The 111,623-nt window shown below is 47.6% G+C and overlaps 2 protein-coding genes, 1 long non-coding RNA gene and 1 pseudogene across 5 annotated transcripts; 2 read left to right on the top strand and 2 right to left on the bottom strand.

The window, feature by feature from the left end:
• Nucleotides 1-234: 234 nt before the first annotated feature.
• Nucleotides 235-1,580, bottom strand: LOC123604218 (annotated as a pseudogene).
• A 9,068-nt stretch (nucleotides 1,581-10,648) lies between these two features.
• LOC123603087 (multidrug and toxin extrusion protein 1-like) lies at nucleotides 10,649-49,048 on the top strand. Of its 3 annotated transcripts, none has more exons than XM_045487545.1 (18): nucleotides 10,649-10,805; nucleotides 17,960-18,061; nucleotides 19,831-19,899; nucleotides 22,047-22,195; nucleotides 23,043-23,085; nucleotides 24,819-24,863; nucleotides 28,053-28,150; nucleotides 28,403-28,500; nucleotides 28,606-28,719; nucleotides 28,803-28,870; nucleotides 30,158-30,266; nucleotides 30,391-30,466; nucleotides 33,946-34,015; nucleotides 34,527-34,659; nucleotides 45,243-45,337; nucleotides 46,041-46,125; nucleotides 48,008-48,237; nucleotides 48,368-49,048. In XM_045487545.1, the coding sequence occupies exons 1-17, from the start codon at nucleotides 10,677-10,679 to the stop codon at nucleotides 48,208-48,210; spliced, it is 1,686 nt and encodes a 561-aa protein (XP_045343501.1). In that variant the 5' UTR covers nucleotides 10,649-10,676; the 3' UTR covers nucleotides 48,211-48,237; nucleotides 48,368-49,048. The 3 variants fall into 3 exon arrangements, with proteins under 3 accessions (XP_045343501.1, XP_045343503.1, XP_045343500.1); XM_045487547.1 differs by having other exon boundaries at nucleotides 48,008-48,245; nucleotides 48,376-49,048; XM_045487544.1 differs by having other exon boundaries at nucleotides 10,650-10,805; nucleotides 48,008-49,048.
• LOC123603088 lies at nucleotides 30,871-46,015 on the bottom strand. The gene is made up of 3 exons (XR_006714735.1): nucleotides 45,700-46,015; nucleotides 44,693-44,804; nucleotides 30,871-31,519 (listed from the first exon to the last, which is right to left on the bottom strand). It is a non-coding gene; the product is annotated as an uncharacterized LOC123603088 (long non-coding RNA).
• Nucleotides 49,049-50,669: 1,621 nt separating the features above from the next.
• LOC123604217 (multidrug and toxin extrusion protein 2-like) lies at nucleotides 50,670-110,608 on the top strand. The gene is made up of 17 exons (XM_045490029.1): nucleotides 50,670-50,828; nucleotides 50,976-51,077; nucleotides 57,274-57,342; nucleotides 60,301-60,449; nucleotides 61,251-61,293; nucleotides 61,855-61,899; nucleotides 64,489-64,586; nucleotides 66,151-66,248; nucleotides 84,277-84,390; nucleotides 85,297-85,364; nucleotides 94,684-94,792; nucleotides 95,354-95,429; nucleotides 99,943-100,012; nucleotides 101,426-101,558; nucleotides 108,447-108,541; nucleotides 109,580-109,634; nucleotides 109,938-110,608. The coding sequence occupies exons 1-17, from the start codon at nucleotides 50,670-50,672 to the stop codon at nucleotides 110,165-110,167; spliced, it is 1,713 nt and encodes a 570-aa protein (XP_045345985.1). The 3' UTR covers nucleotides 110,168-110,608.
• Nucleotides 110,609-111,623: the final 1,015 nt, after the last annotated feature.

Below are 111,623 nucleotides of genomic sequence, written 5' to 3'. Positions count from 1 at the left end.
AGTTCCTCTAGTTCAGGGTGCCTGCGTGGCTCAGTTGGTTAAGCCTCCGACTTTGTTTCAGGTCACGATCTCATGGTTTGTGGGTTCGAGCCCCGTACCCGGCTCCCTGCTGTTAGCACAGAGCCTGCTTCAGATCTTCTGTCCCCCTTTTCTCTCTGCCCCTCCCCTGCTCTCTCAAAAAGAACCATTAAAAAAAAGAGAGAAAAATTTCCTCCAGTAAGAAAGAAAGCCTGCCTAGGGATAGGGAGGAGTTCCTCTGACCCCCCGGGCCAGTTATCTTGAAAATCCCACCAGCTTCCGGCTGCTGCAATAGACCCTCGGGGTCCATTCCATCCCGGCACAGGTCGCCTACATTTCAGACTAGTCCCTCCTTCCGGAGCAGCACGTTGTTTTATCAACAGGCCAACCTCAGGATTTGGAGTCTTTCCCCTGTCTCAGGATCTATGCGGATCACTCTTCCTCCAATGGTAACAGGCCACCCAGAGCTCCCTCTCAGCATCCATACACATCCCATCTGGAATTTGCTCTCCTTCCAGCTTGTAAATGCTTCTGCGGTTGGAGATCTTTCCTGTCTGCAGGTCACAGTCAAAGGCATCCACGGAGGACAGGCTGCCAATGTGATAGAAGATTTTATGGTCCAGGGATCCATCCAATCCGTTGGAGATGTCCACGTGGCCCAAGGACTTTCCCACGATCAGGAAGGAGGGGCTACAGGGGCCCCTGGTGCCATCCAGAACTTCTGGGGCTGTTTCCTCCGCCACGGTGCCAGCTAAATGTCTCCCATCAGGATCCACCTTGCTGTTCTTGTCTTGACTGCGCGGTCAGGACAACTGCTGACTGATCTTCCCAGTTCAAAGCACAGAACTTTGTTCCGACTGTGGCCGTATAGCCCCCCGACTGGCGGAGGGCCACAGAGCTGACAGGACATCCACGATCACTTGCTATGCTTGCTTGCTGAGCGAGTCCCACCAGCAAAACTCTTTTGCAGAAACCTCTACAAAGACCAGAGCGTTGGATGTCTCCTCCCGCCCTGGAGATTGGTCGTACCGGCCGTACCCGGGCAAAACACACTTAATCTTTTTTTTTTTTTTTACATTTATTTATTTTTGAGAAACAGAGTGAGACGAAGCGTCAGCGGGGGGAGGGGCAGAGAGAGAAGGAGACACAGAATCTGAAGCAGGTTCCAGGCTCCCAGCAAGCGGTCAGCACAGAGCCTGAGGCGGGGCTCGAACCCACGAACTGTGAGATCGTGACCTGATCCATCGATCAGGCTCCATCGACCGAGCCACCCAGGTGCCCCCAAAACGCACTTAATCTTAATGGAAGACATCGTCGCGGGGCAGATCTTGGTGCTGGTGGCCCTCGGAGAGCTGGCTCAACCACAGTGCTTTTTAATGGATCATTGCCCACACCTCTTTCTCCGCCACAGCCTGTACTCCATCCTGTTTCAAGGGGTGGCCCCCGGTTAGCCTGAATCAATCACCAACCCTGGTTCTCCAACCTACCGTGAAGGCCTTTTTGAAGATAGTATCGGGAAGGATGCTGGCTTTCCCACTGTAGGTGAGATGAGGTTCTACCATTTAAATTTTACTTTTAAGATGATAGGGTGGGGGCGCCTGGATGGCTCAGCTGGTTGAGAGTCCGACTCTTGATTTAAGATCAAAATCCACTTTCCTTTCTTCTGTAAGCGCTGAGACACAGGACCACCACCATGGCGTAAAATACACTCAAAGCCTCTCGAAGCCTCAAAGCCTCTCGAAGCATCATAGATGCTTAAAACACAGTGTACCTACGTTCCAAAAACAGCACCCCAGTTAGCTAAAGAGCCTGTTCACCTTCACAAACCCCACAAGAAGACATTAAGGGGATATGGTGAAAAACACAAGGAACCTTGGAGTCAGGGGCATCAGAGTTTGTGACAACTGGGGGCCAGTGACTCTGTGGGTGGTGGTTTCCTCATCAAGTGAAGCCAGTTTTGCTGAGCTGAGGACGCATGTGAATAAAGGGCCCAGCAGGGTCAGGAGAACTTGAAGGAAGATCTGCTCTCAGATTCTCCTGAAACATCTAACTTCCAAGGACGAAGGCAAGATCAGCCATATAAGCAAGAAGAAGAAGAAGAAAGCTGTCTGAATCAGATCCGTTAGACTGTTTTCCTCAGTGTGAGAGGCAGGGTCATCCAAACTGGACCAGGGATGGCTAGGGAGGAGCCCGAGGGAGGGAGGGCTCAGGCATATCCATCAGGGGTCCCAGATTCACGTTCCTGAGGGAAGCAAGGCTGGTACTTTGCTAACATGGCAAGTGCATCCGGGACATCTTGTAGGTAGGAGCAAATCAGAAACCAAACACTTGGATTCCCCAGATCAGGGAGACCTGAGTCCTCTAAGTTGTATACTTCCTGACCTAAAATCCTGCCCCTCGACTTTTGTAATGCCGACGTCTGAAGACGTGTCACCAACTTTATGGATATGATTTTCATGTGAAATTTATTTATTCATTGACTTAGCGTCACGGACAGACTTGGTAGCCTTGGAGATCTTGACTTTATTTGTTTCCTCTTTAAATACCTGTAGTGTTTCCTTATTTGACAATCCATCTCTGAAGTCTGACGTGGGAACAGTTCTGCAGTTTAACCTCCTTCTCTTGTCTAAAATGCATCGGTTTCCGGGCCACCTGGGTGGCTCGGCCGGTTAAGCGTCAGACTTTTGCCTCGGGACACGGTATCACAGTTTGTGAGTTTGAGCCCCGCATCGGGCTTGGGATTCTCTCTCCCTCTCTCTGCCCCTCCCCCGCTTGTGTTTTTTTCTCTCTCTCGATAAATAAATAGATAAACTTGAAAATGCGTGTGTTTCTGGGTCTTCTGGTCACCACTGAAACACTGGGAGTGCTTACCACCAGACCCAAGAAAACTGCCCTTTGGAGCGTGGGGCGTCCCGATTGGGTGGGGGCCTGTGGTGCCCGCAGTGGAAGAATTCACCCAAGGCAGAACAAGAGAGATGGGAGTTTACTGAATACACTGCAAGAGAGCAGCGGCAGGACAGCAAAGGAGAGACCACCTGCCACACCACGGTAGTGAGGGGCTATAGTTACAGGGTGGGGTGAGGGAGCATGGGAACTTGGAATTTTCCCTTTTCGGTTAATCTTACCCACTGCCCGGTTGTGATTGGTCAGTGAGGGCCTGTGGCTATTTCGAAGGGGGTCACTTAAATGAGCCCGTTTGCGTTCAGCTCGGGGGTCCCTACGGGCCCTTCTGCCTTGTTCAAGGTTCCGTTGCTCTAGCCTGTTGCTTCTACACGAAGGATGGCTGGTGCCAGCCCAGCCCAGCCCAGCGAGAATCTCATGAAGCAATAAAGCTTGGCTCTCACTGACCCTGTGTCTTATTTATTTAAAAAAATTTTTTAATGTTTATTTATTTTTGACACAGAGGGCTAGTGGGGGAGGGGCAGAGAGAGAGGGAGACAACAGACTCCAAAGCAGGCTCCAGGCTCCCAGCTGTCAGCACAGAGCCCGACGCGGGGCTTGAACTCACGAACCGCGAGATCATGACCTGAGCTGAAGTCAGAAGCTTAACCGACTGAGCTACCCAGGGGCCCCTGACCCCGTGTCTTCTATGTGTCTTCTGGCTCTGTTTCTGTCCCGGGTTATGTCTGATTCTTGGCCAAGTCTGGTTTGGGTCTGGTTCTGACCTGTATACAGCTACTTACGCCTCCATGGCAGGGAGTGGGGGAGATACACGGTCGGACCATTTGGAGAGCCTCGTCAGATGGGAGCCAACAGGAATTCGGATCTTTAGGTTATTTCTTCATTTACCTTGGGGATTCCGATACCTCCCGGGAAGCCCCGTTATGTGTTTGTGGGCACACACCAGCACGAGCTCAAATCACTTAAGAGGAAAAGTGGTTATTTTCCCTCCCTGGAACGGAGAGGAGCCCTATAGCAGCTGCAGCTCAACCAGCCGGTTAGTGTTGAAGTTCTGTGTTTTACTTGTTGACCTGTGGGTGAAGTGACTAAACAGTGTGTGTACGTTTATAAGAAGCATTCTGCACCCAATTCCAATGTGTGTGTGTGTGTGTGTGTGTGTGTGTGTGTGTTGGGGGTGGTTCCCCACCCACCAAAGAATTCTCGGACACTGGCAGGGTGTCCCTAATCCTCCAGTTCAAGTCAATTCCAATTCCAATTCCAATTCCTGTGACCCCTACCCTAAAAAACTAATTTGCTAGAGCGGCTCACAGAACGCAGAGAAACAGTTGACTTACTTAGATTACCGGTTTATTAGGTTGAAGGGATAGAGCTCCAGAACAGCCAGATGGAGGAGACACACAGGGCAAGGGGTGTGGGAAAGAGCGGGGAGCTTCCATGTTCTCCAAGGGCCACTGTCTCCGAATAGCCACCTGGTCACCGACCCAGCAGCTCTCTGAACCCCATCCCCTTTGGGGTCTTGATGGAGGCTTCATTAAATAGGCACGATTGATTAAATCATTAGCCATTGGCAGTCGAACTCGACCTCCAACCCCCTCTCCCTCCTTGTAGGTTGGGGGTAAAACCAAAAGCCTCTAATCACATAGTTGGCTCAAGTGGCAAACAGCTCTCACCCTTAGGTGGGGTCCAAAAGTCACCAAAAAAAGACTTCTCGATTTCTCCTATCACTTAGAGACTTCTCGATTTCTCCTATCACTTAGGGAATTCCAATGGTGTTAGGGGCTCTGGGCCAGAAACGGGATGAACACCAAACACAGTATATATTTCTTATTATAAAGCACAACACCACAATTAAAAATTTTTTTTTAACGTTTATTTATTTTTGAGACAGAGAGAGACAGAGCATGAGTGGGGGAGGGCAGAGAGAGAGGGAGACGCAGAATCGGAAGCAGGCTCCGAGCTGTCAGCACAGAGCCCGACGCAGGGCTGGAACTCACGGACCATGAGATCACGACCTGAGCCGAAGTCGGATGCTTAACCGACTGAGCCACCCAGATGCCCCACAACATTGCAATTTAATTTTTTTTTTAATTTTTTTTTTAACGTTTATTTATTTTTGAGACAGAGACAGAGCATGAATGGGGGAGGGTCAGAGAGAGGGAGACACAGAATCCGAAACAGGCTCCAGGCTCCGAGCCGTCAGCACAGAGCCCGACGCGGGGCTTGAACTCACAGACCATGAGATCATGACCTGAGCCGAAGTCGGCCGCCTAACCGACTGAGCCACCCAGGCGCCCCACAGCATTGCAATTTTAAAAAAGCTTTTCCCTATCTTGTGAATGATGGTAACTTACCTTTCACAATGGTCTATTTATAATCTCTCTGTAGCTCATTCTCTGTCTCTCTCTGTCTCTCTGTCTCTCTGTCTCTCTCTCTCTCTCGGAGTCTTTCACATCTGTGACTCTTTTGGCTCTACTCTTTTCCAGTATTGGCTTCATCCCTGGGCCGGTGGCTGGACTTCTAGGCATCACGCGTAGATATAGCAACACTCGAAGGGGAAAACAAGGGCCTCTTCCTTCTATGACTCTTTCTTAGAGACAAGGAGATCTTTCCCGGAAATTCCATCAGATTCTGTCATGTGTCACGGGTAGAACTGGGATATGTGTCTCCATTCCGACACAGAGCCCTGACAAGGGAAATGAGATTAGCAGGACTGGCTAAGAGGAATCATTTGGAGTGAAAAGAATATTGGAAAATTAGCCACAACGACCACCGCAGTGTTCCCCATAATAAGAAGAATCAGAGTGGCTTTGGACTTTTCGTCTGTAACACACTATGCTAGAAGCAATGGGGTATCTCTAATGTGTGAACAGAAGATAAATAAGGTGGCAAGCAAGGGTCCATAAAATATATATTGCATAGCTTTTCTAAAAAAGCGGCTACTTGAGAAATCACCCACTCTATAATGAAGAGTTCTTCAGAATAAAGAATACCGGAAAGCCAGGCACATGCTCAGAACCCAGTGAGTGCGGTATGCAGAATAATGGCCCCCCAACGACGTCTATACACTAACCCCCAGAACCTCTGAGCGTTCCCTTTTGCGTGGCAAAGGGACTTTGCAGATGTGATTCTTTTAAGGACCGTGCATGCAAATATTATCAAGTAGGCCCAGTATAACCTCCAAGGTCCCTACAAGAGGAGAGCAAGTGGGTCAAAGTCAGAACAAGGAGATACGATGAAGCGGAGGTTAGAGCCATGGACTTCGAAGATGGAGGAAGGAGCCACGAGCCAAGGCAGCCTTTAGATGCTGGAAAAGGTGAGAAAATGGACTCCCCCCCCCCCAGAACCCCCAGCAGGATCGCAGCCCTGCTCACATCGTGATCTTATCCCCACAAAACCCATTTCAGACTTGTGACCTCGGTAAAATACTAACTTTTTTTTTTTTTTTAAAGTTTATTTATTTTTGGGACAGAGAGAGACAGAGCATGAACGGGGGAGGGGCAGAGAGAGAGGGAGACACAGAATCGGAAACAGGCTCCAGGCTCTGAGCCATCAGCCCATAGCCCCACGCGGGGCTCGAACTTACGGACCGCGAGATCGTGACCTGGCTGAAGTCGGACGCTCAACCGACTGCGCCACCCAGGCGCCCCCCTCGTGTCACCTCCACTCGTCTCTGCCTTTGGATTTTGTCAGTGGTGCGTGGCCGAACAGGGTCCAGTTGTGACCCCCTAGAGTCAGGTGCTCATCGCCCTTGGGCCCTGGCTACATTTTCTTGTTTCAAGCCAAGTAAATCTGTGGCCATGTGTTACAACCACAACCTATAAACATTTATCATTGGCCAAAATCGATTCAAGAAGAGGTAGAAAATCTGAATAGACCAGCAACCTCAGAAGAAACAGAAACTTTCCCCTTTTTTCTTCTTATTTTCAAACTAAATATAGCTCCTAAAAAAAAAAAAAAGGCATCAGCCAGTCTTCTAGATGAATGCCGTCAAACCTTCAAAGAACAGATAATTCTTTCTTCTTTTTTTAAGTCTATTTACACGTGTGGCGGAGGAGAGGGGAAGAGAGAGAGGGAGGCAGAGAATCCCGAGCAGGCTCCATGCTGTCAGCGCAGAGCCCGATGCGGGGCTTGAACTCGCAAACCGTGAAATCATGACCTGAGCCCAAACCAAGAGTCGGATGCTTAACAGACTGAGCCACTCAGGCGCCCCCAAAGAACAGGTGATTCTGATGATATTCTAATAATTACAAAGTGTAAAAACAGAAAGCTTCACAATTGATTCTACGAGGTTATAAATGGTGTGATAACTAACTTGGGCAAAGACAGGGAAAACATATACAAAAGAGTGCACAGATATAAAAATCCTGAATGAAACACTAGTAATAAATTCACCACCATAGACCACTGATACTATACCATAATCAAGGGGAATTTATTCCAGGAATCAGTGATGGTTACACATCAGGGAAGCTATGATGAACTTCACATTGAAATCCGCAAAGAAAAGAAAATGTGATTACTTCAGTGAACACTGGGGGGAAAAAGCAGACAAAAGTAACTTCAATATGTGCCTTCTAAAAATCTCTTAGCGGGAGCCACAGAGGAACATAGTAATGACAATTTTCCAAACATCATCAGCAAAGTCAATGCATTACTCATCTAGGGGAATCAGACATGAATTGAAGCAGGGATATGATTGACCGGGAAGTCTCAGTATCTTGAGATACAATCTTTCTGAATAAATCTGCGGATATCATGGCATGTCAGTCAAGATCCCAGCACTGTCCAAGTCAAGCATGCTTTCCCACAACCATTCTTGAAGTAATCCTTTGCTTATGTATTGACACCAATGGCCAAATGGGACTTTCTGGTGTAAGAGAAGGCCTATGGATGAGGTCCATGTCTCGGCTGACCACCGTTTCCTTGATCAAGGTATCTAGTCTTAACGTAACTGTGTGTTGTTTTAAACTAATTATCAATTGACAAGATCTACTTTTCTTCCCCATTGCTTTCCTTTTTCAGAAAGGTATTTGTTTTGGGGGGCAGCTGGTTGGCTCAGTCGGTTAAGCATCTGACTCTTGATTTTGGCTCAGGTCACGATCTCACGGTTTGTGAGACAGAGCCCCACGTAGGGCTCTGGGCTGACAGTACTGAGCCTACTTGGGATTCTCTCTCTCTCCCTCTCTCTTCCCCTCCCCCCACCTCTCTCACACACAAAATAAATGAACATTAAAAAAGAAATAAAATAGGGGTGCCTGGGTGGCTCAGTTGGGTAGGCATCTGACTTCGGCTCTGGTCACGATCTCACGGTTCGTGGGTTCGAGCCCTGCGTCGGGCTCTGTGCTGACAGCTCAGAGCCTGGAGCCTGCTTCGGATTCTGCGTCTCCCTCTCTCTCTCTCTGCCCTCCCCCACTCACGCTGTCTGTCTCTCTCAAAAATAAACAATAAAAAAAATAAAAATTAAACAATTAAAAAAAACAAAGAATGAGTGGTGTCCTTATATAAACAGGGACACAGAGGTAGACGCCCAGGGAGAATGCCAAGTGGTGGCGGAGACAGAGATTGGGATTATGTGGCCACAAAAGAAGGAATACCACGGACTGCAGGCAGCCACCAGGAGCTAGGAGAGAAGCATGGAACAGATTTCCCCTCTGAGCCCCCAAGAGGGAACCAATCCTGCTAAGTCCTTGATTGGAGACATCCTGCCTCCAGAACTATGAAAGAATGACCTTCTGTGGTTTCAAGCCATCAAGGTTGTGGTAACCTGTCACAGCAGCCATACAGAACTCAGACAGGTGCATGCTATCGGTATGATTTTGATAGTGACCTCGATCATCTGGTTGAGGGAGCGTTGCCAGTTTTCTCCACTTTAAAGTGACGAATCCCCCACCCCACCCCCACTGTTGCAGACTGTGCCCTTTGGAAGGAAGTCACTGGGCACAGCCCCCTTAGGGAGTGAGAAATGATGCTTCCCATCACAAGGAGGCTTTGTTGCTGTTGTGAAAGCGATTTCTGCCTCCAGTGTATTCATATATGGTATTACTAATGTAAAGGACCGGAATTATCTGTTGAAGAACTTGTCCGTAGCAACTTTGTTAAATCCCCTTATGAATTCTATTGGCTTTCTTTCCCATTTGCTTAATTTGGATCGTGTGTAATTGTAACTGCAATTGTAATGCTTTGGCCTCTCTCTCTCTATATATATATATAAATCTATATACACACACATATATATCACACTTCCGTTCCACCTCTGGTTATATTGGCCAAGACTCCGGAATACTAGTAAAGAATGGCCGTGATTGAGTCAGCGTATATCCTAGGGTTTTTGTCTATTGGGACCCTCACCTCCTCCTCCACTTTCCTGCATGTAATTCTGGTGAGACTATTACCAATCACAGAGCCCAACCCTTTGGAGACAGGCCTGAGCGCATGGTCCAGGTCTAGGCAAACATCAGACCCTCTTTTCCTTCCCCGGGATGATTTTCCCAAAAGTGGGCAAGAAACCTCCATCTGACCACTCAAGTTTTCTCTCTGGTTTTTGTCTGTTTGTTTGGAGCTAGAAGAGAGAGGGCCTTATTATCTGGTTTACAGGGTGGGAAAGAAAGGGGTGAGGGTTGCCAGAGGCAGCTCTGCCCAGCACAGGAAAAGAGAGGCTGCCTATGTAGAAAAAAATGAAACCAAGGAGAGAATCAAAACCGGTGGGAAGACGAGGGAAGGGGAGGAGAGATGGGGGACAGGGAGAACACTAAAGATCTTGATTTAAAATCCCTGCATCCAAACTTCCTGGCGTGGGGAGCCCCAAACTTTATGCTTTCCACTTTCTTTGCTTAAGTTGGATCGCTTCTGCAAGAGAAGGAATTCCCACTATTACAGAAATCACCCTATCTTGGTAACTAACGTCTGCGGGGCAAGGATCGTGTACCAGGCTGAAGGCTTGTCGTTCACCGACACAACCTCATTTCCTCCTCACCAGAACCAGCGGTGGAGAAACTATTCCGAGTTTACAGAGGAGGCAACGGAGGGTCTAGGAGGCAAGCAAGTTGCTCTGCTCTCCCGCGGACCACGCGGCAGGTGTCCCTCAAATCCTCCTTTGTGGACGAAAAGGTTCTGGTTCTCCCACTTCAGGCTGATTCAGGATAAATACCCAAGAAGCCCGGCCGAACGGGAATCGTTCTGTTTGGGAAATGTGGGCTTGTCGCTCTATTCTGGTAGATTCTAAGTTCTGTAACACAGTTGGTGGGGGGAAAGGGAGTACGTCAATTCCAAACCCAGCCTCAAAAGAGGGTGCTGGGCGCACTCCGCAGAGCGGGGGCCACCAAAGCCCAGGTGCCCGCCAGGGCGGGCGTGTGCCCGGCCCGCGCCCCTGGCTGGCCGCGAGCCCCGTCCCGGAGCGAGGACGCGAGGTCCTTCCTGGCCGCACGTTTCAGAACCTGAAACCCCCGGGGCAGGCGCAGGGCCGGGGCGAGCCCTGGCGTCCGCGGCTCGGAGGGCCCAGCCCCCCGAACGCTTTCTGGGTGTTTCCAGAGCTTTTGCAAACGCTGCCTTCCCGGTAGGAGTCGCGTCCACAGCGGTGCAGGGGTGCGAGGGAGGCGCCCAACGTCGCGTCCGGGCAGGGGGCGCGCACGGCGGGGCCCCGGGCTGCGGGCGGGCTCCCGGCGCGCGGCGGGAGGTCTGGGGCGGGGACTGGAGTGGGGGCGGCACTGCGCCCTCCAGGAGGCCATCTCCACGCTCTCCGGACGCAGAACTCTGGGCGCATGGAGGCTATCGAGGTGTCCGAGCCGAGCGGCCAGGGGGCCACCCCCGAGCGTCGTGGGCCGCGCTGCCAGCTTCTTCCCGGCTTCCGAGAGGAGCTGCGGGCGCTCCTGATTCTGGCGGGCCCCGCGGTGAGTAAGGTAGCCTCCGTCGGAGGCTGGGCCCGGCGGGTCGGGGGCCCGGCACGCGTGTCGCCCCGGGTGACCTAGGGGGACGGAGGGGGTCAGAGCGAACTGGCGGCAGACGCGCGGGCGCCCGGGGACTCGGTGCCCAGAGCCGCGCGGGCGCGCGTCCCGGTGCCTCCGCGTGCGTCCCGGGTCGCGCTCTGCACCGTCCCGGGGGCCGACCCGCCGGGCACAGGTGGCGCAGCGGGCCCCCGAAGGAACCGGGACCTGCTGGCCTAAAGGCGCTCCACGGGTGCCTTCGCTAGGGGAGGATTCCAGCGAAGCAAGCCGGTTCCCGAACCGCAGAACGTTCGGGGAATGTGGTTGGCTTGAAAACTAGCTGTCGAGTGGGGATTTCAGGTAGCTAAATGGTCTCGAGGCAGGGAGGAGGAAGGTGAATTGCCCGCCTCTCTTGGATTTAGATCTCCGGACCCTTCGGGATTATTCTGTCACCCTCTGCACGAGGAAACCAGAGGCCTCGTGTCTCTCACTCTCCTCCCCCGTTATTGTGTGTTAAAGACGTAGAAAGTTTTTAATGTGGTTCTCTGTGGGGCTGAGGTTTTTTTCTTATCATTATAAGGTTAGGGCTTCTGCGTTGCCTATTTAAAAGTAATGTGGGTTTTGAAAGCCACAGGAACCACAGAAAAATATAATCCCAGCCCTGTTCTCCTGACAGTTTGGGTGGTTTTCAAGTGAACGGAGTAAGAGTCATTTCATTGGACAAGAAGAACCAGTGGGGTTTCAAGGCGGGAATAAGCTTTTGGCCACTTGGTAGGAGTTCTGCACCTGCACCGGCTAAGGCGGTCACGTGGCACTTCCTGGCGTGGTGACATCACTGGTTGAGGGATCTCATGATACCTGCTGTGGTGTGCCTGGGGGCAAGAGTAATGCCAGGGATAAAGCCGTGAAATCAAATTCTATCTAGCAGGAAGGTGTTTGTGAACCTCTTCTTGCAGAATGGAGAGAGAGAATGCGTGGTTTGGAATCTCTGTATCTGGGGGGCTATTCCCTGCTTTGATCTCAGAAGGCAGGTTGGGAAACGACTATGTGAATTTGAGTAGTTCCTGAACCTCTTCTAGCTTTTGTTTATTCATCCCTAAAATAAGGATAGAAATCTGGGCTTTGGCTCAATGTGCTGTCAGGCTTGCTGTGAGAAAAGGCTTCTATAAGGCTGTTATTGCTCTAATAATACAACACCACAAGGTGGCTTGCTGAGACCTAGCCTCTCCCAGGACCAGCCCTTCGTCTCTCTGGTCCCCATTGTAACCTGGTCTCCCTTGATGTAGGGGGACCTTCCCGGTCTCTAGGGATCAGCACTAGCCTGAGTTGTTGACCTGTTAGGCCCTTTGTGTTTGTTGGAACCCCTGTGTGTTTGTATGTATATGACTGTGTTAATTACCGATACAATGTATATTACTTATAGACAAAAACAGAAAACCAGGACAAAGAAGCTAACAAAAACACTCTGAAACTTCCCCACCCAGGCAATTTGGGAATTTCCTTCCAGCCCTTTGGGTGGGGGTTTGTACCTGACTGCTTTACCCAATGTATATTACTTAATAGACAAAAGTAGAAAACCAGGACAAAGAAGGTAACAAAAACACTCTGAAACTTCCCCACCCAGGCAATTTGGGAATTTCCTTCCAGTCCTTCCGGTGGGGGTTTGTATGTGACTGCTTTACCCAAAGAGGTCATACAGTGCTGTCACTCATTTAGTCTCTTTCCACACTCAGTGTCCCATACTAAGGCTCCACCATCAATTAGGTAGGATGCCTGGTCTGAATCTCCTCTTTGTGATTTTGTCTCTCCCATTGACTGCCTCCCTTCCAGCCTCTCATATTAACATGGATCCAAGATAGTATCGGGGCCCAGGTATTAGGACTGACTTCTCTTCCACTCCGAATGAACTTCAGATGAGGCCTGTAAGGAGAGAATATGCCTAATGCAAGGGAACAAGGTGCATATCAGAAAACATATCGGTGCATGTTCCATTTATTCTGCAGAAAACGTATTTGTGAGGGAGGCGGTGGTTGAAACTACCTAGCCTTGGGCTTTTCTGCTTTGTCTTTGTTATTAGCATTTTATCTTCACTGCCAGGCTGAGTCAGAGTCCTGAAAAATAATCCCAAGGAGGGATTGCCTGCTCTCTAGGAGCATGGGCTGTGCGCAGCATTGCCGAGGGTGGAAAAGAAGGGGGAATCGCCTGGACCCAAACTGAGGGAGCTTGTTCCCATCTGTGTGGAGAAAGGAATACCTGAGAGGGAGCTGGAGAACCTTCTAGGGCTGCAGGGCAGAACGACAGAGCAAGCCCCGCACGGTGAGGGGCGTCTGGACAGACAGGCTGGATGGCAGTCGGGAGAGACACCAGACCTGCAGGCTGATGGTTTGATTTTTATCCTATAGGCAGTGGGGAAATAATCAGCGGGCAGTACTTAGTGACGCATGTAAGATTCGGCAGGAGCAAGCTTCCAGAAGGCAGAAGACAATCTAGGCTTGGCTGATGAAGGTCTAAAAGAGTGGGAGGCATCTCAAAGGGTGATGGGCATGAGGGGAAGGGAGTGGTCCAGGACCCTCCTCCATTGTCCCCTCCCTCACCCAGGCCTAGCTGTCTCTCCCCCAGATGCACCTGCTCACCTCCCCTCCTCCGCACTCCAGGTCTGGGCCGCTACTGCCTCCAGCTTGTGTCTCCCTCTTAGGTTGGCCCCACTGCTCCACTTGGAGCCACCAAACTCCTCTTCAGATGTGCTGTGTGAGCTTGTCCCCTTCCTTCGTTGGTCTCCGTGAGGCCCTCCAGTCTCTCGTTTCAGTCTCCCACTGGTCCTTCACCCAGCCTCCTTTCAGTGCCCCAGCCTTGCCTCAGACCCCACACCCTCCTGCCACTCGGGTGTTTCCTCTGCCTGGAACGTTCTCCCCAGACAGACCAGACCGCCCACCTTCACCATTCAGGTTTCAGCTGAACTTCATTTCTCCCAGAACCTTCTCGGACTCCCAGGCTGTGCTTTTGGAGCTCCTGCCTCCTTTGTAGCACCAGTCACGTGTCACTGGCAGTGTTATTCCACGATGAACATCTTTCTGTGCTACGCGGCGGGTTCCATTGGTGTAGGAATGGAACGGATGGTGTTCATGTTACTTCCGTCCGTCTCCCTAGTGCTTGGCGTGTACTCGATGCTCCAAAGATGTTGACCCCAGTTGACCATCTGGGAGTCCAGTGACTTGGGTCCTACCTGTTACTAACCAGCTGTGTGACTTGGGGCTGGTGGCTCAGCCTGCCTGCCTGGATTTCCTCGGGTGTCAAAGAAGAGGCCGTAGCCAACGACCGCGCAGGCTCCTTCCAGTGCTGGCCTCTCGCTACAGGAGTAAGCTTTCAGGCATCCATGGGGGGGTGGGGTAAGACCAGGGCCTTCTAGAACTGTCTCGTATGGCACACTGGACAGGCTCACACCCATTGCCTCCCCGGCATCTGGCCCTGGAGAGCACCCTTCCAAAGCGGCCACATAGCAAGAGTTCTGTTTGTTGCTGTCTGGCCGAAAAATGAGCAGGGCCTCCGTGGCAGGAAGAAACAGATGCCACTTTTTTTTTTTTTAAATTAATTAAATTAAATCAATTTTTATTTAAACCCAAGTTAACATATAGCGGGATAATGGCTTCAGGAGTAAAATTTAGTGATTCATCACTTACATGTAACACCCGGCGTTCATCCCAACAAGTGCCCTCCTTAGTACCCATCACTGTTTAGCCACCCCCCACCCACTAGTTTGGGCATTTCCTTTTTTTTTTTTTTTTTTAATGTTTATTTAGTTTTGAGAGAGAGAGAGAGACAATGTGAGCAGGGGAGGGGCAGAGAGAGAGGGAGACACAGAATCCGAAGCAGGCTCCAGGCTCTGAGCTGTCAGTGCAGAGCCCTACGTGGGGTTCGAACTCATGAACCGTGAGATCATGACCTGAGTTGAAGTCGGACGTGTAACTGACTGAGCCACCCAGGCGCCCCCAGTTTGGCCATTTCTATTGTGCATTTGACTACATGTAGCCATTGCCAGTCATGCTGTCTTGGAGACAGCGGCCCCTGAGGTGCCCCGGGGACCAAACCTGTGTCCGGAATTGGTTAATTCCCCAGGCACAGCAACATGCCGTGTGATGGGACAATTTGGGAGGATCTTGTCCTTGACCAGCACGTCTTGACTGGGTGTGCATGGGGTGGGCGTTGGGGTGTCGAAACGCAGATCTCACAGCCCCGCTGATGTCCAGAATCAGTCTCTTAAACTAGGGGCCGGGTGTTAGCTTTCTGATCAATATCCCCAGGTGATCCTTTAATTTTTTAAAAATTTTTGTTGAATGTATTTATTTTGAGGGAGAGAGAGTGAGCCCAGGGAAGGGGGCGAGAGAGAGAGAGAGAGAGAGACAGAGAGAGAGGATCCCAAGCAGGCTCTACTCTGTCAGCACAGAGCCCAATGTGGGGCTTGAACTAACAACCATGAGATCATGACCTGAGCCGAAATCAAGAGTTGGACCCTTAACCCACTGAGCCACCCAGGCACCCCCCTCAGGTGATCCTTTGTGTAGGGACCACAGCCATGGTCAAGAGCTCACCCAAAGGGCTTGAAACCAGGATATAAATGTTACGCGGTTAACAAACATCAACCCTGGAGCCAGGATCCTCCTGGGACTGAGGGTCACAAAAGGCTGCTGTGTTGGGCGACCTGAACCCCATGTTACTGCCATGACCCCAGCAAGTGTTCAGTGGGCTCAACACTGCATCTCACATGGGTTAGCTGAACTCAGCTAGACTTCCTGGCCTTTTCATCTAAGAAACATAACTATTCCCGCTGGTGGACGGGACACTTGCCCTACAAAAATGCCCATTCCCTGCCCAACTACAAAAGGCGTTCTGTGTAGCATGATTAGTTAGAGCAGAATTGGGAAAGTGGTCCAGAGGCCTGATGATAGATGAGACTGAGCACGTTTTTACGTGAAGCCACGGAAAACAGCTCACATGTAGCCTGTGGGGGGACTGGGCACTGTGTCGTAGAAATAACGTTCCGTGGAAAAGAGGAAAACAGATTCTGTGATACAGCCATTTGCCACTGTTTACATGCACGGAGGCTGAGAAGTTAGTGAGTGTGATACTGAGTTTACTTAAAAAAAAAAAAAAAAAAAAAAGGATCCCATGATCTTTAAAGTTACATAAATTCACAGTCGAAGAGACAGCAAGGTCCCCTGGACGGAACCACAGAGAACATCTGTAAGGATGGTTACGAGGCCCAGATCCTGGGCCGTCCCACTGGCACAGGCCTATGGGGGGTACCTTGGCTCTAGGCTTGGGTTCTATAATATTGGGTTTCTATGCCAACCTTTTTTATTTTCACCCCTGCCCCCAGCTTCTCGTTGTCCTCTGCCTGCTCTTTGGTTTTTGGCTTAACTTCTGCAATACGTTTTGAAAGCATCCCTTCTGCTCCATAGCAGAAGGTCCTGTCAGATGAGAAGCTGTGTCACTTGGGGGTCCAAGAAAGATGGAACCATGTCTGAGGTCTGAGCAGGAGGAGTCCCTTTCCCTTTGCCGATGGGACCAGCACAAGCTCCTCTGTGTCCTATCAGCTTGGAAAGGGGCCCTTGGGGAGACCCCAGCAGCAGCTGTCAATCCTTAGGCCTCTGTTCTGTCTCCCAGAGAGTGGGGGTGAGAGCACATAAGCCTCCTGGGAAAGAAGGGCTTTCCCGAGAGGTACTCCACTGCTCTGGCAGGTGAGGGTGGGAGGTGTTTTTTAATTTTATTTTTACTTTACTTTTTTTTTTTTTTTAAATTTTTTTTTTCAACGTTTATTTATTTTTGGGACAGAGAGAGACAGAGCATGAACGGGGGAGGGGCAGAGAGAGAGGGAGACACAGAATCGGAAACAGGCTCCAGGCTCTGAGCCATCAGCCCAGAGCCTGACGCGGGGCTCGAACTCACGGACCGCGAGATCGTGACCTGGCTGAAGTCGGACGCTTAACCGACTGCGCCACCCAGGCGCCCCTATTTTTACTTTACTTTTGAGAGAGAGAGAGAGAGTGGGGGAGCGGGAGAGACCGGGGGAGACACAGAATCCAAAGCAGCCTCCAGGCTCTGAGCTGTCAGCACAGAGCTCGACACAGGGCTCGAACTCGTGAACCGCGAGATCACGACCTGAGTGGAAATCAGAGGTTTAACCAACTGAGCCATCCAGGCGCCCTGGGAGGTGGCTTTAAATTAACCTAAGGAGAAAAAAGAAAGAAAAAAAATATTAACCTAAGGAGATAAGGTAAGTGTCCAAATATGCAGCTGCAGCCTTGGGGAGCCAGTCATGGTAGTTCCTGGAATGATGGCTCATTGTTCCAGAAGTTGAATTTGCCCTCCTTTCTGAGCCTTCATAGGATTCAAGAATTAAACATGCTTGGCAGATTGGGGATGTCTCTCCCCAAGATTCCAGAGCCCGCTGACCTTCCAGCAGGATAACCTCGTGTCTGCCTTAGGTGTTCCTGCCTGTGGAATTGATTGAAGGCGGCATTCTCTCCAGTTCACTAGGAATTTGGGAGAACAGGGGGGTTATCCCAGAAGGCAGCCTCTGACAACTTCAGAGAATGTACACATGTGACGTGCGGCCTGAGACTCTGCAGTGAAAAATCAATTTAAAAAGCTAGAAAGTTCTCAAAAATGTGATTCTGGGGGCGCCTGGCTGGCTCCAAGGGTTGGACTTCCACTCAGGTCACGATCTCATGGTTCGTGAGTTTGAGCCCGCATGGGACTCTGTGCTGACAGCTCAGAAGCTGGAGCCTGCTTCGGATTCTGTCTCTCTCTCTCTCTCTCTCTCTCTGCCCTTCCCCTGCTCTCACTCTGTCTCTCTCTCAAAAATAAACAATTAAAAAACGTTTTAAAAATGTGATTCTGGTAGCGGTCGCAGATGAACTTTTTACCATCCTTCTGGAAGCCTACCTGATAGTTGCGTGTTGGCCTGTGAAAGTTGGCAGAGGCCCATACCAGCCAGATTCCGTTACTGGCGTTGATTTGCAGAGGGTGGGGGCGCCCCGGCCCCCGGCCCCCAGCCCTCACACCCTCCTTCGGCTGTGACAGTTGGGACACTCACCCGCAACTCCTTTTCTGTCTCTTCCCAGTTCTTGGCCCAGTTGATGGTGTTTCTGATCAGTTTCGTGAGCTCCGTGTTCTGTGGCCACCTGGGGAAGCTGGAACTGGACGCCGTCACCCTCGCGATTGCGGTACGTAGGGGACTTGCCAACACACGTTTCTGAAAGCCGTCTGTCTGAGTTCCCTCTTGCTGCTGTTACGAGGTGTCGCTATTTAATGGCCTAAAACAACACAGCATATCGTCTTATGCTGCTGGAGGTCAGAAGTCGCCAAGGGGTTTCACTGGGCTGAAGACACAGTGTTGGCGAGGGCGGTAACCATTTTTCCTCTGCAGCTATAATTCTCCTTTGCCACGTAACCTCATGTTTTCCCGGGGTTCCGGGGGTTGGGATGGGACATCTTTGGAGGGCCCTTATTCCGCCTCCCACATCAGTGAATTTGTAATCCGTGGCGCTCTGGCCTTCTGTTCTTGGTCCCACATCTGGGAGAAGGGAATCCTAAAGGGGGGGGTGAAGTCTGACTTCATCAGGAGAAATTGTGACACCCCCCACCTCCGCCTTGACTTTCATCTCCCTGACACAGAAGTGGAAGATGGAATCCTGGATCCTAGTGTCCAAACCTGAAATTGGGAGGAACCCCAAATCCTCCCTGTATCCTGGATAGGAGTCCCCGAAACCAAAGAGAGCTGTCATTGACCTCTGCCAGGGGCTAAGTGGCTATGTCTGGCCAAACGACCCTGCCAACTTGTTTGGTTTGGCCAGCGAGGTGTCTCTAGGAAGGTGGATTTGGTGGCTTGTGTGCTCCTGTTCAGCCTCCCCAATTCCCCCTTGGTGCTCTCTGCTAAGGCACACGTCCACCTTACTTAGCCACTGGTGTTTGCTACCTCGGAACTGGGCAAGACTACTCTGAACCGGGTCTTGGGTATATACGGGTTGTCTTGCATTCGGGGAACAATGTGAGAAACCCCCAGGCTTAATTATCCCTTTGTGGTTTTAATGTTTGGAAATCCGGGAGGAACAAACAGCACCTGGCAAGCCTCTGGCAAAATCTCTTTAGCCAAGCAAGCACAAGAAAGCGGTCCTTCGGGGCGCCTGAGGGGCTTGGTTGGTTGATTGTCTGACCTAGGCTCAGGTCATGATCTCACAGTTTGTGAGTTCGAGCCCTGCCTCAGGCTTGCTTCCATCAGTACAGCTTTGGATCCTATGTTTCTCTGTCTCTCTGTCCCTCCCCTGCTCATGCTTATGCTCACTCTCTCTCTGTCTCTCAAAAATAAACACTTCAGAAAGAGAAAGCAAGCAAGCTGGTCCTTCTAGGCTGAGTCCAGTTTGGGGCTGTTGTCTTTGTAACCTCCCCGCAGACTCAGGTAGAGGTAACAGGTTCCAGACGTCCTGTGACGCCACTCCCTGGTGTTGGGGGTGCTGCCCTGGGCTCCCCAAAGCTCCAGGGACCCTGGGGTTTAGTTGCTGACCCAGGTCAAGACAAATACACGTGGAAGCCCTCTGGCCTTGGCTTCGGGGCCTTGATTCTGAGCCCTCAGAACCCTTTGGGATATTGTAACAGGCTGTACTTGGCCTTGAGCAGGGGGACTCACCCAGAACTGCCCCCCCCCCCCCATTACGTTGCCGTTGAGAAGGATTCACGTTCCTCTGAAGTCAGGAAGCCAAACGCCTGGGACTTAAGAAAGCAAAAGGCTTTCTAGTGATCTCTGGCCGAGACATTTCCTCTCTCTCAACTCGTGCGCGTCCTTTAATTAAAGTGGGGCCAGTGGACTTGTGCAGGGTCTCCGGGCGGAGAATGGGGCTGAGTAGGCCGACTGGTGAGGGTTGTTGGACGCTTGAGGCTTCCTCTGATCAGAGCAGACAGAGAATATGCCTTCCCGTCTCCTTGCGTTTCTTGGCAGATGATCAACGTCACTGGAATCTCGGTGGGCTTTGGCTTATCTTCTGCTTGTGACACCCTCATCTCCCAGGTAAACGGAAGTCCCAGGTGACTCTCACGGTGACCCTGAACATCTTCTCTGGAGCATAGCCAGAAGGTCCCCAGCGGCAGGAAGGGAGGGCCGCGGCGGGGCGGGGAGGGACTTGCTGACGGCCAGCCCTGTGACGTCTGGCCAGCCGTCAAGTTCCACTTCCCGGTGCCTGCTTTCTTTGAAGCGTGGCTGGGTGTCTCGCAGGCTTGTGCACGGCCACCTTACGTTGCCTTTTGACCACATGGGACATTTTGTACGAGTCCCTTTTATGACTTCCCGCATCATTGAGTCTGGCACGGTCCCCGTGGGTCTCAGACTTGAGCGTCCTTCTGAGCTACCAGCGGGGCTTGCCAGAGCAGCCTGGTGGCATCCTGGTAACTGCTGAGCGAGCGGGTCTGGGGTGGGGGAGGGGCAGAGGGCCACATCTGACCTGCTCTCTGCCAAGTCCCATGGTGGTAACTATTCTCTCTCTAGCTAGCTTCAGGCTCCCGTACAGATGTCACTGAACACGTCCCAGGGAGAGATGGCACAGAGTTTTTGGCTTCTGTAGGCCCGTAGGAGCTGGCTTCTTTGCGCACTGACCCTGTTTCGGCAGGTGGGGGGCAGGGCCCGAGATACTGCATGTCTAGTAGGTTGGTTTCCAGCTGATGCAACCCTGACTGGCCTTTAGAATCACACGGAGAGGGGCGCCCGGGTGGCTCAGTCGGTTAAGCATCTTTGGCTCAAGCCATGATCTTGCGGTCCCTGAGTTCAAGTCTCCCCGCGTCAGGCTCTGTGCTGACAGCTCAAGGCCTGGAGCTTCCTTCAGATTCTATGTCTCCCTCTCTCTCTGTCCCTCCCCCGCTCATACTCTGTTCTCTCAAAAATAAACAAACATTAAAAAAAAGGAAAAAAAAAGAATCACATGGAGAACTTTTAAAAGTGATTGATGTGGGGCACTTGGGTGGCTCAGTCAGTTGAGCATCCGACGTCAGCTCAGGTCATGATCTCGCGGTTCGGGAGTTCAAACCCCACATTCGGCCCGCCACTGTCCGTGCACCACCCACTTCAGATCCTCTGTCCCCTCTCCCTGCGCCTCTCCACTGTGCTCTCTCAAAAATAAATAAACAGCAATGACTGATATCTGGGTCCCACCCTGGACCTGTTAAATCCAGACTCTTTTTTTCTTTAAAGTTGATTTCTTTATTTGAGATAGAGCAGGAGGGGCAGAGAGAGAGAGAGAGAGAGAGAGAGAGAGAATGCCAAACAGTCCATGCACAGTCAGCACAGAGCCCCAGCTGGGGCCTAAACTCACGAACCATGAGCCCACAATCTGAGCGGAAACTAAGAGTCAGACACTCAACCGACTGAGCCACCCAGACGCCCCTAAATGTAGACTATCTTTAGTGGGACCCTGGTGTCAGTGTTTTAAAAATGTTCTCCAGGTGGGGTGCCTGGCTGGCCCCATGGAGTGTGCTACTTTCTTTTTAATAATGTTTATTTGTTTTTGAGAGAGACAGAGTGCGAACGAGGGAGGGGCAGAGAGAGAGGGAGACACAGAATCTGAAGCAGGCTCCAGGCTCTGAGTTGTCAGCAGAGAGCCTGATGCAGGGCTCGAACCCATAAACCGCGAGATCATGATCTGGGCCAAAGTAGGACACTTAACTGACTGAGCCACCCAGGCGCTCCCTTTTTTTTTTTTTTTTTTTTAATTAAGTAAATACTATACCCAATGTGGGGCTTGAACTCACCACCCTGGGATTAAAAGTCGCATACTCTGGGCACCTAGATGGCTGAGTCGTTTAAGCGTCCGACTTCGGCTCAGGTCATGATCTCACGGTTCGTGGGTTCGAGCTCCGCGTCAGGCTCTGTGCTGACAGCTCAGAGCCTGCAGCCTGCTTCAGATTCTGTGTCTCCCTCTCTTTCTGCCCCTCCCTTGCTCGTGCTCTGTCTCTCTCTGTCTCTCTCTCTCTCAAAAAATGAGCATTAAAAAAAATTTTTTTAAGGAAATCGAAAAAAAAAAAGTTCTCCAGGTGATGCTAATGGGTAGTCAAGTCTGAGAACCACTAACGTAAAGAGCGTGGCAAAGTCATGATTGAAGGCCTTTGGGGGGGTATAAGGGGTGTCATTTCTGTACTCATGGGTTTGTTTGGACCGTGTGCATCTAGACGTATGGGAGCCAGAACTTGAAGCATGTGGGGGTCATCCTGCAGAGGGGCACCTTGGTGCTGCTTCTCTCCTGCTTCCCCTGCTGGGCACTCTTCATCAACACCCAGAACATCCTGCATCTCTTCAGGCAGGACCCAGCCGTGTCCAGGTAAGACGGGCCCATGCCATGGGGTGGGGGTGGGGATTGGGTCCATCTTGGCAGAAAAACAGCCCTCTCCAGGTTCAGCCTCTGGGAATTACAAAGGCCGGCATTATGTAGTGCTTTTCATACCTGGCAAGCAAGGCCTAGACCCTTCCTTATTTGGGTGACTTCAGGGTACATTGTTTATACTGAAATAAGGTTTGCAAACATCCTCCGCTTGAGATAGGAGTTTAGGGCATTTGTTCACGGTTTTGTGATTCTTGACCCTGGTTGATACTGAAATCACCTGGGTGCCTTTAAAACCGGCCCATGCCCGGTCCCCCTCCCCCGTCGGCGTTCCGTTTGAATTGGCCTGCGTTGTGGCAAGGGCATCGGTGTCTTTGAGAGTTCCCCTCGAGGATTCTCACGGGCTGATGTGTTTGCCACCTGCTGGTCGAGTTAATCAAGACCTTTAAAATAAGTCCTTGTGCCAGACCCACGGTGGTGAACCTAGGGGGCGTTTAGCCATGTTGGGAGGCATTTCCGGGGATCAGAACTGGTTCCTGGGGCTCTGCAGAGACATCGCGAAACATCTTCCGATGCACAGGTTCGTTCCACGGTGGGGAATTATCTATCTGGCCGTAGTGCCGAGGTTGAAAAACCCTTTCCTAGACCTAAAGATTCGGAAGGACCAAGAGAGGCAGTTTTAAGAGGACAAGGTCTAGGTGTCTCTCATTTTCGCATTTGCTCCAGCAGTCGAAGCCCATTAATTTAGAAAGAGCCAAGAATGGGAAAGATGGTTTTTGTTAGCTTCTCCTACCCACCCTTCCCTCACAGAGACCTCTGTGGCCTTCTTTTGCTTTTCATTGTACAGGCTTACCCAGGACTATGTCATGATCTTCATTCCTGCCCTGCCTGTAAGTTTTCAAGGGTTACAAGGTCCCCTTCTTTTTTTTTTTTTTTTTAAGTTTATTTTATTTTGAGAGAGAGTGAGCGAGCCACAACGAGTGGGGAAGGGGCAGAGAGGAGAGAGAGGGGATCCCAAGCAGGTTCCGTGCTGTCAGCGCGGAGCCCGACTCAGGGCTCAGTCCCACGACCTGAGCCGACGTGAAGAGTCGGATGCTTAACTGACTGAGCCACCCAAGCACCCCATGAGGTCCCCTTCTTGGGGTTTACTGGTGGAAGGCACCTGAGCTACCTGTGGGCCCAATGCGTGGTTGGCCTGTGATTCACACGTGTGACGCTGGCTCCTGTAAGAAGTGGGGTTTTAATTATGCCTGTAAAAGACACAAACGTGTGTCCCTTGAGAGACCCCGGGACCGAGGCGAGTTCAGTGAACCACTGTCTTGAACTTCCGCCGCTGGAGGGGTCTCCAGGATATCCTCCGCGGAAAGGAGTTCAGCCTTTTTTTTTTTTTCTTTTTTCTTCTTTTAGATAAGGGTAAATTCTTTCCCATGTCAGAACTCCTTAGGGCCTCACTCTGAACCTTTAGATTTTCTTTTTTTTCCCTTGCTGGGTGTGATCACACACAACCCTAAGTGTATGTTCACGTCTGACACAGAAGCTCGCGGTCCGTGAACAATGAAAACTATTTTACTCCGTTGGGACGGCGGGGCTGCGTGGGTTTGCTTGCACTGCCCTGACAACACGCCGCAGACTAGATGGCTTCAACGTTTTCTCACACTACTGGAAGCTGCAGAGTCCGAGATCAAGGTGTCGTAGGGTCGATACCCTTGGAGGCCTCTCCTTGGCTTGCAGACCACCTCCTGCTTGGCTGCCTCTTCTCGCGGCCGTCCCCCTGTGTGGGTGCAGCCGCGGCGTCTCTTGTCTTCTTAGAAGGACCTCAGTCCTGTTGGGTTAGAGCTCACGCTAACGGCCTCATGTTCACGTAATCACCTCTTTAAAGACTCCCCAAATACAGCCACGTTGGGGGTTACGTCTTCAACATACGAATTTGGATGGCCGAAATTCAGCCCTTAAAAGTAGCCGTCTGCCGTCACGGTTGGCATTGTGGCTTTTAAGTTACCCCGAAGCCTTTAAAGTTTAATGTTCTCGGGGTGTCTGGGTGGCTTGGTTGGTTAAGCACCCAACCCTTGGTTTCTGCTCGGCTCACGAGCTCATGGTTTGTGGGATTGAGCCCCGAGTCAGGTTTTGTGCTGACAGTGCAGGGCCTGCTGGGGGGGGGGGGGTCTCTCTTTCCCGTTCTTTCTCTGCCCCTCCCCCATGTACACGTGTGCACGCTCTCTCAAAATAAATTTCTGAAAACGTTAAAAAAAGATAAAGTTCCGTATTATTTAGTTATGCCACCAAATAGGACTGTTAACTTGGTCTATAAAAGGGGTGCCCCCCCCAGAGTTTGCCCAGGGGCCTCCTTTACAGCCCCACTGTCCCCCAGAAGGCTCCTTGTCATACTCCCAAGGAAACTGCTCTCCCAGGCCCTGGAGTCCCTTGGATGCTGTTCATCCATAAGAGATGTTTGGAACGCCCTGGCCCTAGACACCTCGGCTCCCACCCCCTGTCCCTGTCCCCTTCTGAGACGGCATGCCTCTGCGGGTCCACAGGGGAGCAGAGGGCAGCCAAGCCACGGCTCCCAGCTCCTTGCTACATGGCAAGGCCAAGATGTTAACATTCGTTTCTTCTTCTCTTGCAGGCAATCTTTATTTACACGTTACAAGTTAAATTTTTGCTCAACCAGGTAATGTAGACTCTCCTTTTTTCTTTGGCGGGGGGGGGGGGGGGGGGGGCGGTTCATGGGAGTTTATGGCTTTCGGGGATCGGGGCCCTGAAAACACTCATGGATAACGGGGTGGGGAACCTCACCTGCTGGGGGCCACCGAAATACGTTTCCCCGTGTGGTGCGCTCAGGACTTCGGTGTGGAGAAGTTTACGAAGTGAAATCAAGGGAAGGGTATGTTCTTGTTGGCTCTGGAACATTCTTATCTGATTCCCCCTTGGAAATATTGTCGTTGGCAGGATCAGGGGTAGCACTAGCGTTCTTTGGCTCTATGCCGTTACCTGGCTCTCTGGAAGTGAAGGGCGTGTGCCTGGGTCCCCCAGAGGGCGCCGGGCAGGCTCCAGGGAGCCAACCTCTCAGCTCCTCTCAGCCTGTCTGAAAGGCCCGGCTCTCCTCAGTGGGGCGTGAAGGTCCACGTCGTAATATGTCAGGGAGAGCTGTGACCAGCAGCAGGGGCCAGAGCTGTGTGACGGCTGCCCTGGTTCGGTAGGCGTGGATTTACGATGCCAGCGTATGTGGGACCCTTGACTTCCTTCCAGAGGAATCCAGGGAAATGAGGGTCGCGGGCAATGGGTCGTGGCCACGCAGGCAGGCTCTCCAGGGCACATGCGACCGAGGGCACAAGGGAGGGGAGAGAGAAGGGAGGAGGTTTTCCGTTTATTTAATGTTCTTAAATTTAAGGTATTACCCTGTGGACAGAAACAGCTTCCGAGTCTCCCGTCAGCGTAAGGATGATACACTTGAAGGGTCTGGAAAGGGGCAGGAGTCTGCACAACTGAGCGCTGGCCTGTCTGTCCACTGCCAGCCCGTGGCCTCGTCTGAAGCCACGCGGAGGCGTTAGATGCTCGGGGCTTTCTCCCTGACTGCCAGGCTCCCAGCCAGCATGGGGGCTCCTAGCCACAGGCTCCAGCTTGGCCCAGTGAGGACCCTGGGAGTGAAAACCCCTCTCTCAGATACTCTGAGGGACCCGCAGAGACCTACAAAGAGGAGCCTGCAGCTGAGAGGGGCCGAGAGGCTTGAACTGGGTTTGGAGACTACCCGGGGTTCCCGAGGGGTTCTGGTCACCGGGACGTGGGAGCACAGAGGCCACGGCATGGATGGAGGGGCACAGTGGATGACAGAGTCAGAGAGGTGGGCTGGCCCAGGCTCAGCCTTGGTTCTCTGCCGTGGATTTCAGCTGGTGGGAAACCGATTTCTAGGGGGAGAGAGGAGAGTTACGGACGTGGTCCCAACAAAAGATGCTGCAGGTCTGTGATGAGAAAGGATGCCCTACAGAAGCAACGGGAATCGTAACACTGGGGTGGATCCTGTAGAACGAAATGACTCCTTGTCTGCAGGGGTCTCTGGAGAGGGAGGGAGTTGCGTTTAACCCAGTTTCCATCTTGGGGCCCAGCCCTTCTGTGAGTGTAGGATATGTGAGTGTGCAGCTGGTCTGGGGGCAAAGTTAATACAGTTGGGGAGGGTGGAAGGAGCCCCGGAGAAAACCGGAGGGTCGCTTAGACTTCTAGGTGGGGGAGAGATAGACAAGGCGACCCCACTGGCTTCTGCTGACCTTCCTCTGAGGGAAGCTGTCTCTTGCGTGTTTTTTCTTTCCATCTGTGTGCCTGGGGCTCCCCCATTTATAGCTCTAGTCGCCAGTCTGGAATGCTGCCTTTAGGACGCGCATGCATGTTGCGCGCTTGACCTTCTCATCCCCCAGGCCTGCCTCTCCACTTGCCTGCCTTCCTTCCCAGTTAGGGACCTCGAACACCTTATCTCTGGGGAACCTGCCCTCATCTGGCTCTCCATCTTTTCCTTCACTCTTACGTCCGGGCACTGATGGTCCTGTGGTCCTGCCTCTCTCCAACCTCCAGCCTCAGTTCCTCTCTTCTTCTTCCCTTATCCTTCGGCGGATACTTCCGTAGCATCTTAGCAAATTTCCCTGCTGCCAGTCCTTCCCAGGGCCGACCTCACCCCATGCTACTTCTACTCTCTCTACCCGAAAGGCTTGTGTGGTCCCCTGCCTCCTTTGCTAAAAACTAATAAGCAGGGTTGCCTGGTAAATAAGTGACCCACATAAGTGGTTGGCCACGATCCTTGTCCTGGTCCCTGACCAGGAGACCACTTGAGACAAATATGCAGCATAGTGGACCATAGCGTGGCTGGATCAGAGGAGTGTGGTTCTCCCCCATCAAGGGCAGGGGAGAGTTATCATATGATTCTGATGGATGGAGTTTAGGTGCCGTGCAGGGGAAGCCACGTTTTGGTAGGCTCCGAGCAAAGCAGAAGAGGGATCAATGCCAGGTCCGCCCTGCAAAGTGGACCCACGTCCTCTCTCCTTGGGGACCGGAGAGAGCTCAGATAGATGTGGATTGCTGCGTCCAGAAATCCGTGAGAAGCTCTGCCCCTGAGCTGGAAAATCGAGGCTGCTGCTTTGGGGTGTGAGAGTGACTTCAATCCCCCAGGCAGGAGAGGGATCTTTTATTTTCACCGGTGACGACTTGACACGGCGAAATGTCACAGGGACTGTGATTTCAGAGAAGCAGGTTTGTCAGAGGGTGAGGAAGCAGTAGGCGTTCAGACGAGGGGCCGGGGTGACACCTTGCAGGTGGGAGAAGCAGCCGGCCTCATCGCGTCTGCGATTCTGATCCCCTGATGCCTTGTACGTCTCCAGCCCGTGTCGTTTTCCTCTCCCGCCCGAAGTCTTAGATTAAGATGCCAAACAGCCCGGACTTCTCTGCCCTGTACTTGTAAGCAGAGCCGGGTGGGATGGAGTCCTTCCCACGCCCGAGCTTTGTGAGGTCATCTTAGATCAGTGTTCCGAACTTCCATTTGGTTGAGAAAGTGCTGAGTTGGTCACCCCCTGTCCAGTGTGGAAGGTGATTTGTTTATACTCCGTCTCGGCCAGTCCTTGTGCTCTGGTAGGCGAACCACTTGGCGGTCCTGCCTGTCTGTTGCCGGGCCCTCTCCTGCCCACGTCCCTGTGTTTCACGCCTCCAGGCGGGGGAGGAGGGGAGGAGGAGGGAGGGGGGAGGCAGGAGGCCAGGAGCAGCAAGGACAGGCATCCGGTTGGGTCCTCGTGCTATGCCTGTGGCGCGTGTGCATTTGGGGAGGAAGTGACCACCTTGCTCCCTGGTCTCCAGCACGCGGTGCGGTCTCTCCTCGTTTCAGGGAATCGTACTGCCCCAGATCCTCACCGGAGTTGTCGCCAATCTTGTCAACGCCCTCATCAACTATCTGTTTCTCTATCAACTGGATCTCGGGGTGATGTGAGTCCAGCTGATTCTGGGGATGGGAGGCGAGGGGGGGGACCTGCCTGAGGCTTTTCCAGGGCGGGATGGCAGGGGGGGACCTCTACTTGGTCGTGTGTCCCGGTGGGGGTCCCCTCCCTGGGCCGCTCTGGAAAGCACGGTCAGGGACGGACCGCGAGGCTGCTCCGGAAAGAAGATGCGTTTAGGGCTGCCACGGGAGTCCCCGCACGATGGACAGGCACCTGCCCTCACTGGGACCGTTCCTCCCAGGGGGTCGGCACTGGCAAATACCATTTCCCAGTTCACCCTCGTTCTGCTCCTCTTCCTGTACATCCTCTGGAAGAAACTGCACCAAGCTATCTGGGAAGGTAAAGTCTGCTGTTCATTTTCCAGCTTGGACGTGGGTCTTATTTTGGGTTGAGCTCTAGCCCAGTGGCCTGTGTGTTGGCGATGTGTCTCTGTCCCTGCTGCAGGGTGGTCCCTTGAGTGTCTGCATGACTGGGCCGGCTTCTTCGACCTGGCCTTCCCCGGCATGCTCATGCTGTGCATTGAGTGGTGGGCCTACGAGATCGGGAGCCTACTGAGCGGTCAGTGTGGGGACAGGTGGCGACGGCTGGCGTGGGCACAGGCCCTGTCCGGAAGCACGGTGTCAGCTGCCTCTCTCCACCAGGTATCCTCGGCATGGTGGAGCTGGGAGCCCAGTCCGTGGTGTATGAAGTGACCGTCATTTTGTACATGGTGAGTGTCCGGGAGCCGGTCGTGTGGGGGTGCTAGATGGTTCTCTTGAAGAGAGCCCAAAGGGGCGCCTGGGTGGCTCAGTCGGTTAAGCGTCCGACTTCAGCCAGGTCACGATCTGGCGGTCCGTGAGTTCGAGCCCCGCGTCGGGCTCTGGGCTGATGGCTCAGAGCCTGGAGCCTGTTTCCGATTCTGTGTCTCCCTCTCTCTCTGCCCCTCCCCCGTTCATGCTCTGTCTCTCTCTCTCTCAAAAATAAATAAACGTTAAAAAAAATTTTTTTTTAAATAAAAAGAAAAGAATCCAAAGAACGAGCGTAGGCATTCATCCCATTAGTAACCTGTGAAACGATACACGAGAGTAAAATTTCATCGTAGAGCCAGGCAGGGCCCATCTGGAATGGTGGGGTCTTTCCGGTGAGCTCTGGGCAGTTTGCACGTCCTAGCATTGTTCGGATCTGAAAGATTTTTGCTTAAGCTTCTTTATTTGTGTAGAGAGAGGGCATGCAAATAAGGGAGGGACAGAGAAAAAGAGGGAGAGAGAGAATCCCAAGCGGAATTCTTGCTGTCAGTGCAGAGCCTGACGTGGGGCTCGGTCCCATGAACCGTGAGAACGTGACCCGAGCCGAAATCAAGAGTCAAACACCAGCCAGGCGCCCCCCGGATCTGAAAGACTTGATTTGATTTGCACACTTGCCAGACATGAAGGATCTTTTCCGGTTGTCACAACACAGATAGATGCCTGGGGACAGGTCGGGGGCGCAAAGGGTGATGGCGCTAGGTTCATGGCGTGAGGAGCCGCATTGCCTGGGATGAGCTTGGGTGTGCATCTTTGCGTTCCCTTAAAGTTCCTTTTTACCCGACGCTCCAGGGAAGGGGAAAGGTCGCCGTTTTGGGATTCTGTTTTCTAAACTTGATCCCTTGATGGTCTTTCAGAACAGACTTCCCCTGGGCTCCTGGCAGTCTGTCCTCTGCACGCAGAGGAGGAAACACGATTGTGCGGGACCCTCCCTTGCACACCTTAGAAGCCTTGCCCAAAAGCCCAGTATGCGATGGAGATTCACATCAGCCTGGGGGCACTCGGCTAGACAAATGGGAGGTTGCAAATTTGTTTTCTCAGAACTTTTAGGACCAGGTTTTACCACTGAGGTGTATGCCATGATCTCCCGGGTCCCTGTTCCCTGGGGAAGGTGCACGGTTGGGCTGAGAACCGAGCCAAGAGGCAGGGACTTACTTCTCTGCTCCCTGCTCACTCTTCCCTTTTCGTTACGGTATGTCTGCTTTTCATTTTAGATACCTTCAGGCTTCAGTGTGGCCACCAGTATCCGCGTAGGGAATGCACTCGGCGCTGGAGACATCGAGCAGGCCAAGAAGTCCTCAACTGTCGCCTTGCTGGTCACAGGTGCTTAGACTCTTCAGTCATTGACTCACCCAAGTGGTCTGTGCCCGGGAAGCCCAGCCTCCCGGTGCCCTGCAGATCTCCTTTCTCACTGTTCTCATTGTTTCTCTGCTGTTTTTACCTCCAGGAGTCTTTGCTGTAACCTTCTGCGTCCTGCTGTTAATTTTTAAGGATCTGGTGGGGTACATTTTCACTAGCGACGGGTGAGTGTGGACATTTTCTTGAAATGCAAAATTTGCGGTAAAGAAATGGTTGGGTAGATGGATGCCTTCATACTGGGAGTCATCCTAGGGGTGTTGCATCTTGGAGGGTCCCTGAGACATTTGTAAGATCAGAAACTCACCGGGGGCACCTGGGTGGCTCGGTCGGTTAAGTGGCCAAAAAGTTCATGATCTCACGGTCCATGGGTTCAAGCTCCACATCGGGCTCTGTGCTGACAGCTCAGAGCCTAAAGGACACTTCAGATTCTGTGTCTCCCATTCTTTCTGCCTCTCTCCCACTCGTGCTATGTCTCTCTCACTCTCAAAAATAAATAAACATAAAAAAAAGGAAAAAAAAAACCTCACTGATGTTTCCTGGGAAGAACCGATCAGATGTAGGAACTAACTTATCATCCAGAATGCCAATTTATTGGGCAATTTATTGGTGATACGTGCTGCAGGTGGTCAGGATAGGTGTGTATTTTAGAGAGGGAGACCCCTTTTTGGTACCATTGATTACATTTTCAGTTAATTATTTTGTTCCCAGTGATAAGAATCCTCTTGGTAGCTCAGAATCTGCCCCCCAAGTTCCTGGTAGATACAAGTCGTGGAATATATTGGTCAGTTCGAACCGAAGTTAAAATCTCCCTGAAGAGCTGTCTCAAAAAATCACATGATCAGATCGATCACTGAGACGAATTCATTTAAGGGATGGATCTCCTGTGTGGTTTGCGGGTCCTGTTTGGGTTGGTTGCTTTCATCAGTGAGGCTGGCTGGTGTGGGCATGTCGCAAGGATACTTCTGACTTGGGTTTCTTCTATCAGCAGTTTACAAAAGGCAACGTTGACTTTTCCTTCACGGGTTTAACAAGCAGGTGGTGGACAGGACTGCCCTCCGCCGTTCATTCCTTGGGTATCTTTTTGGGGTTGCCTTTTGACTTCTGATGTCGGGTTGTCCCCTTGAAGCCTCCGCCATGTTGCTGTGGGGGAATAGGATGTTTAAGTGTCCCTCGCTTCCAAGGAAGCAGAAGGGCAGCCGGAAATCGTGCTCGTTTTCCTGCAAGGGAATCAGAACGGTCGTTATCGGATGTGTATCCCGCGCTGATGGTTTCAGTAGGCACGTGGCAGACGTTTGCTTCTGAGTCTGTCCACTTCCGGAAACCATGCGGGGCAGGAAGAAAACACGAAGAACAAAGGGCCCAGGAACCATATCTTTGGTGGTATTGGGAGACCGAGAAAACTCACGACGTCAAATTATTTATGAGCTGACCAGGATCAGCTGAAACTGGCAGGATTGGTGACACAGATTCTAACAAGGACATGGAACCTAACGTTAGCAGAGAGGGAGAAGAGAGAGAGCCCCTCGACGCAAAGTAATAAAGGAGGAAGTTACTAAAAAACAGTAATTTTTTTGAACCGTGAGAGACGAGTTTGCATGACTTTTGAAAGTAAATTTAAAAAACCTGGAAGGAACATAGGGGCGTCTGAGTGGCTCAGTCAGTTCAGTATCTGACGTCAGCTCAGGTCATGATCTCACGGTTCGTGAGTTCGAGCTCCGCGTCAGGCTCTGTGCTGACAGCTCGGAGCCTGGAGCCTGCTTCCGATTCTGTGTCTCCCTCTCTCCCTGCCCCTCCTTCACTTGCACTCTGTCTCTTTCTCTCAGAAAATGAATAAACATTAAATTTTTTTTTCTTTTTCAACGTTTTTATTTATTTTTGGGACAGAGAGAGACAGAGCATGAACGGGGGAGGGGCAGAGAGAGAGGGAGACACAGAATCGGAAACAGGCTCCAGGCTCTAAGCCATCAGCCCAGAGCCTGACGCGGGGCTCGAACTCCCGGACCGCGAGATCGTGACCTGGCTGAAGTCAGACGCTTAACCGACTGCGCCACCCAGGCGCCCCAATAAACATTAAAAAAAAATTTTTTTTAATCTGGAAGGAATAAATAACTTTCTAGGAAAATAATTTACCAAAACTTACCTTGGAAAACATAAACGGTCTAACTGGACCGATTTCCTTTGAAGAAATAAGAAAAGTTTATTTTAAAATTTGAAAAAGCACTAATCCCTGAGGATTCCCATGGAGAATTTTATAAAACCTCGAAAATGTCATTCCAGTGCTGTCGAACTGTACCAGAGACCACAAAAAGGGAAATGTCCGCATTCTGTTTTGGAAGCAAAAATAACATTGGTACCGAAATCTGACAAAGTTTGTACAGTAAAAAAGAAACTTGCAGGCCAATCTCACTTATTAATAGCAGTTCTAAAATCAAAACTAAAATATTAGTGGACAGAATTCAGCAGCACATAAAAAGTAATATATTTTGATGGGATATGAAAGTGAGTATGTTGGAAAAGCCAAGTTGTAGAAGGTCACGTAGAGAATGCTAGAACATGAACTAACAGTTTCTAGAAGGGGAACAGAAGACTGTATTTGTACTGGAAAAGTACAGACAGTATTCAGGATTGTTGCCCAGTCAGCAGGGAGGTGGCAATGGGTGGGCTGGGAACAGAGTGGAAGTAAGATTTTTCTCGATACTCTTTTTGCATGGCTTGATTTCTTTTAACCATTGGCAGATGTTACCTATTCAAGAAATAAAGTCCAATTTGAATAGTGAATTGTATTTCTGTCCTGTTTTTAGAGGGGGAGGAGAGTGACCACCTTGTTCAGTGCTGGGTTTCCTGATTTTTTAGTTCATTCAACAAATATTTATTGCCAGACAATGATCTTAGGCCTGCTTGTTCATCACTCAAGAGTATGATGGATTTTTTTTTTTGCCTTCCTGGGTCAGTGGCAGCATTTTCCAGAAGTGTAGGTGTTAAAATCAAAGTCTCTAGCTGTAGAGGTTAGGGACTACCTCTAGGAACCAAGGATAATTCTGTAAACTGTCTCTGTGGCCTTTGTAACATGCCAACCTGGGTTCCACAGAGAGAACTGTAACCACTCTGTTCTACTCCATCCAGACACACTGAGATACGTGTGGAATCATGTTCAAAGAAGGGTGGCATTGGGGCGCCTGGGTGGCTCAGTCGGTTAAGCATCTGACTTCGGCTCATGATCTCACGGTTCGTGGGTTCGAGCCCCACATCAAGCTCTCGAGACGCTGTCAGTGCAGGGCCCACTTTGGATCCTCTCTCCCTGCCCCTCAACTGCTCACATGTGCTTGCACACTCTCTCTCAAAAATAAACATGGAAAAAGGGTGGCATTATAATCAAATTTTATTTTTTCGTGGGCAGTGGAGCACCACATCATCTCCTGCAATTGTTTCCATCAACCAGTTGGACTTTATATTCCTTCTGGGAGTCATTCGATGCAGCGTAGGGTTGGTTTCCTCTACGGGCCAAGAAACCGTAGGCTTGTCCGCGAATCGGGTGTTGGCTGGAACGCATGAGCCCCTCCGGTTTTACCCAGAGGCCAAGTGCCATCACCTGAGCCACACATCTGTCTCTTCCTGATCACGACGTGCTTTCTTTTCCTAACAGAGAAGTCGTGGCTCTGGTCGCTGAGGTGATTCCAGTCTGTGCTGTTTCCCATGTGTTCGAAGGTCTTGCTGTAAGTGTTATGCAGTATCCCTTTCAAGCCCCTTTATGATCTACACGTTTCTTCTGATGGTGGTACATTTAAACCGAAAAGAGCAGTTGGGGGTGCCTGGGCGGCTCAGTGGGTCAAGCGTCCGACTTCGGCTCAGGTCATGATCTCACCGCTCGTGGGTTCGAGCCCCATGTCGGGCTCTGTGCTGACAGTTCAGAGCCTGGAGCCAGCTTCGGATTCTGTGTCTCCCTCTCTCTCTGCCCCTCCCCTGCCCTCTCCCTGTCTCTCAAAAACGAATAAACGTTAAAAACAAAAAATTAAAAAGGCAAAAAGAGAAGGAAAGAGCAACCGGGATGGGGCAGGTAGGTAATACCGAACATTTTTATCATACTCGCTTGATAAGAACGCTGGCACATGATCACGGATTTTAAGTCCGAGTCCCGCCCCCGCCCCGGGATGGGAGGTGCTTGGGGACAGGAGTCTTTCAGAAGCCTCAGCAGTGTTCTCACTGATGGATGTTTTCTGCCTACAGTGCACAAGTGGTGGCATCCTGCGGGGAAGTGGCAACCAGAAGGCTGGGGCCATGGTCAATGCCGTCGGGTATTATGTGGTTGGTCTCCCTGTCGGGATCTCGCTGATGTTCCTGGCCAGACTGAAAGTGCTTGGTAAGCATTAACCACGGGCAGGCAGATCTGTTACTCATGGGGCCTGGAAATGACTGTTGGAGCATGGAAGCTTTTTTCTTTTCTTTCTTTTTTTCTTTTCTTTTTTTTTTTTTTTTTTTGAGACTTGGCCCTGGAACTTTGAAACTTTTGCATGCTCGTTCTGTGCCCTGTCAGAGCACAGAGTGGACAGCAGGTAGCCAGGGGCCCGGGACTGCCAAGTTCATGCCCCTCTTGCCCAGCCGGGCCCGCTTTTCACACTGACATGCTTGAGTAGAGCAGGGTGACCTTTCTACTCCTCTCCCTGCCCTGTGCCATCAAGTTCTCACGTCCTCCGAGTTGGTGAGAGCAGGAGTGCCGAGGAAGCTTTGAGAAACGTGCCTTTTGTGGCCTCGGTTCTGTCCTTTGGTAGAAGCACTTGTATGGTGAGACCCGGAGAGTGAGTCTGCAGGACTGGTTGTGGCCATCATATAAACTGGCCCCACTGGAGTGTTTAGGCCGAGGCAGGGGAAGCCATGGGTCAGCCTTGGCGTTGATTCTTACAGAACTTCCGGCAGCAGCCATGATAGCCGTATACATCCTAGAGCATGGCTCCCGTGTCAGCCCATGCAGCCCTTAGAGCTGTGTTCTCAAAGTCACCTTCATTGCCATTCTGTTGCCTCCACCTCCCACCTGGTACGACCTTGTAAGCCTTGTGCCTTGCAGGTCTCCCCAGAAGGCCATGAGTGTGATGTGTGTGAACAGCACAGAAGGAAGGCACAGAGGTGTGAAGGGACTCTTTATCCCCTTGCCACACTTGGAGGAAAGGACTTAATCCATGCTAACCTTTAAAAACGTAGAGAGGGGCGCCTGGGTGGCTCAGTGGGCCAAGCATACAACTTCTGCTCAGGTCATGATCTCGTGGTTCAGGAGTTCAAGCCCCACGTCGGGCTCTGTGCTGACAGCTTAGAGCCTGGAGCCTGTTTCGGATTCTGTGTCTCCCTCTTTCTCTGCCTCTCCCTTGCTCGTGCTCGGTCTCTCTCTCAAAACATTTAAAAAATTTTTTGAAGTATAGAAACAAATGACTGCCCAGCTTTGATTTCTAAAATAATAATTTGGAATACACTGGTGGTTAACGCATGATGATGTTAAAACCTGAACACTTTATCTTTGGGTGAAGCGGTGACAGACTTAAGCATGGCTCATTTTTACCCATCAGTACTTGGCTGGCGGGGGACCAGTGAGAAGTCATCTGATACCTGGCGTGAACTTCCCATCCCGTTATGCTGCACATTGTTCTCCAGTTGAATAATATTTTAATGAAAAATACGGGAGATGTTCAAAGAATGGAGTTGCCAATGCAAAGTTCACTGGGCTTGCATCATGGTGCAGAAAATTATTTAGCTGAGTTTCTGACATTATTCATATTTTGGATTTGCCAGTGGCATAGCTAAGGGAAACATTAGAGGAATCCACTTAAAAATACAGATCTGTGTTCCCAGTGCTGTTCATTTGACAAAAGCATCCCTAGGATGTGCAAAGCAGAGGGAGTTAAGAGTCACTTAAAAGAGAGGCACCTGGGTAGCTCAGTCGGTTGAGCGTCCGACTTCGGCTCAGGTCACGATCTCACAGTTTGTGGGTTCAAGCCCCGCATCAGGCTCTATGCTGACAGCTTGCCCAGAGCCTGCAGCCTGCTTCGGATTCTGTGTCTCTTTCTCTCTCTCTGCCCCTCCCCTGCTCATGCCCTGTCTCTCTCTGTCTCTCAAAAATAAATAAAATGTTAAAAAAAAAAAAAAGAATCACTTAAAAGAAATGCTGTGGTGGGGCACCTGGGTCGCTCAGTCGGTTAAGTGTCCCAACTTCGGCTCAGGTCTTGATCTCACAGTTTGTGAGTTTGAGCTCCGCGTCGGGCTCTGTGCTGACATCTTGGAGCCCGGAGCCTGCCTTGGATTCTGGGTCCCCCTCTCTCTCTGCCCCTCTCCTGCTCATGCTCTGTCTCTCTGTCTGTCTGTCTCTCTCTCAAAAATAAATTAAAACATTAAACATTAAAAAAAAATGCTGTGGTGCAAACTTCCAGTTATAAAGTAAGTCCTGGGGATTGGGAATGTACAATATGGTAGCTACAGTTAATAATACTGTTATTACTTGCTTGAAGGTTGGCAAGGGAGTAGATCTTAAAAGTTCTCATTGTAAGAGAAAGAATTTTGCAGCTGTGTGTGGCGACATATAATTAGATTTATCATTTCACAATATATACACACACGTTGAATCATTGTGTTGCACGCTTGAAACTAACAGGTCAGTTATATCTCAATTTAAAACATGCTGGGAACTCTGGGGGAGCTGAGGGTTCCGCGAGAAGACTGTAGCCAATCTCTGCCACCCACCTCTTCGAGAAAAAAAAGTGTAACACTAACTGGCTTCAATGTTGTGTCACGCTTTGTAGGGTGTGCAATATACCTACACAGGGTGCTCAGAGGCGCATCAGAATGTGACAAGTTCTCATGGGCAGCTCCAGCAAAACATAAAGTCCATCATAATTCCCTGTGAGGCTTTTCGAATACACATATTCCTGGGTCTTGCCTAGGGGATTCTGATCATCATCGTGTTTCGGGGTTCCGGGGTTGAGTCAAACAGAAGTCTTTTAAATGGTGGGGGGTGAAATTCCTGGAACTCTAACTCGTAACTTTCCAATTACAGCTGGAGATAGCTGGTTATTTCCTGTTTAGGATGGTTAGGGTAAGCTTGTAGTTTTTGTGGCTTGGGAACAACTAGATTTGGAAGAGAAAGCCATCCTGTATGTATTGGTTTTATTAGTCCATTATAGGAATGGCAGGTGGTCATCAACTTTACTCTTCTAGATATTGGGCTGGGAGCGCCTGGGTAGCTCAGTCAGTTGAGTGTCCCAACTTTGGCTCGGGTCATGATCTCATGGTTTGTGAGTCCGAGCCCTGCATCGGGCTCACTGCTATCAGCGTGGAGCCTGCTTCAGATCCTCTGTCTCCCTCTCTCTCTGCTCCTCCCGTGAATTGCCCTCTCTCTTTCTCTCTCTCAAAAATAAACATGAAAATAAATAAGTAAATAAATAAAAATGAACATTGGGCTGATCGCACCTGAAACGTGATACGAGGGTGACTGGTGTCGACGGGAGCAGAACTGTAAACTCTGCACCAAGTCTGGCTATCTGCACCTGTCAATCACGAGCCCAGTCTGGCCACCTTGCCCTTACCCAGATCTTAGATGGCTATGGACCAACCAAATAGGAAAAGCAAAGGCCGTTAATTCTGAGCTTGCTGTAGCAAGGCCGGGGCCAGCATCACTGGAGTTCTGGCAGAGATCCAAAGGCAGGCAGAGGAGTTGGGAAGGTTTTGTGGCAGGGGTGCGGGGGGGTGGGGGGGAAAGGGGCACGCTTCGGGTGTTGGATGCTGGTGGCCTGGGGAAGCTGGAAGCAGGCTAAGTAGGCGTGGGGCATCCTGTGCAATTGGAAAGGGGTGCGTGTTTGCTTTTCTCTGCTTGGTTCTGAGTGGGAAGCAGGGACAAAAATTAGGGAAGCTGTCAGTTCCTTTTTTTAATTTTTTTTTTTTCAACGTTTATTTATTTTTGGGACAGAGAGAGACAGAGCATGAACGGGGGAGGGGCAGAGAGAGAGGGAGACACAGAATCGGAAACAGGCTCCAGGCTCTGAGCCATCAGCCCAGAGCCCGACGCGGGGCTCGAACTCCCGGACCGCGAGATCGTGACCTGGCTGAAGTCGGACGCCCAACCGACTGCGCCACCCAGGCGCCCCAAGGAAGCTGTCAGTTCTTAAGTCAAATCCTGGCCATTTTGGGTCAGCTGTTGCAGAAGTTACTGTTGAGCGTCCTGGAGTGTCCCTAGGGATAGCTATCTGGCCTTCTGCAAGTCTGATGTGGAACAGGCTGGCTTTTCGGTTTATTGTGGATAAGGGGTTTCCTGGTTCTGTTGGCTGCAGGTTGTGGGTCAGAGTTCTACTTTGATACATGGTGTGGCCATCGTATATTCAGTGTCTCAGTCTTCTCTTTTTCAGGGAAAATTAGAGACAAGGGGAATTCAGGGAAAGCTAGAGAGCCAGGTCTTACCACCTGGGGATTGTACAGTCATCTTCATAGTCAACTGTATTGCAAGATCTTCTTGAGCTCCTTGATGTTGTACCGTCGATGACCATCATGGTGAGCGATTGTGCAGAACCATTCAAGACTTGGGAAAAAATGCAACCAACCAGCATCACAACCATTGAAAAGGTCCCTTCCAACAAGGTTCAGGAGCAGTTTTCCCTGCTCTCTCTTCCGGTAGATGAAATCTTCTGGCTAAAGATGGTGGAGAAGCTGTTTAGGAAGATGTTGTGGGAAGGCAGCCTTAAGCTGTTGGCGGTAGGACCCTGGTGATATTTTGCACGTAGCCCATCAGTGTGGTCAGGCTGGTATTGGTGGCGAAATCCCTAGACACAGGCCTTCCAGTGTCCTAATTCTTTCAGAATTTAAGGATGAGTTTAAGGATGACATTGGTCCTTTCTACTTTTCCAGAAGATTGTGGGTGATGAGGACAGCATAGTGTTTTGAGTAAGGAGTAATATTTTACAGAGTTCTTTTATATGGCTCCCATAAAGCACGTGCCTCAGTCACTTGGTATAAAACTTGCCATCTGAGACCTATAAAACCTGAGACATCAGGTTGGAAATACAAAGTCAGGCAGCTTTTTAGTGATGGCAAGGGCCGTAGCTTTTCAGCAAGGAAATGCGTCATCTATCCTGAAAATAGACAACCAGTAACTAAAACGTATTTAAATCCCATGGAGGATACAAGCTGGACAAAATCCATCTGTAGGTGTTCAAAGGTCCCTTGAGGCCTGGTTCCCGGCCATGTCGACCTTCACGGTTTCTCCAGGATTATGTTGGTGACGAGCGACACATGACCTGAAAAAAACCTCAGCTATTTTTTTAAAGTTTCCCCCCCAATGTTGATTTCAGATGCTAAGCAACCCATCTACTCTGTGATGATGAATAGTTTCGTGGAGAAACTTTGCTAACATCCATTTGAAATCATCTTGTGCTATTGAGTGGCCATCTTGATGGTGCCAGAGATTCCCTGAGTGATGGGTGTGCAACCAGCTGTGTTTTCCATTCGTCTTTTCAAAACCGGAGGCTAAACACTGGTCTTTTACAATGGCCTCTTTGAACCCTCCAGAGATCTATCTTTTGAGGGCTCGGACAGGATCAGAACCTGGTTAAAGTGGCTTGCTTGGCTCAATGATCTGCGAGGGTCTCCTTTTGGCTTCTGCATTCTCTTGTTCTCTGTGGGTCTCCATCTTTACAATGGCTGCCTCTCTGGAAGACGGAAGTGAGTTTAAAGGTTTCTTCACTTGATTTCTATCTGTGATAGGGGCTCCAGCAGAGGTGAGAAACCCTCTCTGTTTCCAGAACAGCCCCACATCAGGCAGGGGCTTCTCCCACAGCATCAGTTTGCCGTCCGCATATATGTCTACTCTCTGGTCTTTGCTGGTGACATACTTTGGGAATCACAGTAGGGTCTGCCATCCGGGCTGATGTTTTACCTCGGGTAGAGGACTGCAGTCTAATATTTTATTGTTTTATTATTTTTCTTTAAAGTTTATTTATTTTTGAGAGAGAGACACCGCATGAGCAGGGGAGGGGCAGAGAGAGAGAGAGAGGGAGACACAGAATCCAGAGCAGGCTCCAGGCTCCGAGCTGTCGGCACAGACCCCAACACAGGGCTCGAACTCACGAACTTTGAGATTATGGGCACAAAGAGACAAAGTAGTTTTTTGTAGTTGGGGATGCCTGGGTGGGAAGGAGGCCTGCTGAGGAGCCTTCTAGGTTTCAGGAGCCTGTTCGTGTTGGGGCCTCCTGAGCACAGGGTCTGTCTCTATGGACAAGTCTATTCATAGAGAGGTGTTGCAAGCTCAGAAAAATTTGGCTCCCGTGGTCTGCAATATCCAGTTAAACCCAGAAATCCTGGATAGGTCATACCCTAAATGAACTGTGTTGTGGCAGAATTGTGATTGTGCTTTTGAAACGATGTCTCTCTTCTGCCAAGGCTGAGAACAAGAAAACAGAATGTTTTACGTGCACTTCCTCATTCTCCGCACAAAGTAGGAGTGCTGATGCATCATGTATCAGAAATGAATCACAAGAGGGCGCCTGGGTGGCTCAGTTGGTTAAGCATCTGACTTCGGCTCAGGTCACAATCTCACGGTTTGTGAGTTCGAGTCCCTCAGAGGGCGACCTTGAACCCCACTTTGGGTGAGTTTGAGCCCTGCTTCAGGCGAGTCCCACTTCTCTCTCTTCTCTCCCTCTCTGCCTGTCATGGGATCTCTCTCTCTCCCTATCTCTCTGCCTCTCGCTTACTTGTGCCCTCTCTCTCAAGAGGAAAAAAAAAAAAAAGATGATCTTCCTCTCCCTCTGCCCCTCTCCCTCGCTCACGTGCTTTCTTCCTCTGTCTCATGAATGAATGAATGAATGAATCCTGCTGTGATTTAAAAAAAGGAAAGGGGCGCCTGGGTGGCGCAGTCGGTTGAGCGTCCGACTTCAGCCAGGTCACGATCTCGCGGTCAGGTGAGTTCGAGCCCCGCGTCAGGCTCTGGGCTGATGGCTCAGAGCCTGGAGCCTGTTTCCGATTCTGTGTCTCCCTCTCTCTCTGCCCCTCCCCCGTTCATGCTCTGTCTCTCTCTGTCCCAAAAATAAGTAAACGTTGAAAAAAAAAATAAAGGAAAAAAAAAAAAAAAGAATCACAAGGGAAATGTACATTTTGAAAATTCTTTTTTAAATTAGAAAAAAAATTTTTTTTTAATTTTAGAGCGAGGGAGTGCAAATGGGGAGAGGGGCAGAGGGAGAGCGAGAGAATCCCCAGCAAGGACGGAGCCTGATGCAGGGCTCCAGACCATGACCCTGGGATCCTAACGTGAGCCAAAATCGAGTCAGGTAGTCAACGGACTGAGCCACCCAGGTGCCCCGATTTTTAAAATTCTCGATTAAGGAACTGAGAAAAATTGAGGGGGGTGGGGGGGATTCAGTGGCCCTCCTAGCCCATGACTGTGCAGACACACTGTTTTCCTCGGCTGGTGAAGGAAAGGGGTATCGGCTGTCCCCATGTAGAGGCTCGCTGAACAGAGCAGAACAAAGACTCATCACTACAGTAAAGCGAGTGGCTTCAGGAGGGGTTGATGTCAGGATGGTTACTGGGTCAGGTATTTGTGGTGAGCGAGGGATAACAATTTTGTTGATGGCCCTGAAGTCTTGAGTAAAGATACCCTCATGCATTTGACTTTTTTTTTTTTTTTTTTGTGTGTGTGACAGTTCTAAGGGCCAGTCCAGGGTATGGAAAGACCTCTGGGTGTGACTTTTCAGCGCTAGGTTTGAATCCCTTCATTTGCCTTCAAGGGATGCTGGGGAAGTTTAGGTAACACTTGGTAGGAGCAGTCTGAACTTTTAGGGGTCCTGCTCCAATCCTTTGGCTGTGTCGGTACAGTAACCAAGGCCATGGAGTGTCAGGCATAGTGTCAAGGTCCTTGTCTGGGGTCTGTGTCAAATATAGGAAGCAAGGTGTGCACCCCGAGCAGACCGAATTTGACCATAAATAGAGGAGCCCGTTCAGATCTCTGGTATGCATTTGATATCACGGTTCCGCCTGCAGAGGAAGGCTCCCCCTGTGAAATTTGCAGGGGTGGTAGCACAGAGCAGGAAGGTGCGCCTCTCAGTCAAGGGCTCCAGGGTTACGGTTAAAGACTGGGATAATTGGTGGGGGTGCCTGGGTGGCTCAGTCGGATTAGTGCCTCTTTTTTTTTTTTTAAAGTTTTTAAATGCTTATTTATTTTTGAGCGACAGAGCGAGAGTGAGGGTGGGGTGGGCAGAGGGAGAGAGAGAGAGAGAGGGAGACACAGAATCCGAAGCAGGCTCCAGGCTGAGCTCTCAGCACGGAACCCGAAGCTTCTGACTCTTGCTTTCGGCTGAGGTCATGATCTTACGGTTCGTGAGTTTTGAGCCCCGCGTCGGGCTCTGCGCTGACAGTGCAGAGCCTGCTTGGGATTTTTTCTCTCTCCCTCTCCCTGGCTTGTGCTCTCTGTCTCTCTCAAAATAAATAAATAAACTTGGGGGGGGGGGGAAGACTGGGAGATTGGGAAAACCTGCGGGTCACTTGAAATACCAACCACCTGTGCAATATGTGTACCCTGAGACAGAGGTTGGGTAAGGTGCCGGGGCTGCTTGTAGAAAGCGGGGCATCCGCCAGGCATTGATGAGGATGGCCGTCTCTATTTACCGTGAATTCACCTGGAGTGTTGAAGGGCCTGGCGGGATAGTGGGTGATTTTGCCTTCCGCAAGCACTCACTGACCTGAAACAAGAGAGTTTTCTTGGTCTTGGGTTTTCCCTTCCTGGGGTAAGGGCTCATTTTTGACTTGGGGTCAAAACTTGGGGTCTTGTCTCATTTTTGTCCCAAAGTCGTTTTTCAAAATGGTTCTCCCATGTGTTGGAGGTCAGCGAAGGGGTTATGTTTCCTACCAAGTTCTGTGTTCATCTTCGCTTTCCAATTTCAGTGTTAGTTTTCTCATTGACAAAAGGAGACCAAAGGGTTGTGACATCGAGCACCTTCTCTGACGCCCACACGGCGGTTAGAAGGGGCTTAGAACGGGCGGGCGGAAACCCAAAAAGAAAGCTCCCTGGATCAAAGCCAAGGCCTCAGGACACAAAACTGTGACAGGAGAGCCTCATCTGGTCTTAGTGGTGACCTGCAGAAAAGTCTGTCCCAGTGGATGCCAGTTGGGTTGAGAACCACAAACTCCTCGTGGGTCCGTGAGATCGGCACACGCGGCGGGCTTCTAGGGCCTGTGCCTGGGTTCTGGCCTGTAACTGTCCCTCTGTGACAGACAACACTTTACACAGCACCACAAAACTCAGCAAAAGGGATGAAAAGGAATGGCCTGATTCCACCCAAGATGCCAAACGAGTGGGAACCAGGGACAAAACCTGGGTACTGAGCCGAGGAGCTCATTGTAAAGAGATTGGGGTGCAGGCCTGGCCCGAACTCGCATCGTCAAGGACTGTACACGCCACAGGCCGACAGGCACAAGGGGCCTCTGTGGGTACCACATCGGGTTGGAGGCTGGGGTCCATGGTGTTAGGCAGTATAGGCCAGGTCTTGTGGGGCCTCCATGATGAGCTGTGGACGTGGAGACCAACCAAATGCGAAAAACAAAGGCCATTATTCTGAGTTTGCTCTAGCAAGGGAGTCAGCCACCACCACTGGAGTTTTGGGCAGAGACCCAGAGGCGGGCAGAGGGGTGGGAGAACTCTACAGGGAAACTAAGAGAGGTCTCAGGTGTGCCCTCATGTCCCGGGGAAGCCGGAAGCAGGCTAACAAGAGAATCGGGGCATCCTGTGGGATTGGTGGGGGCAGGGGGGGAGGGCGTGTTTGCTTTTCTCTGATTGGCCCTAAGTTTGAAGCAGGGACAGAACTTAGGGAACGTGTCAATTGTCGATCAAGTCCTGGCCATTTTGGGTCAGTTGTTGCAGAAGTTCTTATGTAGCACCCTAGATTATTCCCAGAGTTTGACATGTAATCAACTGGCTACAACTGGCTTTATTGTAGGTAAGGGCTTGGTTTCTGGACAGATTGCTGTAGGCTGTGGATCAGAGCTCTATTTTTTCTTTTAATATTTATTTATTTTTGAGAGAGAGAGAGACAGTGTGTGAACCAGGGAGGGGCAGAGAGGGAGGGAGACAGAGAATTGGAAGCAGGTAGCTCCATGCTGTCAATGGAAAGCCTGATGTGGGGCTTGAACCCATGAACCATGAGATCATGACCTGAGCCGGAGTCAGCCTCTCAACCGACTGAGCCGCCCAGGCGCCCCTAGAGTTTTGTTTTTACATATGGTCTGCCCGTTGGCTGTTTGCATATTCAGTTCCTCACAGCGCTTGTTGGCTTTTCTGATTCTGCCATTACTTCACTGTTGACCAAAGAAACCCTTCTCACTTGGGGTCTCCCTCTGTGTCCCGTGTGGGTTTACTAGGTAGAGTGCAATGGTACCTTGAGATCCACGAGGCTTTTCCTGTGTTCTCCCTCAGCCTCTCTGTGATCATCTCTCTGCGGACAACCTTGTCCCAGGAGCTCTGGAAGTCTGTGCCCAAAGCCAGTAAGCCTGGGAAGTGCCAAGGGAGGGAATTTAACATGGCTGGTGACTTGCGCATTTTGAAAACGTTAGTCCCTTTTGAGGAAAATCGGCCATAGCTGTTCAGAAGCATAGCACTCTTGGAGACAGGAAATAGTCTGTCTTGGGAATTTCATTTCCTTATAACCTGCATGTCTCTTACTAGCAAAGTATTAGGATCACAAAGGCCAAAAAGAGCGTCTAAACATCAGTTCTGAGACCCAGAGCACTGGGCAGTGACCACAGGGAGCCCTGGGCCTCTCAGAACCTTCTGGAAACCAAAGGAGAGCAGGAAGGGGATGTCTGGATCACTGTGGGCTCCACTGCAGCCGTGAAAGCAGATTCTCAAAGTGAGACAGGAGGCACATACTCCCCAGGGGTGCCCTGTTTTCCATGGAATTAACCTCTATTAAATATTTCCATTTCTAGGTCTGTGGTCAGGGATCATTATCTGTGCGATCACGCAGTGTCTGTGTTTTTTCATCTTTATTTCTCAGCTAAACTGGAAGAAAGCATGTGAAGAGGTAACTATGTTCATTGCTGGCCCATAAAAGTTCCTCTCCTAGAAAACAATCTGTTCAGGCTCTCTCCCTCTCATTTGTAAGGTTCTTTCCCCTTTTATCACCAATGCTTTGTTGTTGTTTCAACTGCCTGTATTTCTGATGCTAAGGGCCAGATACCCCTGCAGTTATCCATTTCCCTTTTGTTTATTTATCAAACAGAAAAATAGGGGTTCCTTTCCTCCTCGTATCCCAAGCCAGGCTATCACCCTTGTGCCTGAAAAATCAATTTGAGGACAAGATTTGAAACTGGAAAGAAAGGAGGGATGCCAGCCAATTTATCCTGATACTGTTTTTTATGATCCCAAAATATTTCATTAAGATACCTGCACACATGAGTGTCTCCAGCTTGCTAGGGTCAATGTGGGGTCTGAAAATAGAGGGTAGATAAAACAAAAGTGAAGGAAAAAGGGGAGAATCCTCTGAACTTGGGCCCAGCCTTCCCCCTAGTGCTTTTCCATCGATCCCCCCCCCCCCCCACCATTGACCTTATGTCAATCATCCTGAAAGACGATTCCATACTTGGGAACCAGAGAAGGTCCCCTTACATGTCAGTTACAGAGAATGGCTTGGTTTTTCCTAAACTGGGTAGTAGTCAAGTCCAATGTTTTATTTATAACGGTGGTAAATAATGCTTTGTGGATTGACTTTGAGTTTCATTTTCTAGGCTCGGGCACATGCCAATGTGAGACTAAATGTGCCCCGGACTAGGACCCAGTCTGTGGCCCAGACTGCAGTCTATCAGAACATAGGTATGGAATAAACTCTCACCTCTTGGAAACAGGCCTGTCCAGGTGGTCCAGGAGGGGCCATTTGTGGGACACAACTAGATTTGCTGCCATGAGCGCCCCCTGAACCCGGGAAATAAAGTTTCAGGGACAAATGATAAAGTCACGCAACACTCAATTTTAGGTACACTGCAGGTTGCCAGTTCCTTGGCTGACTTAACGGTACTCACGTAAGCATTCCAAAGGGATCTCTAATACTCAGTGATTCTGTGCGTTGACCTTCTCTTGGAAGCTGACATTAGTATGTCTGTGTCTATAGGGTTCCCCCATTCACCAGGCAAAGATGGGCCTTAAACAGATCGTCGTTTTAACTGTTGCTTCCGGTGACCGTCATGCAAGTGTGTATATCACTTTCTCTGTCAAATCTGCAATCTCCCCAGACTTGCAGATCCTTCGGCAGTTAGTCATGTACTCACACTACTTCCTCGCTTCTTTATAACCGAGTTCACAGACTGGCTGAATTACAGCCAGCTGCCAATTCCATTGTTCCTGCCAGTTTTCGTTCATGTTGTCTGGTCCCCTGTGTGCCTGGTTATCTTTGATTGTGTTCCAGATCTTGTATTTGAAAATTGCCGGTGGAAGTAATTTGAGGCCTGTGATGTCTGTTCTGTCTTCAGGGAGGATTTTCCTTTGCTTTTGTCGAACACTTAGGGTTACCAGCAGTCTAGGGCAATTTCAGAAACAGCTTCCTGGAGCCCCCAGCTGACTTGAAGGCAACCAGGGTGAGGCTTGGTTTACTTCTGGTTCCTCCTGAATTCTTGGATACAGCCCCTGAGATCCGGCCTAGAGTCCAGAGGGGTTTACCTTGGTGAGGACTAAACTCCCCCCAAAAGCATCGCTCAGGTCCAGATGGAGAACTCTCAGGTCAAAAGTGGCCCCCAAAGCTGGCTGGCTTTGCTGGGTTTCCAGCTTCCCGTAGATGTTGCCCTGGTGACTTTTTGTTACTTCGGTAGTACTCTGATACCTTCAAGATGATATTTTTCATTCGTTTTATCCAGCTTTCATAATTGTCTTCAGCATAATTGTCTTCAGCGGATGGTTGGTCCAAGTTTCCTATCCTCTCCCGTTTGTAAAAGGGTAATAACACTAGTTACATCATACCACTGTCGTGAGCGTTACGTGAGTTTCATATGTGTAAAGCGCTGAGAACAGTGCCTGGCATGGAGGAAGCATTTTGTGAGAGTGAGCTGGAATTACTCTATTCGAAATTCTTTTCTCTCACGACTCCCAAGGGCCATCAGCACATCCCAGTATCCACTATGCTTGTTTAAGAAGTCGGATGCCCATCTTATTCTTGGTTCTTCCTGTCAACTGCCTTTGCGTTTCTCTCGGGAAGCTTTTAGGATATTTTCCTGAATTCTGACTACTCTGAAGCATTGGAAGACTGAATCGACATCTGAGTCACACCCTTGCTGGATGCTTAGTAGGCCCCCTGATGTGAAGATTCACATCTCTCTTCAGTTCTGTGAATGGCCTTGAATGATCTCTTAGGTGATTTTTCTCCTCCGTTGGCCTTGTTCTCCTTCTGAACTGTTAATTAGAGGAGTGTTGGCCCCTTGAAAACTTGCCCTATGAATCTTAACTAGAGGGTCACTGTATTTATTCCTCTAGTTCTTGTGGTGAGGCAGAGCTCCCTGGTAGACCTGAGCTCACAATAGCAGGCTCCGGAGTTTGTGATCGGCGAATGGAGAGGCACTCTGAGATAGTATTCTTTTGCGTATCCAAGGCAGCAACTGCTTCCTCAATAGACTTTCCCTCGGCCAGTAACATACACATAGGACATCTTTTATACTAATAAAAAAAATATCCTTTTACTCTGCTCACTAAGTTCCTTTTTTCCCTTCAGCGGTGGTCCCAAGGAACCAGCGAAGAGTGTTAAGGAGAGCTGTTGTACAAAGAGACGAGACTCCATTGGATCTGCAAATGAGCCAAGACGCTAGGATGACCGGGAGACAGTTGGTGCTGTGGCGTGGGCTCCTGCTCCTGGGGGTCATTTCAATCTTGCTCCTAGGGATTTTACTGAGAGTGTATATCAGAGTTGAGGGATAGGCAAGAGAGAGTCAGGTCGAGCGATACTTTTTGAGTTTACAAGTTAACGCACCGGCCAAACGGTGGAAATTTGTTTTCAGTTAAGCAGTTCTACTTTGTGAGTTTACAAGTAACGCACAGGCCAAGCGGTGGAAATTTTTCAGTTAAGTAGTTCTACTTTTTGAGTTTACAAGTAACGCACTGGCCAAGCGGTGGAAATTTGTTTTCAGTTAAGTAGTTCTACTTTTTGAGTTTACAAGTAACGCACTGGCCAAGCGGTGGAAATTTGTTTTCAGTTAAGTAGTTCTACTTTTTGAGTTTACAAGTAACGCACAGACCAAGCGGTGGAAATTTGTTTTCAGTTAAGTAGTTCTACTTTTTGAGTTTACAAGTAACGCACAGACCAAGCGGTGGAAATTTTTCAGTTAAGTAGTTCTACTTTTTGAGTTTACAAGTAATGCACAGGCCAAGCGGTGGAAATTTGTTTTTAGTTAAGTAGTTCTACCTTTTGAGTTTGCAAGTAATGCACAGGCCAAGTGGTGGAGATTTGTTTTCAGTTAAGTAGTTCAACTGTGCCCATGGCTTTCAAGGATTGAGAGTTCAAAATTATGCTTTCTAATGAAAAAAGGAACGAAGGTAAAAAAAAAAACAAACTATGCTCTAGTCTAAGACAATGTCTGAATGATGAGATTAATAATACCTCATCCATCATTGTCTCAACCCAGGACCACTGTGTACTGATGGTATTCATCTATGACTTGGATATTTCTTCTGCTTTTGTTTCTTTAGATACAAACGTATGTACTGAGTGCTTAAGGACTGTTAGCATCTCATTATTTAAAATATATTTTACAGCATACGTTTCCTCGTGTCTTCTATGGTTATTCAATGGGAAAATGGCATTTGTTAAGATTCATTTGGGGTCCAGCTCTCAGGCACTGTGGGCAACGGACGTGCTTGAGAAACCAAAAGAGGAGAAGACAGGTTTAAGAAGAGAGGAGTCCGATGGCATTGATGAACATGCTTCCTGTTAAGGAATGGTCTAAAAATCTGTCCGGACTGAGAAAGATTGGCAGAGACCAGGAGAGAGGAAGCTGTAGGCCAAGACCCCACTGAGAAGCAGCACCTCATTTTTCTAGAGGGGTGGACATCCCAGAGAGAGAAATAAAGGGCTTGAAGAGCTATTCTGGGCAAACTGGAAGAAGTCAGACCTTTTCCTATGTTGATGGAGGGGATTAAAGATTGGAAGGCAGCAGAAATGGAAAGGGGGGGCTAGGAAAGGGGTCCTGGGTGGGCCCCATTCATCTTCTGCTTGGGTCTTTGTCTTTATGAAGGCACCAGCTTTAGGTGGTGAACATGGCGTATCCAAGGAAGGGGTGTGTGTGTGTGTGTGTGTGTGCACGCGCATGTGCTTTTGTCTTAAAAGGATGAGGTTTTGGTGAATGCTCCCTTCTGCCCCAGCATTGGAGAATAATTGGGGAAGTCTTTGGAGCTGTGCAAATCCAAACAACCCTAGCTAATTCCTCTGGGGTGGAGGGAGTGGTCAGGATTTCAGTAGCGGCCTTGGATTAAGTAGTAACCAAATTGTACTTGGACTCAACCTTCCTGGGGGGAGGGGGACACTGTTTAACTCAGAATTAAGAACGCTGTGTACTTGGGATGGATACAAAGAGCTATGCACGGCCTTTGCCCTCAAAGAGATAATGGACAAGATCACAAATGTTGGCTACTATGAGTAAAAAAACACCCAGGGCCGCCTTAAGGTATCTACACCCTCGGTGTTTTACTCTTCTAGGAGAGTCACTTTACTGGGACCAAGATTAAAGGCCTGCCCTGAAGGATGCCCCCCCCCACCCCAACCTTTGCCGGCAATCTCCCCTCTCCCAGCTCTTTCGTTAGGAAGCCCACACACACACCCTCTTCATTCCCTCCCCTGTGGATACCCTTCCTGGGTACCCTCGCCTTCTAAAGAGTTCTCACCCTGCCTGGCCTTCCCTTCACCAGGTAGGAGCCCCTGGGAAGGGATGCGGAGGCTTATCTCATCAGCCCAAGTTGCAGGCGAGGAGCGCATCCCCAGGGGAGTAAATACTTTAACACACCCGTAACCCGAGGCAGAGGGAGAGGGACTTCAGCTGCAAAACCGGCGCAGTGCTCTCGGGGTGCGGTGGGTGGAATTAGAAATTCGCCCTCTCCGCCCCCGCCGCAGCACATTTCGCTCTTCCCAAGCTACAGTCTCCTTTGTCAGCGCACAGCGCCCCCGACCCCGTCCTGCCTCCCCAGCACCACCCCCCCACACCCCACCCGGGGATGTGCGGGCGGTGACGGTTGGCCCGTAGGTCCGGCGTCCCGGGGTGCGGCCCTCCCCCTCCCCCACCCCCGGCGGCGTGCGCAGGTGGGGGCGGTCCGCGGGCGCGCGGGGCGGGGCCGTGCGGCGGCCGCCCCCAGCCCGCCGCCTCCCGCGCGCCAGTCCCCGCGCCGGCATGGAGCCCCCAGCAGCCGCCGTCGCCGCCGCGTCCCGGGAAAGCGCCGAGCCGCCCGACGCCCCTCGCTGGCGCGGCTGCCTGCGGAGCCTGCGGGGCGCGCTGCCGCCCGACGCGCGGCGGGAGGCGGCCGCGCTGGCGGCGCTCGCGGGCTCCGTGGTGAGTGCGCGCCCCGACGGCGGCCCCGGCTCGGGGCGCCCCCCAGCGCCTTCGCCCCGCGCTGCCCGAGCGGGGCCCGAGCGGGACCCGGGCGGGGCGGGCGGGCCCGGTGTCAGCGCGTGCTCTCCCTCCTTTTTTCCCTCGCAGTTTCTGGCCCAGTTGATGATCTTCCTGATTAGCGTCGTCAGTTCCATCTTCTGTGGGCATCTGGGCAAAGTCGAGCTGGATGCCGTTACGCTCGCCGTATCGGTAGGTTTTCTTTTCTTTTCTTTTTTAAATACTTCTATTGGGGTCGGCCCTGCGGTAAAGCCTCGGAATTTGCATTGTATTATGTCTGATATCTTCCCTTAACACTATCGGAGCTTGGCCCGTGGGTACCTTTTGCCTTATCTCTAGATTTGAAAGGAGGTCGCGTAAACTGCTCGGGGAAGCGTGTTTCAACCATCCCGTGGTGGTCGGGCTTGCGAGGAATTTGTAGCAATGATACAATTCCAGGGCGGCCAGGGATTGCTAGGAATTTGTAGCAATAATACGGTCACAGGAACAGAACGGCATTTTTTTTTTTTCCTGTTGTAAAATTAAACCGGAGAACTTAGAGATCATGTAGATTGTCTGCCATCGGTTTGAATTGCACAATTCATTATGGGCGCAGTATTTCCCGCTTGTACTAAAGTGTCTCCCTTGGGCCACGGATTGAAATTACACCTTTGAAGGCTTTCGTCCCTGAGTTTTTGTTAGTGATGTAGCGGAAAGTTGTCTCCCTCCATCCAGGCTTTCAGAGAAGGTGGAAAATAGTTCCGGTGGTGCTGGCAGGTGGTCTCTCCCAGCCTTAGAAAATTCCCCCTCCGTCCCCACCAGAGGTCGGTATCTGCTCTAAGATCGTGGCGGGACCGCCAGAGTTTCTCTTTTCAGCTTTGTGGGTGAAGTGACCTTAGTATGTGGAATCAGATCTTTTATTTACAGGTCTGTTACTGAGTGAACTAATTCAGGCTAAGGGATATTTCTACTTCCTTTGAGATTTTAGATTGGGTCTCTAGAAAGAGTGAAGAAAGCAGAGAAGCTTTACGTACAGGCTGTTAACTGTGTCCCCTCCAGAAAGGATGAACTTGATTCCTCCCCCACATAGGGCACGGTGGCCCTGGCATATGTTGTACTCCTGATCATTCTGTCTGCTGTGAACGACATTAACAGTGGGTTATTATTGGAAACCTAAAGGGACACTTTCTGTTTATCCACGGGGCCGCAGTTGGGATCTCCCTTTTCCTATCGCTGCTTCCAAACCTTTATTCTGCAGTGCTCTTTAAATTTTTTTTTAATTTTTATTTATTTATGCGTTTATGTATGTATCTTAAATGTTTGAGAGAGAGAGGGGGACAGAGGATCCGAAGCGGGCTCCGTGCTGACAGCAGCGAGCCTGTGTGGGACTTGAGCTCACCAACCATGAGATGGTCATGACCCGAGCCAAAGGCAGATGCTCAACTGCCTGAGCCACCCAGGCGCCCCCTTAAAAAAATGTTTTTATTATAATTTTTTTTTACTGAGTTATAATTGACACACAACCTTTAATTGGTTTGAGGTGTCTAATGTAATGATTCAGTATTTGTGTATATTGTGAAGTGATCACATTAAATCTGGTTAAAAGATTATCACTATACACAGATTTTTTTTTCTATGTGATGAAATCTTTTAAGATTTACTCTTTTAGCAAGTTTCAAGTGTGAAATACGGTATTATTAATTATATTCACCATGCTGTACATTGCATTTTCACACGTTATGTACTTTGTAACAGGGACTTTGTATCTTTAGTTGGCCTTTACCACCAAACCCCTCAGGCATTCCACCCCACCCCTGTCCTTGGCAATCACCAATCTGCTATGAGTTCAGTTTTTCTTTGTTTGGATTCCACGTGTAAGTGAGATTATACGGGCATGTGTCTCTGTTTGACTTCTTTGACTTAGTATAATGCCCTCAGTGTCCATCCGCATTGTTACCAATGGCAAGATTTTCTTCTCTTTTAGGACCAACTAAGATTCAGTGCATAAGCTGCATTTTATTTACATTTTATCTACCTGTTTCATTTTCTTTGGTTAAATACACAGAAGTGGGATTGTTGGATCATATGGTAGTTCTATTTTTAATTTTTTGAGACTTCGTGCCGTTTTCCCCGAGGGGCTGGACCAGTTTGCATTCCCTCCAGGAGTGCACAGGGGCTCCCTTTTCTCCACGTGTCCTCCAACACTTGTTATTTCCTGTCACTAACGCAGGGGTTAGTTCATGGTGGTTTTAATTTGCATTTCCCTGACGATTAGTGATGTCAAGCACCTTTTCCGGTATCCTTTGGCCATTTGTGTGTCTTCTTTGGGAAAATGCCTATTCAGATCGTCGACCCAGTTTTTAATTAGATTGTTTGGGGTTCTTTTGCTAGTGAGCTGTAGGAGTTCTTTACATATTGGGGAGGTGAACCCCTTATCAGGTGTACGATTTGCAAATATCTTCTCCCATCCTGTAGGTTGGCTTTCCACTTTGTCGGTGGTTTCCTTCAGGGTGCGGGCGCTTTTTAGTTTGGTGTGGTCCCACTCATTTATTTTTGGTTTTGTTGCCTTTGTTGTTGGTGTCAAAACCAGAGTCCTCGCCAAGACCAAGAGAGCTCACTGCCTGTGTTTTCTTCTAGGGGTTTTATGGCTTCAGGTCTTGCGGTCAGGTCTCGAATCCATTTTGAGTTATTTTTGTGTGTGTATGGTGTAAGATAGTGGTCCAGTGTCACGCTTTGGCCTGTGGCTGTCCAGGGCTCCCGACACCCCTGGATTGAATAGCCTGTCTTTTCGCAGTGCCCATTTCCGGACTGTCCCTTCGGGTTTACCATCCTGTACGGTTCATGTTCATGGTATCTGAGGGCCGGTGTGTGGCTTCTTCTGTGTTCATCAAACACCCCAGGGCCTGAGTGCTCAGCTTCTTGGGTGTGGGGACCCCACCTCCCTCCATCTCTCTGGCTTTCAGGAACCCCCTAAATCCACTTTAGGATTCACACTCTGCACATTGCCATCTCTCAGCTTGGGCCCACGGTAGCAGTTTTGTTGTTGTTGTTTTTTTTCACTGTAACAGTGTTAAACTTTACTTTCCTGCTGGCAACCTTTTATCCCTGGAGCCCTCTCAAGTCCCCACCTGCCCTTTGACCTCATGGGTCTTCCTTTGCTGTGGTCCCTCCCTCTTCTCTCACTCTGCAGCCCTGACTGCCCCGATCGTTCTCGATCCTGCATTCTGTGACTTGCATGTGAGGCTCTGGAGGATCCTTCTAGATGCAGCTTAGGGGCATGCATTTGCAGAACACTTTCCCAGACCGCCCCCCCCCCCCCCAGCCCCACCCTTCCGTGCTGTGCTACAGTCCTGTCTCTGAATACTCTCGCCTTGGCCGGCCAGCTCATGTTAATTTTTGCCACGCCCGGTTCCTGGCACAGATCTGCCCCGAGTGGATATTTCCAGGAAATGCAGAGCTCAGGGGAGCCGTGAGCGGGTCCTCATCTAGGCGCCTCCTGAATTTGTCTCCTACGCGGCCCTGCTGTAACATGGTGAGGGTTGAAGGCTCTGTGATGATACACATGCAGGCCCCATGTCTCCTTTCACTATTTCGGCAAAACTGTCTTAACCAGGGGCGGCTGGGTGGCTCAGTCTGTTGAGCGTGCGACTTCAGCTCAGGTCATAATCTCCCGAGTCATGAGTTTGAGCCCCACATCAGGCTCTCTGCTGTCAGCACAGAGCCTTCTTCAGATCCTCTGTCCCCTCAAAAATAAATAAACATTAGAAAAAAAAAAAAGAAAGAATTAGGGGCTCCTGGGTGGCTCAGTCGGTTGACCGTCCCACTTCGGCTCAGGTCATGATCTCACGGTTCGGGAGTTGGAGCCCCAGGTCCGCCTCTGTGCTGACGGCTCAGAGCCTGGAGCCTGCTTTGGATTCTGTGTGTGTGTGTGTCTCTCTCTCTTTGCCCCTCCCCTGCTGTGCTTGCTTGCTCTAAAAAAATCAATAAATATTAAAAAAAAAAAAGGAATTAAATAAAACTATCTTAACTGTATCCTGGGGGGAGAAAACAAAATTAAGATTTTATGGAAGGTTTGTAGTAATTTCTTTCCTTCTTTCTCTCTGTTTTCCCCGCAAATCACGCACCAATGAGAACATAAAAAAGAGTTCCTACTTTTTGAAGTAAAAATAGGTACAGAGCAAATACAAGCCCCAAATTCCGTAGATAGGCCTGAAAAGGGTATGCGGGAAGGTTGGTATGTTGCAAAGAGAGGAATTTCTGTAGCTAAGGTTTTAGGTAAGGGAGTCTATGTCTGTCTTTCCTTGGGCAGTGCGTGGTAAGACGGTGCTTTTAACCAGCCGTTAAATTGTAACTAATTGGTAGGAGGAGAGTAGGCCCAATTTCAAGAAAACTATTTATGAAAGCCAGATACAGTTAAAAATGTTTTACTTTATGAAAAATTCTGTCGGTGGAATGAGAGAATTCACAAAAGTGTTTGTTTTTTAAGTAAAAGAACGTTTTTTAAGGTTTATTTTATTTTTTTAACGTTTATTTTTTAGAGAGAGCGTGTGCACCCATGTGAGTGGGAGAAGGGCAGAGGGGGCCGTGGGGGGACAGAGGATCTGAAGCAGGCTCCACATTGGCCGCAGAGAACCCGATTCGGGGCTCGAACTCACGGAGCTGTGAGATCATGACCTGAGCCGAAGTTGGATGCTTAACCGACTGAGCCACCCAGGCGCCCCTAGGTTTTATTTTATTTTTTTGAAGGAATCTCTTACTCCCAATATGGGGCTTGAACATGCAACCCTGAGACCAAGAGTCGCGTGCTCCACCAACTGAGCCAGCCAGCTACCCCCTGCCCGCCCCCCCGCCCCCCCGGCCACAAACATTTATTTATACCCCACCTTATTTTGTTTCATGAAGAATTTGAGTTGGTTTGTAAAAACACTTTCAGTACAGAAGGATAAATAATTAGCTGGTAGAATTACCAGCATCCTGAGCTCTTGTAGTTTCCAGAAATTCACAGTGTGTCCAAGATGTCCCTGAGCCATCTGTTCGGGGGAAGGACGGCCTTTCCTGATACTGAGTCAGAGGAGTGGCGTGGACACCCTGAGGTGGAAGATGGTGTCCCGGACAACTTGCTACGAGAGATACGTCAGCAAGTCTCGAACCGTCTCCGTATACAGGTGGTCATTGTGTGGGGAAAGCACAACGCCCTTGACTTTCATCCAAGCAGTCTCAGACAGCGGACTTGGCCTGGAGATAGACTTGAGGCCACAGAAGAAGAGTGACGGCTGGGCTTCCTTTTCTTTGCCTGGAAGGCTGAGGGGTTTTGGAGCTTTGGCCCTGACACTGTCCCGGACTGGAATTGAGAACACAAGGTCCCGCTGCTCCCTCTGTGTGTGGCCTGTCACTGACCCCTGGTGGCTAGAGTTTATGATCTTGGTCAGCCAAGAAGTGAACCCACCTTGGGATTGACATCACTGCTAAACGTGAGACCCGGGATGAAAATGAGGGTCTCCAGCTCTCCCCAGCCCCCACAATTGCAAAATGGCTCCTTGGGCCCTGACCTTAACCTGCAGGTTCATTGTCAGGGGCCCTGGGTAAGGTGCAGACACGAGGGCGACACAAAACCAGTCCTGTTTCTCATCACAGGGTTCAAGCCTGTGGCCAGACTTCCCAGCTTCAGGTCGCCATCTGAGTGACCTAAGCTTTCTGTGACTTGCTCCCGAGACCCGTAAAACGGGCACAGTGCCCACGACAACCCTGTATGGGAGGGTTTGGGGACAGGGCCTGCACATAGCATATGCTCAGTACACGTTTGCTGTCCTCGTTCTTTTTTTTTTTTTTTTTTTTTTTTTCAACGTTTATTTATTTTTGGGACAGAGAGAGACAGAGCATGAACGGGGGAGGGGCAGAGAAAGAGGGAGACACAGAATCGGAAACAGGCTCCAGGCTCTGAGCCATCAGCCCAGAGCCTGACGCGGGGCTCGAACTCCCGGACCGCGAGATCGTGACCTGGCTGAAGTCGGACGCTCAACCGACTGCGCCACCCAGGTGCCCCTGTCCTCGTTCTTAAAGGCACATCGCAGACCAGGGGCGTTGCCTTTAGATACCAACCGCAACTTAACTTTTTGATGTGGAAATTGTTAACACGCCGTGTTGTTCAAGAAGAACTACGTTGTCAGCCACCCCGGTTGACAGTGATTGTGGAAGTGATTGTGATCCTCTGGTGGGAGGCTGTGTTTCTGTTTACAGTCGCCAGGGATGGACGTGGACGCCCATCTGCTGTGAGATGCAAAGTCTTAAGTGTACGATTGCAGGTTGCTCCTTCCAGATGAACCGTCACGGCTCCTTGGCTTAGCGGGAGCTGTTAGGCAGCGACTGCCCGGCCGGTCCTCCAGCTGCCGCTGCCTGTCATTCCTTGCAGGTGGTGAACGTTATTGGGATTTCAGTTGGAACTGGCTTGGCCTCGGCTTGTGACACGCTGATGTCTCAGGTGAGGACCACCCTCCCCCACGCACGATTTTCTTTTTTTTAATTTATGTTTGTATTTAGTCAGTTACCTTTCCTGTTGGAGGCCAGGTAGGCGACTCTCCCCTCTTTGGCTTTTGTTGCCTTTTATTTGTCAAACACTGTGCTGCTGATGGCTGTAGATGTAAGCCAAGTGGGCTTTATAATTGTGCTCAGGGGCTGTGCTTTCCTTTCTGTCTCCGGTCTGATCTCTCCCACCCTGACACTGTACTCCCTCACCTGCTGTTGGAGACGCTCAGCTCCGTCTCCTGCCCACGTCTCTGTCCTGAGGGCCACCCTTGAATGTCGGTCACGTCCCGGACATCACACTCAGCTCAACCAGAGCTAAGCCCATCCGGCTTTCCTCCCTGAACTGTTTCTCCTCTCGGGTTGTCTCTCTCAAGAACACACGACCCTCCACTGAAGCCAGAATCCTTCTTTCTCTTCTACCTCCTTACGCTAGCGGAGAGTCCGCTCACACCCCTCTGTCCTCGTTGCCTTCCACAGGACTGGGAACTCTGGGTTGGTGTGCTAACGCAGTCAGAGGAGAGTCAGATTCTGGTCCCGGCCTTTCTCTCCTGGCTCTGTCTTCCATCTCACCCACCTGGTTTACAACCATAGTGGTTTCCCTGGTAGAATCTGAGCTGCTTGGGGAGAAAGGCTATAATCCCATTCAGTCTTTGAATTCCTGTGGCTCAGCATCGTGCTTGCTATGTAGTGGGTACCCTGGAAATCTGTCGAATGAGTGAGAGGAAAGCAGAGAAGCAAGCAGGGATGGGTAGATGATGACGGATGGATGGATAGACGGTTGGGTGGTGGGTGGATGGGTTTATAGATGGATGCGGGATAGACGGGTGGGTGGGTGGAGGGATGGATGGATGGATAGATGGTTGGGTTGGATGGTAGATGGATGGTTGGACAGATGGATGGATGGGTAGATGGCTAGAGGGATGGATGGTAGATAGATGAGGTGGACAGATGAATGATGGCTAGATGGGTAGGTGGATGTTTCATAGATGAGTCCTGCCTTCAAACCCACTGCCTGGGAGAGTGGGGACAGGGTTATATCCCAAGGAAGGAGTGGCCCTGAGCATATGTGTTATATCCTGAGCTGTTGGACTCAGCTCCTCAGCTGTTGGTGCATGAGGGTATCCTGGGATAGTTTTTATAGGCTAAGCTAAATGTGGCTCTAAGGACTAAATGTAGCTCTGGATTGGCATGGTAGAGAATGTGAAAATTTTTTTATTTTTTTAATCATTAAAAAAAATTTTTAATGCTTATTTATTTTCAAGAGAGAGAGAGAGAGAGAGGGAGAGAGACAGCATGAGCAGGGGAGGGGCAGAGAGCGAGGGAGACACAGAATCTGAAGCGGGCTCCAGGCTCTGAGCTGTCAGCACAGAGTCTGATGCGGGGCTCAAACTCATGAACTGTGAGATCATGACCTGAGTTGAAGGCAGATGCTTAAGTGGCTGAGCCACCCAGGAGCCCCTGAAATTTTATTTTAAAATAGTTATTTTGTCCCTTTTTTGTTACAATTTCGGTTATTTTTATTCATATAGTTAAAAAAAGAAAAAGACTAGATCTTTGTTTCCCCACCCACCCATATACAGTGGACGTCTTTCCGTATTAGTAAACGTATTTCTATAATAGCACATTGTTTCTTGGATTTTAAATTGCCTTTTAAAAAGATTGTAAAGGTCAAGCACCGTCTAGAAACTTTAGGTTATCTAGAAACGTATCTGAAAAAGATGGAGGAAAAATCACTAAAGGTTAACTGTTTGGTGAATATCCTCCAAATATTTCCAAATATGGACACTTACACCATTCTAACATCTACATGGTCTTATTACTTTTTCCTGCCATTAAACCATGTGTTTTGGAGAACACATTGAATGAAGTAGGTGGACACATTCCCTTTTAATATTTGCACAATATTCTATGTCCTTTTTACGGCCATTGTTTTTAATTTGTTTCCACTGACTCTTTCAAAGTCTAACTTTAAGTTAGACTCCTTTTTGCTTTTGAGAAAGAGACAGTCATTCAGGGTACTTGAAGGAAAGGGAGCGTGAGAAAAGCTCTGAGAAGCCTTGACTCGGCCAAGGCCACTGGGGGGACCGGGCCTGCCCTGCCCTCCCGTGGCCTGCTCTCCGCTCTGTGCTCTGGCCACCTGGCTGCCCCTCACTTCTGCCTTTTGTGCTGTCGTCACACTTAAACATCAGGTGATGTCGTTTCTCTGCTCGCAACTCTCCTGTGACCCCGTCTGACGGTGGAGGCCCCTGAGCCCTCTGCTGTCCCCACCGGGCTTCCAGCCCCACAGGCTGCCCTGCTGGGCCTCTCCCAGACGTCTGCCTGGCTCATTCTCTCAGCCCCCGCATGTGTTTGCCAGAAATCCCCTTCTCCGGGAGGCCTGCCATCCGCCGTGTAAACATCGTGCTCCTCCCCCAAGGGTCTGTCCCCCTTCCCTGATGTCTTTTTCTCCGAGCATTACTGCCATTCTAGAGAATGCACTCTAGATCTTAGTTATTTCTGTTTATCATCTGTCTCCCTTTCCTTCTAGAAAGTCAGCTCCACGACGGCAGGGACTTCTGCCTGCTTTGTTCACTGCTGAGTTAGTTCCCGGGTCCCAAATGCGTGTGGCACATAGTAAGAGTTCAAGAAATACTTGCTGAGCGATTTGCACCTTTGAAGCCCTGCTCTCTGCTGTCAGTGCCCTCCATGTCTAACTGTCCCTGTTCCCAGAGACAGGAGACTCCTCGCCCCGGGGCATGTTTAAAATGCCCTTGGTGCCCTTGGCTCAGATGTTGGGGGCGGGGAACAACAGCCGTCCGGCTGCATGGGTGGCCAGCAGGGTGCTCTCCCTTGGGGAGCCGTTTGCAATGCCGGCGGTCCAGGCCTCGGCCCGGTACACGGTGGCCCTCTTTATCACTGCGTTTGTTTTCTCCAGTCCTTCGGAGGCAAGAACCTAAAACGCGTGGGGATCGTACTCCAAAGAGGAATCCTCATCTTGATGCTGTGTTGCTTTCCTTGCTGGGCCGTCTTCATCAATACGGAGCGTATCCTCCTGCTCTTAAAACAAGACCCCGAAGTCTCCAGGTCAGCAGCGTCTCTAATGTCAGAACCCCAGGTTCAGCGTAAGTGACCGTCTGGTCGTCTTCACCTTCGTTGACGTTTTGGTCAATTACCTGGACTTGAACCCCCGTGAAGAATGGAAGCTGTGACTTGTGGATCACAGGGTATTAAGGCTGGCAGGGACCAGCTGGCACAGAGTGACACAGAGTGACACAGTGTGACACAGAGTGACGCAGTAACCTGACGTCCTGCCCAGAGCGAAGATACAGGATGAGAATGTTAATACCCTTGGCCCCAGTCTACTTTCCCGGTGTTTTGTAAATACGCAGAGGGTTTTTTCCCTCCCAGAAGCAAAGGAGCAATATAGTTGCTTAGAGTTCTTAGAGTTGGGTTTTTTTTTTAACCTACAATTCCAGCAAACTCTGGAATTTGTCTTCAGGATACATGGGATCACGGGATGCAAGGAGGCATCTCTCTTTTCTAGAAGACTGTTCGTCTTGCTTCAGGGTGAGGTACAGCTACAGTCCTGACCCAAAACGTTTCTGAACTTTGCCCGACTTTTAGTTCATTTTGCTCTGTTCATTCCATCTTTTCTGCTACGAATGAGCTGAAAGATGTAAAAAGTCAGACTCCCCTGTGAAAGCAGACACGTAGCAAGCCTAACATAGTGTTAATCTGGGTTGTGGAAAAAGCCTTTTCAGAGTGGTATTAAATTTCTCCCGTGTAAATTATGTTTAATTTTTAGGAACCGTGTGGATTCAATTTGGAGAGGTATGGCAGCAATTGTTTGGATATTAACTGAAGGCTGTTTGTTGTTTATTTCAGGATAGCCCAGATTTATGTGATGATTTTCATTCCTGCTCTTCCTGTAAGTGTCGAGGATATTTTGTGTCCTGGGACGCCCCAAGCAGCTCACGAATAGTGTCATGCCTGTGCCTCCCCTCTTTCTGTTTATTTTATCATAGTCCTGTTCCCGTGTAAGTTCAGTGTGTATTTCTTGGACCTGTCATCCCATCTTTACTGCTTCTCAGAGCTTGTGCCACTTTGATATCCAACAGCTTGAACGTAATACCCACACCGATGAGGGGGAAGAGCTTTCTGTCCTTATTCTGTGGGTGCTTTTGACTGCAGATTAATTAGGGTGTTTCTGGGGCCCCTCTGGGATTGGGGGAAGTACTGCCAGCTGGCACCCTCAGAGCCATTCAGACGTCAAGGTAGTGAGCCGTTCGCAGATTCGGCCAGTTCGAGGTCTGAGGGTCCTCTCCGGAAAATTCCAAACAGCATCCTAGCATTTGATCTGCGTGGGTCTGGGTCTCTGATTTTGAGGCCGCATCAGGAGGAAATACCTTCTTGAGAACCAGAACTCTCAGAAACTGTCGGAATTATGCCTTCATGTTAACAAGAGGTGTTTTTCTGTTTTATCTCCTAGGCGGCGTTCCTGTTCCAGCTGCAGACAAGATATTTGCAAAGTCAGGTATAGAGCCTTTGGATTTTTTTACTCCGTGGTCCCTGAAACGTGTAGTAGATATTCTTAGGGAGTTCTCCGTGAAAGTCATTCACGGTTTTTTTTCCCTGGAATTTTACCCAGAGCTCCTTGTTTGGGAGACCTGAGGTCTTGTGAATGGGTTTTGTCCAGCTCAGGAGAGACGCCCGTCTCAATCTGTCAGATTCCTGCACCCACCTCTTGTTTTACTCTGCAGCCCCTGCCTCCCACAACACCCACAACACTGCACCCCTTCCCTCCTCTGTGGGCTGCCTGCTGGCTTTGGGTCTGACCTCAGGCCCGGCTCTGGTGCCTGTGCTTTAGAGGAAGAGGCTGCAGAGTTCTGTGGGGTTTACGGCGCCCCCAGGAACCAGAGGGACAAGGGGCATGGAGGGGAAGGCTAAGGGCAGAGCTGAGAGGGAGCTCTGCCTCTCTGTGTCCCCAGGTCCCTCTTACATGAGCCGCCCGCTTGCCTTCATGTAACTTTTATCCACAGAAGCCGCTCTACTTTGATGGTGGCCAACTGTTTTTAAAAAAAAAATGTAGACTCTTTTTTTTTTTTTTTTTGAAAAGTTTATCTGTCTTAAGAGAGCGTGCGAGCAGGAGAGGGGCAGAGGGAGAGGGAGAGAGAGAATCCCAAGTAGGCTCCACGCTGTCAGCGCCCAAAACCAACATGGGGCTCAATCTCATGACCCCAGGATCATGCCCTGAGCCAAAACCGAGAGTCAGACGCTCAACAGACTGAACCACCCGGGCGCCCCAAATGTAGAGTCTTCAAGAAAATGTTTACCTGAGGACTTGCGTAGAGTAGGCAAGAGACACACGAGAAGTGAGGAATGCGGCCCCGTAAATAATGGGGATGAATGTCCACTGCATACCTGCTGGGGACCAGGCCCTGCTGGGTGCTTCATGTGAGGTGACCTCATGAACCTTCACCTTGGCCCTGGACAGAAGTTAGGTAACTTGGCCTGAGTGTCTCCCATGGGGTCTTCCTGGGACACCTCGTGCCATGCACCGATTTGCTGTCCATGCAGTCATCCCTTCTCTTCTATCTCTGTGTTACTGTGATAGAAACGATGGCCCAGCGGGTCATTCAAAAGCTTTTAGAAACTTCTAGTTGGCCGGGCTCGCAGCTGCACCAGTGGAGGAGACGTGGCCAGCGGCTCTGACCCTGGCCGTCGACGTCCTCTGTGACCGTGCTGTCATTCAGAACCCTTGCCTGTGTACCTCTGAGTGTTCGGCTGACCATCTCTTTAGGAAAACTCACTCTTTCTGCTGCAAGAGTCTTAACTGTTCTCACGAGACCACATTCTCCGCTCACCAGAGGAGTGGCAACATCCCCACGTAGCCCGGCTAAAGCAGTTGTATGTCCTGCCTTTTAACTCGACCCTAATGCGCTCTGCCCAGAGTTTCAGGGACCTCCCACGGGTTAAAGGGCTCAGTCCCTCGAGACTCCCCTCCCCCCACCTTCCGGTGCCCACGTTGCCCCCTGTGCTTCTGACTGATTGGCTGCAGGTTGGAGGTTTCCACGACCGCCAGCCTGGTTCCGTTAATTTTTTAGCGCGACTCCCAGGACTCACGAAGAGTTTGCTTACGATTTGCCGGTTTATTACAAAAGGGTGTGGCAAAGAACGCAGGCCAAACACCCAGGTGGCAAGGTGTGTGGGACAGGGTCCGGAATTTTCACAGCACGTCCTCGTGTTCACAGCCTGGAGGCTGTCTGAACCCCATGCTTCTGCGGTTTCAGGGGAGGCTCCCTCACGTAGGCGGGATTGATCACTTCCTCTATTCCCAGCCCCTCTCCCCTCTCCCGAAAATGAGCAAAGGGCTGAAAATGTCAAGCTCCTAACAACCATGGCTTGGTTGTTCTGGTGAGCAGCTCCCATCCAGGAGCCCACCCAGAGTCATTAGGACAAAAGGCACCCTTGTCACCCAAGAAATTCCGAAGGATTTAGGAACTCTGTGTCAAGAACCCGGGTTGTGGTTTATATACACAATGGAGTACTACATGGCAATGAGAAAGAACGAAATATGGCCCTTTGTAGCAATGTGGATGGAACTGGAGAGTGTGATGCTAAGTGAAATAAGCCATACAGAGAAAGACAGATACCATATGTTTTCACTCTTATGTGGATCCTGAGAAACTTAACAGAAACCCATGGGGGAGGGGAAGGAAAAAAAGAAAAAAGAGGTTAGAGGGGGAGAGAGCCAAAGCAGAAGAGACTCTTAAAAACTGAGAACAAACTGAGGGTTGATGGGGGGTGAGAGGAAGGGGAGGGTGGGTGATGGGTATTGAGGAGGGCACCTTTTGGGATGAGCACTGGGTGTTGTATGGAAACCAATTTGACAATAAATTTCATATATTGAAAAAAAAAAAAGAACCCGGGTTGAAGACCAAATATTAGAACAAAGGATCTGCCTCGTGCCCCTGCCACTGAGAAGTTCTAGGGGAGTTAGGAGCTCCGTGCCGGGAAGCGGGGGCGGGGTGGGGGCAGAGACCAGTATATATGCTTCCCATTACGTCACACCACATAACCGATCAGCTTTTGAAAATGCTGTTTTCCTGTTTGGGGATTTTAGGGCATCATCATGCCTCAAGTGATCACTGGGATTGCAGCAAACGTGATCAATGTGGGCATGAACGCCCTCCTGCTCTATGCCCTGGACCTCGGAGTGGTGTAAGTTGTGACCCGTTCGTTCCCCAAGTGCCGAGTGTCTGCTGGCCGCGGCCCTGGGGGCTGGGATATGGGGGGGGGGGTGAAGCGGCCTGGGAGGGAATGCCCATGGGGTGGGGGCTGGTGTCCTGGAGCACCTGGGGGGGCAGTCAGCCCAGGCTGTGGGGAGGAGTGCGGGCGTTAGCTGGGGGAGAATGTTGTGGAAGAGGTGACATTGTGAGCTGACACCTGCCTGTCCTGTGGAGTTAGTGTGAGAGGGCGTCACTGCAGCCCGTGAAGACTGAGATGCCAGACCTGAGCAAAGGCAGGAGGGGGCAGAGGACTGTCGGGATCTCCCACTAGCTCTCGGTTGTAAGAAATCAAGCCAGTTCCATCTCTGTGAAGCTGGAGAGTCGGAGGGTCCCACGAGGAAGGCAGCGTCAGTTTGGACCTCCCGCCAGTAGACACCATGCTGTCGATCCATCGCTGACTTGAACCGTCTGGTGCGCTGGCCCAGGTCCAGCCCCCTTCACGTGGGCCGACGTGGTCACACGAGCACTCGAGATATATTATGAATGAAATGTAGTAAAATGAGATAGATAGAAAATAGTGTATGGAGGTCCGTGTGTACACATATTAATGTGGGTACCAGGTAGTGATGGAAATTTAGTTCTGTTAGTTGCAGTAATACACGTGTGTGTATATACACACACACACATTTGTACATTTGTACGTTTGTATATAAGTCATTAGGTGATGGGTAGTAGAGAGGTGACTGTAAGAATAATCAATGAAAAAAGGTTTGTAACATCTTCTGCCAGAAAAGCCAGAGGCTTTGACCATGGGGGGCGGGAGCACGAGTCGGCAGGCAGGTCTGAGAGCTGGTGATATCAACCCACATAAACACCTGATTGGCACCCGGTTTGTCCGGCTTTCCTCTGCAGGTGCACCTCACAGACCATCTCATAGAAGTTTCTTGAACAGGTGTACGGAGGACAGTTTGGATAGTTGGAAAAGAGGAGAAGAACACATAGGAATGGGTTAATAAGTGATACAGTGTGAGGATTGGTCGGAAGATTAAAATGAAAAAATAGGAAGCAAGCAGGGTTCTGGGCTCTCTGTGCCAGGACGGGGCATCATTTAATTTGTGGTGATAAAATGTCATCTATTGAAGATGCTCTAAGGTTGTCTTGTAATTGAAAACAAATTTATTATAATCCTGGGAAATAACTGTGAACCTTAGACCAGTATTTTGAGCACAGTAGTTGTTTTTGATATTGTACTTAGCTGACTACATTTAAGAATTTATCTGCTAGGTTATTTCGGGCTGTTAGGACAAAGGACGGTGACAAGTGTGTATGTCCTTTTATTTTTCTGGTGATGGAACAGTAACATTTGGCTCTTCCACAAAATTGTTGGTCGGTTATAAGTGGACAGTGTATTTAAATCATTAAAAGATAGTCCACAAGTTCTAGGCTTTTCTAATAACTGTAATTCTTAAACAGAGCAAAAGCTTGTCAGGGGTAGTCTGTTTATTTATATTTGGACAGAATATACTCCCAGGTAATGATCACTTTCTCTCCTTCAGAGGATCTGCCTGGGCAAACACCACTTCCCAGTTCCTCCTGTCTGCTCTCCTTCTCCTGTACATGTGGTGGAAAAAAATCCACGTTGATACCTGGGGAGGTATGAGAACTTTGATTTACATTATGATATTTGTTATTCAGAAGGATGTAATTCGGTGTTTGGATATTTTTCCCCCAGAGAGTTTTTTTTTTTAGTCTTTTTGGAAAATTAAAAAAATTGAGGAAAATATTTGTATACTGAAAATATAAAAATTATAGGTCACTATGAGTTGTTTTTTTTTTTTAACGTCCATAAAGGCAGCTTTTGGTCATAGAAAACGGTTGGCAGCTGTTGGGTTTAAGAATTGATATTTAAGGAATTAAAATTGCAGATACAAAATCTAAATTTTTCTTTGCAAATCATCCTGCTGTATTAAAACACAGTTTGATTGATATCTTGTCGACTCAGGTGAACAGATTGAGTTCTTAAATAATAGTACCACTTACAGTTTAGCTAAATTCCCTTAAATAGTGTAACATGCATTTGTAAGTTTAGTAAAATAGATGTGTTTTGTTTTCTAATTTTTTAAATTGTGGTAAAATGTATGTAACATAAAACTTGTTATTTTAGCCATTTTAAGTGCCCTTAAATACATTCACAGTGTTTGGTAACCATCACCACAATCTAGCTCTAGAACATTTTTATCACCCCAAACAGAAATTCTGTACCAGTTAAGCAGTCACTGCCCATTTTTTCTCCCTCTAGACCCCCAGTAACCTCCAATCGACTTTCCGTTGATCTTGTACCTTGAAACTTTGCTGAAGTCATTCATTAGCTCCGAAGGCTTTCTGGTTGCCTCTTTGGGTGATTCTGTATATAAGATCATACCATGTGCGAATAGAGATAATTTTACTTCTTCCCTCCCGGTTTTGGTGCCTTTTAATTTCTTTTCTTGATTAATCGCTCTGACTACTACCTCTAGTGCAGTGTTGTATAGAAGTAGCAAGAGTGAACATCTTTGTCTTGTTTCTGATTTTAGGGGTAAAGTTTTCAGACTTTAGCCATTGATATGACATATGTGAGTTTTTCATAGAAGCCCTTCGTCAGGTTGAGAAAGTTTGCCCTATTCCTAGTTTGTCGAGTGTTTTTGTTTATAAAAGGATATTGGACTTTTTTTTTTCCTGCATTAACTGAGATGATCACTCTTTGTTTTTTCTTCCATTTTATTAACGTGGTGTATTGCATTGATTGATGTTAATCATCTCGTGTGTTCTTGGGATAAATCCCATTTGGTCACTGTGTGTGATCATTAAATATGTTGCTGGGTGTGGTTTGCCAGCATTTTGTTGAGGATTTTTACATCTATATTCATAAGGGATATTGTTCTGTGATTTTCTTTTCTTGTGTTGTCTTAATCTGGCTTTGGTGTCGAGGTGATGCTGGCCTCAGAATGAGGCTGTGGGTTTGGTACCGTTATTTCTCTTCCGTGTTTTGGAAGTTTGAGGAGAATTGGTGTCAGTTCTTCAGATATTTGCTTTAATTCACTGGTGAAGCCGTAAGGTCTTGGACTTTGTTGGGAAATTCTGATTGCCTGTTCAGTCTCTTATTAAAGGTTTGTTGAGATTTTCTCTTTGTGTTCGGTCACTTGAGGTAATTTGTGTGTTTCTAGGAATTTGTCATTTTGTCTAGTTATTTGATTCGTTGCCATACAGTTGTTCCTAGAACTCTCTTACATTTTTTATTAAAGTGAGGTTGGTAGTAACATCCCCACTGTTATTTTTGATTTTAGTTATTTGAGCCTTTGTTCTTTTTCTCTTGGTCAGTTTAGCTAAAGTTTTTTCAATTTCATTGATCTCTTTTCGTTTGTTTTTGTTTTATTTTTTCAAAGAATCGGTTTTTGGTTTTCTGGTTCTCTCTTGTTATTTTTCCATTCTCTACTTCATTTATTTCTGCTTTAATCTTCATTATTTATGTTGTTCTAGCTTTGGGTTTAATTTGCTCTTTTTCCGTCTCCTCAGTGTGTAAAATTAATTTTATCCATTTGAGAGCTTTTTTCTTTTGCAATGTAGGCATTTACAGTTATAAATGTCCCTTTGAGTACTCCTTCACTTCATCTAGTGTGGTGGGTTGTGTATTTGTTTTCTTTTGTTTCAGTGTGGTGGTTTTTTTTTTTCCGTTGAACTTTTGCTACACTTTTTAATAAAGTTTATTTATTTAGGGTGAGAGCAGGAGGAAGGGCAGAGAGAGCAGGAGAGAGAGAGAATTCAAAGGCGGCTCCGCACTGTCACTGGAGAGCCTGACGCCTGATGTGGGACTCAAACTCATGAACTGTGTGTGACATCATGATCTGAGCCGAAACCAAGAATGTGACACTTAACAAACTAAGCCACGCAGGTGCCCCTTCAGAGTTGTTTTTTAAATTGTCCCTTGTGTTTTGTTTAAGAGTGTGTTTAATTTGGGGCACCTGGGTGGCTCAGTCGGTTGAGCATCCAACTTCAGCTCAAGTCATGATCTCACGGTTCGTGGGTTCGAGCCCCGCGTCGGGCTCTGTGCTGACAGCTCGGAGCCTGGAGCCTGCTTCGGATTCTGTGTCTCCCCCTTTCTCTGCCCCTCCCCTGCTTGCATTCTTCTCTCTGTCTCTCTCTCTCTCTCTCTCTCAAAAAAAAAGATAAAATATTTAAAAAAAAGTGTTTAATTTTTACATGTATATGAATTTTTTGGATTTCCTTCTATTACTGGTTTTATCCTTATTCTGTTGTGGTTGGAGACGATACTTCGTATGAGATCAGTCTTCCCAAATGACTCTAAACTTGTTTTGTGACCTAACACATGGGCTGACCTGGAGAATGTCCCGTGTGCACTTGAGAAGAGTATTGCCGATGTTGGGTGGAGAGCTCTGTACAAGTCTGGTGCATAGTGTTGTTTTAAGTCCTCTCTTTCCTTAGTGATCTCTGTCTACGTGTTCCATTCATTACCGAAAATAGTACTGGAGTCTCCAACTATTTTGTGGAACTGTCTAATTCTCTAGTTGTGTAAATGTTTGCTTCGTATTTTATGGGGCTGTGTTGTTTGGCCCCTGCCTGTTTATCATTGTTGTGTCTTCTTGATAAACTGTCTCATCAACGTATAATGTCCTTCAGGGGCACCTGGCTGGCTCGGTCGGTTAAGCGTCCCAAGTTCGGCTCGGGTCATGATCTCGCGGTTCGTGAGTTTGAGCCCGGCATAGGGCTCTGCAGATCCTGCTTCAGATCCTGCTCCCTCCCTCTCTGCTTCTGCCCCACTCATGCTTTCTCCCTCTCTCTCTCTGTGTCTCAAAAATAAATATTAAACACACACACGTATATAATGTCCTTTTGTCTTTTGTAATAGATTTTGACTTAAAGTTATTTTGTCTAATCTCAGTCTAGCCACCCCAGCTCTCTTTGGGCTCCTACCCCAGTTCTCTTTGGGTTACTACTGATATAGAATATATTTTTTAATCCTCTTTCTTTCAGCCTATTTGTTGCTTTCTGAGTCACTTTTCTGTCACCGAAGCGAGGCTCCTATAGACAGCATATAGTTAGATCGTGTTTTTTAGTCCATTTGGTCAGTATCTGCCTTTTTATTGGAGAATTTAATCTGTTTACATTTAAAATAATTACTGATAAGGGCAGACTTTCTTTGCCATTTTATTATTTGCTTTCTGTTTGTCTTAAACCTTTTTTGTGTTTCATTTCCTTCTGTACTGCCTTCTTGGGGGTTTAGTTGATTTTTTTTTTTTTTTGTTTTTTTGTTAGGGAACTGTTTTGATTCCATTCTCATTTCCTTTGTGTAGATAATTTAGATTTTTTCTTTCATTGTTACCATGGGGATTATATTTAATATCTTAAATTTATAACAGCCCTGTTTGAATGGATACCACCTTAACTTAAGTAGCATCCCAAAATGCTACTCCTGTCCAGCTCTCTCCACCACCCCTTTATGTTGTTGTTTCACTGACGACCTCTTTATTCACATGTGCTAAGTAACAGAGGTTCGTAATTGTTTTCTATGCATTTGTCCTTTGAATTATGGAGGCGATAAATCATGGAGTTACAAAGCAAACATACAGTAATCATACTGGTCTTTATATTTGTGCACATAGTTACCTTTACTGGAGACCTCTATTTGTTCACACAACTTTTGAGTTAACTCTCTGGCTTCCTTTCATTTCAACCGGAAGGACTCCCTTTAACATGTCTTTTAGGGTAGGTCTGGTAGTAACAAAATTCCTCAGCTTTTGTTTAACTGGGTGTATTTTAATTTCTACTTCATTTTTTAAGGACATTTTCATCAGATACAGAAGTCTCAGTTGACAGTTATTTTCTTTTGGCGATTGATTGATTGATTGATTGAGAGCACATGCACACTCTCATGTGAGTAGGGGAGGGGCAGAGAGAGCGGGAAAGAGAGAAACTTAAGCAGGCTCCAATGCAGGGCTCGATCCCACAACCCTGGGATCATGATCTGAGCCAAAACGATGAGTCAGATGCTTAAGCAAACTGAGCCACCAAGGCGCCCCTCTTTCAGCAATTTAAATATGTCATTCCGCTGCCTTATGGCCTCCATGGTTTCTGATGAGAAACTGTAGGTTAATCGTCTTGAGGATTCCTTGTACGTGATGAGTCACTTCTCTCCTGCTGCCTTAAAAAATTCTTTGTCTTTGGCAATATGGTTATAATGTGTCTTGCTGTGGATCTCATTGAGTTGATCTCACTCACAGTTTGTTGAGTTCTTAGATGTGTATATTATCTTTCTGGCAGCCTTTAATCTACTTCCTGTCGATGGATTTGCCTGTTCTGAACATTTCACAGAACTTAAGCCGCACAATATGTGGTCCTCTGTGACTGGTTTATTTCACTTAGCCTGATATTTTCAAGGCTCATCCATGTTGTAGCTTGTATCAGTATTTCCATTTTTTTTTCACAGGTGAATCGTATTCGGTCATACATGGTATCACGGAGATACCATGTTTTACTTATCCATTGAACAGTTAATGGGTATTTGGGTTCTACTTTTTGGCTATTTTCAATAATGTTACTGTCCACACTCATGTACAAGTTTTTGTGTGGCTATATCTTTCAGTTCTTTTGGGTAAATAAGTAGGAGTGGGATTACTAGGTCATATGGTAATTCTGCGATTAACCATCTGCAGAATTACCCGACTGTTTTCCAAACTGGCTACATGATTTTACATTCCCACCACATCCTCACCAGCACTTACTTTATTTTCCTTTTTATTTTATTATTTTTTCATTCTAGCTATCCTATTAGGTAGGAAGAGGTGGCTTGGGATTTTGACTTTCATTTCCCTGATGGCAGATGGTGTTGAGTATCTCGGGTTTCTTGGCTTGCTCAGCTCTTGTATTTCCTTTTCTCTTTACATTTCTCCGCCCCTCTGTCTGTAAGAACACTTCCCGTCGTGCCATTCGATTAGATTAAATGCTTCGCCTCATTACGTAGTTCTGTTATCAGATCCTCCACCTTTATCACCTGATTAGATTCCGTAGCCCTTTGATGTCCTTCCCCGGTAACCGTAACCGGAACACAAATTTAAATGGCTTCTGATTGGATTCTGTATCTTGTGATTTTGGCCCTGTGGCTATAGCACTAAGTCACAAATTACTGAATACATATTTTTGAATGTTTATTTATTTTTGAGACAGAGAGAGACAGATCGCGAGTGGGGGAGGGGCAGAGAGAGAGGGAGACGCAGAATCCGAAGCAGGCTCCAGGCCCCAAGCTGTCAGCACAGAGCCCGACACGGGGCTCGAACCCACGAACCGTGAGATCGTGACTTACTCTGAAGTCAGACACGTAACCTACTGAGTCACCCAGGCGCCCCACAAATTACTGAATGTTTAAAAGTTCAGAGAATAACAGAATAGTCACAAAATACTGAATATTTAAAAGTTCAGGGAAAGTATAGAGAATAACATAACACCATAATTTACAATACCAGGTTTAATGGGTTAACATTTTCTTTTCTTTCTGCCACTTAAAAAACAAAGGAATTAAAGATTAAAGATGGTGTTTGTTTTAGTTGGGATTTCATTCTGCTGTGAATAACAGGAAAACCAAATAACAGTGTCTTTAAAAACGTGGGAGTTTCTTTTTCTCTCACCTGCAAGAAATTCAGCGGTAGTTGTCTAGGGCTGTGACGTCTGTCTGCAGTGTTACAGTCACGTGCAGGGCTGGCACTACTGGTTGAGCTCACAAAGGTGGGGCCATCTGGAGGGAGGGCCGGAATCCCACCCAGGGTTCAACTGCCACACATCCTTCGAAGCACAGGGCTGCGGCATCCTTTCTTTTCCTTTCTTTCTTTCTTTTTTAATGTTTATTTTTGAGAGAGAGAGAGAGAGTGCACGTGGGAGAGGGGCAGAGAGAGGGGGAGACACAGAATCTGAAGCAGGCTCCAGGCTCCAAGCTGTCAGCACAGAGCCCGACATGGGGCTCGAAACTCACAAACCATGAGATCATGACCGCAGCCAAAGTCAGATGCTTAGCCGACTGAGCCACCCAGGAGCCCCCCAGCATTCTTTTCTTAGCACAAAGGTGGATCTGCTGGCTAAGCTCTATGCCATGGTGTTATATCTACCCATAAGGGGTACTATATAGGTTATAGAAGTCCTGGTTCCAGGCTCTTTTTATCTTACTTCTCCACGGTATATAGTTTCCACTCCCAAGGTCACTTCATGGACCAAGATGCTACTATGTTCCATTTAGTAGGAAGGAGGAGGGTAGGAAACAGGACATTCACACACCCCCTTTAAGTGTGTTAAAAGTTCCTGACAGGTGCCCACACCGATTCTGATTTGCCCTGTTGGCCAGTACATAGCCCCGTGGTCACATTAAGCTGCAAGAAATGGATACATGGCCCCTAAACTTCTTGTAAGTTTATTTCTGTGGAAGATGGTGAAGGATAAGGATGTCAGTTTTGCTAGGCACATAGCGGTCCCTGCTGCAGTTGGGAACCATGAAGTGCTCAGGAAACGCCAACAGCTCGCTCTCCTCCTGCATTCACCCTGGATGCTCATTTATCTTGCGAGATTTTTTTTTTTTTTAATTTTTTTTTTTCAATGTTTATTTATTTTTGGGACAGAGAGAGACAGAGCATGAATGGGGGAGGGGCAGAGAGAGAGGGAGACACAGAATCGGAAACAGGCTCCAGGCTCCGAGCCATCAGCCCAGAGCCCGACGCGGGGCTCGAACTCACGGACCGTGAGATCGTGACCTGAGCCGAAGTCGGACGCTCAACCGACCGCGCCACCCAGGCGCCCCTATCTTGCGAGATTTTGTGCATGCTCCTGCTTGACGAAGTTCCCCCAAAAGTCGATCATTTTACTGATCGATATAAACGCTTCTTAATTAAGTGAATTGAAACCGTGGCATGCTAATTTTCAATCAAATGCTGCAGATCGAAATCAGAGTTTGCTTACAGTCAGAAAAACTCCATGTGCGCTTTTTAAAACAAAACGAATCTGTTATTAGTGATAAAAGAGAAGCGAGTTTAGTCCTTCTACTTTAAGTCTTCCTTATAATCAGCCTCCTTTCATTTGTTTCTTTTCAATTAAAAAAAAATTTTTTTTTTTAGTGTTTATTATTGAGAGAGAGAGGGGCAGAGTGTAAGTGGGTGAGGGGAAGAGAGAGAGAGAGAGAGAGAGAGGGAGACACAGTCCGAAGCAGGCTCCAGGCTTTGAACTGTCAGCACACAGCCTGGTGCGGGGCTCGAACTTACGGACTGTGAGATCATGGCCTGAGCCGAAGTCAGACGCTCAGCTGACTGAGCCACACAGGTGCCCCTCTTGTCACTTTTAAGAGCAGAAACGGGGGCACCTGGGTCACTCAGTCAGTTGAGCGTCTGACTCTTGATTTTGGCTCAGGTCGTGATCCCAGGGTCATGGGATTGAGCCCCACATCGGGCTCTGCACTGGTCGTGGAGTCTGTTTAAGATTCTCTCTGGTCCTTTGTCCCTCTCCTTTGCTCTCTTGCCCTCTCTCTCAAAAATGAAATGGAATGGAATCTTAGAAAACGTGTTAGCCTCATTCTGCCCAGCGTCCACATCTACACGTAGACAACGTTCAATCATTTTCTCTTGTCAGATCACAGTTCTTAATCATTTTTGATTCTTTTTGTTTTAAAGTCAAAATGAGGAAAACTCACGTATCTTGTAACAGCTTCATTGAGGCATATGATACAGACGCTGTAAAATCCAGTTTGAGGACGTTTCTTCTTGTGACTGCAGTCCCTCCCTGCCCTTACCCTGTCTTCATCCTGAGCCTCAGGCAGTCACTAATGTGCTCCCAGCCTCCGTGGAGTCCCCTTTTCTGGACCATCATAAATATTTTACGTTGTACCTAAACCATCGGTTATGAGGCAGGCTAATGGCCTCTGCAGAGGTGGCTAATAAGGAAGGTGATCTTATACATACCATGTAAAGTAATTCTTAGCTCTTTGCTCAATTTTTGTCTTTGTTTTTATCTCCCTTCACCCCTTAGGTTTTTTGTTTTTTTTTTTTTTTTTTTTTTTTCAACGTTTATTTATTTTTGGGACAGAGAGAGACAGAGCATGAACGGGGGAGGGGCAGAGAGAGAGGGAGACACAGAATCGGAAACAGGCTCCAGGCTCTGAGCCATCAGCCCAGAGCCCGATGCGGGGCTCGAACTCACGGACCGCGAGATCGTGACCTGGCTGAAGTCGGACGCTTAACTGACTGCGCCACCCAGGCGCCCCGCTTCACCCCTTAGTTTTAACGGTGGAGGAAAAAGGGCCCCATCCAAACACTTTTTTATAGACACAAATGCCTATTTGGGACCCTCTGCAAATCTAGGTCATTATCCCAGGTTGGTAGATCCTTTAATGTTAGGAGGTGGGTAGGATTTGGGTGTGGATTGGTTTATCTGCTGTGAAATTATTAACTGTTTAGCGTTCTTTAAATATTGACCGACATTTTTCTAAATATTCTCTCAGTACTTAACGAAACTAAGACCCCCAAACTCAAGAGTTAACAATTGAGGGGCGCCTGGGTGGCTCAGTAGGTTAAGCGTCCGACTCTCAGGGTTACATCAGGTATTTCCAAAGTACTGTTTGTGCCCATTCAGATGCCCTTTTCTCAGCCCGGTGTCCCTCCTGTCCCATAAATACTTGTCCTAATTGTTGTCTCTTCACAATCCAGCCTGTTGTTTACTTAGCTTTGAAGACCTTGTTCTGTGTGTGTGGTCCCCATAGTCCAGCCCAAAGCCTCTATTGCAACTCCTTGCTCTCCGTGGGGCCCGTGTGGGTCTGGTTTCATAAGGTCCGGGGCCTTTGGTCTGTCTGGCCCCCTGCAACTGATTGCCGTGAACCAGCACCCCGGCAACTTGCATCAGTAATATATGACAGTACGATTCGTCCCACACACTTCGCTGGCGTTATCTATGCTCCCAAGGAGTCACTCTGTTTTAGGTGTGTCTTTTCTAAATAGCATATGGCATTATTCCTCCTAAGAATCTACAGTTTCTAATCAGTGCCTTTACCCGTTTGCATTTATTGTCATTAAAACGTATTAGGGGGGCGCCTGGGTGGCGCAGTCGGTTAAGCGTCCGACTTCAGCCAGGGCACGATCTCGCGGTCTGTGAGTTCGAGCCCCGCGTCAGGCTCTGGGCTGATGGCTCAGAGCCTGGAGCCTGTTTCCGATTCTGTGTCTCCCTTTCTCTCTGCCCCTCCCCCGTTCATGCTCTGTCTCTCTCTGTCCCAAAAATAAATAAACGTTGAAAAAAAAAAAATTAAAAAAACAAAAAACAAAAAACAAAAAAAACAACGTATTAGGACCTACTTACTAGGAATTACTTTGTGTTTTCTATTATTTCATGGTTTTACCTTGCTTTTCCCCCCTCCTTATTTCTTTACTTGTAATCAGTTTTCTTTCTGTCTTTACTGTACTCTTACTGTAACTCTTTTTTTTTTTTTTTTTTTTACTGTAACTCTTGATTTGGGAGGTGGGGGCACGTTGTTCCGCATGTTGTTCAGCGTGGTGACCCTGGATCCAGATCGCCACCGTTAGGTCCCATCTTGAAGTGGGATCTGGGGAGCACTACCTAACTTCCGTGTCTCCATTTCCCTATTTGTGAAATGATGATAGTGAAAAATAGGGCCTACGGGGGCACCTGGGTAGCTCAGTTGGTTGGGCGTCTGACTTTGACTCAGGTCGTGATCTCATGGTTTGTGAGTTTGAGCCCCGCATCGGACGCCGCGCTGACCATACGAGCCTGCTTGGGATTCTCTCTCTCTCCCTCTCTTTCTGCCCCCCCCCCCTTACTCGTGTTCGTGCGCTCGAAATAAATAAGCTTTACAAAAATCATAGGGCCTACATCCTTTAATTATCGTGAGGATTTAACTGAGTTATCCCTGTGAAGGGTTTAGAACAAAGACTGTGACAAAGTGCCCTCAACAAATGTTAGCTGCCATTTTTTTTTTTTTTTTAGTATGCTAAACTGTTTTTAATTGTTTTATAGTCCCAAGCGCTTTCTCATGTTTCCCTTCAACTTTTTATTTTCAAGATGTTCAAGCCCACTGGAAAGTAGAATGGTTTAAGGGTCATTCGACTCTTCTTTCCCTTAATTTCCTGACTGTTAACATGTTGCCTTATTTGTTTTTGTTTTTCCCTTTATGTGTGTGTGTCTTGCCATGTAGTGAATCGCAGACATGACACTTGGCCACCAGCTAGTTCAGCATGTGTCTCTCCTAAATGACATTCTCCCAAATAACCAGCATATGGTCGTGGAGGAAAACAAAAAAGAACACGTTATTGAATGTGATATTCATTAATGTCCTAAGATGTGCCTTCTGTATTCAAATTTCCATACCTGTTTTTTTGTAAGTTTTTTAATGTTTATTTATTTTTGAAAGAGACAGAGAGAGAGAGAGACAGAGAGAGAATGAGCGAGGGAAGGGCAGAGAGAGAGGGAGATAACAGAATCCGAAGCAGGCTCCGAGCTCTGTGCTGACAGCTCAGAGCCCAATGTGGGGCTCGAACCTACAGACTGCGAGATCATGACCTGAGCTGAAGTCGGATGCTCAACCGACTGAGCCACCCAGGCGCCTCTCCATACCCGTTTCTATAATCCAGGGTCCACTCAGAGTCCATGCATCACCTTTGGTTGTTGTTGCTTTAGCCCCTTTTTATCTAAAACAATCTTCCCAGAGCGCCTGGGGGCTCAGTCCATTAAGCATCCAACTTCGGCCAAGGTCATGATCTCGCAGTTCATGAGTTTAAGCCCCGTGTCAGGCTCTGTGCTGACAGCTCAGAGCCTGGAGCCTGCTTCGGAGTCTGTGTCTCCCTCTCTCTCTGCCCCTCATCCGCTCACACTCTGTCTCTCAAAAAATAAGTAAACATTAAAAAAAAAAATAGAACAATCTCCCCATCTTTTTTTGTTTTTCTGGCGCTGATTTTTCAAAGAGCCTATGCCATTTTTTTCAGTGAATGTCTTAGACTCTGGATTTCTCCCCTCATGTTAGTTTCCTCATGAGCAGATTCCGATTAAAACGTTTAGGCAGAAATACTATGAAGAGGGTGGTGTGTACTTAATCCGAGACCTATAATCGCAGGTGGCGCTGGCTTTGATCGTTTGGCTTGAGGTAGTGAGTGCCAGATTCCCTCATGGGAAATATACATTTTCTCCTTTGTAATTAGAGAGTAATCTGTAACACGACAGAGAGGATTTGACTGTCTGGGACTCCAGTAAATTTTCATCCGGTGGTTTAGCATCCGCTGCTGATTTGCACTTGAATAATGACTACAGTGGCGGTTTCAAATATTCTTAGGTTTTCATATGCGTACTTGCCTCCGTTAGGATACATTCAGCTGTAAATTACAAAAACCAGTTAGGATACATTCAGCTGTAAATTACAAAAACCAGTTAGGATACATTCAGCTGTAAATTACAAAACCCAAACAACTTGTTCAATCAGCTTAACCGTTGAAAGTTCAAGTAACTGACTCCTGTAACTGGAAGTCCCAGGGTAGGTGTTTCGGAATTTGAATGCAAAGGAGCCGTGGATGCCTGAATGAAAATTAAGAGTTTCCAAGAGAAGTCAGGATGCTGGTTGTACAGGCAACTTTTAAGGCTCATTTGTGGTATTTTAAGATACGTGCTTTTTTCTGATCTCTGTTCTGTTCCCAGATAACTTAGCACCTTATCTTTTGTATCATCATTAATCATAAATTTAGTTCTGGATTTTTAAAAATTATTTTTTTCCCAGATTTTTAAGAATGCTAATAAAACACTATTTTGTCGTGTTTCAATTTATCAATGTTTTTAGACATTAATTTTTTTCACTGTTGCCTCTTGAATCTCATTCCTCCTTTCTGGATTATTTTTATTCTTGCTGATACGTGTCTTTCAGAAGTTCTTTCAGGAAGGGCCTGGAAAGAGTAGACCCTCAGTCTGTTGATGTCTTAAAAAATGCCTTTATAGGGGCCCCTGCGTGGCTCGGTCGGTTGAGCATCCAACTTCGGCTCAGGTCATGATCTCATGGGTTCATGGCTTTGAGCCCTGCGTTGGGCTCTGTGCTGACAGCTCAGACCCTGGAGCCTGCTTCAGATTTTGTCTCCCTCTCTCACTGCCCCTCTGCCTCTTGCACTCTGTCTCTCTCAAAAATAAACATTAAAAAAACGCCTTTATCTTTTTCTCATTCTTGAATATTACTGGGTGTGAAAATCCAAGTTGGTAGCAACTCTGCCTACACGGCTGATGTTACACTCTTTCCTTCTTGTTCTTGGTGACGAGTCTGGCATCAACCTGTCTTGGCTTTGTAGACAATCAAGTATTTTCTTTTGTAGTTTATTTTATATATATATATATATATATATATATATATATATATATATATATAATTTTTTTAAATTTACATCCAAATTAGCATATAGTGCAACAATGATTTCAGGAGTAGATTCCTTAGTGCCCCTTCCCCATTGAGTCCATCCCCCCTCCTGTAACCCTCAGTTTGTTCTCCATATTTAAGAGTCTCTTCTGTTTTGTCCCCTTCCCTGAGTTTATATTCGTTTTGTTTCCCTTCCCTTATGTTCATCTGTTTTGTCTCTTAAAGTCCTCATGGGTGAAGTCATATGCTTTTTGTCTTTCTCTGACTAATTTTTAAAATTTTTTTTTTTTTCAACGTTTATTTATTTTTGGGACAGAGAGAGACAGAGCATGAATGGGGGAGGGGCAGAGAGAGAGGGAGACACAGAATCGGAAACAGGCTCCAGACTCCGAGCCATCAGCCCAGAGCCTGACGCGGGGCTCGAACTCACGGGCCGCGAGATCATGACCTGGCTGAAGTCGGACGCTTAACCGACTGCGCCACCCAGGCGCCCCTTTCTCTGACTAATTTCACTTGGCATAATACCCTCCAGTTCCATCCACGTAGTAACAAATGGCAAGATTGCATTCTTTTTGATTGCCAAGTGATACTCCATTGTGTATATATACCACATCTTTATCCACTCATCCATCGATGGACGTTTGGGCTCTTTCCATACTTTGCCTGTTGTCAGTAGTGCTGCTAGAAACACGGGGGTGCATGTGTCCCTTCGAAACAGCACACCTGTATCCCGTGGATAAATGCCTAGAAGTGCAGTTGCTGGGTCGTAGGGTAGTTCTGTTTTTAGTTTCTTGAGGAACCTCCATACTGTCTTCCAGAGTGGCTGCACCAGCTTGCATTCCCATCTTTTGTAGTTTTAAAGATTTTCTTTTCCTTTTTGTACCATAACATGGCCGCACGAGGATTTAAAGAAAATTATCTTGGGGCACCTGGGTGGCGCAGTCGGTTAAGCGTCCGACTTCAGCTCAGGTCACGATCTCGCAGTCCGCGAGTTCGAGCCCCGCATCGGGCTCTGGGCTGATGGCTCAGAACCTGGAGCCTACTTCTGATTCTGTGTCTCCCTCTCTCTCTGCCCCTCCCCCGTTCATGCTGTGTCTCTCTCTGTCTCAAAAATAAATAAATGTTAAAAAAAAAAAAAAGAAAATTAGACATTCAGTAAACTTTCTTAATCTGAGGGCCTCAGTTAAACTCGGGAAAAGTTTTAGCCTTTTCCTCTACTGTTTATTCTCCATTGCTGACTGTTCTGTTCTGTGCACTCAGACACCTTCCAGATGGCTTTATTTCTCTTCCGTATGTTCTCTCTCAACTTTGTCCTGTGCCTTGAGACATCTTCTCTTTCCTGTCTCTGTTTGCTAATCACCTTTTAAGCTGTGACTTGTCTACTTTCTGATTCATTTTTTGTTTTCAATTTGCAACAGTCATGTCTTTTATTCCTAAGATGTTACTTGGTTCTTTTTCTGTCCATCCTTATTTCAAAACCTCCTGCCCTAAACATTTTAAGAACGCTTACTTAAAAATTTTTTTTTTGGATGGTCCTATTATTTCTACTTTATCCGGTGTGAAATCTTTCATGTGTTGGTTTCGTGGAGTTTCTTTCTTGGCATTAGATTTCTTATCTGTTTATATCCTGGGTCATGGAACATACCTGTATCCATATTTTGTTAATTTTAAGACTCTTTTTTTTTTTTTTTTTTTTTTTTTTGCATATTAACGTCTGTATAATTGGAATTCCTCTTGCGGTTGATGTACTAAAATATAAAATACCACGTCATAATTTAATTCGCCGACTCTTTGTGGCACGTAATGACACCTTAGATGCGTTGAAAGCCACACTTAATTTCACCAAGCATCGTCTGACCGATGCCTGCTACCTCAGACTGTGGTTTTGATCGGTTTCTTTATGATTTTTGTCTGTGAGCTTATTTCCCAAGGGGGTTGTCTTCCTTGTGAGTCACATATTTGCCCTATTTTTTTTTAATGTTATTTACTTATTTTGAGAGAGAGATGGAGAGTGAGTAGGAGAGGGGCAGAGAGAGAGGGAGAGAGAATCCCAAGCAGGCTTCGCACGGTCAGCACAGAGCCCGATGCGGGGCTTGAACTGACAAAGTGTGAGATCATGACCTGAGTTGAAACTAAGAGTCAGATGCTTAACCGACTGAGCCACCCAGGCACCCCATGGCCTGTCCATTTTTTAAAGGTTTTATGTCTGATCAGATCCAATGAAATCTACCTGTTCTAGTCCCAGGCTTTCCTCACCGTGACTGCATCAGGTTCATACCCACTCCGGTACACGGCAGCCCTTTCTGCTCCTGGCTCATTTGTACCCATGGGTCCAGGCTGGCAGGTAGATTTTCTGGTCTCCTGATGGGGGACAAAGTGGGGGACGGGCAGTGCTTTCCTAACTCCTGACACTTCCTGCTCAGTGGAGCTTGTGCCTTGACCTCTGACCCTTGTCACCAGCCATAGCCACCTCCTAATTCATGTGGATCTTTTTCTATTGGTTCTTGATGTTGTTCTCCCCTCCAGCCTTCACCTCCAAATTTGGGGGTAGAGGGTGGGGTCCCAGCCCCTCTCTTCTCCTGCTGGGACCCAGGAAGGTGAATGGCAAGATGACTGTTGGGGCCTTTCTTTGTTCTTACGTTATAGAAATTCCTCAGTGTTGGGGCGCCTGGGTGGCTCAGTCAGTAAGCGTCCGACTTCAGCTCAGGTCATGATCTCACGGTCTGTGAGTTCGAGCCCCGCATCGGGCTCTGTGCTGACAGTTCAGAGCCTGGAGCCTGCTTCAGATTCTGTGTTTCCCTCTCTCTCTGCTCCTCCCCCACTCACACTCTGTCTCTCTCTCAAAGATAAATAAACATGAAAAAAAAAAAAATTCCTCAGTGTTTTTCAGTGCCTTCTTCCCCTCCCCTTCTCTCCCTCTCTTGTCCTGGAATTTCTGATACTCAAATTCATGACACACTGATAGCCTCATTTCTTACGGGGCCCCCCTCCCGTTCTGGAGTGTTTCTCCCTCCTATTTCACAGTTCCCATTGTCCTCCTTTGAGGCACCTTCTCTGTGTTTAATGTATGTCTTTTGATGTGTATCTTTGAAAACTGCAAAGAGGTTTTATTGTTTTTGGCTGTATATATGTTTATATTCACCTAAGAGCATAAGAGTTCAGATTTCCTTTTTTTTTTTTTTCATAATTTTTTTTTTTTTTTCCACTTCACAGAGGTAGGCAAACAGCCCCACAAACTAAATCCAGCCACAGCTTGCTTTGGTAAATAAAGTTTCGAACACAGCCACACCTAATCGTCGTCACACGTTGCCGGTGGCCATTCTCGTGCTTACTACAGCAGACTCGAGTAGTGGCCTCAGGGACCATTTGGTCTGCAAAGTTGAAAATGCTTACTGTTTGGCCCTTTATGGAAAAAAAGTTCAGGGGCGCCTGGGTGGCGTAGTTGGTTAAGCGTCCGACTTCAGCCAGGTCACGATCTCGCGGTCCGTGAGTTCAAGCCCCGCGTCGGGCTCTGGGCTGATGGCTCAGAGCCTGGAGCCTGTTTCCGATTCTGTGTCTCCCTCTCTGTCTGCCCTTCCCCCGTTCATGCTCTGTCTCTCTCTGTCCCAAAAATAAATAAACGTTGAAAAAAAAAAAACTAAAAAAAAAAAAAAAAAAAAAAAAGTTCATTGACCTCTCTGATTTATAGCGTAGACGGTGGTTTTGCTTTAAGTTGTAGTGAAATGTACATAACATGAAATTTACCACCATAGCCATTTTTAGATGTATAGGTAAGTAGCATTAAACACACTCACGTTGCCGTGCAACCATCTCCGTCATTCATCTCCAGAACTTTTTCCTCCTGCAGAACTGGAACTCTGTCCTCGGTAAAGAGTAACAACTCCATTTCTCCCTTTTGTCCGTCTCCTGGCAACCACTGTTCCATCACCGGTTTTCTGTCTCTAAGTTCGGCTTCCCTAGATACCTCCTCTAGGTGGGATCATACAGTGTTGGTCTTTCTGGGTCTTCGCTTAGTGTCTTCGGGTTTGATTCATGTTGTAGCACGTGTCGGAATCTCCTTTCTTTTTGAGAGTGACGAATACCCCGTTGTGGGTGTGGACCACATACCGCTTATCCATTCATCCCTTAATGAGCAAGTGAACTCTCCTTCCGCCTCTTGGGTGTTGGGAATGATGGTGCTCTGAACATGGGTGTGCACGTAGCTCTTGGAGAACGTGCTTTCAGTTCTTTTCCTGTATGCTCAGCAGTGATATTGCCGGACCCTGTGATACTTCTTAATTTTTTGAGGAACCACCCCACTTGATTTCCATAGCGGCCCTACCATTTTACGTGCCCAGCAGCACGGCACGCGGGTTGCAGTCTATCCACATTCTCACCAGCATGTGTTCCTTTCCTTTCCTTTTCTTTTCTTTTTAAATTTTTTTTAACGTTTATTTATTTCTGAGACAGAGAGAGACAGAGCATGAACAGGGGAGGGGCAGAGAGAGAGGGAGACAGAGAATCGGAAACAGGCTCCAGGCTCTGAGCCATCAGCCCAGAGCCCGACGCGGGGCTCGAACTCCCGGACCGTGAGATCGTGACCTGGCTGAAGTCAGATGCTTACCCGACTGTGCCACCCAGGCGCCCCTTATTGTAGTTCTTTAGATATTCTGGTTATGATATCCAGATATCCTTATCCGGTACACGATTTGGAAATATTTTCTCCCATTCCGTGGGTTGCCAGACTCTGCTCTGTTGATGGTGTCCTTTGGTGCACAGAAGTTTTCAATTTTGATGTAGCTGAAAAGATCTGTTTTTACGTTAGTTACCTGTGAGCAGTATAATGTCAGATCTCGCCGTGTTGCTTTATATACACCTGGTGTTCTGCTTTTAACTGTAATACGCATCGATCATAATTCACTTCTCTAGTTTCCCAGCGACGATCTCCGTGATGCCCCCACCATCCCACAACCATAGCCTGCCTCAGTGCATATCCTCCGTGTGTTCCTCTGGAGCTCTGTGGGAGGGTCTCTGCCATTGGTACCCAGGAGTGAAATGTGTGGGTGGCAGGGCATACGCGTGCCTCAGTCTCACTAAGTGTTGCCAGCTCTGTCCCCACCATCTCAGACTCCAGTCTTGTTTGACGTCTTTAAAATACATTCTTTTTCTGGAGACCTCTGCTTCCTCCCAGTCTCTGGCCCTTTGCAGGAGGCAGCCATGGGGAGTAGAATTGTTGACGTCGGAGACTGTTGAAAAGTAAAAGCTGTTTTCTCTCTCCCCTGTTCTCTAGGGTGGACTTGGGACTGTTTCCAAGAATGGGGCTCCTACATCCAGCTGGCTGTCCCCAGTATGTTCATGGTGTGCATTGAGTGGTGGACCTTTGAGATCGGAACCTTCCTTGCAGGTTGGTCAGTGCTTCAGCGGAAATCTGGGAACAGCCTGGCGGATCTTGTCTCCACAGCTCAAGAGACATAAGTCTTACTGCTCCTCCCTTTCCATTCCGCCGAGCTCTCGTGGGAGTTTTCAGCGTAGAATTAAATCCTTGCCCAACCGTAAGCATATTCGAGAGCTAAAGTGGGCCTTTAGCTCTGCCTCACTGCCCTTCACTTTATAGATTCAGCGAGGGAGGTCATGGTTAAGAAGTGTGCCAAGGTCACGGAGAGGGACAACTGAAACCTGAATCTGGGTCTCGTGACTCTCTCAGACCTTTTGCTTCAGCTGACTTTTGCTGGGCAGCATGCAGATTTTTAATCCATTTACAGAGTGACTGATTTGGCTCTGTTTTAGACGTGATCTTTGTTTCTATCAGAGCTGTGATGATTTTGGTCCTAGGTGTTCACTGTAGCCATCTTACTGCCAGGAAAGTAACAGAGAACATAATAGGGACAGGATGACACTGATTGGTGTTAAAGGCTCTGGAGACACTTGAATACTCCAGCTCCCACCACATCAGAGTTCCTCTGTCCGCCTTCCCACCCCCCACATTGTGACCCCGCGTCTGCCCGAGGAATGACCTGCAACTCTAGGAGCCTCGTTTTCTACTTTAAACCTGATGTTTTGTTCCTTGGTGGATACAGACTTGTAGAGTGAACCTGTCCCATGTCGTAGCTGCCTTAGTTCTTGGAAGCTTCCTGGGAGTGGACACCTGGGGTTCTCCTCCGCACAGATCATGAATTCTGCCATTGGCTTTTGCTCCTGGGGGCGATCCTGGCTTCTTTTAAGTTAAGACACGTTCTGCTTTCACAAGGAAAATGTTTGCTGTGATCCACTTTCTGAGATGTGTTTTGTGTGTGTCTGTCCAACATTTCAGGACTGATTAGCGTGACAGAGCTCGGGGCCCAGGCCATCATTTACGAACTGGCCTCTGTAGCCTACATGGTAAGAACCGTTGAGGTGAGACCCAACACCTTCTCTGCACAAACTCTGCTGGGCTGTTGGCATTGCGTTCACTCGACACCCCCCGCCCCCCCCCCCACCCCCCACCACAGGCCGTGCATTGGGGAGAGAGGAGAGCCAGACAGCAGGAGAGAGAGCACACGGGAGGGAGTGTGGATTTTGGAGCCAGACACTGGGTTTGAGTCTTGCCATGCTGCTCCCAGCTGTGCGACTGTGAGCTCATTACTTAACCTTTCTGAGCTTCCGTTTTCTCATGTACAAAATGGGGAAGAAATGCTTCCACCGAGTGAAGGTAGAATATGATGATGTGTTAAAGCACTTGGCGCAACGCCTGGCACGTTTACGCAACAAATACGGAATCGGTGGTGCTGGGATATGATGGAGAGCGCGATGGGGATGTCCCCTGCCCTCTCGTGGCCTGTGGTCTGGTTGGGAGACAGAGACAAACAAGTAAACCGGTAAACGAGAGCATGACCGACATAGATGACGCGTAACCATAGAAGCAGCAATAAAAGTCTGAGGTGCGTAAAACCAGAGCTGGGTGCTTTCAGGCGGGGTCGTCAGAAACAGTCCTCCTGAGTTGCTGGTGAAGCTGAGACTTGAAAGGGGAGAGGAGCCAGCCCAGGGAGCCCGAGCGTGAGAGCTGACCATGGAGCCTGAGCAGAGGCTCCGGGATGGAAAAGAGCATGTGGCGTGTTCAGGGGCCCCAGACAGGAACCTGGCTGACGGGGTTGGTGAGGAAAGAAGGGTGACATGTAGAAGCCGGCTTAGGGGAGGACAGGTAGGTGTCTGGGGGTCTGGAAGGAGGCTGTTCGAATCATCTGGGTGAGCACCTAGGAGCCTGCTGGTGGGCGAGGAGAAAAGTGGGTGAGTTAGTTGTGCGGGAGGGCAGAGGTGACAGGACCTGGCCGGGGTTTGGGTGCAGGACACAAGGCAATGAGTAGGGAGAATCACAAACGACCCCCGAGTCTCTAGCTTGAAGAACCGCTTGAAGAGGATGCCTCTACCTCTTGATACTTGAATATTCCAAACCTGTACAAATCGTCCCTTTGTTTTGTTTTGTTTTGTTTTGTTTTTTTTTGAAATGTTCATTTTGAGAGAGAAAGAGCATGAGCTGGGAGGGGCAAAAAGAGAGAGAGAGAGAGACACTCCCAACCAAGCTCCGTGCTGTCAGCACAGAGCCCAACACGGGGCTTGACTCCACAAACCATGAGATCATGACTTGAGCCTAAATCAAGAGTCAGACGCTTAATCAACTGAGCCACCCAGGCGCCCCTGATTCTTATTTTTTTAGAGACCAAGGGAGGCCATCTGGGCAGTGGGATTGTGGGGTTTTTGTTTCCTTTTTTTTTTTTTTAATCTTAAAAATGAAAACAAAAAGGTTTTTAGCGGGGATCGATGAAGTCGTTTAGGAATAAAAAGGAAGCATGTCCAGGAGCAAACCCCAAGATGCACAAGTCAGGAGGAGGACAACTCAGCCAAGAGGGAGGACAAGGCAGTGTGGAATGAAGAAAATCAAGAGAACACGTTGTAGAGGAAACGAGCTATGAAGGGTTCACAGAAGGAATGACAGTTGTATGGAGAGCTGCCAGGAGGTGGCGTAAGGTGAGGTTGGAAAGTGTCCCTTGGGTTTTGGGTCATTAGAGACCTTGGGTGAGGACCAAGAGCCATATTCCAACACGTTGGCTTTCAAGGTTGGTGAAGGAGTAGAGGCTGCTGACGGAGACAGTTCCATCTGGAGGTTTGGTAGTTGATGGTGGGAAATAATACCACCAAGGGAGGGTTTGGGTTTAGCTTCTGTTTTGAAATGGGGGCACTAGAGTTTATTTATAGCTATGTGGTCAACAGTACCTGTCTTCTAAATCTCTCGTCTTCCAAGTCTTCTCTATTTCTACCTGCTCTGTCACAGGCTTCCTTTTGTTTTTATTTTTAGTTGAGGTAAAAACCACATAAAGTAAAATGTACCATCTTAACCAATTTTAACTGTGCAATTTAGTAGCGTTAACATTGTTGTGCGGGCCGCGCCCTGGGTGGCTCTGTTGGTTAAGCGCCAACTTTGGCTCAGGTTGTGATCTCACGGTTCATGAGTTTGAGCCCTGCATCGGGGTCTGTGCTGATGGTGCAGAGCCTGCGTGGGATTCTCATTCTCTCCTCCCTCTCTCTCTCTCTCTCTCTCTCTCTCTCTCTGCCCTTCCCCCACTCATGCTTTCTCCCTCAAAATAAATAAACTTAAAAAAACATTGTGCAGCTGACCTCCAGAAACTTTTCACCCTGTAAGATGGGAACGCTACCTATTAAACAGTTGCCTGTTTACTTGCTTAACTCCTATAATTTAACACTCCTCCCTCAGCTGTTGGGAACCACTGTTCTACTTTCTGTTTCTTGTCACAGGCATCCCTCTGTTAGAGACAGTAAGGCAATGATTCTTCATTATTCCTGTGGAAAAAACAAGTCCCCACAGGGGTGAGCTTACCGTAAAAATTATAAAATACAAAGAAATAATCTAGCATGGGCAAGAGCTTGAACAGATACAACAAACAGGAAAGTTAGAGTTTAGAACTTGAGATGATGGTGTAATAATGGAGGAGTAGAAAAGTATCATGGTTAAAGTCATGAAACCTAAAAGAAGGAGCTAAAACCAAAAGAACATTATTTGGAGAAGAACCGAGTAAGATTTTTTAATTGACGAATTATAGCCATTCAAATGTAGTACTTGATAGGATCAGCAGATTAGTTAAAGCTGGAAAATAATGAACTTGAAGACGTATCTGGAAATTCCCAGAATAAAACAAAGACATGTAAATAGATGGAATTAGATACATAGACCAATCTGTGCATATATGATCAAATGATTTTTAAGAAAGAGACCATTCAGCGGGGACAGGACAGTTTTTTCAGGAACGGATGCTGGGGAAACTGGACATCCACATGCAGAAGAATGAAGTTGCCTTCTTACCTCACACCATATACAAAATTTATATACACACCATATACAAAATTTATACAAATTTATACAAAAATATACACACCATATACAAAATTTATACAAAATTTATATACACACCATATATAAAAATTAACTCAAAGTGGATCAAAGACCTAATGTAAGCCCTAAGCAATAAAACTTCTAGAAAAAGACAGAAGGCCAAAGCTTCACGACATTGGATTTGGCAATGATTTCTTGCATGTGACACCAAAGGCACAGGCAATGAAAGAAAAAATAGACAAGCCGGACTCGATGAATGAAAAATTCTGTGCATCCAAAGGCCATATTCATCGAATAAAAAGGCAACCCACAATGGGAGAAAATATTTGCGAATACTGTGGGATAAGGGATTAATATCCAAAATCTAGAGAGAACTAAAACTCAGTAGCAAAAAACCAAACTGGATTAAAAAAAAGGGGCCAAGGACTTGAATAGATTTTTTTTTTCCCAAGGAAGATCTACAGATGGACAATAAGCACGTGAAAAGATACTCAGCATCACTAATCATTAGGAAATAATTGACAAAACAACTACATTGAGATACCACCTTATACACGTTAGAATGGCTACTATTCCAAAAACCCAAACACAGAAGATAACAAGTGTTGGTGGGAATGTAAAATGGTACAGCTACTATGGAAAGAAATGCGGTGGTCCTTCAAAAAATTAAAAATAACGGTGTCATGTGCTGAGGCAGTGTCCCTTTGGGGTAGACCTAAAAAGAACTGAAAACGATCTCCAAGATACCTGCACACCTGCGTTCGCGACAGCGTTATGCACAATGGCTAAAAGGTGGAAGCTGCCCGCATGCCCATCGACGAATGAATGAATCAGCAGAATGTGATATACACATTCAGTAGAATATTACTCAGCCTTAAAAAGGAAGGAGATTCTGATATAGGCTACCAAATGGATGAGCCTTGAGACAATATGCTAAGTGAAATAAGCCAGTCCCCAAAAGACGTACAGGCATATACCTCAGACGCATTGCAGGTTTGGTTCCAGACCACAACCACGAAGTGAATATTGCAATAAAGTCAACAAGATAAAGTTTTTTGGTTCCAGGGTACATATAAAAGTTTTGTTTACGTTACACTATAGTCTCCTAAGCGTGCAATAGCATCTGTCTAAAAGATGTCCATGTCCTAATTAAAAATACTTCATTGCTCAAGAAAACTAACCATCCTCTGAGCTTTCAGCCAGTGGCAATCTTGGGACAAGGGTCTTGCCTCAGTGTTGACGGCTGCTGACCAGGGTGGTGGTTGCTGAAGGTTGGGGTGGCTCTGGCAATTGTTAAAAATAAGGCAACCATGAAGTATGCTGCGTTGACCGGCTCTTCCTTTCGTGAACGGTTTCTCTGTAGCCTGTGATGCTGATTGATAGCATTTGACCCACAGCAGAACTTCTTTTAAAATTGAGAGTCAGTCCTCTCAAACCCTGATGCTGCTTTTGTCACCTACGTTCATGTAATATTCTAAATGCTTTGTTGTCATTTCGACAATCTTCATGGCATCTTCATCAGGAGTAGATTTCCATCACAAGAAACCACCTCCTTGAGGCGCCTGGGTGGCTCAGTCAGTTAAGCGTCTGACTTCGGTTCAGGTCATGATCTCACTGCTCACGGGTTCAAGCCCCGCGTCGGGCTCTGTGCTGATAGCTCAGAGCCTGGAGCCTGCTTCGGCTTCTGTGTCTCCCTGTCTCTCTTTGCCCCTCCCCTGCTCATGCTCTGTCTCTCTTCTTTCTCTCTCTCAAATATAAAATAAAACATAAAAAAACTAAAAAAACAAAAAAAAAAAACAAAAAAAAGAAACCACTTCCTTTGTTCATTCATAAGAAGCAACTCTTATCCATTCAAGGTTTGTCATGAGGTTGCAACCATTCAGTCACGTGTTCACGCTCCACTTCTAATTCCAGTTCTCTCGCTGTTTCCACCACATCTGTGGTTACTTCCTTCACTGAGGTCTTGAACCCCTCAAAGTCATCCATGAAGGTTGGAATCAACTTCTTCCAGACTCCTGCTCGTGTTGATATTTTGATCTCTTCTCCTGAATGATGGATGTTCTCAATAGCATCTAGAATGTTGAATCCTTTCCAGGTTTTCAGTTTACTTTACCCACATCACTGTCTCTGGCAAATATAGTCTTAATGACACGTAGCTCTTAAATAGTTAAGACTTGAAAGTTAAAGTTTGGTCCACGGACTGCAAAATGGATGTTGTGTCGGCAGGCCCGAAAGCAGCATTAATCTCATCGTACATCTCCGTAAGAGCTCTTGGGTGACCAGGTGCATTGTCAATGAGCAGTGGTGTTTTTGAAAAGAATCTTTTTCTGAGCAACAGGTCTCAACAGTGGGGTTTAAATATTCAGTAAACCGTGTTAACAATAATTGCGCTGTCATCTAGGCTTTCACCTGGGCTTTCTTGTTCCATTGATAGGTAAAGCACAGGCCGAGTAGATTTAGCACAATTCTTCAGGGTCCCAGGATTTTCAGAATGCTAAGTGAGCATTGGCTTTGACTTAAAGCCACCAGCTTCATTAGCCCCTAATGAGAGTCAGCCAGTCCTTTGAAACTTTGAAGGCAGACATTGATTTCTCTCCAGCTATGAAAGTCCTAGGTGGCATCTTCCAACATAAGGCTGTTTTGTGTGCGTTGAAAAGCTGCTGTTGAGTGCGGCCACCTTCATGAGTTATCTTAGCTCGATCTTCTGGATAACCTGCCGCAGCTTCTGCATCAACACTTGACATTTCACCTCTCACATTTATGTTACGGAGATGACTTCTTTCCTTAAACCTCCCAAACCAACCCCTGCTAGCTTCAGACTTTCCTTCCGCACTTCCTCACCTCTCTCAACCTTTATAGAATTGAAAAGAATCAGCCTTGCTCTGGATTAGGCTTTGATTTCAGGGAACGTTGGGGCCGGTTTGACCTTCTGTCCAGACCACTGATCCTTTCTCCACATCAGCAATAAGGCTTCACTGGACTAGCACTTTTCCTTTCCTTCGAGAACTTTTCCTTTGCATTCACAACTTGGCCAACTGGTGCAAGAGGCTGAGCTTTCAGCCTGTCTCCGTTTCTGAGATGCCTTCCTCGCTAAGCTCAGTCGTTTCTAGCTTTTGGTGTCAAGTGAGAGACGTAAGACGTCCTTTCCCTTGAACACGTAGAGGCCATCGTAGGGTTATTTCTTGGTCTAATTTTAATATTGTTGTGTCTCAGGGAAGGGGGAGGCCTGAGGAGAGGGAGAAAGGTGGGGGAACAGCTGGTTGGTGGAACAGTCAGAACACGCATAGCATTTATCGGTTAAGTTTGCTGTCTTAAACGGGCTTCGTGAACGAAGTCTACAGTTTGTTTGATCTCATTTTTTTTTTTCACTTTATTACATTTCCTTTAAAAACTATTTGGGTTTAATAGTCGAAGAACTTTTTCCTAAGACTATATGGAAGGTAAGCTGTGAGCCATGCACATACGAAAGAGCCTTTATTTTTCCCGTACACCTGTTCAGTAATTTGAGTGTAGAGTTCTAGCTTCCAAACAATCTTTCCTCAGAATTTTTTTTATTTTTTTATTTTATTTATTTATTTTTTTTAATTTTTTTTTTTCAACGTTTATTTATTTTTGGGACAGAGAGAGACAGAGCATGAACGGGGGAGGGGCAGAGAGAGAGGGAGACACAGAATCGGACACAGGCTCCAGGCTCTGAGCCATCAGCCCAGAGCCTGACGCGGGGCTCGAACTCCCGGACCGCGAGATCGTGACCTGGCTGAAGTCGGACGCTTAACCGACTGTGCCACCCAGGCGCCCCTCCTCAGAATTTTTAAAGCCTTACTCTATGTTCATCTGGCATTGAGTTACTAATGTGAAATTTGATCTTAATCTGGTTCTTGTTCCTTTGTGACAACGTGGGTTTTCTCTTCGAAAGTTTTAGCATTTATTTCTTTGTCCATGTAGTTGTGAAATTTTTCAAGTGTGGATTGCTCTGCAGGTGGTACTTTACTTACCCTGCTCATTAGCACTTGGTATATACCCTTTCAGAACAAAGGCTTTTGCTTTCCTCAACTCTGAGAAGTTTTAAAACTATTATTCTTTCTCCCTTTCTGTACCTTTTTTCTGTTCTCTCTTTTTAATTGCCTATTGGGTGGAGGTTGATCTCCAGTATTGAACTTGGTTTTTCTTCATCCACTAAGAAACGTGGCGCCAGAAGGGCTCAGACGGTTGAGCATCCAACCCTTGATTTCGGCTCAGGTCATGATCCCAGGGTTGTGGGATTGAGTCCCCCCACCCCCACCCCCATCTTGGGCTCCATGCTGAGCATGGAATCTGCTGAAGATTCTCTCTCTGCCCCTCTCCCGTGATTGCACGCTCTCCAAAATAAAAAGAAAATCTCTTTGTCTTTTTGTAATTAAATTTTTTGCTTGGTTTTTAGTTTCCAAGAACCCCTTCTTTTTCTCTTACAGTCCCTTCTTCATGGGAACCTGTTTTTTTTTTTTTTTTTCTTTTCTGCTGTGCTATCTTTTAAATATCTTTGGATACGAAGTGGAACCTTCAAACATTCTCTTCTGTTCTCTGAGTCACCTCATTTGTTTCCTCTGAAGTCAGTTGGTCTTTTATTTATCTTGGTCTCTTTTGCAGATATGTTCTTTGGTTTTCCTCAAAGATCTGGTGATCTTTATTAGTCCCTTTGTAGTTATGAAAGAGTGACTACATTTAAGAAAGAGCGAATACATTGATTGGTAAAATAAATGGCTGTTGTGGCTTTTCTGATCTTGTTATTTGGGGATGTTTCTCTAACAGACCTCTCCCCTGAATGGGAAGGACCAGTAGGGAGCCGAGTCCAAAGGTGTCTCTGTCATGTGGCATCTTCATTTTAGGGTTTGTGGGCAAGGAGCAGGGAGCAGGCAGTCTGACCTCCCCTCCCATGTCCCACCTGTCCCCAGGACACTACAAGAAGGGCTTGGTTCTGAGGTGCTCACACCACACAGGGAGCTCTCCCGCTTTGCTTTTCTACCTTTAGCCTAGTCTTTCTGTGTGCGGTGGGGCTGGGAGGGAGGACCAGGTAGGCGATGGGGTCTGGCTGTGCTGTTCGTAGTGGATCTGATCTTCCCGAGTACCGCTCACCACCGCCTCGCTGATGGACCTGAAGCCTCAAGCCTCCTGACGCTGCACTGAGGCAGCAGGATGTGGCCTCCGCCTGTCTGTATTCTGGACGGTGGTTTCCTGTGGTTCTTCCCCGGGGTGATGACATCACTTCCCCTCTTCCAGAAGCCAGTCTGCTCTCGTCTTCTCAGTGATGTGTGAATGAACTTCTTTTCCGTGCAGCATCTTGACTGATATTTTAATGGTGTTTGGGAGGGAAGAGAGTTAAGCCTGTGAGCTAGTTGTCCATCTTGAACCAGAAGACAATTAGGTATATACTCTGGGCATGCAAGTCTTATAATGTTTTACAGAGTCAGTCCGTGGTTTCTCAAGTTCTTAACCGAGTGTGTATTTTACCAACTCAGGCTATTTCTCAAAACAGTGATAAGTTAGAGGTGGTCGGGAGGATGCTGTTTCTGGTAGGAATGAGAAGTTAAAGCTCGTGTATAAATTGTCGGCAGACATGACAGCGAAAACCAGAGTTTTCTATACAATCCATGTTATCCGAACAGCTCCTGAGAGCAGCACTGTATTTATTACAGGATAATGACAGGAGGTCAAGAGCACGGCTTCGGAGATTGACTAATGGTCTGTGTAAGAGCAAGGAAGCTTATAGCTTCGGATTTCCATAATGAATGATGAAAAATGAGATTTTGGAGGCACATTTCAGTGTCCTGGATAATTAGAAGTATGGAATGTTGGACACAGTGGAGTTAATGGAGTCAGATTTCCTCAGCGTTCATCAGGTTCTTACACTATGCCAGGCTTTGAGCTAAGTGCTTTTCCGTGTGGTTCATTTAATTTTTACAAATTATCTCTGTATTTATAATGCATTAAATCTTCCCTCGTGGAATGCAGCTAGATTGAATTAAGTCTCGATGGTACGTGTCTGGCCAGTGAAGGAGGTGCTTTGCCCTGAAATCCCACTGCATTACGAGGTTCTGCCCTGATGGATGTGATACAGGTAGCAGTCAGGGCAGCCATTATCCTTGTTTAGGAACAAAGAGGTTGGGTGTGAGCGGGACTGAGCGATTGGATTGTGGTCACACAGCTCAGCTGTAATAGAACCAGTTCGAGAACACGGATGATTGTCTCTGTCTAGGGTTCTCACGTGGTTGGACCCTAGGGCACTCGCATTCTTGCAGGCCCTCTGACTTCTTACGATCTGTGATTGTTGGTTCTCAGGTGCCCCTTGGCTTTGGTGTGGCGGCCAGTGTCCGAGTGGGCAATGCTCTGGGGGCAGGGAATGCCAAGCAGGCTCGGGACTCCAGCATCACCGTTCTCCTGTGTGCGGGTGAGTTGAAGCAGGTCCGCTCTCTGGCGTCCATACCGATTTTTGTCTGATACGTTACGGTACACGTTTCGGAGTTTCTCTGGGGGGTGGATTTATATATATGGCCTCAGCTAGAATATTCTTTAAGCTGTTTTCAGGTCACTCAGCAAAATGAAACTTCTAATGGTGATTTTCCGTTACCGGGTACCAATGAAATGGCACACTTGGTAAGACTGAAAAGTCTTCAGATTGTTATCACACGCGGGCTTGTTTTCTGACCAAAGCCTGTGTGACTGAGTCTCCATATCCCTGGACCACTGCCTCTTCGAGCAGTTTTAATGGTTTGGAATCCGAGCAGTTAGAGAAGATTCTGACTGTATAGACATCTCACCGCGCATCTTTTTCTATGAATGTGCCTTAGACAAAGGAGTCAGAATCAGGACTTCCTTGCTGGTTTCAAGAGACAGTAATAAACACTTCTAATTGGGACATTTCTGAAATCATTGACGCCAGTCTCTCCTGAGACTGGATTTATTACTTGGGAGAACTGTCACTTCCCGCTGCTGTTTCTGTATTTTCCAGGTGTCTGCGCTCTCGTAGTGGGCATTGTACTCTCAGCGATGAAGGATGTGATTGCCTATGTATTTACCAGTGACAAGTATGTACCCATCTTCTAGAAGGATGTTTTCCGTTTTATGCTTTCTTTTTTCACTGTACTTTTCTGGTTCTAAGAGGTGAGTAGTATTTTGATTCACGGGAAGTAGGGCAGCCAGCAGTGAGAACCCCGGTACTACATTTGAATGAAATTGGACGAAGGAAGCCCATGGGCACCGTCCCCGTTCCTCCAGTACCCAGTTCGTTCATTTATCGAACCCCAGTGGCACTTCTCTCGTGCTCAATGCTGGTTCTGCTCAGAAATACCTAGAAAAAGCACATAGCATGTCCTCGTCCCCAGAAAGGCACGTCCCAGTCCAGAGCACGCTGACAGCATGATGCCTGAATCAAAAGGGCAGAATTTATATAAACCACTGACTCAGTCTTAGGTTGAATTTTATTGCATTTTCTGTAACTCTGTGTTTGCATATTTAGATATAATGAAGTGTCTTTTGAATAAACCAGATCCTTTTTATGAAAAGGTTTCGGTGATTTGCACTGTTTGCCTCAGATTACTTTCATAAAGAAATCCAGTTGAGGGGCACCTGGGTGCCTCAGTCGGTTGAGCGTCCGACTCTTGATTTCAGCTCAGGTCACGATCTCACGGTTCAGGAGTTGGAGCGCCTTGTCGGGCTCTGTGCTGACAGCTCAGAGCCTGGAGCCTGCTTCCGATTCTGTGTCTCCCTCTGTCTCTGCCCCTCCCCCACTTGCACGCTCTCTTTCTCTCTCTCTCTCTCTCTCAAAAATAAACATTAAAAAAATTTTTTTAAGTAGCTGATTCAAGGATTTTTCTTGCTCCAAAGTCTGGGCACCCTCAGAGATTAGTCTTATTAATTGCTTTGCTCCCTCCGTACAGGTGCCATACATTCTTGTTTCTTTACATGACTCATATTTTTGGTTGAAAACTGGACATTTTTTACATCATAATGTGGCAATTCTGGAAATCAGAACCGCCCCCACCCCCCAGGGTTTTTTGTTGCCGCTTGCTGGCTTAGTGGCTTTTATGAACTAATTTGGTGAAGTCTGTATTTTTTGTCCGGTGTGGCCACTAAAGTCTCCGTTGCATTAGCTTGGTGATCAGCTAATTACTGGACCAAATTTCCTTAGCTACACGCATCCCACTTACCTCGCACTCTGCAGAGGGGCTCTCTGTGCGTATATCAGGGCAGCCTTCAGCACTCGGCCAGGCAGTTTACAGCTTGGCCTTCGCCCTCATTTCCTGCCTGTGCGGAGCCTCAAGTTCAGCCAGAGGTGAGAGCTTAGGCCCTCTCCGGTCTTTCTTGAGCACATACCGAGTCATATGCCTGCGTGTGGCCTTTTAGATTCCCAGGGACATGTCAGAGCTTTGAAGCCCCTATGGATGTCTCATTGCTTGTCGGTTAGTCTTGTTTGTGCCAACTCTTATCCAGTGCTTCAGGCAGAAGCACCTAAAACATTTGCCTGCAGACATCTCTCAGAGACCAGCTGGAGCACTGGCCAGGTTTGAGTCCAGGGAAATAAAGACAGCATTTCAAGGGGAGTCTTTTGAGGAACAACCTGACAGGTGGTCTCTGTGCAAAATAATGGCTATTCCTTGGGAATGAAGCTTTGAAAAGGTTCCGCTCCTTCTTCCTCCTCCAGTCCTGGAAATAGGGACTGTTTCTTATCAAGGTTACTGCTGAGCTGGGAGCCGGGGATGGTACTCAGGTCAGTGGCAACACCACAGACGTCGCTGTTATTACCAAGACTCGGCAGCTTCTCTTGAGGAAGCACTCCCCAGGTCACCGCAAGCTGTTGGTTAATGTCTAGAATTCCAAAAAAAATGGATTCTGACCATATTTGCCGGTTTCTGACAATTTTCTCTTTTTCCCGTGAATGAGCCATGCCTTCTTTATATGCTTTGTAATTTTATGTTGAAATGACATTCTGAATATTGTAACACAATAGCTCTGGAGATTAGGTTCTCCTCCCTCCTCAGGCATTGCTGTTCTGCAGTTGTCCCGTTTGCTTAGTGATTTTTCCAAACCACTTTTTTTTTGTTTTGTTTTTGTTTTACAAAGACTATGTTGCTTGTCATGTGTGGTGTCTGTTGTCTCCTCAGTGAGCCAGTGGCCTGGCATATTTCCTCAAATGCCTTGATCCAATAAGAAAAGAACATTTTTAAAAAGTTCTGGCTCTCTCAATTATCTGACAGTCACTGCGTGGGAAGCGGCCTCTGTGCTGGGCCCGTAGTGAACCACCTAGGAGATCAAAACCCACAACTCTGACTTATGGAGCACGAGATCCTTATTGTCCAACATGCCACCAACTAGCCACACCAGGAATGCAGGCAGCCATCCCTACACCTGCCTGCCATGGGACCAGGGGACAGGAAACAGTAGCTAGTCTGTGAAACCCCAAAATTCATGGATACTTACTAGGCTCATTCTTCATGAAGCACTGCGTGCTTCAAGTTTTCAGCTTGACTCCAGAGTTGTGAAAATGGTTGATTTTGGCATTTCTGGCCAGTTCAATCATTGTTTTGGTAAAAAGATTGATTCTTGGAGCTTCCTCCTCCATCAGCTTCCGTCATGTCACCTGGATATAGACTTTGCATATTAATCTGACTTTTTTCTTTTTCTAATTTTTTAGATATTTTTATTTTTGAGAGAGAGAGAGAGAGAGAGAGAGAGAGAGACAGAGCATGAGCTGGGAAGGGTCAGAGAGAGAGGGAGACACAGAATCCGAAGCAGGCTCCGGGCTCCGAGCTGTCAGCACAGAGCCCGACATGGGGCTCGAACCCCCAGATCGCGAGATTACAAGCTGAGCCGAAGTCGGACATTTAACTGACTGAGCCACCCAGACGCCCCCTAATCTGACGTTTAATCCATATCGTAGGGTAGTTTTTTTTTTTTCCTGGAAATCTTCCAGATGTTATTTGTGTCTTTGCACATGCTTAGGCATAGGTGAATATTTTTTCTTTTATTTGGTGTGGCACTTTGTAGACTCTCAGTCCGAAGCACTGGATTTTTCTTTAGCTCTGGGATATTTATATAAATGGTAGAACTTCTGGGTGAATCTGACTTGTCTCTTCTCTCCTCCTCTGTGCTTGGGGTCATTTCTTCAACTTTATCTTTCAAATTGAAATTTAGTGTTTTGCCATGTCTATCTCATTATTCAGTCTTCAAACAGAATGTTTTTCTGTAGTGTTCATATTTTTTCGTTTCATTTTTTTCCCCCGTTTACTCCTTGTTCCATGGATTCGGTGGTGGCTTTTGTGTCACCTGTTCTGCATGCTCATTTGGGTCTGTCCTTTTTGTGTGCGGGCTGTTGATTTTCTTCCGAGTTCGGTGAACACTGGGTTAATGTCTGTATTTGAATGAAAGACCATTTTGGTTAGTAGGGATAGTATACCATGAGGCAGCTTCACAGTCCTATGGATCTATTCCAGAGAGGTCTCTCCTCTGGTGAGAGGGCCGACTGCAGGCTTTGTCTCTATTGGTGGTACCTGTTGACCGGCAACCTTCCCCTTTAAGGCGAATGGTAGGGAAGCAGAAAACTTCCTTTGGGGAGAGTACGATAGCCTGTTTCATGTATTCCAACCACATTGGCTCTCTCTTTTTTGTTTTTGTTTTTTAAATGTGTATTTACTTTTGAGAGACAGAGCATGGGCAGGGAAGGGGCAGAGAGAGAGAGAGAGAGGGAGACGAAATCAGGAGCTCCAGGCTCAGAACTGTCAGCACAGAGCCCGACGCAGGGCTGGAACTCAAGCTCGGAGACCCTGACCTGAGCCAAAATCGGATGCTTAACCAACTGAGCCCCCCAGGCGCCCCCGTTGTGCGGGTCTTCAGACCCCTCCAGCTCTGCTGTGTCTCTCTCCAGAGTCCCAGTATCCCCACTGTCATCCCTCCCCAGACGGACCTTCTACCATATTCAGAGTTCAGAGGATCCATGAGGAGGCAAGTGTTTCCTGTGTGAATACTGGCCTTCACCTCCATCTTTGAGGAAGTGTCCCGTTCACAGGGAAGATTACCAGCCATAGGCTGCAACATTTTTTTTCCCAACCTGCACGGTTTTATACTCCTAAGCAAAACTTTAAGAATTATCCTCTAGGGGCGCCTGGGTGGCTAAGTCCATTAAGCGACCGACTTGGGTTCAGGTCATGATCTCGCGGTTCGTGGGGTTCGAGCCCCATGTCGGGCTCTGTGCTGACGGCTCGGAGGCTGGAGCCTGATTCGGATTCTGTGCCTCCCTCTTTCTCTGCCCCTCCCCTGCTCACGCCCTGTCTCTCTTTCCTTGAAAAATAAATAAACATTAAAAAAAAAAAAAAAAAAAGAATTATCCTCTATAGTGGCAGCCTAGGCCATGCCCCTTTTACCCTCGATTCTAACTAAGAAAATTTAGTGAGGTTTTATTGGGTACTCGTTTTGTCAAATAGAAAAGTTGTGTTTTCACTGAATTACTGATCCGTTAGTTAGGTTTGTCAGATCAGTAGTAATTAATATACTCCACTTAAATGTAATTTTGGGGTCACTGACCACTTTCTTTTCCTCCCACAGAGATATTATTTACCTTGTGAGCCAAGTGATGCCTATTTTTGCTCCCTTTCATCTATTTGATGCCCTTGCAGTGAGTATCTGGAGTGATTTTACACCCTCCTAATATGCATAGCAAGATTTGTTTTGTGTTTCTAGTTTTGAATTAATTTTTTTTTTTCAACGTTTATTTATTTTTGGGACAGAGAGAGACAGAGCATGAACGGGGGGAGGGGCAGAGAGAGAGGGAGACACAGAATCGGAAATAGGCTCCAGGCTCTGAGCCATCAGCCCAGAGCCCGACGCGGGGCTCGAACTCACGGACCGCGAGATCGTGACCTGGCTGAAGTCGGACGCTTAACCGACTGCGCCACCCAGGCGCCCCTCTAGTTTTGAATTAAATATGCGATTTCATCCTTGAGAAGAGAGAGTTCTTGCCACAAGCGTTCTTTTTTTTTTTTTTTTTTTTTTTTAACATTTATTATTTTTGAGAGACAGAGACAGACTAGTCAGGGAGGGATAGAGAGAGAGGAAGACACAGAATCCGAAGCCGGCTCCGAGCCGTCAGCACAGAGCCCGGCGCAGGGCTCGAACTCACGAACCGTGAGATCATGACCTGAGCCCAGTCAGACGCTTAACCGACTGAGCCACCCAGGCGCCCCTTGCCGCAAGCATTCTTCACCGCTTGTGGGAAAGATGGGTGACGCTAGAGTATAACATCTCAAGGCAGAAGAGACCAGAGCTATCCAGCGTCCTCTTTATCTGGGGCCTGAATGCCCCGTGTGGCTCTTAGCCACATGAGCAGGCCCGTATCTACTGTATTGTCCATGGCAGTCCAGGCCACCTTCGAGTTGACTCTGGCCACGAGAAAGTCTTTCTCTAGGCTGATCTTCTGTGGGTTTGTAGGAGTTTGAAGGCCCTTCTGCCGTACCCTGGAATCATGCCTTGAGTCGTCTTCCCAATTTCAGCAGTTGGCCCTCATGACTTGATTTCTAGGTCCGTTTGCCATCTTTCTTTTTCCCCCAAGGAGTTTCTTCCGTTTTATCGTTACCAGTCTGAAGGTGTGACACCCGATTGAATACCAGCTGTGGTAAGAACAGTGTGGAAGAGAACAAGATGGTTGCCACCGCTCTGACTCTGGGCATTTTTGAAGCCCGTGGTCCCATTCCTGTTTTTCAGCCATGATATCAGACTAGTTTCTGCTGAGATTTCCATCAGTGAACCTTAAACTTTTTTTTTTTAATCATACACTTACAAAATATCTTTAAGCAAAGATCTGAATAACATTACCTGTGGGTTTCTGATGAAAGCTGCTATAGCTTATTGTCGTTAACGTAACTTTAGAAGCAAAACGTTTTTATCTCTTACGTAATGTGCAATTCTTGTTTTGAGACAGAACTGTGTGATCCCATCCAAACCTGGGATGTATTCATGTAATATTTCTCACGAACCTGACACGAGGGTAGGTAAACGGCTATAATGGTGGTTTTGGTATTCCTCTCTTTAGGGCACCTGTGGTGGAATCCTGCGAGGTACGGGAAAACAAAAGATCGGTGCTATCATGAACGCCATTGGTTATTATGTGTTTGGTTTTCCCATTGGAGTATCTCTGATGTTTGCCGCAAAACTTGGGATAATAGGTATGTTTTTGATTCCTCAGTGATTAACCTCAAATCTCATTTGTCATATTAAGATAAGCTGCTTGAGATATAAATTAGCTGACTTAAGGGGCCCCTGGGTGGCTCAGGCGGTTCAACATCCCACTCTTGATTTCGGCTCAGGTCGTGATCTCACGGTTCGTGAGTTTGAGCCCCACATCGGGCTCCACGTTGGTGGTGTGGAACCTGCCTGAGATTCTCTCTCTCTGCCCTTCATGCTTTCTAGCTCTCTCTCTCTCTCTCTCGAAAATAAATAAACTTGGGGCGCCTGGGTGGCGCAGTCGGTTAAGCGTCCGACTTCAGCCAGGTCACGATCTCGCGGTCCAGGAGTTCGAGCCCCGCGTCAGGCTCTGGGCTGATGGCTCAGAGCCTGGAGCCTGTTTCCGATTCTGTGTCTCCCTCTCTCTCTGCCCTTACCCCGTTCATGCTCTGTCTCTCTCTGTCCCAAAAATAAAAATAAAACATTGAAAAAAAAAATTTTTTTTTTAAAAAGAAAATAAATAAACTTAAAAAAAAAAAAATAGTTGACTGATAAGTAGCCCCTGTGGAATTGTTTTCTCTCAAAATAGTTACTCCTCTGCCTTCTCTGTACCAAAACCCTGGAAAGGTAGTCTTGAAAAAAGTAGACATGGGGCGCCTGGGTGGCGCAGTCGGTTAAGCGTCCGACTTCAGCCAGGTCACGATCTCGCGGTCGGTGAGTTCGAGCCCCGCGTCGGGCTCTGGGCTGATGGCTCAGAGCCTGGAGCCTGTTTCCGATTCTGTGTCTCCCTCTCTCTCTGCCCCTCCCCCGTTCATGCTCTGTCTCTCTCTGTCCCAAAAATAAAAAAAATAAAAAAAAAAAAGTTGAAAAAAAAAAAAAGAAAAAAGTAGACATAATCTGTGTCCTCAGGATGAGACAAGATTAAGTAATTACACGGTAATTCCATTTGGATTCAGTACTGCAGGCGAGAAGAACTGGGTCCTGTGAGCACCTGTGAGTTCCCTCACTGGTTGGAGGGGACATCTGAGCCTTGACGGACTCGCCAGAACTGGCTTGCCCGAAGGTAGTAATGTGTTAGCTTCAGACCCGAGACATGATGAATTACCTAGATGAAGTGAACACCATTTACTGAAAAACTGTTCCCACTGAATGGTCTTGGCACACTTGTCGAAAATTAGTTGGCCACGGATGTAGGAGTTTATTTCTGGACTCTGTTCCTCTCCACTGTTCTCTCTGTCTAAACCAGTACGACTCTCTTCTGGATTACTATAGCTGTGTTTACTACAAAACTTACTGTTTTGAAATCAGGAAGTGTAAGCCTTGCAACCTTGTTCTTTTTTTAATTTTGCTTTGGCTGTTTGAGGACCCTTGGAATATTCCATATAAATTTGAGGGTCAGGTTTTCCATTTTTTGCAAAAAAGCCATTAGAATTTTTATCAGGATTGCATTGAATCTACAGACTGCTTTGGAAAGAATATTGCAATCTTAAGTCCTCCAGTCCATGAACACAGGATTTCCATTTATTTAGGTCTTTAATTTCTTACAGCAACGTTTTGTAGTTTTCAATGTTTTTTGCTTCCTTGGTTGAATTTATTCATAGATATTTTATTCTTTTGGATGCTATTGTGAATATAATTTTTTTTATTGATGTTTTAGAGAGAGCACAAGTGGGGGATAGAGGCAGAGGGAGAGAGAGAGAGAATGAGAATCTTAAGCAGGCACTGTGTGGAGCACGGAAGCAGGGCTCGATCCCATGACCCTTGGGATCATGACCTGAACTGAAATCAAGAGTCAGACGCTCAGCTGACTGAGCAACCCAGGCGCCCCTAGAACTATTTTTTTAATTTCCTTTTCAGATTGTTCATTGATGGTATTTTAAACCACAACTAATTTTGTGTGTTGACTGTGTAAGTTTACTGAATTTATTAGCTGTAGTATTTTTGTGTGTGTGAATTAAAAAAAATGTTTTTAAGTTATTTATTTATTTTTGAGAGAGAGAGAGAGCGCACAAGCCAGGGAGGGGCAGAGAGAGAGATAGAGAGGGAGACACAGAATCTGAAGCAGGCTCCAGGCTCTGAGCTGTCAGCACAGAGCTGGATGCGGGGCTCAAACCCACAAACTGTGAGATCATGACCCGAGCTAAAGTCACAACTGACTGAGCCACCCAGGTGCCCCTATGTGTGGATTTTTAAAGATTTTCTACGTATTGAATCAAGTCATAATTAAATAATTTTACTCCTTTTCTAATTTTTAAATTTTATCTTTTTCATTGTGGTAAGTGTCCTCTTTAATCACCATCACCTATTTGCCCCATCCCTCTAACTCACCTCCCCTTGGTAACCATCAACTTGTTCTCTATAGTTAAGAATCTATTTCTTAGTTTCTTTCTTTTTCTTTTTTCTTTGCTCACTTGTTTCATATCTTAAGTTCCACATGTGAGTGAGATCCTATATTTGTCTTAATCTGACTTATTTTGCTTAGCATTGTGCTCTCTAGCTCTATCTATGCTGTTGCAAATGGCAAGATTTCATTCTTTTTAATGGCTGAATAATACTGCATTGTGTGTATATATATCACATGTTCTTTATCCATCCATCTATTGATGGACACTGGGTTGCCTCCGTATCTTCGCTGTTACAAGTAATGCTGCAATAAACATAGGGGTGCATATATCTTTTTAAATTAGTGTTTTCATTTTCTTTGGGTAAATACCCGGAAGTGAGATTGTTGGATTATAGGATAATTCTGTGTTTACTTTTTGGAGGAACCTTCGTACTGTTTCCCTGAGTGGCTGCACAGATTTGCATTCCCACCAGCAGTGCATGACGTTCCCTTTTCTCTACAGGCTCACCAACACTTTATTTCTTGCCTTTTTTTTTTTTTTTTTTTTTTTACTGTTTTTTTCTAGCCGTTTTGACTGGTGATGTCTCATGGTTTTGGTTTGCATTTTCCTGGTGATTAGTGACCTTTTCATGTGTCTGTTGGCCATCTGTATGCCTTCTTTGGAAAAATGTCTATTCAGGTTCTCTGATCATTTTTTAACCAGATTTTTTTTTTTCCTGGTGTTGAGTTACAGAAGTTCTTTATATTTTTTTGGTATTACCCCCTTACCAGATACATCATTTGCAAATATTTTTTCCCGTTTGGTAGATTGCCTTTGTGGTTTTTGATGGGCTCTTTTGCTGTGCTAATAAAGCTTTTTCTTTTGGTCAAGTCCCAATGGTTTTTGCTTTTAGTTTCCTTGCCTGAGGAGAGATATCCATAAATATGTCTAAGAGATTACTGCTTATGTTTTCTATAGGGAGATTTATGGTTTGGGTCTCACATTTAGGCCTTTAAGCCATTTTAAGTTTATTTTTGTGAACGGTATAAGAAAGTGGTCTAGTTTCATTCATTTTCATGTAGCTGTCTAGTTTTCCCAACACCATTTATTAAAAGTGTGTTTTCTGTTTAAGATTTTATTTTTAAGTAATGTCTACACCAAATGTGGGGCTCAAACTCACAGCCCTGACATAAAGAGTTGCATGCTCTACTGACTAAGCCAGCCAGGTGCTCCCCAAAAGAGACTTTTCTTTTCCCCGTTGTATATTCTTGCCTGCCTTTCTAATTTTAATGGATTTTATTTCCTTTTTCCTGCCTTATTATTGTGGCAAGAACTTATACAATTTTAACATTTTCTGTATTCTTCTACAGTACTTTTATTTTCAAGTTTAAAAACTAAAAAACTGAAATTCATATGGTGTGAGACAATATTCATAAAGAGCTTTTATGCTAACCTTTTGTATATATAATGTCACTTAAGTTTAGATGATGACCACATAAGGTATTTCCCACAAGTTCCATTCTAAACACAAAGGAGCTAAAACTTGAAGAGTTTAAGTAATTTGTCCCACAGATAGTAAGTGATGAGAAAGGATTTGAACCCAGATAATTTGCCTCCTTGGTGGTGCATGTTGTCTCTCTCTCTTTTAGCAAATTATTATTATTTTGTTTTTTTTGGGAATTATATCCTTTATCAAGATTCTAAATATATAGGATTGTACAAATTAATCTATCATGTGCTTTGGGGTAAGTTGTTCTACGTGTTTTCTACATATATATTCACATCTGTATCTTCTGTAGCTTTCAGTAACAGTGAATTTTATTTTTGAATGTGTATTTTTTTAAGAGTGAATGAGCGAGCGTGAGCAGAGAGGGGCAGAGAGAGAGGGAGAGAGAATCCCAACCAGATCGAGAATCGGACGCTTACGCGACTGAGCCACCAGGCCTGAATTTTATTTTCCTTAAGAAAAAAAATAGTCTAATTAGAGGATTGACTGAATGCTTTAGTACGTATTCAGATAGCTCCTTTTTTTTCTGTAGTCAACCAGTACATTTTTACTATGTAAAAATTTTGAGTCTGCTCTTTATTCTCTGCGAAATCTTCATCTTCTAGCTATCATAAGAGCCTCCCTGTGTCCACACAAACAGGTGCTTAGTTTATCTTACTTGTTGGAAATGTTACTTGGTGGCTTGATGAGGAACTGTCTTCAATGTCATCTGTGTTTTTAATGACAGGTACAGGCTGGGGGCCTGTGGGGCATTTGATTAACGTTAGGCTGGGCTTCATTCTCTATTTGGGACACACGACTGCCAAATATTTATTACTCTCTCCTAGTGCTACCAAGCACTGTCCGAATCACCAGAGAAAATACTGTTCAACCAAATCGTAAGAGCCGCTGCCCTTAATAAGCTGCTGGGGCTTTACGATTCAGCTTTACTTTAAAAAACAAAACACACAAAAGCACTCTTATTAGACTCTAAGCTCCTTTAGAGTAAGCAACATGTCAGATTTCCCTCATTTTTTTTGTTCACTAATATGCTTTTTATAATTGTACATAGTGGGTTCTCAGGTTTGTTAAATAACTTTTGAAGATTTTGTTTATTTATTTTAGAGTGCACAAGGGGGAGGTGTAGAGGGGAAAGGAGAGAGAGGAGAAAGAGAGAGAGAAGAGAGAATCCCAGGCAGGCTCCGCACTCAGCACAGAGCCCAACGTGGGGCTCAGTCTCACAACCGTGAGATCATGACCTGAGCTGAAGTCAAGTCAGATGCCTAACTGACTGAGCCACCCAGTGTCCCCAAGATACTTTTAAATTATTAAAATTATACTTTAACGGCATGGAAATTTTGGGAAAATACATTAAGTGTAAACAATTAAATTACCTTTTATTACACCGCCTTGATATAATGGCAGAGGCATTCAGTGTATTTTATTTCACTATTTTAAAATTGTTTTTTATTCCGGTATTTTTTCTATTTTTCACAAATGCAGGGTTTTACTGAATGTGTAATTTTCCCCTATTCTGTGTTAAAGACGTGGTTTTTAGGACCTCTCATATTTCCTTGCATCATTTCCTTAATGCTCCCGATAGTGGACACTTAAACTGCTTCTCTATATAAATAAGATTGTGATGAGCATCGTAGGTGTATGAGTTACTAACGTTTCTGAATCTTTCCTTAGGACGGGTTCCTAGGAATGTAATCACTTGATCAAAGTGTGTAAACTGTCCGTCCACCTAATTCTCAACTGAAGGGAAGTTTTAATCAGCATGAGTCTACAGGGGACCAGCCTCAGTGTGCTTTTCCCTAGTGTGGGGCCACAGACACGGAAAGAATGAATTAGTATTCCAGCTCCCAGTTTATACCATGTTCCAACTCATCCCTCCGCAGCTTCCTTTGTAGTGAAATTATTGATATGAAATACCTACTTTGGTACACAATGCTATTTCAGTGGCTTAAATAGTTTCTTCTCATAAATAGTTGGCATTGTCATTTTTTTTCATGGATCCCTTTATATCCTCAATAAGCTTTTCCACACAGCAGTTGGAGAGATCTTTTTCAAAATGGGCTTCTGCAAGGTGCCTGGGTGGCTCAGTCAGTAAAGCGTCCAACTCTGGTTATCAGCTCCATCATGATCTCACCGTCGTGGGATTGAGCCCCGCATCTGGCTTTGTGTTGAGCAGGGAGCCTATGTGGGGTTCTCTGTCTCCCTCCCTCTCCCTCTCTCCCCCTCCCCCACTGGTTCTCTCTCTCTTTAAATAAATAAACATTAAAAAAAAAAAAACCCAAAGTGGGCTTCTGAAAACCTCAGGTCTCCCATCCACAGATGCACACACCAGTCTTAAGCCCTTCAGTGGTTCCCATTAGGGTTGGAATCAAACCCCGATCTTTCCGGGCCCAGACGCCCATCATCATGTCCTGCTTCCCTGACCTTCTCCCCTCCACTCCCTGGCTCCCCTGCTCCTTCCCAACTGGCCTTCCTGCTCCTGGGACTTGGCAGGCTGGTTTCCCCTGGGCCAGGCCTGCTCTTCCCTCCGCCTGCAGGGCCTGTCCTGTCACTGTCACAGCGGGCTCCTCCCCCTCGCGGCCACCTGCCTGTCTCCCTGCCTCTGGGCCGCAGGCCACCCCTCCAGCGCTCTGCCCAGCGTCTCCCACGGCCCTCACCACCCTGCCAGCCGTCACGTTTGCTCCCTTGTTTGCCCTGTGTCTCCCCCAGCAGCACAGAAGCTCCACGAGGGCACTGATCCCGTCAGCCTGTTCGGTTCTGTGTTAGACACAGCACTTCAGGCAGCGCCCGGCACAAACAAAGCCAGTAAATGTTTGTTAAACAGTCAACGTATGAAGCGGCGGACAGGCTCGGGCCGTTTTCACTCTTCGTGGGTCCGTTGCTCGCCACCGATCCACCCACGGTGAGCTTGAGTCTAATCCTGGCCCGTAATTATCTCAGTTTCAGGGGAGTTATTTTAACCACAGCTTATCGTGTAGATCCAGAAGTGGGGAAGCACGTTAATGACGACGGGAGCGTAACGGAAGGACCCGTGAGCCGTGACTCTCCCCCTCCATCCCTAGGTCTCTGGTCTGGATTGATAGTCTGTGTCTTCTTTCAAGCCCTTTTCTACCTGGTGCTCGTCTGGAGGACAGACTGGAAGAGAGTTGCAGAGCAGGTAAGAGCGTGTCCTTGGAGAAGCGTGGCTCTTGCCCGGTCGTGCGGCACCGGAAGGACTCTTCGCGGGTCAGAATGCCGAGAATGCCACGGGCGGCGTGACTCCCTTTGACCCGTGAAAAGGGTCTAAGGTGACAGTCAGGGGCCAAGAACATCACATCTCAGCGCATTTTCCTCTGAGTGTAGGGCCAGTGCAGGATCCGCTAACTAGGGCTCGACAACAACAGCAAGGAGTTAGCTTAGGAAGTATTTTGCTGTTTTCGTGTAACCGTCCTTAGAAGAGTAGTCGTCTTTTCCCCCTACTTACACTGAGTTGTTACGCGTTTTTAGGCCTCTTTTTACCGACATTTTTGGTCCGTGTTTTCCGTATGCTTGAGAGCATCTGTGATCGGTGGGAAGTAGGTGGGGCCGAGCCATACCCTGCATGGAGAGGACAGGCTCTTGAGTCACTGGGCATCGCCGTGTTGAACTGTGAGCCCCGTTTATTCTGTCGAGGCTTGAGATGGGATGGATGGGGGGCCGGCTTAGGGGCGGTGTCACCGATGAGGAGACGGGAGGATGAGCTCAGGTGCGCCAAGCGTCACTGCTTACCTCTTGTCCCCCCTCCAGGTTTCTCACGGCTTTGGCTCTCCTCATCGTGATGTATGATGTCTTCCGTAGCGTAGTGTGATTCGTGGAGGAAGTCAAGTGTACAGGGTATTAAGTTGGGCCATAAACTCTCCTCTGTGTGATAGCACCGTTTGCCTTTAGCCTTTATTCCTCATATCAGGAATCCAGCTTAGGAACACTGACGTGCACAGTGCAAAAAATGTTACATTTGCAACTAGAGCAGCGGGTGGCTTTTCACATTATTGTGAGCAGAGCACTGGGGAGAAGAGTGGTTGTTGAGTGTTACATCGTATCGTCACCGGCATTTCAGGCCCCAAAAGGACCGTGCTGGATGGTGGAAACCTTTAGCAATAGCTTGCATGAAGTTTTAACACGAGTACTAGCCTAACCTGACTTGCGCTTTGTCCACTTACGTGCCACTTGTTCTCAGGCACAGGTTCGAGCTGGTGTGAAAGGGATCAAAGAGGCCACGCCTGCACCAACAGGTAACAGAGGACATGGTCTAGTGCACTCGCTCTGCCTCGAGAGCCTGAAACGGGTTAGTGTGGCCAGAGTTGCTTAGTTTATGAGAGCCTGCTCTCTTGCATAATAAACCTTGTCTCTGCCATTATTAGAATGGGGAGATCCACCCTGGGTTCTCCTGTGAAACGTTCTTCATGTAACGTCACACACACCAGCCGGTAACTGACGGCATCGTTTATGATGCATTCTTGTGCAACTTCCCATAATATCCCTTTATTTCTGAACCCCCCTACGTAAGTGTATACTCCACTGTTCTCTGCAATCAGGTCTGCCCGTGTTGGAAAAAGAAGTCACCGATGAAGTGATTTTACCTGCTATCGTCAGATCCGAGAGCCAGACCCTGCAGCTAATGGTGATAGAAGAAAACAATCAGTATGCGGTGGCCACCGTTGGGGATGTTTTGACAGTGAAGCAGCTGATTTTCTATCGTGGAATGGCTCTAGCTGTTGCTGTTGCTGCCCTTTTAGCAGGAATTTTAATAAGAGTTTTTCAGTGAGCCTGGCTAAAATAGAAGAATTAGCAGCAGCCCACACACTAGACATGGTAATTATTGTGATATATGAAGCCTGGGAGGTGACCTCCCAGTTGTGGATGGAAAGGATATCAGTGATGTTTTCTTAGTTATCCCGAGAATCTGCACTATCCTGTTGGAGATCACGAAAGGAGTTCTAAGTTTCTCCTGAACATTTAACTCTATCATGGGTGATGAGTCTGTGGATTTGATATTCCCTGCCCTAAGTGTTCTGTACTCTTACATTGAATATCTTCTTTCTTTTGGGAAATTCGTTGCCCTCTAAACTTGATTGCTGATCCAGTTTTGTTTGTATTTCTAGGTTATCGTATTTAATCTTGTTAGTGAGTATTAAGTGCCTGTTCAAGTGCTGTCTCAGGTATTGCCGTATAAACTTTTCTAAAATAAACACCTTAAAATTGAAAATGTGTGCCGACGTGGGGATGCCTGGGTGGCTCAGTCGGTTAAGCGTCCAACTTTGGCCCAGGTGGTGATCTCACGGTTCGTGAGTTCGAGCCCCGCGTCGGGCTCTGTGCTGACAGCTTGGAGCCTGGAGCCTGCTTCAGATTCTGTGTTTCCCCCTCTCTCTGTCCCTCCCCAACTTATGATCTGTCTCTCTCTCTCTCTCAAGATAAATAAAAAAAAAAACTTTTTTCAGTGTGTGCTAATGATATTGTAAAATCTATCTAAATGATAACTTTTAGTTTTCAGCTTTTAAACACATTTTTTGTGGCAACTTTCCTATTAAAGAATCAACATCTGTTCTCTTCTGCTGCTCAGCTCCCCAAATGCTGGCAGTTACAGCTGCTCCCGTCCAAGCAGATTTTTAGGGTCTCTATGGGGAGTTTGAGCAGCCCAAATAGAAAATCCTAAAAAACATTACTAATATTGGGGATTCCCTCCACGAAACCCACCGGATGAGCCAGAGTGCAAGACTTTTATAGGGAAAGAAAACTTACATCCTCAAAGGGCCAATACCAAATATTGCAACCGTGATCTAGGACAGGATGCTATAGAATAAGACAGGAAAACTTTTGACTAAAATTCACATAACATGAAACGAACCAGTTCAGGTGTATAATTCAGTGGCATTTTGTACATTTCATACTCTTGTGATTTTGTGTTGTTTTTTTTTTAACTATGATACCATCTGAGTGGCTGTGAAGTGTCTCATTGTGGTTTTAGTTTCCATTTCAAATGCAGATGACAAATGGTGTTGAGTATCTTTTCATGGGGTTGTCTAGGTGTCTATCTTCTTTGGAGAAATGTTTGTTCAAGTCCTTTGCCCATTATTTTTTTAAGTTTGTTTATTCTGAGCGAGTGTGTGTGCGCAAGCCCGGGAGGGGCAGAAAGAGAGGGAGAGAGAGAGAGAGGATCCCGAGCAGGCCTGGTGCTGTCGGTGAGGAGCCCAATGCAGGGCTCGATCCCACCAACTGTGAGA

Source organism: Leopardus geoffroyi, chromosome E1 (assembly GCF_018350155.1).
Source record: "Leopardus geoffroyi isolate Oge1 chromosome E1, O.geoffroyi_Oge1_pat1.0, whole genome shotgun sequence".
In the NCBI taxonomy this organism is placed as follows: Eukaryota; Metazoa; Chordata; class Mammalia; order Carnivora; family Felidae; genus Leopardus; species Leopardus geoffroyi.
The sequence above is the reverse complement of the archived record's forward strand: the minus strand, read 5'-3'. Positions and strand labels throughout refer to the sequence as shown.

Bases quoted from the DNA above. Each gene is read 5' to 3' on its own strand.
- LOC123603087 (XM_045487545.1), top strand. From the start codon at position 10,677: ATGGAGGCTATCGAGGTGTCCGAGCCGAGCGGCCAGGGGGCCACCCCC. The intron at 23,086-24,818 runs GTAAGTTTTCAA...CTTCTCTTGCAG, and splicing joins TCTTCATTCCTGCCCTGCCT to GCAATCTTTATTTACACGTT. The intron at 28,501-28,605 runs GTAAAGTCTGCT...TCCCTGCTGCAG, and splicing joins GCACCAAGCTATCTGGGAAG to GGTGGTCCCTTGAGTGTCTG.
- LOC123604217 (XM_045490029.1), top strand. From the start codon at position 50,670: ATGGAGCCCCCAGCAGCCGCCGTCGCCGCCGCGTCCCGGGAAAGCGCC. The intron at 84,391-85,296 runs GTTGGTCAGTGC...CCAACATTTCAG, and splicing joins GATCGGAACCTTCCTTGCAG to GACTGATTAGCGTGACAGAG. The intron at 95,430-99,942 runs GTATGTACCCAT...TTCCTCCCACAG, and splicing joins TATGTATTTACCAGTGACAA to AGATATTATTTACCTTGTGA.